This window comes from Numida meleagris, chromosome 1 (genome assembly GCF_002078875.1).
Source record: "Numida meleagris isolate 19003 breed g44 Domestic line chromosome 1, NumMel1.0, whole genome shotgun sequence".
NCBI lineage: Eukaryota > Metazoa > Chordata > Aves > Galliformes > Numididae > Numida > Numida meleagris.
In genome coordinates this window covers 98,991,056-99,135,234 of record NC_034409.1, presented here as the reverse complement: position 1 = coordinate 99,135,234, position 144,179 = coordinate 98,991,056, and the positions used below count along the sequence as shown (strand labels likewise).

At 37.2% G+C, this 144,179-nt stretch overlaps 1 protein-coding gene and 2 long non-coding RNA genes across 7 annotated transcripts in view; 1 reads left to right on the top strand and 2 right to left on the bottom strand.

Moving 5' to 3' along the window:
- The window catches only part of LOC110401966, an 18,327-nt gene extending 12,590 nt beyond the window's left edge, over nucleotides 1-5,737 (bottom strand). For 3 of the 5 annotated variants that reach the window (XR_002440724.1, XR_002440723.1, XR_002440730.1), the window contains exon 1: nucleotides 1,109-1,365. This is a non-coding gene — a long non-coding RNA (uncharacterized LOC110401966). Of the gene's footprint in view, nucleotides 1-1,108; nucleotides 1,366-5,553 lie in introns of those variants that run through there. The other 2 variants (XR_002440728.1, XR_002440727.1) reach the window with 2 other exon arrangements.
- LOC110401962 lies at nucleotides 59,449-110,801 on the bottom strand. Its single transcript, XR_002440717.1, has 3 exons — nucleotides 110,592-110,801; nucleotides 84,302-84,429; nucleotides 59,449-59,629 (listed from the first exon to the last, which is right to left on the bottom strand). It is a non-coding gene; the product is annotated as an uncharacterized LOC110401962 (long non-coding RNA).
- LOC110399640 lies at nucleotides 111,377-136,887 on the top strand. The gene is given in 4 exon segments (XM_021398725.1): nucleotides 111,377-111,589; nucleotides 113,005-113,169; nucleotides 136,413-136,489; nucleotides 136,491-136,887. Coding segments are annotated over 4 exon segments (852 nt in total).

Sequence of the window (144,179 nt, the reverse complement as noted above, 5' to 3'; positions counted from 1 at the left end):
TGCTGGCTGCATCGCTACGTTTAGATGACTATTTTTTTAATTTAAAAAAAAGTCATGTAGCTTCCTATAAAATGAAATCCTTTCCTCTTTCACCTTGGAGGAGGGAACTACACCCAGAACTCATCTCCTCACTAACCACTTAACCTTTGAGTCCAGAACCATCTCTCCTGCCTCCTCTCAGACTGCTGATACAGAGTCATGGTAACTATCTCTGCACTCAAGAGGAAGTCAGCATGCAGTTACTGGTAACACCAGAGGATATACATACAAACACCTAACAATCAGATCTACCCACTGCAGTTGCCTGATTATCAGTTAAACTCTCTGCCATAGGGCATCCTCACTACGAAAACACAAATCCGTTCACTGGTACAAACATTCTTTAAATGATCTGCTTCAGCTCAATGCTTTCCACTTCAAATAATCTCTCCCTCTAACTTGTAGCTTAGAGGTAAAGCTGTACTGTGATGTTATCTGACTTGTTGAAAACACTTTTGCATTCTTGAGCTCCTGTGCTCTAAACACACTGGCACAAGCATCAGTATTTTGTGAAGATCATATGTACCAGATGCCATAAACCTGCATGGCAGATAATTAGATCTACTATGTTCCATGCTGAAAACCCTGAAATTTCTTTCCTTTAAGCAAGAACTCAGATATCTTTTTTTAACTTCTACGTGGATTTCCTTCTACATTTTGATTTGGAAAGTCCTGGTGGGGAGGAAGGAGATTTTTGGTTACTTGCTTATTCTTTCAAACCACCAAGTTTCGTCTTTTCCCTGTCTACTTCCACACCCCAAATGGTTAGCAATGGGGCCTCCACAAGCTCCTGGCTCTTCAACTCTCCTAAACCTTGACTTACTCAGCTTTATAGCTTCACTAGTACAGGGGTCTATATAGAATCACGGAATTGTAGGAGCTGGAAGGGACCTCTGGAGATCATCTAGTCCAACCCCCTTTTCAGAGCAGACCGGACCTAGCACTGACCCTTGAGGAACACTGTTAAATACAGGCCTCCAACTGGACTTTGTGCCACCGATCACTACCCTCTGAGCTCTGCCAGTCAGCCAGTTCTCAACCCTCCTCACCATCCACTCATCTAACCCACCCTTCCTCAGCTTCGTTACCAGGATGTTGTGGGAAACAGTATCAAATGCCTTGCAAGGCAGACTACAACCACTGCTCTCCCCCCATCCACCCAGCCAGTGATGACATCATAGAAGGCTACCAGGTTGGTCAAGCACAACCTCCCCCTGGTGAACCCATGCTGATGACTCCTGATAAATTTCATCTCCTCTAGTTGCCTGGAACAAGCTGTTCCATCATCTTTCCAGGGGCAGAGGTGAGGCTGATTGGCCTGTAGTTTCCCGGATCCTCCTTCTTGCCCTTTTTAGACCGGAGTGACTATCAAAGATGATAGAGAGCAGTTCAGCAATCACCTCTGCCAGCTCCCTCAGCACACATGCATGCAACCCATCAGGGCCCACGGATTTATGTACACTCATGTTGCCTAGATGCAATCGGACCATCACCTCCATCACTAAAGGGGAACGTTCCATTTCCCACACTCACTCTCTTATCTCCAGGGTCTAAAATTCCTGAAGGGAAGTCTTTGTAGTGAAGACAGAAGAAGCTGTCCAGTATCTCTGCCTTCTCAGCATCCCCCATTACCAGAACACCTCCTTCATTTAGTAGGGCACCCACATTTTCCATAGTCTTCTTTTTACTGTTGACATACTTAAAAAAGCTTTTCTTATTATCCTTTATCTCCTTTGCCAGATTGTAGGCCATGAGCTTATAGAGATCATGAGCTTCGTAACCAGCATGTTTCATAATCACTCAGCTAAGAATAGGGTTGCATTTATGAGATAAATTAAGTCTTCTTATATCTTGAATTGTAGAAATATAGGGATAGTAAAGGGAAATAAACTTTACTAATTTCTGAACCACATTTAATACGGACAACCGTTTACTACTACAGTTTCAAAACTCTTTGCTTCTCAAAAGGAGCAATGTAGCCCATCATTTTATTAGATTTATTTGGGAACTAGAATCTTAATGGTTTCTTCCCAGGATATGTTACCATTCGCACATCCAAAAGTTGAATCATTGTTTCCTAAAATATCTCAGGTTGGTGTATGACATGCTAACTCACAAGCACACCTTAATCAAAACCAGACTGCACAATTTGTCCATAGGCGTTCTTTAGGCCTCCTTATCATCACTCCTAAAACACTGTTAAGTGGAAATCTTTTCTTTCCTGAAGTGTCTATCTAAGCAATGACCACTGCAATGTGTTGAAACAGAACTGCAGTATACATCTATAGCCACATATTAAAAATGTTATTATATGAAATACCAAGTGAATATTTTACTTGTTATTGTTACACAAAATATGGGAACACTGCTAGCTTAAAACCCCTAGGTTTAGGGTTAGGGTTAACCCTAAGCTTAAAAAGATCTGATATATGAGTAATATAACAAAATCTTAGAAGTGATAACAAAGCAAAATTTTGCTAGATTATATAAAATCATGAAAATAAACCAGCTATCACTGACTGTTCATTTAAAGAAAAAAGAGCTTATTAAGCAAAGGGAGGCTTGTCTATCATGCTAACCCAGAAAAATTTAGAAACTAAGTTGAGCCTCTAAATAATAATTCCTTTACTCGTTCCATAGTAAGTTTGGTTTTATTTTGAAGGAACGATTTATCCTGCATGGAAACAAAAACAAATAAACTAATTCTAAGCATTCACTTTCCATTTTAGCCCATGCTGAGAATGTCCTTGATTTTGTAAGATTTGTAATTTTACTGAAATGTATATTAAAGCACAAAAACCAACAGCAAATTAAATACAGTCTGCTTTCATTCATGGTCAGGTATTAAAAGTTAAATGTATTCTCTAGAACACACTTGGCAACGATTTATCCTTAATATGGAACAGTAGCTATTATCAGAAAAAAATCCATACATTTTACAAAAAATGACAAAAAGTTCTGACTGCATGTTGAAATATGACATGTCATTTGCTTCACTTCATTTCATACTGAAGAAACTTTTAGCAAACCAATGTTTTATGCTAACAACAAGACCAAGTGCTGGGTCCTGCACTTTGGTCACAAAAGGAAAGCTGTACAGAGGAAAAGGACCTGAGGGTGTTGGTTAACACTTGACTGAACATGAGGCAGCAGTGTGCCCAGTTGGACAAGAAGGCCAATGGCATCCTGGCTTGTATCAGAAATAGCATTGTCAGCAGGAGTAGAGAGGTGATCATCCCTCTGTACTCAGCTCTCGTGAGGCCACATCTAAAGTACTGTGTTCAGTTCTGGGCCCCTCACTGCAAGAAAGGCATTGAGGCCCTGGAGCTTGCCCAGAGAAGGGCAATGAAGCTGTGACGGGCCTGGAGCACAAATCTGAAGGGCAACAGAGATTGTTTAGGCTGGACGAGTCTCAGAGGAGGCCTTATCACTCCCTATAACTACCTGGATGTGACAATGAAGAGGTCGGTCTCTTCTTCTGGATAACAGCGATAGGACTAGAGGGAATGGCCTCAATTTGCGGCAGGGGAGGTTCAGGTTGGATTTTAGGAAAAACTTCTCTGAAAGATTGGCTGGGCACTGGCACAGACTGCCCAGGGAAGTGGTGGAGTTGCCATCACTGGAGGTGTTTAAGAAACGTGCAGACGTGGTATTTAGGGACATGGTTTAATAGCCAATTTTGGCAGTAGGTGGATGGTTGGACTAGATGATCTTAAAGGTCTTTTACAATCTTAATGACTCTGTGATTCTATGACCTCAACTTCATCCTAAATACCAGCTATATTATGAGTCATTGCAGCATCATATTCCTCGAAGTGTTACCAAAAAAAAAACAAAACAGAAAGTAAGTAAATGAGTATCTGCTGTTGTGTGGTATTGCTGCTACTGCTATCCTGTTCCATTAGCGAAGAAATCAGAGCACACAACAAAAGCTCATTAATTCTTATTTTCCAATCCTTTCCAATACAAATCACCTTATTTCATGCATTGTATAACTTTAGTCCTGCAGTGGCTTACACAGTTTAGGCTAAGAGCATATCAATACGGAGAAGTCATATCACTACAGCAGAAGCTATCAAATGAATTTCAAATAACAGAAGATTTGTATTTTTCCATTCCAAGTGGTTTTGTCAATTTACATTCTCATTCTCCTCTGTCCTGTTTGTTTCCTTATTGGCTTTTTAAATCAACATTTTGCTTGCTTCTGTCTAAAACTTGTTCCAGACTACAAAGGTAACACTTTTTATCTGTACCATGCAAAATATATAGGGTTCGCTTTCAAATGCCTGCTTTGGCATTGTTTCTTTTTCTCAGTGACAGCATACAATCTACCAGACTAAATACCTATGATACTACTACTTCAGATTAAAAGGAGGAGATTTTAAGAACTACATGTAATAATAAATCAAAATCAAACAGAAAGATAAGAAGACTGCAGAACAGACTCCATGTTGCAAGTTGCTCTACCATTCTATCAAAAGTAGAAAGTAGTTTGAAGTAAATGCAGTAGTCTCAGTCTGTATGGAACTGAGAAAGTATTATATAGTAAAAAATAGGCAAAGAGCATTACAGAATCCATCAAAAGCTAGATGATGAGGAGCAGCAGTGTACGAATCACTCTCTCCAACTGGATTTTAGTATTTTAGGTAGTATTATTTTCCTAATAGATTTTGTGCATAGTTGCTACTATGCACAATTAATAATTCTTGTCCTCTTCCTTATGATATACCAGAATATCTAACACTAAATTAACTTCAAATGCTGAAATTAATACTAGGATAAAATCAAATTACCAATTCACAAGGTAAGTGGTAGCTTATTCTTTGAACTTCCCTGGTATTTACCATAAAAATTAAATGAAGGGTAAGACGGAGGATCTACATCATTTTCTCTTCAATTTTATCAAACAGACCAAAACAAAGGTAACTTCAGCTATTCTGGTGCCACATAGAAACATTATTAAAGAATAACCAATATTGGGAAAAAAAAAATAAATTGAAAGAAGCAATATTTACATAGCTGCTTGTCTCTAACAAGCTCAGTTATCCTTTTCCTTTCTTTCCTACTAGAGAACTGCATGCTAGCCAACTCAATTTTATGAAGAAGGATAACAACAGTATTGTATTTGGGGCGAACAAGATTAAATGGTAACAACTGTATTCTACAATGAAAGAGGATTAGATTTTGTAGGAATGGTTTTCAGGCACATAATATGGGCTTCTGGTTGAGCAGAGATGTTTTTCCTCGTAAAAACATGTAAACAGTTTATCAGTTGTCAGTCACTGTACTGATGTCCATCAGAAAACCACTACATTATGTAAAAAGTAATGTGGAAGCTTATTGCATGCATAATACTGAGCAGTCCTGTCTTGCTTTTGAATTTGGGGATTATTTTTATCTGAATCAACAACATATCCAACCAAAAATATGGAATAAGTGCATAGTCTCATACACAGCATATTACATTTCAAAGTATTTATACTTAAGTCATAAAAACTTTTCACAAGTACATACATTAGCTCTTCCACTGTTGCGTGAGTTCATGGTGAGAAACAGTTATCTATCTAGTAAAATAATTTATTGCACTAATTATACTAGTTAGTTGCCTTTCTAGAATAGTCCTTTTTCAGCTGGTGAGCCTCCACATCACTGCCTTTATCCTCCATCTCTCTTCTGTTTTCCTTCTGAAAGACCTCAAAAAAAAAAAAACAAAAAAAAAAAACTAGAAGACTTTAAGGAATAGGCACAGGCTAGAAAAAGGTCCAAAAAGACAACATTATTGTCAAGCATTCATTTAATTTCAGAGACACCATGAGCCTCTTTCCTTCTGTGAGACTTTTAAAGATCCTCAGTTGGACTGCAGGTATTACGATGGCTGAAAGTTAAATGGACCAAGAGTTGTGGAGATCAGAATTTTAACAGTAACTTTGTCTCTACTACGCAAAAAATCCTGGATTTTTCATATCATTTTTATTTATAAGCCCTTTGCATATATTTTTATTACTTTTTAAAGACTCACAACTCCCGCATTTCCTAAGAAAAATCAAAATCAGGAAGAGTGAAATTGCTTTAAAAATATATTATCAAAATTAAGAAGCTGATAGTAGTACAAGATCTGGACAACATTACAGACAGCAAATGTTGCTTCTTTTCAGATTTATGACACGGTAAGAAATTTTCAGTAGAGTAGGGAGGAAACGTGGATAGGAACAGAGGGGAATTCATAAAATTTACTGAAAATGACAGTAACAGATCATTCACTGGTTTGGTTTGAATTTGAGAAATCTTAAATTACAAAAAGTTTGTATGGGCATTAGAGTGATTCAAATAAAATATCTGAAGAGAATACAGTTGTTTCCTCCTTGTACTGTGACTGAAACACAAGACAACATATTTTAGTCACTACTGTAACTACTCAGAGAAATGCAAAAAAGAGTTTTAATTCAAAATCTGCATAAGCTTACACTCACAAATTACCTAAACAAAGTATTTTAAAGAAAAACATTATGGTGACTGAGTCTTCTGTCATTAATCTGGGCCATTTCGACTAACTTTGTACTGGCTCAGACAAAACTGCTGGATGTTTCCAGCAGCTTCACAGTCAGTCCTCTAATAGTGAAAACAGACAGACCACTGAGAAAAAAAATCAGTAAAATAATTAAAGGGCAATTATTTAATTACTTGTTTCAGAAAGTGATTCATTTTAGACTCATATTACTTTTTAGAATAAGCATCATGATGATAACAGTCTTAACTGATGCCCATGTTTCAGTTCAAATCACATTTCTTTCTTCCTATCAAGGATTCATTAACTCTTTGACTATATTGAGCAATTATTTCAGGTAATCTTTGTGAGACAAAACAAAAAAAACCAAAGAAACAATGATTAAACAAATAGTATTTGTAAGAAAAGGCCAGGATCTAAAGAAATACAAAAAGATCATAATCTGAAATCTATTTGAGAGCTTTCTCATAGAGAACAAATTAAATAGTTACAACATATAAAATACATGTACATTCTCTAACGTTCAGTTTTGTCTCAATTTTTAAAGCCTAGTTCAATTTATTTTTGCTTGAATGCCTTTTAAAAACATATATAGGGAGCAGATTCCTAACAAGATCTCTATATTGTTCTACATCTCCTCTTAGAGAATGAGTTGCACTTTGAGCTTCCTTTGTCTCAATATTTAGACATACGTTCACTAAGTCTATGCTCCAAAAGTTTACTTAGAGATATCATAAACACTTTTCCCCTTCAGTGCACAGTATTTGAATTTCTTCCCTAAGATAAATGAAACTGAAATACATTTATTTAAGCTCCTATCATTTTTTAGAAAATACAGGCACTTATTTCTAAAGGTTCTGAAGGACATTATTACTGTACCTAAATAACGTGAAAGTATGTGGTTAGTACATATAAAACGTGCAAAAACTTGTCTTTTATTTTCATGGTCTTTATTCTGCAAAAAGAAACTCGTTAGTGACAAAACTTACCTTACAAAAAAGAACCAAAACTCCACGTAATGGTACTGTCTGAAGTGAGGCACTCTATGTACTGTCCAGCTCCATCAGGTGATATTTTGGACTTTTTACCTGCAATCCTGGAAGGATTCTAGAAAAATGCATTAGACAAAGGAAAGATCAGTCTCGCTAGCACACAGTGAACACCAAAAAACCAAGCATGCTTAATAAAAGAATTTAGTACTTAAAATACACATTTAGAATATATTTTTAAGTATAACTAAAAACTAACAGAAATTGATAAAATAAACAATGCACTCTGCCCTTGATGACCACAGCACAGAATGAGACACTCTGAAAGGAAATACGAGAGCAGTAGAAGTAATTTTTCTCTTTTCCTTCAGCATCCAGAAAGGTCCTGGGATATAACATCCTGAACTTCTATTTGTGAACAACTAGAGGAAAATGTGAGAGTCAAGAGTAAATCTATTTTTTCTAATGGCACTTTTAAACAGGTCTTAGAAGTAAAAAGTATGTTGACACTATGTAACTACATTGTAGAAATATGTTGACTAAATCACTATAGACTAGAAGTTTAAAAATGAGTTTATATCTGGTAAAAAAGAAACTCTGTATGAAAGCAGTTAGGCAGTTTCACAGTAAAAATAAAACAAAAAACTGTGCTAAATAAAATCAGCCAAGTGTCTATCCTGGATTCAGTACTTCCATTAATGAGTTAGATAATGAAGGACCTTCCTTGAATTTGAAGGCAATAAGAATATAGAAGGGGAAAGGTGTGTAAAGTGCTTTCAGTGCTGCCAGGAAGGATGTGATTTAAAAAATGTTCTTGACTAATTGAAGCAATACCCTGAATTATGTAGGATGTAATTTGGTAAGAGGAAGAGAAAACTGTTAATAGGCAAGAATAATTTGCTGTGCAAATACAAGCACTTAGACACCAAATAGCAGATCTACAAAAGCAGATATGTAAGCTATAAAAGGAGATTTATTTGAAGACTGGGGAGAGACTATAAGTGTCCTTAATATGTGATAAAAGCTTCCTTAAAGAAAGTGTACTTTCTCTATGTACACTCAAGATAGGACAAGAAGTAATAAAACTAAGCTCTATTAAGGAGCTTTCATGTTAGATGATATGAATTCTAGAAGAAAAAATCAACCACGAAGTTCCTGAATCTTTTACTGGCAGTTTTTAAGAACAAAATAGATAAAAGAAGAAGTGTATGGATTTGATCCTGACTTGGAGGACAGAATTGGACTCAGTGACATCTTGAGTTCACTTACAATCTTCTATGATTACCAACTTATTTGTCACTGGCCCTGTACATTTCAGTTGGAGAAAACTCTGTCTTTACTGTGAGTTCAAACAAAGTATTTTCCTAGCTATTATCTTGCAGTGGTCTGAAATAGTTTGAAATGCCCTATTTCTATTATTTGTTGTTTTGTACATATTTAATGGTTACTGCCACTAATAATATTTTACATCATATGATTATAGTCTCATTAGAGCAGAGTGAACTTAAACATTTTTGAGCATAGGATCAGGAAAGAGCTGTCACTCTTCCATCATTTTTACTTTTGTAAAGTAAGAGAGAAAACTGTCTTGCCTTACTCAATGTATGTCATCAACTGCAAAATCAGACTAACCACAGTTTTCATATCTTGCAAACCAGCATGTCAGAAACAAAGCTGCTGTCATCTGTTAAATTAGCTCCTAGCATGCTGGGCTGCTATGCTCTCAAATTATTAATTTTTCATAAACAGAAGTTGTTTCAAAGAAAACAATCCATGCTAACTTAGAATAACTCCTATTCTCTTTGTTTTCTGTCTTAAGATTTTGCATTAGTATCTTTCATGCTCCATTGCTTGGAACACTGTAAAACCAGGGATATGATTAGATTACCTAAGAGACCTGTATATGCCACTTAGCTAGGTCTCCTCAAAGGAAAACTGAATTGGTATGACATGACTTTTTCTTATCTTGCTGACCATATCAACTGTTGATATAGACCTGCTAGTGAAACATTTTTAATGCTTAATTATGGACATGCCAATCAAAACCATAGTTCCAGATAAGTAAATTTTGCACTTCAGGCTAAGAATGTATATTCCATGTTAAGTATGAATGTAACTAATCCTCTCAAAATGTCAACTCATAATTCGAGCAGAGATAGTATTTTCTAAGCAGATAAAAGTAACACTGTGTGCTAGTTTACAGAAGTAATGTGGAAATACAAAAGAATTCTGAGATATTTCTAGACAACACGTTAGAAAACAGCTTTTCAGAAAAAGGCATTGGGGTCTCAGGAGACAACACACTGAACGGAAGCCAGCAATCTGCCTTTGCAATAAGGAGTGCATTTTTTACATTGGTCTCTTCTGAAAATGAGTAAATACAAATAAATAGTACAGAATATAAAAGGACAAATCTTACCACAGAAAAACGTTACATATTGGTTTACAAGTTCTGACCTCTTAAAAATAGTCCTACAAAACAGTAGGAAAAAAAGTATATATAAATAAAATTCACATTGTTGTTCCAGATAATTACCTGCACAATTTAAATAGGTTGTATTTAAGGAGTACACTGAACTCACAAATATATACTCTTGAGAAGTAAACATACTATGCAAACCACAGTCATACAAAGAGGCTCATGAATTTATACCCTCTGAACTAGAATTTTTTATGTAATAATCAATTTCAGTTTTCTATGTAAACTAAAACATAGATGCTTGTTAGTATTACAAAAAATACCTATATAAATACCAAATAAATAAATACCAATAAATATCAATAAATACCTATAAAAATATCTATACCAATAAATTAATTTTCTTTCCATTAAACCTGTAATATTTCTCTGTCTTTTGAATATCACTTACTGCATTGTGATTCTTGCCTAGCATACCTGATTTTTTAACTGTTTATTAATCTAAGGTATATAGTTGAGAAAGCATGTAGCAATCACATAATTTTGCATATTTTTTAAATCACTTCAGTTAAATTCTGAGATGATGCAATTAGCAATGAAGTTAACATAGCCAGACATGCATGCAGATTTCAGACTTTTAACTGCAATTCACTGGTAACACATTTAACTTCAAAGCTCAGCTTATCCCACTGAAGTTTATTGCGCTTCCTAAACTGGAAGCTCCATGAAACCTCCCCTGAAACAAAAATGGAGAGGTGCAAAAAGAACAAAACCAAAAAAAGTGTTTAGACACCTGATGGTGTAGATAGGTACTTTTAGAAGGATTTGAGAGTGACCTCAAGCCCTTCTGGAATCTGAACATAGGGGTAGCATTCATAAGAATGCAGGCACAACAAGATGACTACTCTCTAACCTAAAAGTTCAGATTACCAAAACCTTGCTCAGCGGCCACATACCCCGGAAACATCTGAAACATTGCAAATATTCTACCAATAAAATCATCACAGTACCTAAATACATGTTCCTGGACAAATGCAGAATGATCCAGCTAGTCATGTCATCAAAATCTGGAGTTCCTGCTGCCTGACAGGATGTGATAATGTATTCTGAGCTGTGTCCTGCATATCTTTTGATGTTGTTCCAAACTTCAAAACCTGGAGAAAAGAGAGCAAGAAAAACACTACCACTTAAAAGACTGATAATAGTAAACTAGAGACAGACTATCCGAAATATTTCTTAATTGCCATAGCCTCCTTTTGGGAGAACAAACTTGGTCAACAGAGGAAAGGGAAAAGAAAGTGGTTAGCAAAACACTGTGAAAGTCCTCCAACTACTTCTGTCCTCAACAGTTTTGAATGAACATTTTAGTGCAAATACAGTCCAAAGTGACATTTAATAGCAAAGAAATTAAAAATAAAAAAATAAAAAATAAAAATTAAAAAGAAAAACAACTTGATAGTACGTCCAAGATAGACCAGTAAATATAACTGTTCTCTGAGAATAAGTTTTCAAGCACAATGTTATATTGACAGTTGGTATTTCATAGAAAACTGTACATCAATTTACATGGGAAACACATGATAAAATAAGACTGTCCCCTGCAAAACTACCCTGAAGTGGAGCAAATAAATTACATAGTATTTAGCATCAACTTGATCCAAATCTGACTGTTTTGCAGTTGCTTGGATTGTTTGACAGCTGTGTCTCAGATCTGTACTTGTTTCAAAAGAGAGGCCAGCACTTTTAGCTCTAAGGAGGAATAGAACATTTTTGCAAAACAATTTCTTTGTAATCCTCAAAATGACTACTGGAATAATTTTATGCTCAGCTAGTAAGGCACTGATGACTATATACAGCATTGTTTTCCCTGTATGATTATGTAACTCTGCCAAATTGAAGAACACGTGGACTTTAGTATCTTCTGAGATAGACCTTGTTTACAAAGGACTCAATACAATTTGATCAATTATAATTCCCTCAAAATTAATAGTAAACAGTGAAACTGTGGCACAGTGTATGTGCACTGTGTATGTGCAATTATTTCATGCTGAAAACTCCTAAGAGATACAAGGGAAAGACAGCAGGTAGGCAAGGTTGTAGTAAGGAAAAGCAGCCCACCTCTTCCTCATGTTTCCCTTCAAATCTAGAAAAGACAATATACTTTGATGTATACTTGTTCAAGTGAGATTGAGAGCTGAGACTTAGTCAATCCTCAGAAAGAACAAAAGTGTAAGCAAATATTCATCCAGAATCTTAACAGAATTGCTCTGTATTTCCATGTTACACAAGTTGAATCATCATTTTAAACTCCTCTATTAATTCACAGGCAAGAGAAGATGAGAACACTTCAGGGCAACATATTCACCCCCAAGTGAAGTCTGGAAAGTTGTTTTATGTCATTCACAGCAACCACTCCAGCTGATTAATAACAAACAGCCCAGAGACACTCCAAAGGGTGCTTGCTCTCACACTGGTTTCAGAGGCAAGAATGGTTGATGTGACATGAAGTCACGAGATCACTGGAAAAAAAAGTTGAGAGCAAAAGGTCTTCTCTCAATGTAGGAAGTAACCATCTTTGTCAAGAACCGGTTTCTAGGTGCTTTACACATGCTCATCTACTATGCACACAGGCCACATTGATCCAACCGCTCAGTTGCTCCAGGCTCTGTCCTCGGGGTCTGAACATGACCTAGGCATTTGTTTTGCCACAGTCCCTCTTTCTGAAAGCTGAAACTGTACAGCTCAGGAGTTCGCTACACTACACAGGCAGCTCCTCATGCTTTTTGACTTGCTTTAACTGCACAGATTAATTCTCAGTAGAGATGCTTAGCTGCACAATGCATATGCATGCAGCACTTTTTAATAGCTGTTCTCAGACATGGGATGGCTGACACGTCTAGACACAATAACAAACATTAAATTCTTTCATTTCCTTAGCAATGAATTTATGTAATGCCCATTGGTGCAGAAAAACCTTTCACAACCTTCAGATTCCTCAATCATGAAATTACCTTCAGCAATAGAGGTGAACATTGCTACATTTTAAATCTACAAGAGTGCTATAGAACTTTTTCATGTCTTTCTGGCCTGTTTGAATGTCCGCCTTTTCAAAGTCTAACACCAGTAACTTTTAGTTGTTGCTACTGCCGCAAACTTTGGGAATTTACCACCTTCTCAGCTTTAACCTTTCTCAGCGAGGTTGCAGCAAGCTATTTTTTTTCTTTCTTTCTTTTATTCTTCCTTTCTTTTTTTTTCTTCGAACAGCAGGACACTCCTGCACTGGAGAAATTGATGGTATCACTCACAGAGTCCAACACAATAAAACTTTTTACAAGTCAGCGGTTCCTACTAGCAGCCAAAATGGATACAAAAGTACTTCTGCACTTACTCACTGTTTAGCAAATCCCTTAAAATCATTTGTTTGGCTGAGCACAGAGGTACTGTAGAACTTGCTGGGTATAGGAGAAGCATGGAGAGAATTAACCTGCCAAACCTGCGCTGACAGTCTGCTCACTCCTGAGAGTATTAGCTGTAAACTGCTTCGTTCTCAAGAAACCTCATTTAAGTTAGCACAAGTAGAGCAGCTGGGAAAATAAATCTCTGCTTTAATGGTTGTGATTTTCTGTTAGTTTCCGTTTTCAGCAGATAGCTTGAGAGAAAAAAATCCCCCAAGTGCATCACTTGATGTGCACACGACAGCAAACAAAAGAGATGTCTCCTGCTTCTGTTTCTTCCTAGCTTCAAGTATGCTCAGTAGCAGACTTCCAAAAAAGAGGAAAAAATCTACAAGACATACGGGAAAACATATATATACATGTGGCTAGATGTGGACTCTGCTATATGACTCAGCTACTGTGATATCTGGAGTGATTACAACTAATTGGTAACTCTCCTTGTCAGGGGATGGAGGCAATGAGGGTGAGGAGAACACAGCAGCACTAGCTTCTTGGATGCAAACAAGTTTTAAGTTTGATATTTGTGTGCATCCTCACAGCAGTCTGCAAGAACAAATTAACAGCTGAAAAATCAAAGTTCCTTGGGAACTGCCAAAGCATGCAGGACATCTAGGAAACTGCCTTCCATTTAGGATGCAGCTGAATCCAAGAACTTCATCAGATTCCAAAACTGGATGGATACTAGTAAGAATATCAGACCAGTTATGGAAGACCTGTGAAGCTAAATGCTTCACACATTTAAATATCAACTGGTTATTATTGGTGAGAGAAGGCTGAATTAATACCCCATACAAAATCCTCCAGATGAAAAAGTAAGAATTTAGTAGTACTTTGTAACTCCAGGGACATCTTTTATGTATATCAATTCTATTTTTTTAAGAATCTAACTAAGTTCTTGGATTCAATTGCACCCTAATTACATATTTCTTCTTATTCCCTTCTTTTTGGTTCTAAGACGTGTCCCTTTGTTTTAACAAACATGGGGATCTGAAGTTCAACATCATTCTTTTATGCTTTACCTTTAGCATTAAGTATCTCAAACAATGTGCACACTTGGGCCATAACGGAGGTATAAAAAAAAAAGGATCACCAAGCCTGCAGAAATGGAAAAAAGGTATGCATGCTATTGCATGGCAAACAAAATTAAAACTGAATGGAAAGTATTAATCAATGGTCAAGACAAACTGAAATTAAATACTCCTGAACAAAGTGGAAATTATAAAGCTGCATTAGCACGGGACAGGACAGTTATGTTCAACTACATCTTAAGTATTTAGCCAACCTGATGTCTGGGAATGCGTTACAGGGTTAAGTGAAAAACTTCCATGTTTAAATATTATGACACTGCATATTACAATGTTTCTTGGGCATTAAAGTGTTTCTGTGATCCTGGACACTGCTGTATTCTGCAGTAACAGAGGTCACTGAAAAATTAAATATGCTAGAAGAGCTGGAGAGGCAAAGGAAGCAGCCAGCTGGGCTGGCTGACAGGCAGTGGGCTGCGAAGCATCAGCAAGGCTGGGCTAGAGGCTCAATTACATGAGAGAAATAGGTATGAAAGATGCTTTGCGGACAGTAAATGCAAAGTGTGAAGGGGGTACTAACAGCACAGGAAAAAGAAATCAAGTAGTTCCAGCAGTTGCTTCACCAAATCAGAGAAAGCAACTGAAAGACTCGATTCCTAGGATAAGTGCATATGACATCCCATCTTACCTGTCTTCCCTCTTTGTTTGTTTTCTCTCCCTGCTTTGCTAAGCCATTTGAGTCAGCATTTGCAAGCAAGCAGAAATAGCTCTGGGAGTAATGAAAGCAGTTTAGTGTCACTTTCTCAAGGCTCTAGTCAGGGCCCGAAGAGATGTTAATTAAAGACCAGTGAACTGAGACCCTTATTGCCACAAATGTTGGTTAGTGGGCTACACAGACATTAATCATGTTTTAAATACTCTTATCTGGTTCCTAAAATAGGCAAACTTTTTAAAGTTTTATTTCATTGTGGAAGTTCTCCAAGATCTTAATTATTCTTTTCTTTCTTAATTCTCTGCAGTTCTGAATAACCTTTGTCAGACAGTCATCAATCTTCACAGAAGAAATGCAAGACAAATAATACTGCATGCAATGGAAGCAAATGTCTGCAATAAGATTGCCTTTTTCACTGAGCTTTTAAAAACAAAATATATCTTTTTTTATAGTCGGTAGATTTGAATAGACAACATGCAACTTCTTTCTTACAGCTTTGCTCATATTAACAAAAAACAAAGAAAATGCAAATACCAAATTTACTGAAAAGCAAACAAAAAGAGACAACAGAAACATTGGCCTGAATGCCATACTCCACGAACAGTAGACATGGATGGGATTTAATACTACATTGAAAACTAGTGTAGTAAAAAAGGCTGAACAGTTTCAAGCTGGCTCTGTATTAGTTTCAGAATATTTTGTAAAAGTCATCAACAAAATAGTCATCGCTTCTCTACTTGCTACAAGTGGGATTTTCCGTAACACGTTATTCTACAGTTTACCACAGCAGCTGTCTGAAGTAAGAAAAATCACCCTATGCTATTAAGCAGCAAGAATGAACCCATCAGCAAATCAGCTAGACGTGTAATAAAAGGTCACCTCCTGTTGATGAAGGCTCAGACCATCTTCTCTTAGCAGCATATTTTGCACGCTGATTCCCAGAGGAAAGCCTAAAATCAGGCTGATTGCTACCATAAACAGTTCCAGAAAATTTGAATTTAAGGCAACCTCAAAGCATTGTGTACTAAATGATGTCTGTCAACACAGATCTCATTGCCTATTATTTTAGTGTTTTGATTTGAATACTCCCTTGGACCTGTCTAGATATATCAGTGTCTGCCCCTGCACAAACAAGAAAGGAAAGAACCAAGATTTCTCTTTTTTAGCTCAGGAAGAGAATAGATTAGGTGTTGTCCCATGCATTTCTGCAGCTTCTATGGACAGGACAAAGAAGAGCTCTTGTGAAGCTAAAGTGGTATGAAGTCTGCCTTCAAACACACAAGCTGCAGCCCTGAGGAAGCAGATTAGCTGACATTGGAACAGGCTCAAAAACCTGTTCAGCTGTGATTCTTGGTCTTGCACATTAGTGTTTAAGCAGCATTTCTCTTATACTCTTTCTGACTGTTATGTTTCTTCTTCTAGGGCATACAAGCATGACTAAAAAGCTAAGGAATTGATTAAATTTTCTAATTTAGTCTCACCATGCCATTATTAGTTTCCTGATTTTATGTTTTCTTTTGCTCCAGAAATTTTTCTCTATCTATTCAACGCCAGTTGTATACTACTTAATTTTTTCAGTATCTTTTGAATTAAAAAAGAAAGAAAAATAATAAAGTTTTGCTTTGACATACAAATACATGCACTCTTATACATAAAAATACGTTGCACAGTTAAAAAAAAAAAAAAAGAAACAACAAACAAATCTTGAGAGTACTGAGACAAAACTACACCAGAATTCCAAAGTACTATTTCTTTGATGCATTTCTCACACAGATAGTCATATTTATCAAAAGGTTGTAGAAAATCATGAGTTCTCCAAAATCTAATCTATTTAGAGAACATAACTATATGCATAAGATGAAAGACTTATAGGAAAAAGCAGATAAGCAAGACAAGTTAAAGAAAGAGTTATTTTGAAAATGATTGCTTTGGTGCATTTTACATTAAAATTACAGAAATTGTCTCTACGTACATGAAACCAAAACAAGAACTCAAGTAGAAGTGAGGTATCACCAAGATTAGATTTTTGTTTGATAGTATTTGATAGATTCCCTATTTTTATACCAGATTTTATAATACATTCTTAAGAAATTAAACTTTAGAAAACAGTAGGTAATGGAAAAGAATTAGGAAGTAATTAATCAGCACTTCCATTGTTTAGCAATAACTTGTTTGATCCAATTCTGGGAGTATTAAGGCCAGATTTTCTTTCTCCATCCAAGGATGGTCATCAAAGTTGTGCTGTTGCTGTATGGGTGGGTGTTTTTCTTCTTTTCTAACAAGTATTCCTCTATGCAAGTGAAAAAGCTCCAGGAATAACAATGTTATATTTCTACTTCATACCATTTCAGTAATGTTCTTTAAGCAACATTCAGTTTTTGTTATTTTGTTTCTCATGCCAACTGACTTATCTAAACCATCCTTCTTTCCTCCTCACATCTGACTCAGGGTGTCTAGGTCCCCAGAGGATGCTTACACTAATCAATTAAATAGTCAAGGGTTTCTGCCTTTTTACAAGGATTATTTCAGATTTTTATTCCTTTTCTTCCCCATTTTAAAAAGAAATGCTGTTTCCAATGCCAACATTAAGTTCCAGTTTTTAATGATTTGTTTCATGAAAATAAGCATTTGTGCTGGACATCCGTATGCACTTGCCTGGCTCTATTCTCATTAATCCAGACATGGCCTTAAGCTACCCACAGCTTTGTTTTTAGTACTGCCTGCAAAGTTTTCTCCTGTACTGAGAGATGTGACTTGTGGCAAGACAGGCTCTGACTGCTGACTTGGAACTGCTCTCCATTTCAGGGTTGAACTGGGCTGTTAGGTTGGTGCTACCGGCCAGAGAGCATCACCTGCAAATCAACATGATCAAAGAAGCAACCTCATTTCTGTTTGGTGTCCTGCTGGTGCTCAGACTGGAGAGCAGATCAAGCATCCTAAACAGGATCGGATGAATGTCAGACAAGAAAATTACAGAAAGGATAGGATGACAGCACTCACAACTTTGGCATGCTGCCCTCACCTGCTGATTTCCTATCTGTCTTCATTTCCTCTTACTGCAAAAGAACTTATGCTGGAAATTGTATTTCCCAATTTGGCCGCTTCCAAAGCAAAATTTTCCATGAAGCTCAACTTTTTTTCTGTTCATGTACTAAAAAATACTCCTACTTGTTTGCTCTTTGTTCAAAGTAATACTCAGCTGTAGAAATGCCTCCTGCAGGCAAAATGCTATTTTTTCCTTGTTAATTATATGTGGTGTGAAAAAAACACACTTTTAGCTGTCTTGATATGTTGATTCCTTAGTAGCATCATTTACAGGGATGCTTTGAGTGAAAATAATGAATTTTCCAGACTAACAATGACACTTTTTGCCCCTTCCTCCTTTCTTACATGTTACAAGAACATAAATTCCTCTTTACAAGTGTGGATGCCCTGTTGATGTCAGTGGGCTGTGGGGCTGCAGCATGAGGTGAGGCTGGGGCTGCCCCATGAGGTGAGACAGAGACGGGTCCAGCTGACTCCCATGGGCCCCAGTGCAGGCTGGGCCCAGTAGCCACCCCAGGGCACCTGGGAACAGGAGGGCTAAAAGTAAAGCCGCAAGACTTCCTCGGTCTACTGGATATGGCATCGTCATTTAATCTATACCAATATAAGACAACTTAAAGATGAAGATGCTCAGCTACCTGCAGATACCTTGCAGCACCGTGAATTTATATGCTGATAGTGACTAAGTTCCATATAACTCCAGAGGCTGAATGAGTTCCCATCCTCAGATCATCTCTGTGAATACATGTGGCTTCCATGCTTCCATGTGTTAGAAGAGCAACAAAATTAGATATTACTTGGTTGGGAGGCAATCTCTGCTTTCAAGCTCTAAGTCTGAACTTAAATTAGAGTTGGAAGCATACACTGCCACCACCTACATGCACGTGGTGCTACAGCAAACACATGCAGAAAGCAATCTGCACTGCAAGCCACAGGACATGGGGAGCCAAACAGCAGTTCGGAAGACTGCAGAGATGAGAATTGGTTTTTGGCTGGAGAACAGTCAGTTTGACGCCCTACACCACATATTTTGCCAAGCATGTTACACAGAACTGAAATGCCCTCAAGACTTTTTTTTCCAGGGAAAGGTCTAGGAGCACTCACACTTCTTGTTCTCCTCAGCAGTCCTAACTCTGAGGGCTGATCAGAAAAGTAATGCCTCTTATTTTATTATGTTGGCCCACAGTGTCAAATGATGGTGGTATGGCAGTAGAGATTGAACCTTCCCGCCAATATCCCATTACATTTTGCTGCTGTGTGACACATGGAAACAGATGGAAATTTGATAAAATGGCAACTGACATGGAAGTGCATATGAAGAAAAGGGGTTGGAACTGCATTCCTGAACAAAGAAAAAATGGTACCCACTGACATTCATTGACATTTGCTGAGTGTTTGTGGAGACCAAACCATAGATGTGAACACAGTGAAGTAGTGGGTGGTGTGTTCCAGCAGTGATGACAGTGACGTGAAAGACAAACCAATTAGTGCAGATTTTTTTTTTCTTTTTTATGAGCGCAGCATACAGGTTCTTATTCATTGCTTGTGAAAATGCACACACAGCCGATGGTGGTGACTATGTCGAAAAAGAGAGTTTTGTAACCGAGAATTTTCTCTATCAAATAGTGTTACTGTGCTCTTTGTATCTGTTGTATTTATTTCCATGGAAATAAATAGGAGGCATTACTTTCAGAGAATAACTCCTTGCTACAGATGCCTGTGACAACACCTCAAGAAAGGCAGGATGTAGGCAGTGAGAATGCACACTGTGAATTTGCACACATTTCTAGTAGTAGACTGCAAGCTGCTTGAATGCTGTAGTGCAAGAAGAATAAATGGAGCCAGTGTGCCTCTATATACAACATCTTGCCAGACCAATTGAAGGATTGATTGTAGAATTGATTGAAAATGTATTTATATTCTTTACACTGATTTCCACCTGCACATGTAGATAAGAAGCGTGTTTTACTATTGAAGATTTCAATGAAATTGCAAAGCTTTATGTTTTTGCTGAAGTTAAATGCGTTTACTGGAGGCTTGAAACGTTTCTAGTGTCAGAGGCAAGGAGCAGGGAACAGATTTCTAACGAGTGCAAATGGAAAATACTTCATTTTTCCAAACGTGATTGTTTTTCTTTCATCCTGTTAAACTCATTGAATTCTAACACTGATGGTGGCATATTCATTTATACAATAATAATTAGAAGTCCTTTTATGATGATCAATTTAACTGCTTCTGATCTAACAATAATTAGCAATATTTGATTCAGTTCCTCCCACGTTTATGAAATGATGATATTCTTTAAATTCCTGAAAACTTATTTGTATTCCTGAAAAACTGTATTTTTCTTAAATGATACCTAAGACATGCCTATGTGAGTAAATGACAAGAAGTGAGAACACGTAATACTAAAAAATGTAGAGGAGAAGAAGAAAAAACAGCTTTACGTTATATAATCATTAATTTATCATAGAGATTAATAGGTATGAAAACCACTGATATTATTCATGGACTCTTCACATCTATAATCTAAGTAGATTTGCCACCACATAGTTAAGCTCTATTCCTAACAGCATCTAATTAGCTCAATATGCTTCCAAAAAAAAAAACATTTAATTAGGATGCTTGCCTCAAGACCTCAATAGAATTGTCTGCTCTCATGACTGGACTATGTTCCTTCTTACACCTTGAAGCAAATAAAATATTTTTTTCAGGTAATGACCACTATTCAGTGTTAGACTCAATGCACTGCAGCAGTATTTTCAAATAATGTATAATCAATTTTCTAGACTTTAGTTCTTGGAGTACTTCCAAGGCTCAAAAATCTGAATAATTTCATCATGCAAAAGGAAAGATGGATTTGGAGTGAGGAGAACTTGGAAGCCAAATGCCTTATCTCTTCTGGGACTTCCTTGCGTAAGAAGAATAAGAGTTAAGTTGGAGAAAGGGCAAAGCAAAAGCCCACGCACCACTTCCATCACGAAGTGTTTCTAAATTACCCTTACTTCTTAGAAACGCAGAAACTGTCCCCTAGGAGCACACTTCCTTTAATTACTTCTCTTTTGTTTGTTATTGTTAGAAAACATTTTTTTATCTTGATGTTTCTAAAGAATATTTAAGAGATACTCTGAAGGATCTCTCCAATCCCAAGCTGGTAGGCACTAAGTGTCCCATTGTTTGTTCCTTAAACCTTCTGTAAAATGAAAATACTGAGGACATCTTAACACTTAATTTACATGGTCACCTTAACCTCTGTCCTAGAAGGAAGAAGGGATCATACAGGATATAGGAAAAGATTTGTTTTTATAAACATTTCTTCACAAGTGAGAAGGGAGAGCTATTCCCTGGATATAGTGTATTATTAAAAAAAAAAAAGAAGAAAAAAAGACAAAAAGAAAAAAGACAAAAATAAGCAGATTTGTATTCACAACTTCTACTTATCAAATTATGCCAAGAACATTAAAAAAAAACACGTTAAGCAGGAACACCCTCCCCTCCTGTTTCCCATCACCCATGTTAAATGAAATCTCAGCCTGTTCATTTTTCAGTCTGAAACATCAGAACTTGGCAGAAGCAAACCACCATAACCATGCACACCAGTCTGGAGGGCAATGACAGAAAACAGAAAGCCTTTTTGCTACACAGCATACCAGCAGTTCATCATACTCTCAACAGCACAACGAACAAATAAGTTTAATTTCACAGAATTGCTACTGAGGGCATACTGGAAGTGGCTTATAGTCCCTGAACATACACACATGACTATATTTATAGTTACAGCTAAGGTTACACAAGCAGTTCCATATGTTATCTTCTGATGCTTTATCACATAACAAGATGATAAACACAGTTTTAGATTTGAAAGTTCTGAGCAAATGAGAAATCTCCCTTACCATTCACAAGCACCATAGTCAAACAGAAGGGTCTGAAAAACCACACTCACCTCGGTTCCCTACCCCTCTCTGATCACAGTGGCAGATGGCAACGAATGAGGTCCAGGAAGGAAAATGACACAGACCATCTAACCATTCTTCCTGGGCAGAAACATTCCCACTCCATTCCACCACAATTAAGCTGCTCCTGCTTTCCGAACTAGATGGAGTATCCCTCTACCATATAAGTTAACTGAGTAATGTAGAGAGTTGTGAATGAGGATTCCAGAATAAATAAATAAATAAAAATAATAATTTGTTATAGCTCTAACTTTTTCACCTAAAAAAGACTTAAGCTACAGATTGTTTAGTAATCCACTGGCATTCACTAAAGACACTGGAGCTCTCATCTTTAATAACCCAGTCAACACTGTAAATAATCAGGTTTCAGCAAACACCAAGTATCATTCCATGAGACAGCAAGTCCCCCATCTATTCAAGCTTATTACTAAGATTCAAGGAAGGAAATACTTTAGGTATCAGCAGTTCTCAGATTCATTTCTGCCCATGATAACTTTTTGTTGAAGGCAATTTAGCTAACTCTCCTGAGCAGATGACAGGATTTGCTTCACTAATCTCTTCCTCACTTATCAAGCTGTTAGTCTCCATATAGATTGTGTGCATCTGATCTTTTTTCTAGGAAGAATACGAAGAGCATAAATAAACACACATACATACCTATGTATGTGTTTAATTATATATATTTATTAATTGGACATCCCACAAGAAGCTCTAGCTAGTGTAGAGGAAGTCCGTGACACTTTGTGCTTAACCAAGCATATTAAATTGCATATAACGTATTAGTTTCTCATCCTGCACTGTTTTTCTTTGGTACTGCACTGCAGTTGGTGGGCAATACTTATGTATGCACTGAAGAACAGATACAGTTACCTCTGAAGAATCCTAATGATTAAGCAGATTAAAAAGTGTGACTGATTCCATCTTCATGGTTGCACATCTGAACTTCACTAATTCCTGATAAAACTCACAGTGTATTCCTCTTAGTTACAGAGCAATTCTGTAATAACACAAACATATACATAGCTTCAAACTCTTTTTAAATAAAAATTCCAACTAAGAAATAAGACTCATTTTGCTGACAGAATCAGAAGATTAGCCATAAAACTGAAGCATTAACAGGAGGATCAATCCTGATATGTGTTTTTGACATAAAATATTGCTTGGTGCTGCTTCATGGGAAATAATAAATTCACTGAGGTGCTACATTAATCAGGCCATCCATGACAGCCTTAATATATATCTTCTTAAATGAAACTCATTGCTTTTACAGGCCCATAATACCATTCCTCTGCCAGCTTTTAAAGCTGGTCTGAAAGCTCTACAGGAGATGTAGGTGTCACAGGCAAAATTCTCATTGAATATTCATTGTGCCGCCTGCAGTATTTTGAAACTAACACCCACTTTAAGTGAAGGGAGAGAGATTGCAGAATACTGCCCTCCTCAAAAGGACTTAGTTTAAGAAAATAATGATCTGAATAGCAGAAGGTTTAATCTGGCATTGACTTTAAATGTAGTTTCATAGAGAGGAAAAAAATGACTGCTTATCTTGTCTTTCCATTTTTTGCAGGAAACTAAAATTAAAATGTGTGCACTAAATATACATATTTATTTCTTATTTACATACTTATTGTAAGTGAAGGGGCATGATGTGAGGGTCAGTGGAAAATAAGAAAACAAATCTGCCAGCCATGAAGACTAGCCAAGTAAGGCAATTCTAGCTTGAAGGCTTGCCTTTATTGGTCATACACTCTTCCTCTAAAGGACCAATTTTCCCGTCTGATACATCAGTCCCATCTCCTATCATAAAATATCAAAATTAAGATGAACATATAAATATTTTAATCATTCAGTGATAGTATCGACAACTGTCACTCATTAGTCACTCAAAAATTTGATGCAAAGTTATTGTATCATTCAATGCACTCATTTAATTCCATATGTGCTCCTTTAATATAGGAATACATTCAGATAACTTCTTCATTAAAAAAATTGCTCAGTACATCAAGAATGGTTATGACAAAGCTGAAGAAAGGAAAGAAAGAAGGGCAGGGAAAGAAAATAAAGATCAGAACAAAAAGCCACATACTATTTTACGGAAGGTACTCTATTAGAGAGGAATGCAATATGAGTACTACATGGGAAGGACATGGTGCTGTAATAGACAAGTAAAGGGTAACAGCTTTATAAGCTGACTTCAAGCACTTTTTCACAATTCAAAGCTCAATTCCTTACAGTAATTAAGACTGAATTCCCAACCCTTTTCTGTTTTTCTATTTGAGTGCAAGAAGGCAGCCTTATCACTGTCAATGAAATAATTACTGGCACAAACTCCTAGCCATCATCCAGAGCGCATATGTAGAAAGCCAATCTAGTGAAAAACTCCAGATCATCAGCTGCTGTGAATAAAGGCAGATCAGCTGCTTATGAATGCTGAAGAAAATAAAACTCACTGACACATCTAAATGAAACTCGTAGGCACCTATTTTTTCAGCTTACTTATTCACATCTGTGCTGAATAATGTATTAATTTTAATGTTTTTTGAACAATAATCATACTCAAGCAGATATTTCTCTAAGGAAAAAATAACTTTAAGTAAAAATAAACTAGGAAACTGTCTTTAATATCTGGATACAAAGAATTAAAATAAGTTTTCAAGGTAAACACTGAATACTTCATATTCATTCTACCTCTAAGACGCCTGTGGAAAACCCTGTGCCCATTTGCTTCCTCTACCAAAGATCTAGGCTTCTTGCCAGATATTCTTCAGAAAATATTCTGTGAAGCTGTGCAGAGGAATTAAGTATGCACAGCCTGTGAGAGGCTTAAAAGCAGTGTGCTCCTATCACCACTGCTGTATTTATCATTAGTTCAGCAATTGATTATGTTGTAAGGCAGTTTTCACAGTATGAGATCAACACCAGAGAAGTGCCCTCGTACATTACGGTGTTTCACGCAGGGAGGGGGTAGAGCATGCTGCTTTCTCATTCCCTGTACCACGGAGCAGGTGCTTAATCCCAGCTCCCACCCCAGAAGATCAGCAAAGCCTCTTCACAGCCCTGCAGACCATGCTAGGGAAAAGCGTGGGGCTTAAAGAGAAATATGTTAGGTATAAGAAATTTCTATTATAAAAGGAAAACTAAAAAAAATCCCAAATGTTTTGTCTGTTACAAGGCAATCTGACAGTCCTTGTTGGCTGTGAACTTTCCTGCAGAGCAGTATCGCAGCATGGGAGACAAAGCATAGCTGGGGAAACAAAGAACAAAGGCAAGTGATACTTGAAGTTCAATTTTCATCAAAACGTGAATTTTCTGACAAAAGCCATATTGTATTTTGGAATAAAACTTTCAATTAAGAACTTTTCCTACTTAAGACATGCTCCTGAAAAGTATGCACTAATTCAAAAAGCCAATTCCTTGAACATAGTTTTTTGGTGCTTTCTCTTCATCGCCTTAATATGCAAGATAGGCTCAAAACACATAGTCATGGACCCTGCTGCCTTTCTCGGGGTCACTTAGACCCTAGCTAAGAGACTGCTGAAAGAGTAGCTAGCATAGGGTTTTCTTACAAAAGCCCTCAGCTCCCACTGATTGCTGGGAGTCTATGGAGATTAATGCAGACCTTGCCTCATCCTTCCCAGGAAACTGGGATTGAACTTGGAGATATCAGTGCTCAGAGAAAGCATACGCTTCTTAGTGGGCAATACTCTGAATCTCTTAACTCCTTTGAGTGCAAACCTGATCTCACGTCCATTTTTCCCAGCCTATTCTAATCACAGCAGCTGTCACTTCCCTGAAATAGAGAATCCCTAGCTTTTTCATTTGATAACCTCTGTGAAAAAACAAGTGTCAGGCAGAGGGAAACACACCTGCATTTTTTCTGCATTAGAGTCCCGCACAACGTCAGAGAGCAGAGGAAACTGGGATGACAGAAGACTTCAAGGCAGCAGGCTCCAACATGTTGCACTCTGGAGCATGCTTGAGTCTGGGAACTGAATTCAAAGTACCAACACACAGGAGAACTCTCTCTCAATTTAGCAACTTTTAAACAATTCCATCAACCTGCAAACAAATCTCCAGAGTGAGCTTTCTTTTTCACTCTGGCAGTTCTCATTTTCTCCTCGGATCTTTGAGAATTAACTTTGCACCACTAGGTCCTCCTTTGTTTCAGCATCGCTGAAAGAAGTCTTAATAAAGATTGCTAAAAAGATCTTGCAGATTTCTTAAGGACCAACTTAATGTACTTCCTCTGGTAATTTGTTCTTGGCAGCTATGTCACTGTTATACACTGAAGCCAGCTCCCAGATGCGTGGGAAATGAAGATGGAAAGAGTAGATGCAAATGTGAATTTAGTCTACATTTAGGATTTCCAAATCCTGAGATTAGTTTGTCATCTCTGGTTCCCTCTGTAAAGTACAGCACTCTCAAGAGAGACTGATTTACATTATACCCGAAACAACAGCCCCAAGTTTATAATGCGTACTCCAGAGTTCTGCAGTGCATCTTGAATGACTTTGTATTCACTGAAATCTACCCATATGAAAAGCAAGCCTAACAAAAATTATTTTTTTGCTGGAATTTCTGGAGATTATCCATCAAACTAAGAAAGAAAAAGTTCATTTTTATGTTGGCCTATTTCTAAGCAAAATTGATACATGAATGAGATGAAGCAATTAAAAATATCATATTCTCTTCATAGAACAATGTACTGCTTTTAGTTTTTTTTTTTTAATTCCTATAGTTATGTTTCAAAATATAACAGCATAATGAAATATATGCATTTTTTGAATTGTTTCCAAAATTTGAAATATGTCAAAGTAAAAAATATTTTTAAAGTACACAAACATGTCATTGTTAACTTCAACATGGCCAGATTTTCCTACTAAAAGTGTGCCAGAATACTAACACATACACTATAAATGTTTGGCCAAGAAAAGAAACACACTCTTAGAGCCCACAAGCACTGATAAGCAGCAAATCATTTTTTTTCCCATACCCTATATCCTCAAGATAACTGTGTATTTAGATTCAAGGGGAAAAAAAAAAATCAGATACCTCGAAGCCACACAAAAAAACAAAACATTTAGGGTTCAAAAACCCAAATTCTGACTTGGATCATCTGTCTTGGACCTACATCTCCAGGACATCACCAATTTCAGCCTCCAGATCCCACAGTCAAAAGTATTTGTACTACATTTGAGGATATAAACTCCCGTTCAACACAGAATGATTAGACAGTAGTGATGTCACCATGTCATTCTCTAGGCATGCTGGCCTACACAGAAGGCAGTAGTAACTGCACACATCTAGGAACAGGATTGTCTACTACAAAATTGTAGTTCACTACTCAACTGAACTTCTGACTTAGTCAAAACACAAAAAATTGGTATTTTCCCCAATTTTTATAGGAACACAATGTAGTACATTAATGAGTGAAGTATTCTTTATGCACGGCGTTAATCATTCACAGTTTTTTATCCTCTTATCTCTCCTTCCTTTCCCATAGTTCAACAACCAAGCTTCTTTGTAAACACACTGATGGCCCAGTTTTGAAAATCATGAGTGTGGTCTTTCTTAATGAGCATCCACTTATTAGACTTTGTCAAGACCTGTATTGCTTTAATATATTATATCACTTTTTACCACAGCAATTTTATTTGCTTTCTTCTAGGCTCCAATCATTATTAATGCTACGCATTCAGTTCCTGTAGTATACAGACATCCAGTGTTACATCCCAAATTTGGATTTTTCTGATCAGCACTTTTTTATTTCAAGATACTTTTGCCACAGCAGTCAAACAACAGCTCAGAGACAGTTTATTTCAACACATTTAAGCTTACCTGCTTAATTTGCTCATATCCTCTGCATCCCAGGACTCAAATGCGGTCATTTAAGTTGCTATGCAAATATGACCCTTTTCCAATTAAATACATGTACCTTGCTGTTCTCTAAACCACTGTAGCACCACAGATGAGACTGTCTGATTTCTTCCTCACCACACCTGGCTATCTGAAACACCACTTTAAATACTTCGCTCAGGTTTTATTCTAATACCTCTGCTTTTCTCTTTCAGACTTGATCATACCAAAATCGTCAATATTTTACACTTCGTAAATCTTTGGAAAATTCTGGAGAAATGGAGAGATATTGTTTCAAATCTTTTAAAATTCTGATTCACTTGGAATATTAAAAGATGATTTGCACTAAACCATGACCTTTGTTTTCCACACATTTCTAAAAATTATTTCGGAATCTGTAATGAAAACAGACTGGCTTCCAATTAACTATGCTGACTTGTTATTCGATGACCTCAAAAATAAATTATATTAGCATAAGTAAATAATCCCCTTCTCATCACATATTCTGTAGTTTTCTACTTCATTTCATTAGTGTTTATGCAATGAAAACTGCAGGGAAGAACAAACTCTTCCTTCACTATTTATTTCTGATCTGGATTCCCCCCAATACACCTTAGGCTGCAGCATATTAATTTAGATTTTGCAATTTTTTCCTGATACAGAACTCATAAGAGATGCACATGTTCAGACATTGTAACGAAATTTTCACATGAAACAGACACAGTAGATTAAAGCACCATAAGTGTAAATATGTGAAAGTAAAACTCCCTACAAAGGAACGCCCTGTGTAGCTTTCCTGCTCTCTAAAGGCTAGATCTCCACTGTTTCATTATCTTTCTTAAAAATCATCTTCAGACTTCCACGTTTGAATGTTTTGGTGTATCCAAGCTCTTAACTGGACTGAATGTAAATTCTTCTTCAAAGTTTGTGGATAAAGCAAAGTAACTACTTTGATGATGAACACAAAGGGAGCAGAGAAAGAATTTTTTTTTAATATTTCAGTCCACCACACCAAGTCCAATGATTATCTGTGTCAGCACATCATCACAGGCATCTATGAAAAAAAAAATAACACAGTAAGACACACTGGAAATAGTTCTCCGTAGAATTTGAATTTGGCAGTGAAGCTATCTGCACATTTTTTTTCTATGCAAGCTAAATCCTTTCATGTCATATATGTAGGTGCCAACCATCCATTTTCCTAAAAAAACTACCCTTTACTCCTTTTATTTCTTCTCGTTTTTACATGACAAATCAGATGGATACTTAGCCAAGCAAAGGGGAAAGTTTCCTAATGCACTTTGCTGGCCCACAATCACATAGTAGCTCTTGCTTACATCGCATCATTCAGCATGAAGAAATCTGGGGCAGGATTCACTTCCCTGAGTTTCAGATTTTTAACAGTACAGACATCTCAATTTAAGCTAGTCACCAACATTCAATTTAGAGAAAGGAGAAGTATAACCTCTGGGCACAATTTATCTAAATCTAAATAAATGGCTGAAACAGGTCAGACGAATCGCATTCTATTTCTCTCTACTGACTGTAAACATAGTTTATAATAACTTGTACGACAAAGTCTTTTTATCGAAGACATAAAAAACAAGGACAAATCCATCTTATCACCACTTTTAACAAAAAACATGGAAATGTATCTGATAACAGTCCATCATTCCACAATCAAAAGGAAAGCAATAATATCGCACCAAAACCACCTGAAAATACAAAAATGGCACTAGAACCAAATGGTTTGAGTTCTGCCAGTTTTTACTTGCAGAGGATAACATTCAAGCTGTTCTTTTTAGATAGAATTACTGTAACTTAGGCAAAGCAAGAACAAGTTACTGGCTTCCTTCCAGTGAACTGACCAACTCTAAGACACCAGAATACAGCAAAGCATGCTATACAAAAGGCTATATAATAACAAATCTTCTGTAATTTTCCAAGAGTTTCAGGAGATATTTGGCTTTCCAATTCCTCAAATATTTGTAAATACTAAGGCATACTTTCATGGCAGTGTTTTGACTATACCATGCATTTAAGACAACTTCCTTTTTTTCCCCATCAACTACACTAAGTTACTTAGGGGATTATTAGCAATCTGCTATTCATTGTTCATTTGTTTTTGAACATTAAGAAATCAAGCAACTGAATACTGCATGAGTACTGCGTTATGACAGAAGTTGTTTATGATGTAATCATGACATCAGAACTAGCTACCTTGCAAGCTTTCAGATTTACAATGAGTGGCAGTAGGCTAAGAAGAACTGTTAAGTTTTAGTCATTCATGTAATTCATTCAAGTAGTCTTTGAGTTTAGATATTTTAATTACCGTGTATTAACTACAAATCTTAGTCTCTCCATTCCTTAAAAACTGCAGAATTTGTCAATTCCTACCTGAAGTGCAGCAATGAATAAAAAACTCAAAATATTACAAATTACAAGAAACTGCTAAATTCTAATTAAGCGCAACCATCACTTCTAAACAATTTATACTCTAAAAGAAGTTTTATATACTGCTACTCTAAGAAATCTACTGAAAAATTTACTAAAATATATTAAGTATGCAAAACGAATGTTTTCTGAAATCAGAATTATATGCTAAACAGAAATAAAATCTATTAAAGAAAGATGTGAAAAAATTATGTGAGAAAGTTAAGACAAAAATATCTTTTCACTCCCTCCCCATTTGGTTATACTTTTTTTTTTTTTAAAGCATACAAAAGATAGTTATGCATCTCTTCAGATTTTACGTATCTCTTTTCTGATCCTATCAATACAGCTATGTTTATCTAATCCCAGTCACAAGCCAATAAAACAACATATCCAAACATTTTGCTCCGGCTTACACTACATTGTCATTCTCCAAGTGAAATACGTTCAAGTGACAAGTTGCATACAGGAAATAGCAATTTGTAGCAACAGAATCACAGAATCGCAGGTTAATCTCCTAGTCCAACCTCCCTGCTAAAGGGGGCAAACCCAGTTTACCTCATATCTAAAGACAGACATAAGTAAAGGCTTAGGACATTTTCTGAATAAGACTGGACAGATAGATCTAGCCAGCTTTAATAAGCCAAGTTAAACATTAACAAAATAACAAAGGAGCTGTAAACACTATTATACAACTGGATTTTCTGCATTATCATCACATCCAGAGACAGCAGTTATTTGAGGACTTAATTCTGGAAAAGCATCATTTATGCCCATCTTTCCATTGAGTTTGATAAGTCTATTCATTTGAGCTAAACATAATAAAGGGGTTCAATTTTACATTCAATATACTTGATCTCATGCTCTAATAACATTGCTGATTTATTTCCTCCATTAACTAATCCTCTTGACTTTCTGTAATCGTTAAATTGTAAGTTGTTTTCTGGAAGAGATGGAAGTGAAGCTATGCTGCTTAAAGGAGTAGGGAAAAAGCCTGGTCATTATACCTGTATTTGACTTTATTTAGTAATTTACCACAGGTAATTTCTTTTCAAATGAAGAATTATGATTTTAAACAGCTGTAGATGCAGAGATAAACAAATTTATCAGACATAAAGTCTTTGTTAGCTTGTTTAAAAGAGATTAATGAGCCTGTTTCTGTTTGTTCCCAATCACATCCTTACCATTCAGGGATGCTTCTTCGCCATGTTCTAATGAGGTGGTAATAAAAGAGTCTCTCTGATATTCTTAAAACTCTGATGATTTTACATATACTTTTTCATAATTATATACCCTAATAATTTAGTAATAATAATAAAGTTCATGATGCACTACACACCAGCACTTCAGATTTCAGAATGGGAAGTACTACGCCATTAACAACACTTGGCTTCTGTACAAACACATTTTATCTTCAAACTCTAATGTTAACATTTGAAAATTTCTTTCCTGCAAGTAATTTACCAGAAATTAAGTTTCCTTGGTTGTCTCTCCAGTTTCTGAATTATGTATACTTATAGTTTCATTTGTTCTACTCTGGAAAGAGCTTCCGGTGTTTCCAGTACATGCTGTGATTCATATGAAACTTTTCAAGCCTGTAACCAAGACAATTAAACTCTTGAACTGACTTCTTCCATGCCTGTCTAAAGTCAGACCCCTGACCAGAAGAGAGATCCTCATCTCCTAAGTAGTGTTTAAAAATTATTTTTATTTTTAATAAATGATAAGATCTGAAACATCCTAACCAAAGTTTTTTCAGCAGGAAAGAGCTACCCCATGATACACTAACTAGAAGTTGCAGGGACATATAGGAAGACCTTGAAAAGGGCATAATTTTTAAACTTTGTTTGCACTTAACTCAAGGATCAATGCCCAAAGACAAAAGAAAGAGTACATGAGAAAAAAAAATCTGTTATTCTGCATACATTTATAACTTTCTTGCATTTCTCACTTACAACCCTAATTAATATCAAATTCTATCCCATATCTCCCTCTACATACCTAGCATAAAAATAATTTAAAAAACAACAACAAACAAAACACAGTGGTAAAGCAACATCAGAAATGAAACAATTTTTTTTTTCTCTGATACTCTGTTTTCTACATTACTTTTAGGACAGAGCATATAGATGTAGGCATGTTAAAATAATAAGTTCAAAATTATGCTTTGGATATTTATGCAATCCCTTTAATTGCAAGAACTTCCCACTGAGTTGTGCCTCCACCATGTGCTCTTTCCTTGATTGCTGTAATCTCTGAGCAGAGAAAGGCTTATGTCTACCTTCAGGAGAATGCCTCTGAGCTCACGTAGACCGTGAAGTGAAGAGCTGCTGCACATAGAGCAGGTGGCGACTCAGAAGCCTGGGGAGTGGACAAGCAGAAAAGCCCTAGTAATCATGAAATGGGAAAATTTTCAGAGAATTTTGAGTAATTCATTTACAAGTGTGCTAGCTATGGAAAGCTGATAGTTTGAGAGTAAGCATATAAACTGTACATAAATGGGCAGGTCAATTTTCTTATGAATCTCCATTTAAATCCTGCTACCTTATTACTATGTTTTTTGATAAAATCTAACAATTAATTTTCAAAGTTTTTTGGAGTCCTAACTTTAAGAAAGAGGCAACAGCTGCGTACCCCTACTAAAAGAGGAGAACAAGGGGCAACAGAAGTGTTCTTTTCCCATCTTCCTTTCCTTTTGAAAACAAAAGTCAGTTCTTCTGAGGGATCACAAACTGTTGGCCAAGCAATTCAAATATAATATTTAGCAGAGAAGAACTAGCATTTTGCCCCACTATTGTAGTCATTATGTCACTCTTTTCCATCATGTGGAAGCATGCAAGTGTGCCATTGTCAGAATCCATTGGTGTCCAGTGACCAAAGGAAGCATTAAACTTGCTGTACATAACAGCAAACTATATATATATATATATAAAGAATGCTTCCTATATAAACTATGTTGATTTTTTTTATTTATCCTGTTGCCTCATATCTCTACTCAAAATGATGATGGCACTTAATAAACTACTTAGTTTTTCAGAATATCTGCCTTCTAATTCCATATCACTGAACATTAATAAACTGCAATGAAGGTCAAATCCTGCAGAATTGCTTTTAAAAATTTATATTCACTTTTGCCTCTCTGTTTTTAATCTTTCCCTTTGGAATAAAAGATACAGAACTACTTGCTGAGAAGCCTTTAAGCATTGCATTGCCTTGACACAAGGCCTTTCTCTGAATGTTAACAAAGTTTCATCAAACTTCACCATATAAGAAGCAATTTAACTTCTAAAGGAAAAAAGGAAAATTAAGTTTCTCATCTTTTTCAATGTAGTGGGTGTTCAGCTGAGGTCAAGAATGACAGAAAGAGGCAAGGAGCTACAAGAAGAATAACTGAGGACTTGACTGTACTAACACGGAAATCCACGGAGTACAACATCCTCTGCCATCAATGCTAGTTCTCATCATTCCCTCCCAAAATTGGCTATGTAAGTAAAGAATGGAATAAAAGAATGGAGAAGGGTAACAGAATGAACAGATACACAACAGTTTTTGTACTTAGGAATAATTCAACAGACTGCAATTCTTTAGCTTTGAAAAAAAACAAAACCGTGAAGGCACTGAACAGATACCTGGAACATCATGGTAGCTATAGGGAAAGCTAAACAGTGATCAACTATTCCTTATTTTTCAGAGCATAGAAGAGGAAACTCGTAATACTGCCAGTCAGCAATTCAAAATCAGCAGAAGGAATTACATTCTCCACACAAAATGTGATTAGACAGTAAAATTCACAAGAGACACAATGTACAAATGAATTTATAAAGGGATGCGATAAATTCATGAAAGAGATATCAATTCAAGCCACTGAATGCAGTGGTTTGATGGAACCTCTGGCTAATAAAGTCATTCATCTGCTCATTGCTCAAAACTGAAGGGGAAGGGCTCCTCTGACTTATTCTGTTTCTACAAGCTTTACCTAGCATCTGCTATGGGATATTGCTGGGAACAAATCATTAGGCTAGACAGACAGTCAGGAAGTTCACTATGGCAATTCTGAATTTAAAAGAAAAAAACTGTATTCACAAATACTTCATTTTCAAAGCCATGCTGAAACAATTTCACAAGTAATGGTTTCTAAATCCACACAGTTACAAATGCATTATCTACAGTACCTTATTTAGTTGATAAATACCCACTAGCCCAAAACAATTTCAATACTTGGAATATATGACGAAGACAACAATATATATTGGATATATATTGGACTTTCTTACAGCAGACGTTAAAGAACTAATATAAATGCATTAGTGAAATTACTGAACTATTTTAATCTTTTGGGAAAGCACTGAGTGTACTGCTTTAAAAATAAGATAACAAAGTTCAAAATTATTTGATACCACATGGTAATATGTACCACATCTCATACTCATCATTAGCCCCAGAGCTTATAGCAACTATTAGAATCAATAAAGAAAGAGTATGAACTGTCCTAGATCCCGGAATCTCAGAGTTACCAAGTTTACCCGCTTACAAAGTAATATCTCATTTTCTCCTCAGGCCAATCAGAATTCAATAAAAAAAAAAAAAAAAAACAGTGAAGCAAACAAATATATCAGGAGTGAACTGAATTAGATGAGAGAGAGTGGTAATTACAGAGCTCACTTACAGGTGGTTTTCCCTGCACTTCTAAATTGTCCATCAGCAGTTTTTCCCTTAAATACTGAAAACCAACACCAGAATCTGAATATTTTATGTTTAAATTGTTGGTGTCTTTTTTGCGAATATTGCTTGTGTTTAAACTTAACTTTTTTCTTCAGTACAGTAAATTGATTGTTTAATGAATAACATGTAACACGAGCTGCGTTTGAAGCCAAGTACGAACTTTTGCTCAAAGCATAGCTTATTTTGCCTAAAGGCTACAGCTGAAGTTATGAAGTATCTTATTCATCTTACTAACTGAATGAATAGAGGCAGTTTCATTTGATATTCATCACCATAGTACAATATAACCTTTCCATCGACAGAGAGGATCATCCTTGAATTACATGATTAGGAAGGGAAAAAGTACTGCGCAATGCACCTTTGGCAGAGCATAAAGGACTCTAAGAAGCTAGAAAGACAGCTGACCCTGCCTGCTGAGATAAATGGATGCAAGATGGGACTGAGCCCAAGGGCTCAATCCTCAGCACAAAGATTTCCACTTCAGGATGAAGAGCAATATCTCAAAGCAGAGAATATGGCTGTTTCCTTGGGAAGAACTGAGGGCTTGGCATTGCATGATTAAAGGACACCTGAAGAAATTTTATTTTCTTGATACTCTAAGCCATGGTGGAATTACTTATCACTTTGTGTTTGCTTAAATGAAAGACTGTTTTCTCAACTCAGAAGACTCTCTGATCTTCTTTATACAGGATGGTTCTTTTTAAGTAGGTTTCCCTTATTGGACTGAAGTTACCAGTTCTTTGACTTTCACAGTCATGTGAAAGGGAATGTGAAGTGAGCTGACAAATAATGAAAATTTCAAAAAAAAAAAAAAAAAATCACTACTCAACTGTAGATGGATTCATTAAAACATTCCTCCTTCAGAAATATGTTTAAGTGACCAAGCCAATTACATGGAACACACGTTATGTTACCATAACTTCACATAGAGCCTGCCAAAAACAATACTCTGAATCAAGCATGCAGCCTAGGACAGCTAGTAATTAGCCCCAGCTCCTGTCCCCACACCACAATGGCAGTGCCTCTTCCTTGCTGAGTGGCCTGACCTGGCTCCAGGCACATAACCATCGCTCAGTAACAGCTACAACATCAGCCCAAGACAACTCCTCTTCATCCAGCGTGGCCCAGGTGTGCCAAAAGGTTGGACGCCCATGATATACGTTCTTCTCTACATTCTCAAAAACCCATTTATTCATTAAAGGTAAGAGTTTCCTCTAAGATAGTATGGTTTCAATAACATTCATCAAAACCCAAGAAAATTTCAGTCATCCATTTTTTTTTCTCCCTAGTAAAGCAGCTGTGACCTGCTGAAGACACCATGTTGCTCAGAGCTCCTCATCATTTTGTCTTCCATGCTGAGCAGGACCCACAAGCCTGGAAAAGGGCTTATTCGAATTCCCTGAAGGTCTTCAGTGGACAGATATACTACAGCTTCCAGACTATACCGCTACAGTGCAGTCTGTCTCATAGGAGCCAGAACATCACAAACGTAGAAAACAGTCTACAATGAAGACAACTCATTATGCAAGTGGAAAGAGTCTAAAGATTAGTCAGCAAATTTTAATGGCAACAAATAACATTTTATCTCTTGTTGTCCTTAACTTTCCCAGTTCCTTCAAAGAATTTCCAAATTCATCAACTGATCTAATAAATGAAATACAGCTCTGATTCAGTGTAAAGGAAGATAGTTTGAATTTGCCCTAACCTGTAAACCAGTCACTTTTCACTACATCACAGAGTCAGTTTTCCCTGATGTAGAATTAAAAACCTGAATGCCTGAACATCATGGAAATAGGAAAGGAAGCACGTCATACTGTCTCCTAACTTTTAGTGTCTTTTGGCACGTCTTTTTTTTTAATATTATGCTGAAATTCACTTCATATGTCATCTAGGCTAATCAACATTTTCCACAGAAGAAAATAAGAATGTATGGTCCTTTGGAAAGTCACTCTTTTGAAAGACAGGCACTCTATCATGCACAACAATTTATACATGAAGTCTAGTGAGTAAATTGCTACCTGCTACTCTCCTCCAATGCTGTTTTGCTGGCTACCCTTGAATCAACTACTCAGCACATAATTCACAGGTGTCTCTTTCACAAATCTCTTGATTTCATACAATTCTCTTTCTAAACTCTTCAAAGTAGCACCTTGTTCAAGATTACACATAAAACCTAGAGCAGAGCTCAGTCAGGATGTATGTCATGAATAACTCTAAAAATCTTAGCCACATGTTCTTCCTGCCTAATTCAGGTCTAAGGTAACTATGACCATCTTGTACAAGGTCTACATCTGGCCTCACAGAATCAGAGAATTGCAGGGGTTGCAAGGGACCTCAAGAGATCATTAAGTCCAACTTCCCTGCTAGATTTCCTACAATCAGTAGGCGTCGAGATGAGTCTTGAATATGTTCATACAAGGAGACTCCACAGCCTCTTTGGGCAACCTGTTTCAGTACTCTGTCATCCTTACCATAAAGAAGTTACTCTACATGTTTATATGAAACTTCCTATGTTCAACTTCAAGGCCACTGCCTCTTGCCCTATCACTATACACCACTAAAGAATCTGGCCTCATCCATTTACCTCCCATCTGCCTTTACAGAACCATATAATAATAGAATCATATAATCACCAAGGTTGGAAAAGACCTCCAAGATATCCAGTCCAAGCATCCACCTATCACCAATATCTCCCACTAAACTATGTCCCTCAGTATAACATCTGAATGTTTCTTGAACACTTCCAGGGACAGTAACACCACCACCTGCCTGGGCAGCTTGTTCCAATGCCTGATTACTCTCTCAGAGTAGTATTTCCTAATGTCCAACCTGAATCTCCCATGGTGCAATGTGAGGCCATTATTTCTAGTACTACTGCTATTCACATGGGAGAAGAGGTCAACCCCCACCCCAACACAATCTCCCTTCAAGTAGTTGTAGAGAGCTGTAAGGTCATCCCTGAGCCTCCTCTTCTCCAGACTAAACAATCCCAGCTTCCTCAGCCACTCTCCATAAGACTTGCAATCCAGACCCCTCACTAGCTACATTGCCCTACTCTGAACACACTCCAGGACCTCAATGACTTTTTTGCAGTGAGGGGCCCAAAACCGAATACAATACTGAAGGTGCAGTCTCACCAGAGCTGAGTACAGAAGGATGATCACTTCCCTGCCCCTGCTGACAACACTATTTCTGATACAAGCCAGGATGCCATTGGCCTTCTTGGCCACCTGGGCACACTGCTGGCTCATGTTCAGCTGAGCATCGACCAATATCCTCAGGTCTGTTTTCTCTACACAGTCTTCCAGCCACTCTACTCCAAGCCTGTAGCGTTGCCTGGGGTTGTTGCAGCCAAAGTGCACGACCCAGCACTTGGTCTTGTTGAACTTCATCCCATTGGCCTCAGTCCAGCGATCCAGCCTGTCCAGATGCCTCCATAGGGTCTTCCTATGCCCAGGCAGACTGACACTTCCTCCCAACTTGGTGCCATCTGCAAACTTACTGAGGGTGCCCTCAGTGCCCTCATCCAGGCCATCAGTAAAGATACCGAACAGGACAGGCACCAATACTGACACCTGGGGAACACCACTTGTGACTGGTCACCAGCTAGATGTGACTCCATTCACCGCCACTCTCTGGGCCCAGCCCTCCAGCCAGTTCTTTACCCAGCAAAGAGTGTATCGGTTCAAGTCATGGGCTGCAGCTTCTCCAGGAGAATACTGTGGGAGATACTGTCAAAGGCTTTGCTGATGTCTAGGTAGACTATGTCAACAGCCTTTCCCTTGTCCACCAGGCAAGTCTCTTGATCATAGAAGGAGATCAGGTTCATCAAGGAGGACCCGCCTTTCATGAACCCATGCCAAGTAAGGCCTGATGGCCCAGCTGTCCCACACATGCTGTGTGATCTCCCTGAAGATGATCTGCTCCATAACCTTTCCTGCCACTGGGGTCAGGCTGACAGGCCCACAGTTCTCCAGATCCTCTTCATGACCCTTCTTGTAGATGGGAGTCATGCTGGCAAGCCTCCAACCCTCTGGGACCTCCCGAGTTGACCAGGAACGCTGAGAGATGATGGAAAGCAGCTTGGTAATCATCTCCACCAGCTCCCTCAGCACCCTCATCTGGCCAAACAGACTAGCAGCAGCCCAGGCAGAATAGTAGGTCACTAATAGTTTCCATCTGAACCATGGGGGGTTTGTTCTGCTCCCCGTTCCAGACTTCCAGGTCAGGGGGTAGAGTACCCTGAGGACAACTGGTCTGACTTTTAAAGACAGATATAAAGAAGACATTGAGAACATCAGTCTTTTCCTTATCCTCAGTGGTCATGTTCCCCATCACATCCAGTAAAGGATGAAGATTCTTCTTAGCCCTTCTCTTACTGTTAATGTATTTGCAAAAAAGTTTTTTATTCTCTTTCACCCCAATGGCCAAGTTGAGTTCAAGCTGGGCTTTTGCCTTTCTAATTTTCTCCCTACACATCCTAACAACTTCTTTGTACTCTCCTCAAGTTGCCTGTCCCTAATTCCACAGGAGGAAGATTCTCTCTTTCTCCTGAAGCCTCAGGAAAAGCTCCCTGTTCATCCACATCAGTCTTCTTCCCCACCAGCTCATCCTGTGGCACAGGGGGACAGCCTGCTCCTGCACCTTTAAGACTTCCTTCTTGAGATGTGACTAGCCTTCCTGGACCCCTTTATCCTTCACGACTGAATCCCAAGGAACTCTTCCTGCCTGCCTGAACAGTTCAAAGTCTGCCTTCTGGAAGTCCAAGGCAGAAGTTTTGCTGCTCCCCTCCTGACTTCACCAAGAACTCTACCGTATTACGGTCACTCTGTCCCAGATAGCTCCCAACCTCCCCATCTCCCACCAGTCCTCCTCTGTTTGTGAACAGCAGGCCTGGCACAGCACCTCCTCTAGTAGGCTCTCTTACCAGCTGCGTCAGGAAGTTATCTTCCATACATTCCATAAACCTCCTAGACTGCTTTTTCTGTGCTGCAGTGTATTTCCAACATATATCAGTGAAGTCCCCCATGAGAACAAGGGCTGGTGATTGCACAACTTCAGCCAGCTGCTCACAGAACGCCTCATCTGTCTCTTCATCCTGGTTGGGCAGTCTCTAACAGACCCCCACCAGGATGTACACCTTGTTGGCCCTCCCCCTGATTCTTACCCACAGAAACTCAACCTTTTTTCATTCTGAGCCCGGAGTTCAACAACATCAAAGCACTCTCTAACACAGAGAGCTATGCCACCACACCTCCTCCCTTGTCTGTCCCTTCTGAAGAGCTTACAGCCATCCACTGCAGCACTCCAGTCGTGGGAGCAATCCCACCATGCTTCCATAATGACAACTAAGTCACAGCTTGCCTCCCTCATAATGGCTTCCAGCTCCTGTTTGTTGCCCATGCTGCATGCATTGGTGTAGATGCACTTCAGCTGAGCCCCTTGCCTCACTGCCAATCCCCTCATTGTTCCCCTAGGCTTATATCTAGCAGGCCTGGTTTTATCCCCTTCCCCCTTCATACCTAGTTTAAAGGACTCTTAATGAGTCCTGCCATCTCCTGGGCTAGGATCTGTTTCCCCCTTTGAGACAGGTGAGACCCATCAGCAGCCATCAGGCCAGGTGCTGAGTAAACTGCCCCATGGTCAAAAAACCCAAATCCTTGCATTTGTACCAGCCTCTCAGCCATATATTTATGAGATGGGTTTTCTTACTCCTCTCAGTATCCCTCCCTGCCACTGAAGGGATACAGGAAAATATGACCTGTGCACCTGCTCCAGCCACTAACCACCCCAGTCCCCTGGAGTCCTTTCTGATAATCTTCAGGCTTCTCTCAGTGACTTCATTGCTGCTGGCTGGAACTGTCGGTAAAGGACAATAATCAGAGGGGCATATCAGACCAGGAAGTTCCCTAGAAATATCCCTGACCCGGCCCCAGGGAAGCAGCACACTTCCCTGCGGTAGGGTCAGGCAGACAACAGGGCCCTCCCTGGCTCTCAGCAGGAGCTGCCTACGGCAATCACCGTCTGTCCTTCCTGGCGGAGGCAGTCTCAAGGTGTGAGTCGACCACCTCACCCTGGGCAACCTCATGGGTGGACCTCCCACCGCATCCTCACTCACCTGTCCCTCAAATTCCAGAGCCTCAAACCTGTTTTGTAGAGGCACCCAAGGAGCCAAGGTACACTGGGATAGGGGCTGCCTGTGACACCAAGCTGGAACTTGTTTCCAGGGCAGGGGGTCCACCACCATTTGGGGAGGGTATCACTCCAGTGTCTTTCTTGCAAGCTCAGACTGGTGGAGTAATTCTCTGCTGTCTCCTGCTCGCACTCTCTGATACTCCTTAATCTCTCCACCTCCTCCTTGAGCTTCACCACCACACTGAGCAGATCATCTACCTGCTCACACCTCGTGCAGGTGGAATCCCTGCCGCCCTTCACCAGCAGCCACAGGCTCAGGCACTTGCTGCAGCCAGAGATGTGAACCGACGCATTTTTAGGTGGGCACTCATCTGAGTTGCCACATTCTTCCTTGTCAGAGCTCTCTGCCTAGCGGAGACCATGGCTGGATTTGTTGTCTGGGAGGCTGCCAATAGGTGAGCCAGTCTCCCGAGCAGACAGAGACACACTGCCCTCCTCACACTCCCTGCTCACCTGCCCTGTACGAGCTGCCCGTACCCGCCCGCCGCACCACGCCGTTTGCCCGTCTTGTTCGCGCCGCTCCTCCTCCGCCTCTGCATCCGTGACGTCATAACGCCGCCGCCACACGGAGGACAATGGTGCCCAGCAGCTGCTCCCTGACGCGGCCGCCCCTCAGCCAGCAGAGGCGATTCCCTGCTGCGGCACGGAATGCGTCCGCTCCAGAGCAGAGTACCTCACCAAGAAACACAGATATTAACGAACATTAATCAGATCCCCTCAGTCTTCTCTTCATGCTAAACAGACCCAGGTTACTCAGTCTTTCCTCATAGGAGAGATGTTCCAGGCCCTCAATCATACTTCTGGCCCTCAGCTGGGCTCCTTCGAGAAGATCCAGGAGGTCTTTTTTGAACTGAGGAGCTCAGAACTAGAGACAGTAGTCTAAATGTGGACTCATCAGGGCAGAGTAGAGGGGGAAGATCGCCTCCCTCAACCTGCTGGCCGGACTTCTTAATGCACCCCAGGATGCCATTAGCCTTCTTGGCCGCAAGGGCACGCTGCTGGATCATGGCCAACCTGTTGTCTACAAGGACGTCCACATCATTCACTACAAGGATCCTTTCCAGCAGGTCAGCCCCTTACCTGCACTGATGCATGTGGTTCTTCCTCCCCAGGTGCCAGACTCTACACTTGCTCTTGTTAAACCTCATCAGGTTCCTCGCTGCCCAACTCTCCAGCTTGTCCAGGTCTCACTGAATGGCAGCACAGCCTTCAGGTGTGTCAGCCACTCCTCCCAGCTTTGTATCATCAGCAAACTTGCTCAGGGTGCACTCTATCCCTTCATCCAGGTCATTGCTGATGAAGGTGTTAAACAACACCAGATCCAGCACCGACTCTTGGGGAACACCACTAATTACAGACCTCCAACCAGACTCTGCGTTGCTGATGACAACCCTCTGAGCTCTGCCCATCAGCCAGTTTTCAATCCACCTCACCATTCACTTATGTATCCTGCACCTTCTAAGTTTTATAACAAGGATGTTGTGGGAGACTGCAGGAATACAAGAAAGACTATTCAGAGCAGAAGCTGCGGAGCAAGATAAATGGCATGAGAAAGCAAGGCTGAGAGCCAAGGACACCTCCAAAAGAGAAAAACAAAGTCAAGTAAGCTGTGCGATGGCTGTGTGATAATGACCCTGATCGGAAGAAGAGTGCATGGCTAGGAATGACTCATGACTCCAACTGGATAAGCACGTGGATGCACGGTTAAGGAGTGTTTGTGGAATGTTTTGCTGACATGTAAAGGCAGGTGGGAAAGTTAAAAGAGAAAACTTGTGAATGTATATAAGGGATGTTAGAACTTGTACGATTTGGATCATTCACATCTGAGTCTGTGCCTCAGACACAGTAGGAGACAGTGTCAAATGCCTTGCTGAAGTCAAGGTACACAACATCCACTGCTCTACCCAAACCTACCCAGCCAGTGATGACATCTTAGAAAGTTACTAGGTTGGTCAAACATTAATTCCTCATGGTGAATAAATGTTGACTACTCCTGATAACCATCTTCTCTTCCAATTGCTTGGAGATGGCATCCAGAACAAGTTGTTGCATCACCTTTCCAGAGATAGAGGTGAGGCTGACTGGCCTGTAGTTTCCTGGATCATCCTTCTTTCCCTTTCTGAAGACCAGAGTGACATTGGCTATACTCCAGTCTTCAGAAACCTGTCCTGTTTGCCAAGACCATTGAAAGATGATAGAGAACAGTTTAGCAGTCACCTCTGACAGTTCTGTCAGCACACGTGGGTGCATCCCACTGGGGCCATGGATTTGTGTTCATGAATTTTGGCTAGACACTCTCTGACCAGATCTTCCTCAACCCTAGGGAGGCTTTCCATTCCCCAGACTTTCTCTCTTGCCTGCAGGGGCAGTCTCCTTCCCAAGGGGCAGTCTTTGTTGTAAAGACTGAAGCAAAGAAGGCATTCAGTATCTCCGCCTTCTCAGGGTCCCCTGTTACAAGGCCACCCACCTCATTTAATAGGGGACCCACATTTTTCCTAGTCTTCCTTTTACTGTTGACATATTTAAAAAAAAAAACAAACAAAAAAAAAAAAAAACACACCTTTCTTGTTATCTTTTACCTCTCTTTTTATCCTTTACTTCCTTTGCAAGATTTAATTCCAATAGTGCCTTGGCCTTTCTAATCACCTTACAGGCCTCCTTGAAGTTTTGCATTCTTCATCAGTAATTGTTTTAAGGACATGAACTATGGCATAGTTATTATTCTTACTTTAAAAAGATTAACATTGAGGTCAGTTTAAAAGTTGGAACAAAGGATAACCTAACCCCTGGGTTGGAAGTAAATGATAACGCAATACAAAAATGAAGTTTGTTTTCCTGTGCGTATCCATGAAGTCCAGAAACTGGTTGCTTTAGATGTAAACACATACACAGAGGAAGGAAGAAAAACAAAATACTTAGGCAAGGCTACTTTTTATCAAGCCAGCCAACTTCTCAAAGGCATAGATAGACAAACTAGGCTCCAAATGATTTCTTTGAATATTCTTAAGCTGAATTTCTATCTCCCTCACACACAAATACACAAAAGCAAACAGGTTCATTCTGGGGCATGAACAAAATCACTAACTGCTTTTCCCTTTTTTTGGTGAAAGACTCAGAACTGAAAGTCCAGTCTGCATAAATAGGGTATTTTAGGCATGTACTTAATACTAACATCCATCTGGTTGTGTCCGAGACAAGCACTGAATTTTCAAGTAATGTTTTCATACAACCCAATAAATTGCATTCATAATACACAGAAAAGGGATAGCAATAAGTAGAATTAGTTCTACTTACACATCCCAAATTATTTGTTCCTGCTTAGATAAAGATATTTCTCCTGCTGAAGTTACTGAGACCTAAACCTGAATCCATACAAAATAAAGGATAAAATATATTCTTGTAACAAATAGGTAAAGTAACTACCAAATTCCTTCAAATCATCAGAAATATTTGGAGTTTTCACTGACATTTACAAAATATTCAGTGATCTAAAAATATACTTAACCAGTCAAATTTAACTCCTCGCTGAGGAGGAATTTACGTACTCTATGCTAGCCCTAATTCTAGCAGTCTGCAGTATTAATGGTATATTTTCTTGGCCAGAAAATTTAAGATATTACACTGTCATCTTTACAATGTTATCTTAACATACACAAGCTCTACGCCAGAGAAAATCAGACCTTGTAAGTAATTTGGGTAAATCACAGAATAAAAATTCATTAAAGCCATGTGTCATCTTGGTTATTCTCCTGAAACCATAGTGGCTTTGTTAACAGTGGGATTACTACTGAATGGTGCACTTTTTATGGCTGGAGATAGATCTAACCCAAAACAGTAATTAGCAGGCCACTTAAGTAGGTAAATGACAACCCTCTCTTACTGTATCATCTAGAAAGTATTAAAGGGGAAAGAAAATTCATTAAGACCATATTAGAAAAACTTCCTTCCTCTCCTTCTCATCCCACACATTCTCATAATTAGTTTGTACTTTTATGCAAGGTAGAATTGGTAAGCATTCTTTTTTGTTTACATAGGTTTTTAATAATATTGATGTTTCTCCCCTCTTATGGAATTTCATGTAATCAGTGGCTCAACCAGCTCTAATAACTAGACATAATAAGATCTTATAGTTGCTTACAAATAAGACAGTGTCTCAGTTTTGAAAAGTAGCAGAAAAATAACTCAGTATTAAAAAAACATCAGCCTTTGATGCTAAGACTATGTAAACTCTGTATTCCTCAACACTCATGGATGTTTTGTCCACCCGTGCTAAGCATGTTAGCAAACTAATGCTTCATTAACTTTATCTGTACAAATTAATACATTGCAAGACTGTAGTCTGAACTATATTCTGAAATAAGTATTTTCCCTGCAAGTTTTATGAGAGGTACAGTATACTCTTGTAGTAACTGACAGGTGAGGCGAACTATTCCAAAGGTACATACATTACATAGGAGAATGGGAGTTTCTTCCTCTTTTTCATATGCGCGCCCTGTTTTTACCTCAAGTGCCTCTGAAACAAGAAAGTGAAGTACAAAGTATCTTCTGAGAGGTTCTATATGGAACAAAATAGTGGATGATTTCTTTTCACTTTAATATCTATTTCATTAAGCTTCAAATTTGAAATGTTCTGAAAAGATATCTTTCAGAATGTAAAAGATACGTTGAGATTCTGAATATCAAAAATTAGTTACTTTAAAATCATTTATGTAATGACTGCAGAATGAAAAAAGATGGAAGCTGAGTAGATTCCAGGAAAATTCTGAGCAGCTGTAATACAGTGAAAAGCATTTAACTTCTGCTAGATGAGTTTTCTTGAGTACATATGATTTTCTCCTCATTCTCACTTGACGATAATTCACTCTCTCTATCAAAAGTCCTTTTAAGATGAGAAAGTAAACTGAGTTTGCTATGGAAAACTTTCAAATCAGTATCAGAAAAATACATTTGCATATAGCACTCCTTATTTCCAAGGGTTACTTCAGTAGATTTGAAACATTTTATGGAAATTTACTGGATTCAAAAATAGGAAAATAACCCTAAGATATTCTCTGAACATTGATTTATCAAGCTTCAGTACTCAGTTATGTTGACAAGTACAAACTCACCAATTTGCCTGTGTACTCACGTATTTGCATATGTGTGTTTAAGAGAGATAGAGAAGATACTCAGAGAGTCTAAGATTAAAAACCAGTATATAGCTGTAAACCAGAAAAAAACAAAAACAGCACAGACAAACTGAAAAGCCCCTTTCTTTCCTAACCGAATAAAATGAACCTTGTACACACCCTTCAGTCATTCTGTTCTTTCCACGAGATCTGCTGTGGTCTAGATGCTTTGTATTTACCTTTCCCAAACAGGGAAAAAATATATTTGAATTTCACATATACTGTAGTGTAATCACTATTTCAGGATTCTTATGTACATAATCGTGTGTGAACACATCACATTCTGAATTCAATGAGTTTTCTTATGAGTATCATTTTTTCTAAACTTATTTTGAGTCAAAGGATCAAGTTATTCTCAAAGAATCATATGGTCACAAATACTGAACAAAAAGCCACGTCAAAGAAGTCTATAATAGGTACATAAAGGACAGAAAAATAGAGCACACATCAGATGGAATTTTCCATCTTTTAAGCAAATGTTGAGTCCATAACCTTCAAGCGGATTACAGAAAAAGCACTGTGTAATGGTAAGGAATAAATGTGGTGATTGCTCCAGAAGGAGAATACAGAGAATGAATTTATTCATAGCTTACTGAAATAGAAGAAACGGTCTGCTTCTGTTGCCTGTGCTGATACTGAACTTTTTGTTCAACTTTTTAAATATGTACTTTAAGCGTTACCGCACAAAAAGTGTGCAGTTTTTCTAGTTAAGCAAGATAGACTAAAATTATCCAAGTTATCTTCAGCAGCTTTTGATACATATATTTCTTCAATACCAGTATTTTTGACTAATTGCATTTCAGAATGCCCATCTTCCATGCTCCAGAAAACGGAATATTATAAACCTTTTAATAGAAGACTTTGATATTAATTTTCTGTCATTCAAATTTATCCTAGAGTTCCTCTTTCAGGAATGCTATGGAAAGACAAAGGACATGAGACAATATTTTTTTTTCTTTATTCAGTACTAGGAAGGTTGTACTGGCATTAGCCCATAATACCTTTTAAAGATTGGTAAGCACCTGTATTCTATAAAAATAAATTTATTGTGTCATCTATGATGCCACAGTATAAGGGAAGAAACAGTTCTGTTCACATTGAAAATGTAGATCAGTGAATTTGTTAACTTGCTTGAAATCTGTACCGAAAACATGCATCGGAGTCCCCTTTAATTCACAGCACCATCCTTGCCTAAAGTGGTTGCAGGAGAACATCCCAAGCAGCTGTGCATACCAGCAGTCACTGCTGCACTTGCTTTCCAACAGGCATACTTGAGCATAACTTCAGGCAAAATGCATATACTGAGAAATGAAGAGGAAAGACATTTCTCCATCTGTTTTTACGTTTAGAATCCAAGATGGTGCAAGTCAAGGAAAAATCAACAGGACAACAGCACCAGATTGTTTAAGTAATATTATCTGATATATTTTGGAGACCTAAAAGCTGCAGGCAAAAGCCTAGAAGCAGCAGCTGAAACAAGAGAGAGAGTAAGCTATCTTCTTGCGAATGCTGAAAAGCACATTAACATGACTGTCTTGAACAGAAGAAAAGTTTCTCTCTCCATTCCTTCCTAAAAGATTCCTAAAGCAGTTGACTAAGACACTACCCATTTCAGCTAGGAAAACAGAGGAGATGGTAGTGAGAGATACCTGCAAAATCAGCAGAGGTTCAAGTCATTCTAAAGGCAGCTGGCTCCCTTCCAAAGGTATGCTAAGAAAAAAATTATGATCAAAGTCCTGAAAGGCAGAACACAACTCTTCACCTATTTAAAATAAAACTGTTATGGATAATCGATCCATCGTACCAGACATTAAGTTTTTGTGTCCTCTTTTCATTCAGTTCACCACAAGTCTTGTGCTGTTTTACAGGAAAAAAAGAGATCTGGATCCAAGCTAAAACCAAAGCCAGTACAGACAATAGGAACAGTCTTTCACATAACTAATTTCCAACTGCATGTTTTGGCAGTTGATAGAATTCTAACTATAACTAAATCAATTAATCAGTTATTTCTTCAGAAGTTTAGCATGGGGAAAAAAACAAAACAAAATTATGGACTCAAATTTTTTTCAAAGATTCACAAGTAAATCAGTCAGACCGTGGTCCAAAGCAAAGTGAAGATCTGACTTCATATTTGTGAAGCCACATCAAGCATCACACAACAAATAATACAGCCACCAAAGAAGTCAAAGGAAAAATAAAACCGCTTCATTTTCCAAAATTACCTTGCTGGTAACAAGAGTCATTGAAGCGATACAGTGCAAGTAAGATGTAGGTGAAATTTAGAAATTATGGAAATTTTACATCTTTTTTTAAAGTAGGCAATAGCATAGTTCTAAACTGGGAACCCATTAACTGCGACAGATACCTTTCCACTGAAATATTCTGCTAAAATCAACTCAGTCAGTCATTTGAGGACTCAGCAAAACTGAAGCTAAAAGAAAAAATCCCATTAAATTCTTCTACTTATTCTCCATCCTCTTGGCCTGTGGCAACAATGAGAAACGTCAGATCATTAGGACCTTATCTTTTATTCTTGTTCAAGAATGGTTGAAATGAAGAATTAGATAAGAAAATGACACTGAGATTTTTCTACCCAGCTTGTCTCACCACTGCTGAAAACACATTTATTTCTAGTTCTATCTGGTCTCCTTTGCAATTCAGTACTACAGTGAAGAATCGGTCTTGGTGCAGATCCTGCTCTTTTCAGCACAACACTGAATCTAGCACTTGCAACAATTCCACAATACATGTCCTAGCGCAGTCGCCAGTCAGGGCTGCAAGGAGAAGGGACAGAGTGGAATGATGCCAGCTTGCCTACCAGCTCATTCATTACAGAGCTGCTCTAAAGAGGGTAAGTACTACAAGACCTCCTGGTGTTGGCTTTTTGTAGGGAAAGAACAATTGCTCCTACCACAACATTGTAACCTTTATTACATCCCTTGTAATTATTAGTAGTATGTATGTGGAAGAAAATGACAAAACAGGTTATTCCAGGTGAAAAGAGGATATAGCCCTCACTTTATCACTGTTCAAGTAAATGACTTTTCACCAGTTCATCTACTGAATTGAAGGAGGGAATAATAAGTAGCTTTGATTTGCCAGCTCCACACATTATTCACTCCTCAAAAATTACCAAAATTAGAAAAAAAAAATTTCCTCCCTTATGTTTAGAAACTTCAGTTTAGAGGATCTGTAACAAATTAAAAGTGAGCTAGGTGGCATTTCAGTACCAACTGGGGAGAAAGGCTATACTTCTTATCCAGTAACGTAGGTTCAGCTCACTTTTGAAGACAATATAACATCATATCTTCCACTTCCTCCTAACCATAAGACTACAAGGAATTTCAACGTAAGTTCTGATTAAGGCATTACCCTGTACAGCTTAACTATTAAATACAACAATAACTGGGGAAGTGACTCCTATCCAGACCTTCTAATCTCCTAGAAATATATACGTTAGGACAAATAAACCTTGCTGGAAAAAAATACTTTCAATATAGCAATTCATAGCAATTCTTGAAATAAAATAATACAAGATTACGGATGCTGATTAACAGCAACAGACACTGGCAAAAATTCTTACGATGTAACTTCAGTCCACTTTGAAAAACAGTTGTTCAGTGTACTTCCCCATATAAATTCCTAATGCAGGGCAGAATATAGTCAGCATAGCATATATTATGTAGGTCAAAAGGATTTTAGCATGCCATTTTCTCAAGTGAATACTTAGCTATTTACATCAAGGAAAGCCATCTCTATGGAGAGACAAATATTTCTATCCACTATGACTCCTAAAATTAACATCTTTTAGGAAAGAAAAGAAAAACATCTGAGAACCTTCATAGTCAGGGTTAGTAGTAACCAATTATAATGTGGGAAAATGCTCTAGTATTGCTTTGTCAGCAGTGCAAAAATCAAATGGGATATTCAACATAAAAACTGTAAATTCTCTCAGTCAGTTGAAACTTACATTTTTCAGAGAACAAACTACTTGTCAAAATACTACTTTTTCACTCCTATCTACATTTCTTATCTGACTTTGATTGCTAGAGTCCTCAGAGATTTGTAGTTAGAAACCAAATTAAAAACAAAAGGCAGTAAGTAGTGCATTTCAGTACACTTTTCAGCTCATAGACGTTACAGTTATTGCCCAACGTAAATCATAGCACAGTTAGTGTAGTATCTAGCAGCATATGTTTAAGGAAATTATTGTTTCATGAAAAAGTCTTCATTCCTCCTCCTGAGAGCTAGAACCTGACAAAACTGAAGATACATTTATAAGGTAATATAAATTGTAAAACCTTTAAAGGATATGTTGCTTAAACTGTATTTCTTAAATTGGATCTAATCTACTGGTCAAGATGAAGACTCTTAGGAAAAATATTATCATCTTAACATTTCTCTTCAGGTAGTTAACATTCATCTTACCAGTTATAGCATTAAAGTAATACAGCAAAACGTGTTTTAAGTTCTATCTTGCCCAATATAATCATGTATTTATGTAATATAAAATCCCAGATTGGATCTCAGTTTATGAATGCTTTAAGAAAAAAAGTTATTCTTATGCATGCAGTCATCCACTCAAGCACGCACATAAATAGTATATTTTCTGATCCTACCTATCACACTGATATGGTGATAAGGAATTTATTACCAAACACAAAGAAAAAAAGTAAAGTAGAGTAATAATTATTAATGCCTATCAGCATTATTTGACAGTTTCATCCCCCTATCAGCTTCCAAGTGTTCCTTCTCCTTATTCCTACTCCCTCTGCCCCAGAAATATTTTCTCCCCCAGGTTGAATAGTTACAGGTAACTACTGTTTTCTTCTAGTACACTGTTAGGAATATCTCCTTCTACAGCAATTATCTTGTTGTAATACGCACAGAAGGGTGTTCCCTCAGCATGCAACCAGTTTTCACTATCAAAATACATAAAGGAGCATGCAGAAATGGTGGAACAGCATTCATTTCAGAAACTTCTTGAACATAAAAGCAGTGTAGTGCCTTAGCTGCTCACCTCTGTTATAATTTTCAACACACAGAAAAGCTAGTCATGCTTTCAGATGTGCAGTATGACCTTACCTACTCATTAGAATATTTTTGGCAAGCTTGTAATTCAGAAATGCTTTTACTCATGCAATATTACTTTCATAGCGAATGTTAGATTCTAGCCAGATCTATAAAATATCCCTCATCTAACAAACACATGGCTTTTTTAACCAGTACTTTTGGTCTGATAACACATTTGACACATGCTGCCTGCAGATGATGTGTTAATTTGGGGCAAAAATCTAAAGATTAGCCTTCTAACCTTCTGTGGTGGTTTATTTATCTTCCCTTTCTTATTTTTTTTCTGATAATAATCATAATTTCACAGTCACCAAAAATCTTACCAGATTTTTAAGTAGATACAGTTTGAAGAGGAAATGTGTGAATTTATCTGGTGGTTGCCCATAAAAATAAAAAAAATCAATCCAGGTAACCCACCATTAAATGTGAGCTTCAGCAAAATATAACGATTATTATACCCAAATATGTACTATTGCATTCTACTGATACTAGCAAAAATGACTTTCAAACAGAATAAAAAATGTATTTGAGTAGAACAACATGTTGTGTTTTTTTTAAAATGAAAACAGTTATCAATAAAAGGAAAGTAATCTATTGGTAATGCCTTCCTTTTTTTTCCCCATCCTTACATACTCTGTCCTTCTCTCTACCAAAGGTGCTATTGCTTCTAAAAATGTTATATTTTTTAAATTTTAATTTCAAGCTCACCCTAAAAGCTATCTATAACCTGTGTGAATATATATATTGTTAATGCAAATTGAAAATATATTTTTAATTAGAATCATAGAATCCTTAGCGTTGGAAGGGACCCTTAAAGGTCATCTGGTCCAACTCCCCTGCAACGAACAGGGACACCTACAGCTAGATCAGGTTGCTCAAAGCCCCATCCAGTTCGACCACCTCTCTGGGCAACTATTTCAGTGCCTCACCACCTTCTGAGTATCACTTTTTGCTTGACGTTCTACATACACATTCTGTCTCCTATTCAGACACATTCTGTAAAAATTAAAACAAGGATCAAACGCGATGATGCAGAAACAGAAGGAGAACATCATGATAGTCTTTCTTTAAAGAGATCTCCCCAGAATGAAAAAGAAGTATTACTTCTGGGATTTGGACCATCTTCTGCAAGACATTGACTCAAATCCAGCTCAGAACTTAATTTCTATCATTATGAGCTCCCATTTTGTGATATGTTCTTCTCAGTCCAGCACCTAGTGGACAGGCATCCACATCATCAATGCTAGTATTGCAAGTGATGCCAGTTATTGATGTACTCAGAGGTGATGACGCACAATAGGAAATATTCTCAAGCGGCACTTGTGCCATACTCAGCTGATTGATTTTAATAACTCCTCTTGGCACCACTGAACATGCAAAGAGTAGAAGAGAAAGAAAAAGGAAAAGGCAACTTCAGATTCAAGAGCGTCAGTGTAGGAATTTTCGTAAACCTCAAACTATGAATATGAAAATAATTCATATCCATCTTGACCTTTGAAATACTTAATAGATATTTTTTGAGATTGGGTATATAGGACAGGAATAGCACTAAAAAAATGAACTTGTACCTTCATATTTTTGTGTAGGTAAAGTACTCTTATTCTAAAAGATGAAAAAGCAAGAACCTTCAAGAGCTTGTGGCAGTTGGACAGGGCAGATCAGAGTTTCTATCCCTCAACCTCCTCCACCACTCTTCAGTACTGAACTTTCTACAGTCAGTACCTGAAGAAAGGTAAATGTTGACAGATAAGGATGCTAGAACTATTGACTTGATAAACTTCAAATATTAAAAAGAAGGGAAAAGAAACTGAGTCTATAACAACACAAGCCAGGTTGCAAATGCTTGCATTAAAACAGAAAATAACACACTGTTCCAGGGAGAGAAGTGGCTGTTATTCTCTCTTCTCTTCCATAGAATGATTATTACTGCAAAGATGGTGCAATGAAGCACACCAGCACCTTGGGAAGGCTACACTAATTATTCAGAGAGTACATTCTTTGTAAGATTAACTTATAAAATTTTTAATGAGTCAATAAAGATATTTGGAAGAATTTCTTAGGTCAAGTAACATTAAATAAGAAAATATGAATACCCAAAAATGGCAAGCTAAATATTGAATTCAAAAGTCATAGATGATTCATCAATTACAGTGAGCTTTGAATGAAATCCTGCTGTTCCTGTCCCTCTCCCTTTCCCTCTAAACAGCTCTTTGGAAGAAAAAAAAGCATGGGAAGACAAACAAAAACTCAATTATGGATGCCTTTCTCATTAAAGTCCTGTGAACTTACCTAATTCAGTTACTAATTGTATGTATCATTCTCAGTGTAAAATCTCATGAACCTCATGAAAATACAGCATTCGGCTTTCCAATTGTCAATAGCAAAAAGGCAATAAAACTCTGAGCCCCAAGAAGCATGGGACAGGTACAGTGTCCTTACACAATAGTGATTCTCAGCTGAGAGCAGGAACTTTTTCAGACTTCTGTGAAGGTTTCCATTCAAAGGAGGTCCTGGATGGAATGAACAGTTTCCAAAGTTTTTGTAATAGAGGGTTGCAGCAAAGATGGATAATACTGAAAACAATCAGGATTTGAAGGCAAAGGTGAAGGACTGAATGAAATAGAAGCAAGCATTGGACAAATATCAAAACTACACAAGTTAGCCGTATCTTATAAGGACTTAACCCTCCAATTCACGTGTGACTATGCCAGTTGTAAGATTTAAGCGTACGCCACGTTCTTCAGTAAAAAAACCCTGAAAGTGCTACTCATGAAAAGGAGTATTTATCTTCCTCATACCTTTTTTTCTTTTCCTCAATAGCTTTGCTTAACTTATTGATGTGTATAAAAATTGTTGGTTTTTTTCCTCATTGATTGCAACCTTCCATTCATCTACAGAGATTTAAATTTAAAAGTTGACACTGTATGCCTTGAGTTTTGTCTGAAGTTTTCAGTTCCTCATTTTTCACTAAGGATGCTGGTATGAACAACTAGTGAAACAAAAAATGCCATTATTTTCAGTATCTGCACTGGACACTTTTTTTTTTTTTTTTTTTTTTAAATCTGTCAGTCTTGAAGTAGTGGGTTTTTTTTAAACCAATTACATTTTACTTCATTAATTACAGTTGTCCAAAATTCTTTTCTAACTAGATTCTATATTCATCATCATTACACATTTAAACATCAGATAACAAATAACCTCGTAGGTTCAGAGACAAGAATTTGTTCCGAATTTTAAAGAGCTATTCATTTTCTACTTTCAAATGAAAGCACATTTATTTCTTCAGAAAGGTTATTCCTCTTTCCTGATGAAGCTATGGAGTCTCCATTAGTGAGACCACAGGACTTCATCTTGAATAGAATTTTGATTTGTTTCATCATTCAGTCTCACTATTCATATTTTATGATGCATGCTTTTGACTTCTTGACTGTATTTAATTCCTTCTCATTAATGGCATACACTTGTTTCATATTCCTCTTTGTAAAGACCAATTATTGATCGACCTTCATATAACTGATGTATCTCTCTTCCATCTATTAGTCATGTGTTTTAAAGCACATGGTTTAACTGAATTCCTTCTTTCTATTACAGTTCTTCTATTATCCATTTCTGACAAGCACTGCATTTGTTTTTATTCCCTATTCTTTGTGCTTCATTTCATCAAAAATGTACAATTACACTTTTTCGTTTTATGTTAGTCATTGCTATTAACTGCAGTAAAAGGAACTTAATCACCACAGTATTTTTGAAAATGAAAAAAAGTGAATTACTACTCAAGAAATGCACTCTGCATTTTTTAAAAATAAAAAATAATAATATACTTTTGTTTGTCAGATTTAAGCATAGTATGTACTTGTAATAACATACTAAGTATCCAAATTTCTACATTTCATGTCAGCAAGGTTGCTATTCAAGATCTAGGAGATTTTCTTTCCTCTCTTTTTTAAAAATCTTGATAAGAGTCTAAAATGATATTAAACTGATGAAATTTTTGCTTTACAGGTACACCATCCAAACAGCACCTTGGATTAACTCTTTGTTACATGGATCCTTCTACACCAGGTCTACTCTGTATTTTTTCTTTTTATAACAGTGTGACAACAAAGTAGTCAGAAAGAATATTTGGACATCATTTTTCCACATTAAAAGATTGTCCTTGGTAATGTCTAGTTAGCAGAAGATCCATTACATCATCATTCAAAAAAGTAAGCTTTAACATTTAAGAAAGAATCAATGGCTGTTCTACAAGGGCCTATATATTTTATATTAATATCTAGGTACCATCTAAGTCACAGTGGAATTAAATAAACATTTAGCTTGGCCAAGCTTGGTAAAGACACAGAGAGAAAATAAATTTTCATTCTGAAGGGAATTACATTCCTCATTGATGGACAATTTTTTTTTTTTTTTACACATGACCATTTGGCCATGACTAAAGCAAAGACCAACAGCAGGACATATTGATAGTAGTTCATCCTCCTCCACTTTTCATTTGGAAGGCTGATGAGATGCAATAAAAACAGATTTCTAGCATATTATTGCAATTACAGTTCAACAAATGTCACCATATTGTCTCTTCCTGGCTTCTTTTAGCAACACCCACAAACCTGTAACTGATACAAGTGAGTAATCTTTCCCAGAACAAGATCAAAAATACTTTGCGAACAGCAGCAGTCCTTTCACCATCTCCTCTAAGGCATGGAAGTTGTGACTCAAGCAGGAGCTGACAGCAGCCTCTTATATTCTGTCACTAAAATATGCCTCTCCACCACTTCATGGGCTACAAGAAGTTCCTTGACTAAGTACTGTTATATTGTGACCCACTAGTCAAACTGAATTTTTTAAACTACCTCGTTTGTATCTCTGTAGCCATTTTGACGTGTTAGACAGTCAATATTTATAGTTGATATTTTCATATATTTAACAAGCATGACATTATCACATAGAATATTAAACACCATCACATAACTTCAGTATCTGACAAATCAGATAGCATTCCCTAAAAATCATGAAAAAAAAACAAAAAACATACCATGCCTATTAGTAATCTGTTCCAGCTAGTGCTTGCCCTCATTCCTGGCTGTTTTTACCATTTCTCCAGTTTGGACTTCACTGACTTAAATTTCCAGATGTTGGGCCTTGTTATAACTTTGCTTGTGAGAGTAAAAAGATTACTATTATCAAGTAATCACATTTTACCCTGTGTGGTCAATTCCTCCTTTGCAAGCAGTAATTCAACATAATTTGTATATGCAGATCATAACTGTGAGAAAGGAAGGAAGGAATGCACTTGGCATACCCAAGTTGTGTCATTCCTTTTTACAGTAGTATTGAATTAATAGCTATGTCATTACTTAGATTATTAGTTCATGTATTGCAATCTATTCATATCCTACAGCTAAGCAGCATGTAAAAACACCAGGTGGTAAAAATCTGTATTTTTTCCAATTAAAATACATAAGCATGCACAAAAGCTCTAAGAACACTGAAGTATGGTGCAGCACTTTCAATGGCTCACTGATTAGCCAAATTATTCTCAGGTAATTTGTTATCTCTTTAGGAATCATCAATTTATACTTTCCAGCGAGTTAAGCTCAATTTTTGCATCAATATTTTCCTGAATTGAGTCTACATGACTTTCCTATTCAGAAAGTCTCCTTTTAGCAAACAGCATACGAACGTAATCAGAGCCCATTTACACAGTATAGCAAGTTAAAATTCATTAGTATCTGTTGCTCTGTATTCAATTTTACTGTTCACTCTAAATCATGTTTCGGTTTAGTAGAAAGAATGACTAGCATATACATATAAAGCACTAGACATCTACAGTTAAAATGGAGTTACAAGTTGTGATGATCACGTGCTTTGAATGTGTTTATGCTACTTAGCTTTCTTTCAAAAAAAAAGAAAACTACTACTAGAGGATGCCAAATCCGGTGGGCTTCAGAACCCAGGAGTCCTCTCATTGCAGCTGGACTGCTTCAAGACTGTGGTGATACCAAGTTCCCAGATGGTGCCAGAAGCAAGGCTGCCTATGTATTCTTAGACAGATACACATTATAAATATATAAAAATATATATGCAAATACACAAGGCCAGCCACACAGATCACCATATACTGAGTAGTGCTTTTACCAGTATCCACAACGGGCATGAGACCCTCAAGCAGGAGTGGCCTGATCTTCCTTGTCTCTGGCTGATTACAATCAAGCACGTGTCTGGAATGTATGGACACACAGATCTTGTCTGCTGCTCCAGCAGCTTGTTTAAGAGACAGACGTGGAAGAAGATTAGAAATAGGATTTAAGAAGAACATGGGAAAGACAGTGATAATCAAGCTTAGGCAGGCAGGCTTACCAACCAGTAGTAAATCGCATGCTCTCACTCTACATAGCCTTTTAAGAGAGTTTAAAAAACTTTGGTTTTTCAGTAAGAAACCTCATTTATTCAAGAGTTATTGAAGTTTAAATACACAAATTTGCAGAACAAACACAAGTATGGACCAAGACTCCACTTGGAAAGCAGACACCAGAAGGTCTGATCAAGCAAATAATTTGTCCAACACCTAACTGTGTTGAAACTAATTTGAACAGGACATTTACAGGAAAACAAAGCAAGAAAAGGTTTTCCAGAATATTCATATTCTTGCTTTACCTGGCAACTGGTGATGCCGGATATAAAAAAAATCATTATCTATTCTAAAAGGAAGGATACTTTCTGATGGGTTAATTAATTGGTGGCAACAAGGATCATTTCATGTAATCACGGAAGCATTATTAACAGTAATAAATTGAATCTTCCCTGAAGCAACATAAAATCAATGACTTTACAATAAATTGTTAAAATAATAGCAATGCTTTAAGAAAATCTCTCATTTGAAATGTATGAAGGTTGCAGTGTTACAGACTGTTGTGGTTTTGCCTGGCAGGTAGTTCAGCACCACACAGCCATCTTCCCCTCCAGTGGGATGCAGGAGAGAATCAGAAAAAAAAGTAGAACTAAAAAGATAGTTTCATAAAACAGAAAAGGAATGAGAAGTAATAATAATAATAGAATGCACAAAACAAATGATGCACAGTGCAATTGTTCACCACCTGCTGACTACTCAGCCAGTCCCTGAGCAGCAGCAGCTCCTCCTGGCCAATTTTCCCAGTTTTATTGTTGAGCAAGACTCTACATTGTATGGGACATCCCTTTGGCCATTTAGGGTCATCTGCCCCAGCTGTGCCTCCTCCCAGCTTATTGTGCAGCCTCCTTACTGGCAGGGCAGAATCAGAAGCTAAAACATCCTTGAGTTGGTGCTCAGAAACAGCTGAAACATGGTGTTATCAACACTGCTTAGCTCCTAAATCCAATGATAGGGATAGAAAAATGTACATAGATTACTTGAGGAAAACAACTGGATTCATTCAACAACCTGGTTGGGTGGCAAGAAAAAACTCAAAATTGGATTACTGTTCCACTCTACATGAAGTGAGAAGTATTCCTCAGGGCAACTGCAGGAGACAATGTCCACAAACCTTCCTTCCTCTCTGCAAAGCTGATGATACAGTAGGTCTTGTCAGGTTGAGATTTTCCTGTTGCCAGCACTGGACAAAATCAACATTTAGGATGTAGGTGGAATAGTATTATTTTACTTCACCTCCAAGCCCATATATCTTATGTACTATATATTACACATTCCCAAGACACCTGTATATTGCATACCTCACATTCAAATATAACACAAGTCTACTTTTCCAATAAATATTACTGGAAACAATGGAGCTTTACACAAATTAAACATTGTCCGTGAGGAAAAAATAAACAACAATAAACTCAGACCGTAATGTCCTGGAGGCACATAAAACTACTGTTCCTCCCAGGAAAGTTTCCTTCAAATTTATTTAATTTTCATGTGAATTTCACAGATATAGAAAAAGATTCCAAGAGTAACCACTGTCACAGCAAATTTCACCTTGCTTTGTCGTCTTTCATTATAATTATGAAGTCTCCCTTCTCTCTCATCAATTTGAATCTAGATACGTTCCTCACAATCACCTGGAAAAGAAGCATCAAAACTGAGCTCTGCTTCAGTGTAAACTAAGAGAAACTTATACAAAAAAACTACTTTGTTACCCAGTTTACTAACAATTTCTCTGATTGCTTTGGATGAGTCTTGAAATTTAACTTGCTTTGTTCTTCTCTTCCTGAAGTAAGAAATTCCTTTGAAAATGTAGCCACATCACCACCTAGAGATAACTCTTATCTTTTGTCCTTCCATTCAGTGGGGTGGGAAAGTGTAATTATTTATCACTGTTCTTCCAGCTATTTTTTTCAACTGGATAATAATTCATTCTTAATGTTAATTATGGATAACTAAAGATTAAACATAACTGTATCTTTAAAGACTTACCCAGAGGTCATAATAAAATTGTCAATAGCTACACAAATACAACTAGTCCTAATTCATCCTCAAGTGCTAATGCATCAGTTAGCACCTAAATTAAAACAGTTTTAAACATAAATTAACCAACAGGAAGTTTATTCTTTGGTTTTATATAACAAGAAATTGGAAATTCATGCTGAGCCATCCTCCAGAAAAATATTCTTTTGGTAGAGAATTATCTGTAGGCCAATCAAAAATTTACCTTTCACTTTTAATCATGATCCAGTTCATAAATAACACATATGAATGAAGAAGAGCAGAAGTGGAAACCCCAGGGCACCTAAAACTAAAGGTATATGCCTGCAAAACAACTCACCAAATTTAAATTAATAGTGCTTCAGATACTGCACTGAAAGGGAAAGAATAATTGAGGGTATCATAATTTTCATCCATGTTACAATGACTGGATAAGGATACATTAAAAAGCTATTCTCTGTAACTACCATGGTCAGTAAAAAGATATTTCCCACACTGACCATTAGTTTAGATTGCAGTCAGATGATATTCAGTTAAACAGTGTTACTTTTTGGAAGTTTATACAACTTCTCAGAGTTTAATCTATCCAAGAAAAGCACATATTTGCTTAAGAAGAAAGGAATAGGCAAAACTGATCCCTTATAGAACCAAAAATACATTTCCATTGTTCAAAAACTTGTGATCTCCTTTTTCATAATATCCTTAGCTTGATAAAATAAGGTGCCTAACAAATAGCGTGGGATATCACCTTGAGTAAAATTTTCCCAAAACATTCTTAAAACATCTCTTTTTCTCATTTATGTAATTTGTATCATTACACTTGGAGATACTGAAGCAAGTATGTACTCACTTCCACACTTTGAAAATCCAAGTGATCCCAGAACTACTTTAACAAAACTCCAGTCGTCTGAAAGCCCAGTCTTATTTAATAAATAAAATACATCTCAAGAGGCAATCCACACAAATTCCAATCCACAACTTTAATATATTACATGTCTATATCATCATACTACCAATTACCAAGGATCTTGTTTCCTGAGAAAAATCCTACTGCTTCCACAACTATCCCTACACCATTTTAGTATAATCAATAAATTATTGTAATAGTCCTCTCATAGACTTTATTCCTCTCAGATTTCCTTTATTTCAACTTGCTCAAATCCAAATGTTCACCATGGGTTTGCTAAACCTCATCATCTCATAAAAGGTGAAGCGATAACATCTGCCAGATCTGCATTTTTGAGAGCTGACTGAAATCCTGTTTCCACAGCTAACTTGATCACTTGTCCTAACTGGAGGAATCAGCCAAAAGCATAAGACAAAATTTCTGTCATCCTAACATTATTTTCAGTGTTCACTACCTGTTACAGCACAAAATAAGCCATGAAAGCTCTAACACATACAGGAAAAAAATAGAATAGAATGTGACATCTGGTCCACTCAATAAGTAGATTTCACTGTATTGTCTTACTACCTTTTTTTTTTTTTTTAACATTTCCTATAATTAAGAAATGTTTTATTTAGCCAGTTAGAAACCAAACTGTTGAGGAAAAAATAAATTGATCAAAATGCTTTTTTTTTTTAATTAAACAAAGATATTTAGGCCTTTGAGGCTGGTTTCAGCCAATCCCACCTACACATTGAACTCTCTCCCCTGAGTTCTGTACACTTATAACAGATAAAGCAAGTTCATAACTCTAACATCATTCCTCTTGAGCACAATCGTTTATCTACATTGCTCAAGCTGAAAGCCTGAGTCCTCAAGCTGACAATGAGGCTACACAAAGAAATCGTTCACTCATCACTAAGAACCTTCTCTGCTAATGGAGAATACAATAGCTGTTACCAGAGACACAATTATTTCAGAGACAAGGAAATAAATTCAGTGCCCCAGTTCAGACCTTACTTTCAATGGTAGCACTGGCTGTGGGAATAAAGCAGCCTATAAAGTACAACAGCATCTGTCCCAAGGATACCCTACAACAAACCAAATTTCCTTGTATGATCATGTTCTTGTGTTTCCTTCAAAGTAAGCTGTAGGCCACAAGAGAACATTGCTGGCCCAAGCCTTCACTAGGCAATGCAGCTGGTGCACATATGAGATCAGGACTGCAAGCTCCACAGTGACCCAATCCTATTTTAAGCAGAAAGGCCTATCCAAGCGCCACAGCTACCTGAATTTCCCCTCTCCCCATGTTCTGAAGATTTAACATTACCTCAATGACTTTACAATCGTGACGACTAATATCAGTGTCCCCAAAGGGTCAGTTGGCCAGTAAAGCATCAGAAGACCCATCGACCATCCAACCTTGACCTGTTCCATCCTTCTACAGCAGGGCAGCCTGATTTTTTTAGCTCTTCTCCCAGTTTACCAGCCTTCTCACGAGCCATCCCTCCTCCCATCCCTTCCCTGTGTCAAGAGCAGGTTTCTCTTAGCCCCTTCTTGCTGTACTGACAGCATATTTTGATCACGTGCTGAGGGACTCCAGAGCACTTCCTCTAATTTTCCTCTGGAAATGGTACCCTTTTCCTACCAACTACACAGGCAGAATAACTACCCAGTATCATCAATTAGATGTCGTCATTTACTGTCTGCGTCAGCTCATCTTAAATCTAATTCTATTATTAAGAGACAACTTTAAATCTGATAAAATAAGACCGAAGTTTGGAACACTGTAGTAAAAAAAAAAAATTCTTTTTTTCAATTCTCACCCTCTGTACAACATCTAGAAGAAAATTCTGCTGTCAAAGATCCAAGACAGTTGGAGGCAGACACCCAAGTCTCTCTACAGACTTTTCCCCTTATATTACAAGGTTGTACTTAAAAAAAGTGTCCAACTTCATCTCCCCCACATTTTATTTTTTTTAAGATCTCTGCTCATTTTATTCCCTTCCTTTTCACTGAGAACTTTTGAGTGCATACTGAAGAAGAGCCAAAGCAATCAAGTGTACGAGTACAGGTTTCTACCGTGGGCGATCCATGTAACACCAAACCTAACAAATCTGAAAAATTACATCATGGATACTGAGAGCTTTTGGTAGGTATCTCCATTGAGAACATGAAAATCTAAATTAATTTTACAACATATCTCTAAATGGAATTCATCGTGAGATGTATTAGATTTCTTGTTCTCTGCAGTAAAATGTGTCAATTGAAATATTTTATATGAAAAGGGTATTATGTGCAAAGAAGAATGTGATGTGACATAAGTATTCCTAAGATAAATATGCCATCTTTGATATTTTTATTTCTGTGTTTTGTGTTAACTGTGCAATTATAATTCAAGAACTGAATACTCCAGAGTGTGAAAATGACTCAATTTTAGCCTTTCAAATGACAGAGCTTTATAGGAACTACTCTCCTCTCCCTGCCAAAAATGGCCCAAGAGGGGAAAAAAGAAGTGGAATATGTAGGAAAAAAGAAAAGGAAGAGATGGGTTTGAACAAAAGACTATCAAAATCCACATAAAGAGCTTTAAACTATGGACTAGAGCTTTACACAAGCATAGAATCAAGCATAGCCCCATCCTGGTGAATGCAGTTCACTTTGATAAACTGGAAATTAAAAGAGTAAGTCCTAATTGGGGAGGGTGTGTGGACTGACGGACTTCAGTAAAAAAGCAAGTCTACCATTCTGGCCACTACATCAAAAAAAAAACAATAAAGGACTGTACACCTACCAGTGGTCACTGTAGGTGTACTGCTTCTCATTTGCCAACATCTGAGAATTATCTGCTACAAAATCCTGAGCAGCTGTCAAAAATAGAACTCTAAATTACTGTGCCAATTACACACAGCAGCAGGGTTGCTATTGCAAGTCCTCCTGCACAAACATAAGCCAGCTGCTGCTGACTTTAATAGAAGTGTCCAATGATAATAAAGTCAAGAGTCTGCTCAAGAAAACACCTTCTCTCTATGCCAGTGTCACTTTTCTAAGATTTAAATTTGTTTTCATTATCAGCTGCATGTCCTGGTTTCAGCTAGGACAGAGTTTGTTTTCTTCATAATGTCCAGTACACCGCTATGTTTTGGCTTTAGGAGAAAAACAATGTTGATAACACACTGATGTTTTAGTTGTTGTTGAGCAGTGCTGTACAGAGCTGAGGACATTTCAGTTTCCTTAGCTTCACATACCATCCTGCCAGCAAGGGGACTGCAGGGCACAGGAGGTAGGAGGGGACAGAACCAGGGCAGGTGACCTGAACTGGCCAAAGGGATAATCCATACCATATGGCATCATGTGAAAAAACTGTAAAACTAAGTAGAATTGGCCAGGGGGCAGGTGCAGCCACTGTTTGGGGACTGGCTAGGCATTGGTTGGCAGGTGGTGAGCAATTATTTTGTGCATCACTTGTTTGGTATATATATGTATACATATCTACATACACATATGTGTTGTGTATATATATATACACACACATACACACACACACACACACTACAGTAATTATGTTATTTTTCTCTTCTTAGTGAATAGTTTTTATCTCAACCTATGAGTTCTACATTTTTTCTGTTTTTCTCCCCCATCCCACTGTGGCAGATGGGAAGTGTGCAAAGGGCTGTGTGGTGTTTAGCTGCTTGCCAGGTTAAACCACAACACTACGCTGTATCTTTCCAGAAATTTTCTTTCAGATGGATAGGAAACATGAGTCTTTGAACCACCAGAATTTGTAGTTTTTCCCTAGATGTCAGTGGCACCCCTGCTTGACCACAAATCACTAGACTCTCACACTTTTCTTCTCTTTAAGTACGTAAAATTCTTAATAAGCAATAAAATTCTGAAAGATCTCATTTGTTGCTTCAAAACCTGAGATATTTGCTGTAAACGGATTCTTTCAACTACCCAGACCATTTTTAGAAAAAAAAAAAACAAACAAAAAAGCACATTTCATAAGATGTTTGGCTTTCCTGAAATTCTGCAGAAACTCCAGTGTTTTTTTTTTCCATCAAATTGACACAGGATATGAAAAAAAGATTAAGACATTTATAAACCTTCCATGTATAGTTAAATAAGTCATGCCAATTGATTTTGAAACAAAACCCACATATGGGCTAGCATCTAACAATGCAGTGCTACAGTAAACAGAGGTACTGAAAGTCTTCTCAACAACATAAATGAAACAGTAAAATTCAATAAAAATAATCAGCTTTTCCTCTTTTTTGTAACTAGTTGCCAAAAAACTCATCCTGTCTCAACAGAAACCTTGGCATAGATCCTGTATAAAATCATAGCATTCAGATTCCCATGCCTACCTCAAACAGCTTCATGTTGCAAAATTCAGCAGGTCACTGATTTGAGCTGATTTACATTTTAAGTTCCCACCAGTGACTGGTGAACTCTTTCCATTAGTATTTTTACAGAGAACAACTCTTTTGACTTGTGAATTATCCATGAACACATTTGAGCTTTACAAATCAGTTTGATGTTCAAATTCACATGAAGAAAGGTTCAAGTATACATTCCAGTAGCTAACTGCTTAAATAGAAAATGCTACAGAATAAATTGTATGTAACAAGTACACAAACCAGCCACTCAGGATAGGTGGTGATGATAGGGCAGGAGAATCCTTTCATTTTACTGCCTAACTAAAGCTGAATTGATCCCACACGTGACTTTCTAACATAGGCAGCAGACATCGCTAGTGCCAAGCAGCACATTTTTTATCAAGTCTGAGGCACTTCCTTGAGCAAGCCAAGAAACTGCTTGTGTGAAAAGACCCACAGCATCCAGAAGCCACAAATCACAGCTACAATCCAAAGGGTTCTGAAAAAACCAATAGTTTAGTGCAGTGCTTCAGCTGGTTTTCTACTACACTGTGCCAAACTGAAATGAAAGTCTTTTAAAATTAGGCTCTAGTATCACTTAACTTTGGCAAGTTAACTAGAAACAGGCATATGATCTCAACACTTAATACTCTGCTGACGTGGAGATGCTCCAGTTACTCAGGGACAGGGTATTCTGCCTTTGTACACACTTGAGTCCTTCTGCATGCCCTATCCATGCATGTCAGTTAGAGTCTACATGCATTACATGATGTCAGTATAGGATTACATCATAAGCTACTGAGGTGCATCATAAAATTATGCACAAATACATGAGGAGTAGCAGAAATATTTCCACAGCAAAGCTAGTGCAGAAGGGAAGAAACAAATTTAAACCAAACATCCTAAATAACGTACAGCTTGTGAACAGACACTCTAGAATGAGGACATAAAGCCTCAATGTACTTGCTTTATTAACTGTCCTCCACCCTTTCCTTTCACTTTTTATATTACACTCTTTGCATAACACTACTTCCCATCATTTTCCTTCTTTTCCACCACACCAAGATACCACAGTTACTGTCCCTGAGAACCCCCACACACTTGCCTTCCATTTAAACTTAAAGCATCTGCTTAGAAGAGATCTGCCACTCGATACTCCTCTTAGGAGCAAAGACCAATGGTGACGTCTGCATGCTATCTCACTGAGTCTCCGTATCCTCCTCTTCACACAGAACTGGGTTATTCCCTCACCTTTCCATTTTTCAAATCCTGATGGCTAAATCTTTTCTCCATTAAATAGGACAGCTTAGCACATCTATGTCATAAAGGATCTTGAAAGCACCTATATATATATTATATATATAAACACCATATATATATTATATATATATATAATGTACATACATATATATATATGCACACATATGTATGTACAAGTTTACATATCTTTTTTATGAACTATTAAAGATTTTCTCTAGGAACATTGTGGGGAGAAGCACTGGAAAGTCAGGCAGGGTGCTTTCAAGATCCTTTATGACATAGATGTGCTAAGCTGTCCTATTTAATGGAGAAAAGATTTAGCCATCAGGATGTGAAAAATGGAAAGGTGAGGGAATAACCCAGTTCTGTGTGAAGAGGAGGATACGGAGACTCAGTGAGATAGCATGCAGACGTCACCATTGGTCTTTGCTCCTAAGAGGGACAGTAACTATGGTATCTTGGTGTGGTGAAAAAGAAGGAAAATGATGGGAAGTAGTGTTATGCAAAGAGTGTAATATAAAAAAATATATAATAATATATATATAATATAATAATTATATTATATATATATAATAATATATATATAATATGTATATATATAATGTAGGTATTTTGAAAAAGCTTTAGGTATCTTGAAAAAGCTTCTTTTTAAGATGCTTAAAATGAACAAAAAAAACCAGCTCCACTTCACTTATTTTTCAGGCAGCTTAGACAAGTTTAACCATCCTCAAAGCTTCTATTTCTTGTTTCATTGGAAAAAAACAATATTTAAAACTAGACTTACAGAAAGTCATAGTGATTTTTATTAAGTTTGGCTTTCAGGAACAAGGCTGAAACTATCAAGGGATGTTCAGCTGCTTTATAGTTTAGTCAAAATATAAAGTGTATATGCTAAGTTCCTTCCTAATACATAATTTAGAAATTGGACAAAACGTCGTTTTAAGAACAATTACGAGGTAGGGATTTCTTGGGTGAATTTTTTTTTTTTTTTTAAGTCAGTAAAGAAGTGAAAAAGCTCTATAAAATTGCACAGCATCAGTTTGGACTCCTTTCTTCTCCTTCAGGAGCTCAGAGAAAGTAGTATAATTGTACTACAAGAAAACGACACTTTACTATCAGATCTGAGCACTGAAGCACTCTTTCTTATATCATTAAAGAGATCTCTTACTGTAATGTTGTTCTGGGAGAAGGAGAGGGGCACTGAACTCAAACATGGATTGAGTTTGCATTTGCTTATATTCAAAAGCTAACCAGTTACATTCTTTGGCTTCCCTTTTTTTTTTTTTTTAATGTTCAACTCACTTGGCTGAAAAGTAGTGTTCTATGCTCAACCTTTCTGCAAAATACAAAAGCACCTAGAAGACAGTATTTTTGTAAAAATAATCTCTTTCCTGAGAAAAGAAAAAAAATTCAGGTATCTTTCAAGAATATTTAAAACAGAAATCATAGAATGGCTTGGGTTAGAAGGGACCTCAAGGATCATCAAGTTACAACCCCCTTCCACAGACAGGACTGCCAACCACAAGATCAAGTACTAGATCGTGCAGCCCAGGGCCCCATGCAACATGACCTTGAACACCAGTAGGGACAGGGCATCCACAACCTCTCTGGGCAGCCTGTCCCAGCACATCACCACTCTCTCAGTGAAAAAAAAAAAAAAGATAAGCAGATGAGTTAGATGAAGCGCTGTACGAAATTCTAATAAATGTAACACCAGATGATAGTACTGCGTATTAAATCATTGCATATGGGACAGAAGTCCCTGCAGCAGAGAATTCACCACGAAAAACTTTGGAAAGTGGAAAGCATTGAGAAATTACATGAAACAATGATGATACCAGCTCAGCAGATCAACTTTAAGATAAACTTATTCACATGAATGATCTTTAAATTAAAGATACACGTATAAATGCCTGCAAGATCAGATTTTTCATCATTCCATTTCCTTTTGTTCATAGTTTGTACAGATAAAGTGACAGATAAATAGGCCTAGGTGACTTGACTGCCATAATGGCATATTTATAAAGTGAAGAATAAATGCAGACACAATAGCATTGCTCTACCATTCTGTTCTATGAATATTCAAGAAGGGAACAGTTTTCATTTGCAAGTCATCACTAAAAGAGACTACTCACATGAAAGACTCAGGGTATACAGTAGTCACTGCACTTTGACTCTACTTAAAATACTTACTAACATAAGAAGAGAAAACCTGTTAGAAGTTTTATTACTTTCAGACATCGTTGATTTTCCCTAATTACTGTATTTAATAATGCAACAACTACAAGATACACATTATTTTATGTAGTATAGTTTCAATCATTTCTCTAAAAGCTCTGTGTGTCCTTTTACTAGGATGAGATTCAAGAATTTCAATTGGATTGCTAGATGTCCAGCACCTACAAATGATAAAATAATCAGCATTCCTTTCAGGGAACTCCTGAGTTTAACAGTGAAGAGTAATTTGCTCTCTTCCTAAAACTGAAACTTTTACTGTGATAAGACACTACTCTTGTAGGAGGAAGAAGGGACAACACCAACTTCAAACACTCAAGGATCATCTCAGGATGACTAATGGACAGGTCTCAACTGATTTAATAAAACAATTAAGCAATTATTTAACATAAAGCTCCCACCTGCCTATCCAACCACTATGCAAGGTGGCTACTGATTCCTCTGTCACAGCAAACAAGTCTGCTCAATTGTCATCCTAATGCTATAGCATACCTGATAGAAGCAACATGGTTATTATAGTCAATCTGTTCTGTACTTTGGGCTGACTGGCTTTAGAAGACATACTTTTTCCAATCTATCACTTCTCCTGCAGATCAGAAAATTCTACACAACAGTAAGACAGGTATCTTGGAAGATGGCAGAATGTCAGTAACTGCACCAACATGTAGTAGTGCAACCTGCTTGAATGTTGCAAATGCAACCTGATCCAGATGTAGATGTCCTTGTTCACTGTAGGAGAGTTGGACAAGAACTTTAAAGGTCCCTGTCCCTTTTGACTCAAACAAGCCTATGATTCTATGATATTGCTTGCCAGTATATAGTTATGACAAATTCTTACTCTTTTTCTCACCTATACCCTCTGCTAGAAAGCTGGAGGGACATCAGTACAATAAAAAAAAAAAAAGGGGCAATGAAGCTGGTGAAGAGTCTGAAGCACAAGTCTTATGCGGAGAGGCTGAAAGAACTGGGATTGTTTAGTCTGGAGTAGAGGATGCTCAGCAGATACCTTACCACTCTCTACAACTATTCAAAAGGAGATTGTAGCAAGGTGGGGTCAGCATCCTCTCCCAGGTAATAACAAAATAAGCGGTAATGGCCTCAAGTTGTGCCAGGGGAGGTTCAGTTTGGATATTAGGAAAAATGCATCTCAGAAAGAGTGGTGAGGCATTCCAGCAGGCTGCCCAAGGAGGCGTTGGAGTCACTGTCCCTGGAAGTATTCAAGAAAAAGGTAGATAAGGGGACACAGTGGGCATGGTGGTGATGGGTTGACAGTTGGACTAGATGATCTCAATGGCCTTTTCCAACTTAATGATTCTGTGATTTTACAGAGCTGAATATATTTACGTAGAGACGAAACCAACTTGAGTGTATTCTACTCTAAATTTGCCTCATTTCAGCAATAAAAGGGACTATATTCAGAAGTTTAATTATGTGTTTTACTTTAAACAATTCTACCACCATCAAAGTACGATGCCAAAATAGTGGCATATCTTTTTGTTTATGAGCATGACAAAGACAGGGACAAAGTTTCCATATACACACTCAGGAATTTCACTGTAAACAAACTTCACTTCATTGAAGTGAAGCTCTGTACTGTCCAATTCACCTTTTTCAAGCAATGACAAGATCAAAAAAAACCAATGTTTATCTAAAATACTGTTCTGCAGCTTAGAGCAATATGTTTAGATGTACTTACAATTCTGTCAGTAGTATTTAGTGCCTTTTCCTTTTAAATGCATCTGAAACTACAGCTGGAAGGATGTATAATAGATTGATACTTTCTTTTTATTTTCCACAAGGACAAATTGTAATAGCTCAGCTACAGTAAAATACATAGTAGTTAGGGATTTTGTTTTAATTACATTCTTGTACTTGGTATTGCACACTTACAGCTAAGTTTGTTTAGATAAAAATTTTAATGCTGAACTCAGCACACACAGAAAGCTATTAACCATAGGAATAAATATTTGGAAACTCAGGTTTTTAAAATTGCATTGATGTTATTATTCTACTTAATAGCTTTTTCATTGTAATTTAAAAGGCAGTTTATCTTGCAGTTGAAGTAATAAAATGTAACTGTATATAATAAAAAGCCCTTTTACAAACCAGTGATTTAATTATACTTAGAGATTGCTGCAATGTAGCCTTATGATTCTATTTTTGCCTTGTATTTTATTTATCTTTATGCCTATATATATATGCGCAGAGATGTGTGTGTGTTTTAGTAACTTATTCAGGTTGCGTTGCCATGTTGTATAGGTTAAATGTCTCCAAAAGCCGTATTTCAACTGGTCGAAAAAGTTTGTAGTACTGAATTCCCAAATATCTACAGAAATAAATTTGGTAGAAATAACAGTTCTACGCAGTTAAGAACAGAAGTAATGAACTGAACTTTGCCAGCTGATCTTCCAAACTTCCTTTTGGAAACAAAAACTTGACTTGGCTGACTGCTGCTTGTCAATACCTGGAGAGGGGCATCTGTATACATAAGTTTTCTACTACATTTTACTTTCAGCATATGAGACAAACCAACTAGCTACCTCATGAATAGAGCTGAAGGGAAGACGATATAGACAACCTTTTGATCTCCTAGCAGGTGCCGAAACAAGGATGGAGAAAACTGAGATAAACCTTTGCATTCACACATTCAAAAATACAGTAATCTCCATGCTAGGAAAGAAATTCACAACCTACTTAGTCTGAAGTACATGTTTGTCTAACAGCATGTGGGAGCACTGACAGCATCCTTTTGCTCTTGCTGCTTTTGATCACTGCTTTCCATCCAGCAAGCCCTGTTAGCATCTTTTCTCACCTACCCACTGTTTTAAATTACTGCCAGTACCCTGGCCCAGTTTCAATGACTCATGCCTAAGAAGGAGGTATCCTTGCAAATTCCTCTATGCTAGCACAAATAAGATGAATTTTATAACATATTTTCATCCAATACACTTAATGAGCACATGTGCTAGCTGACTCCTCTGTGATTCCTGTGACTAACTCTAACTCTACAAGACTCCAGACATTCAAGGCTTGAGTCCTCCTTGGTGTTGAGGAAGCAAAGGTTTTGCATCCAACATTTCTTTTCTACACAGCTAAGTTCACATCACAAAACATAACAACCTCCAAAATTAGACAATTATCTGTGTCAAGTCCTAAATTATCAGCACTGTGTAGAAGTGAATTGAAAGGTTGCCCTCTTAAACCAACAGAGCCTATAAAGTCAAAGTATGCCTCCTTCAGCTAGAGGAGCAGCCCCACATGGCCACACCCAGTGCTCTCCTCACCCCCTCCAGAATCCTTACGTGCTAGTGGAGGCTGCAGAGCTGCTAATTTCACCATCCCATTCCCTGCAGCATTCATGTCAGAGCACTTGATGGCATGCACAGACCCACAACAATCATTTCCCTGTCCCCCCCAACCCCAGCCAAAAAAAATAAAAATAAAAAAATACATTTCACTACTTCACTTTATCTTGCAGCTTCACAGACAGTTATGTCTGCAAATTTGTCAGCACTACTGAGAGGCAGAAATGTTTTATGACACTTTGGTCAAGGAACAGATTTTGTAGTACATGCATGAAAATACACCTCTCTATTGAAGTAATTTCCTTCATATTTTGGGATGATTATCATGAAGGGACAGAGCGTGGGTATAGTCAGGATATATTTTAAGCCCTCAAAACCCAGGGAGATACTAAAAATGGCTTCTGATTCTTCTCAGCTGTTTTGTAAGGTACATATCTCAAAGAGAAATTCTTATGTGCAGAATGAATAGTTCAGGTAAAGCACTGCTAAGTTTAACTGCAAGTGAAATAATGTGTACTTCCTTAAAAACTGTTGAGTTCATTTCAGAAATGTCCAAACTCAAGAGCTACAGCTGAATGTCCCACTGGTCTCATATTCAGCAGAATTAGATTTCCATTTATATTTTTTCACACCTTACTTGGCTGTCAAGAGTATATTTAATATTAAATAACTTATATTTGATAAATCTAGGGAAAATCCATGTTTAAATGGTAAAATAATTGTTACTGTGAGAAAAAAAAAGAAATTAATTGTCAGCAGTTAACACAATTTATCTCCCTTTGAGAAACTGCAGCACAGTGACACTACCTAACCAGATGTTTACAACGGTAGCCTCAGCTGCGCATAGATTAAATACAAGGTGTTTGGCTGAATCCCTCTGTAGAGAGATGAGAAGACAGGAAAAAGGAAGGACTAGTACTGACCATGAATTACCTTTAGCTCACATTTTCTTGTCAGTACAGTAATTTATATTGCAAACTAAAGAATATTGGAATATCCAAAATTTGACAACTTCTTCATATTGAGCGAGGAAAAGTCTTTTAAACTGTTAAGAGTACTTTCAGACAATCTAAGGTGCAGTCAACAATTTTCTATCGCTGCATTTCAACTCCAAAAATATTCTGAATTAAGCTTTTTTTCACATCTACCAAACCAATATCCCAGCACACTTCTCTGCTATATTTTATGAACAAGGATCTTTCTTATACAGATGAGCAGCACAATTCAGCACATAATCTAAGTCATTATTGAAGGTTAAACCACTCAGTTTAATACTACAATCTGCATTAATGTTCTTGAAATGTAACTGTTCGTTTACGTTCTTTATCTACGCTTTACTTTTATCTAAGGAAAAAGTTACCTGTGCTGTCACAAAGTAAAGCTGAAGTGATAAAAACAACAAAAAATAATTGCTCAGAGAACAGAGTATTCAAGTTGTGATAAAACCGTAATATAAATACATGCACGTACAGCCACAGCCCTCTGTTCTCATCTGGCTGCTCCCTTCTGAATACCTTCTCTACAAGAGGGCAAATAGCCATGAGACTCTTCTGCATCCATCTCTATGTAGTGCAAAATATTTACATGAAACATAGGACTATCAGTATATGCAATACCTCCAAGTACCTATGAAAACACATAGCACCATGTTCTCTGTCCAGCTGACCAATATACTCGCTTGACTACTGGAATGTTCAGTTTGAGCAACAGTTCAAGAATGGATGGAATTCAAGAACAGATGCCAGTATCTCATGAGTCTTTCCAAACACATTTTACAGACAAGCACTTTGTTCTTCAAAAATTAGCTTGGGTTTCACCTATGTTCATAATGATGTTACATAGCGCTCTGGAACCTAAAAAGTTGAATGTTAGAATCTCAGCATTTCAGAAACTGATTCTCCGTAAATCACTGACTTAAAGCTGGGGCCTTGTTTTCTTAAAATGGCCACATGGAGTTTTATTTTCCTTGCCTTTTGACCTTTTAAGCCATGACCTTGCAGAATGGTGTCCTTGCTCAGTGGACAGCACTGCAGCTCCGGGACCCCATCCCAGTGCATTACACAGGCAGGGTTTTCTTACTCTCCTATTCAATTCTTGCCACTTTTCAGTTACTGTATTTTGCATATCTTCAAACATCTAATTTTTTCACTAGATATGCTTACACTTTTCCCAACATTTGCACCCAGAAAATCTGTTTTGTAAACAACCATTCTGTTTGGCTGCCTCTAAAAAAGAAAAATCAAGATTATAGACAGGTAAAGCCAGATATCAATGACAAATAGCTTCTCAAAGATCACACAGCACCAGCAGACTACAAGAGCTCCACAGTTCTGAGTTGCAGAAACTGTGTTTGGAAAGCTCTAAACTGGAAGGAGTATTCATTTTGATCTATGAGCTGAACATTTGACATCTACAACAGATGTACTATGAAAGATGTTATTACTCTGTATTTAGGCAGAGAATAGTACAGTGGGATTGCTAGGTGTGCTTTAGACAAAATATTTATTTTTCATTTTTAATTATAAAAGACTTAAAGTCCTTTGGTCATACAAGTTGATGTATCTACTTTACATCACTACTCCTCAGGAGGTGAGAGAATAGTTTCAAAAAAGCATTCTGCTACCTGTTAAGCCATTAAAATACGTAGTAAAAGTGACTCATGTCTATAGTGTAACAGAAACAGGAGCTGGTATGCTTGAAAACATTTGGGAAGTTTCTGAGGTCTGAGTGGATGGACTATGAAAACAGCAAACATTCTAATTGCAAATGCTTTCTATTCTGGATTTTAGTTTCAGTTGGCAGTGTTGTACTCCAAGCTTTATGGAACTCTCTGGAAGCACTATACTATTACTGCTAATTGCTCTTTTTCCCCCTATAATACCTTAGAAATTACAGAATACATAGATGCTGCATTATTAAGAATATTTATGTGGCTTCTCCAATGTTTACAGCACTCCTAAAAGGTGATTTTAAAAGGTGATTCAGATGTATTATCAATAGAAATCAATTTAAGGACATATAATGCTGATGACTTGTACTGAAAAGAGCAAATGTACTGGGATATTTTTTTATCTGACATGATATTTAATAGAGTAGAAATTAGTTAATAACGAATACTTTACGCTTCCTAACTGTATTGTGTCCAGTAATCTCCATATTCAATTTATCATAAATGCATTTTAAAGTATAACCACATCTCATCACTGTAAAATGTTGAGTACAGAACCTATTTTTTTTTAAAATTGCTTAATACGCCTCTTCCATCCCACAGTAGTTAAGTGAAAACATGCCCTCAGTGTTCCATAGGCATCAAATTGCAAAGATTAGCAGATAGAACTACACAAAACAACTGATGCAAGAATAATACTTACTTAAAGGAAAGCACTCTTGCTAACCTGCAGTACACTATGAACAAGGTACATTATTTTCTTCTCACAGAGAAAAATAAAGATTTCAACAAAACAGTAATACAAAAGGTATATTTGCTTAATGTGACAACGACCAATCTTCTTTAAGACATGGTCATAAAATAGCTCATGAGCCTTTTCAAATAGGTATTCTAAAAAGAAGCTTCCAGAAAGTAATTAACTGGAATCAATCTAGAGTCTCGAGAATTACATGTCACAATGCACCACAACAGCACACACATCAAGAAAATTGTTTTTACGCTTCCTCTCTCCTGCAAAATCTGAGCTGTTGGCTGATGTTTAAAATTAAAAAAAAAAAAAAAAAAAAAAAAAAAGAAAAAAGGTCATTCAGAAGACGACACATAAGACAGAGAAATGAGAAAGGCACTGCTTTGAACTTCAGCATTCAGAAGACCCACAGTTAGCATATCAGCACAGGAAAATCTATTCAGAAAATCTGTATATAAAAATCACGCAGGTGTTCAACATTTGACTTTTAGATTCACATTATAACTGCTGTAATTTCAAGAGATGAATGAATACACGTACTCTGAAACCTTATGAAGAGTGCAAAAAATGTTTCTTCTTACTACTTAAAAACATTTTGTAATCTAGTACAGTGGAAAAGAAGGTACTTAAAACTCTACTTTCATTTCTGAAGATTAAATGTATAGCATATAAAGCCACCTAAACTCAGATGACAAAGATTATTTTAAGCAAATAGTACTCCATTGAACAAACTGTAAGACAAACTGAACCAAACTGGTAGCACATTACTTGGATCTGAGGTGTTCCATAGTTCTGATCCACTGCAGGCCATATATTCTGTCATAATTTCTGATGTCAGTGGAGAAATAGAAAAACAAATCTCTAAGAAAAAATGTAATTTAGAAAGCTCTACTACACTACCAGTTTATACAATTCAGGTTCTATTTAAATCATATAATTTTAATACAAACAGCATGCTAAACTTGAGAGCTAGCTTAATGCATCCATTAGATGTTCAATAGTTACAGAAGATCTTATCATCAGCAACAAGTACAGAAAATTGTTTCATAAACCACCATCTTCAGAACTGAAATAAACAAAAATTCTGTGAGTCTCATGTATTTATTCCAGAATTATTCTATGACACTTGAAAGTCTTAAGTATTTTCATGAAGACAGTTCTTTATAGTAAGATTTATCTACTTACTAGTTTTCATCTTCAGCTTTTATGTTTTGAGTTACATAGGCTGCTCCAAAAGTAATGCCTCCTTTTTATTTCCATGGAAACCACAACAGATACAAAGAACACAATAACACTATTTGATAGAGCAACTTCTCAGCTACAAAACACTTCTTTGATCATAGTCACCGCCATTAGCTATGCATTTCCCCAGCGATGAACAAGAGCCTGCATGCCATGCTCACAAAAATCTGCACCAGCAGAGGTGACCCACTGTTTCAGAGCTTCTATGGCAGTGTCATTACTAAAATACACCACCCACTGTCTTACTTTGCTCACATCCACTGTTTGGTCTCCATAAACATTCAGCAAGCATTAACGGCTGTCAATGGATGCAATTTTTTTCTGCATGGAGGAATTCAGTTCCATACCTTTGCTTCACATGTGCTTCCTTGTCAGACGTCCTTGTGTCAGACTGCCTCTCTGCTGCCACGTCACACAGCAACAAAATGTAACTGCACATTAGCAGGAGGGTTCAGCCTCTACTTCCATACCACCAACATACACCTGTGGCATTGTGAGCCAACATAATAAAATAGGAGGCATTATTTTCAGAGCTGCCCTCATACAGCCATTTAGGTAACTGCCAATATCTTACCAGCTGCATTTAGCCTAGGCCTATAAGGAAAGATTCCTGCCTTTCTTACTCAAAGACAGAACCAGAACGAGACCAGCCCTAAGATTAAATAAATTGTACCCAGGTAGGAATTCTTCACAAACACAACCTACACGATACAGATGTCACAGGCATTTAAACAAAGTTCAGAATAAATGCTAAGAAACGTCATTTTTCTTAATTGAAAAAGGAGAAAATCCTCACCAGTGAATTAATGAAAAATGTATTTTTAGGATTACAACACCTTTTTAATTCTTAATAGCAAGCGAAGTATTTGTCAGTGTGTATATCCCAAAGGGTAAGCTTCAGTTGACCTCATTATTACAAATCAAGAACATGATAATTATTGTGCTTTCAGAAGCATAAAGAAATCAGACATTTTCATTCATAAATGGAAACCTCAATATATTTCATATTTCACACTTCCCACTTTTTTGGCTGAAGTATTTTCATAAGGTGAAAAACTACAAGTTGTTTCTTTTTAAAATCAACTATTTAAAAAGACAAAAAAAATTGCACTGTTCTTAACTAGAGAGTTCATACTCCTTGCCCTCATTTCAGAAGGCTTGCTGAGAAATACCTCACAGCACAGAGAAAATCCTTTTTCAGTTGAGATTTGCTGTTCAGCAATTACTTCTCTTTCCTCCTGACGTACATCCATATCCTATCTCCTTTTAACAACTACAAATTTTGGTCATTGCATGTTTTTTTTCCCATGTCTTAGCAAAACTACTGTTATTAAATACCACTGGAGTTGAATGTAACCTATCTTTTAGGAAGTCACTAAACAATATTTTGCTCTCAGTTTAGAACTCTGTATGTTCTGACGTGCAATGTGGCTGGTGAGGACTTTCCTTTCTAATCTCAAGTAGTCCATCAATTTATTCTTCTTCCTTCCTTCATGATGAAAAATATAGTCTGAACTATTTGCCTTATATTTAAAGGGAGAACCATACTCATGTTTTCAGCTATAGAACTGGAACTAACGGCAACAAAAGCATATGACACCTCATTTCAACTTTTTTTTTTTTTAACATAAGGTACACCATCTAAAATCAATAAAAACAGATTAGATGATTGAAAATAAGCTGCTTCAAAGTTATGAAATTTAGTATCATTTTTAACTTCTGTTTCATCTGAAGTTTACCATCAGTTACAGCTCCACTAGTAATTAAAAAATTGCATTTCCAGCAGTAGTGTTGATAATAATCCTGAAACATGGCATGTCCTGAAGCAACAAAAGTGCCAGTGCTTCAGGAAGAGTCACACGCAGGTAACCTAAGGACTTTAGTCTCCAGTCAATAAGCAGTACAAAGCAGCAGCATATATAACGTACAAAATGCTATGTTACTTTTTCTTCACATTCACGCTGTCTGTTAGTACAAGGTATAAAGCAAGCAGTATTTTACCCACGAGACAAACATAAAAGTGTTGAGGCTTGACAACGAGCTCTCTCACTGTGTCGTATGTTTACAGAAAAATTGTCTCTGCGATGCAAACATCACTGTTAGATATTTAGGCTTTAATTGCAGTGCCATCATCTTCCTTTTTATTCTGATAGATTTATTGTTGCCTCCATGGAAATGATCTAACCCATGCAAGAAGCAGGTGCAATAGCATTCTGATGCAGGAGAAAAGACAGACATTTGAGTTAAATAATTTCCCTACACTTTTGATAAAACATGTAAAGTGTTTTAACAACATAAAGCAGCATATGGCACTGAACAAGCAGAAATTATTTATTCATGCAAAATTTAGGCCGTATGTTATGATTATGAAGGTTATGATAGGTTTTCATGTTATCATTCACAATAACACTTCCTTCTCCCGCTTTCCTCTCACATTTCCTATGAGATAATGAAGTTAACTTTTACAGAAGGCAGAGGTAATTGTTCCTTTTATTCTGATGCAGTCAACACCCAAAATGGATTATGTTGTGAAGTAATTTTCTTAATTTCAAAATATCATTTCACACTTGAGAAGAAGGTACAGGGAATAATTGCCTAGTTAGAATGAGGAACAAGAAAGACTCAACTTTTTGGTCATAATAACTTCTGGTGAGAAGTGCCAAAGAACTCACAGCAACTTTGCTGCAACAGAGCAGGAACTGCTGTTCCCGAGGGAAGGGGCAGGCTCATCAGCTCTATCTTGGCTCTACTGTTGAGAGACAATGAGCAAGTCTCCTGGCTCCTTCCAGTATCAGGGTCATTTTTGTTCCAGCACTACAGAAACAGAGGACCACTTCCATCTTTCGTAGTCATTTCAGAAAAAACTGATACTTTAATTTATCACAAGTATCAAGTACTGCTCTTCTCTCTGTCCTCACTGGGACTCATCTTATACTTCTTCAAAGAAGGAAGTAGTGTTAAGTAAAGGAAAAATAGACATCTGATCTCATCCATTTTCTCCCTAATAAAAAGGAAGAGTCACTCAATTGGGGATGCACAAGTCTTCATTCTATGACAGTCCTGCTGTTACCATCCCATAAAATCAGGTGACATCTGAAGTGGCATTTAAACACATTCACATGGTAACAGCAAAGATGAATGTGGGCACTTTGTTCCTGAGAAGTGTTCTAAGACTTCCATTAGCAAGGTTGCATTTCTTCATAAGATTCACTTAATAGAGGATTCCTATATCCCTCACTACTATAGCTGTTACTCTCTGTTAATACAAGACCTATCATCTTGAGAAAGTTTAGTAGATATCTTTTCCAGGAGTTTCAGGAAAAGAAAAAAAAAGCAGATATTTAATTTGCTGATATGTCTGATAGGGAAGTTTTCTTGGGGTGAACAAGAAAAACAGAGAAGCCACCATAAGCAAAATCTGATCAGAAGAGTGGGCAACTCTGACATGAAGGAGAACTGTGAGGGAACTGTGTGGTACAGCCTTGAATGTTTAAAGTACTGTGAAGTAATACAATCAAAAAAATTAAAAGTCCTAAGGGAGAAATTAAAGAATTGTCACAGAAGGTGCTAAGAAAATCTTAGCCTAGTCAAACGCACACACAGTGACTGTGAAACAGCATCATTAGAAACCAATGGCACTAATCAGGAGCTGAATAAACTCAGAATAAAGTCAGTAATTCTAGAGGATGGAAAAGGTGAGACCAATTCCTGCACACTTGGCAGACATTAAAGAGGGAGGGGTCCAGAGAATCAAGCCTTGAAATGCCAGTGGACATGTTCACACCTTCATTCATGAAGGTGGAGTGCATTGTTTATCTGAAGAGGTTGCATGTCACAGTACAGACCGTGTATATGGTGTTTTGCTATGGGAATAAGGCAATAGTATCACAAGGAAAAGACTTTCTCTCAGATTTCACAAAATAGTGATACATTCAACATCACAGCACAGCACCAAAATCTAAATGTCTTTTAAGAGTGCTCCATATGCAATTAGATACTGATTTTTTTGAGTAGAAATAAAAGTAGCTTCCCTAAATTTCCACATATAATGATCTGAAAAGTAAAACTAATTTGAATATTATATGAAAGTATATTTCACTGTAAATATTTTTAGTTTACAAAAGGAAGTACTTTCCAGTTTTCTTAAGATGATAAAAAGAGTAATCATAAATAAAATTCACTTTTTGTTAAAACAACATCTTCATGCTGATCTATTTTGATAAAGAAACAATGCATTAATTCGCCTCAATTAGATTTCACATAATCATCTGAAACACTGGAATTAAACTCAGTTCATAAAATTTGAAGTTACATCAGAAAGAAATAACCAACCACAACATTTGATTTTTCAGTAATATAATAAATAGTATGTAATACTTGGGAAGGGCATATGCACACATTTTAATACTATTTGAACTTTTAAATCTGATACACTTGAAATATTCTAAACGCTACCATAGATTTCATTCTAGGCACACACAGAGAAGATTTCTCGCTGTGACTGTCAAATCTCTTTTCTTTCAGTTAAGGATTTTAGAAAAACATTTTCAAATACCTGAGAAGACAAATATTTCTGAATGTTTTCTTACATCAAAGATGAGAAACTAGCAAGTTTCTCATCTTTGCTACTAGTAATAAGTTTATTACTTATAATTACTTATAATTACTTATAATTACTAGTAGTAAGTACTACAATGCTACAAGTAGCATTGCTGCTACTACTCTGTTTTGAAAAACTGCACCAGCATGTGAGTTAGACTGCTCAAAGCTATCAATCAGTGTACATCTGGAACGACTACTTAATCCAATAAATCCTTCTTTTTCAGTGAATGCATTTGAAAAGAGAAATAATATTGCTGGTCAATATCAGTAAACATGAAGGCAGTACAGATCAAGTTTTACTGTTTAACAAAACTATGAGGGGTCAAGAACAACACTATGATGAAGACTGAGTTCACGTATCATGGTTTTTCAAGGGATGCATCAGGTTCCTCCTAACATGCTGCACAACGAAATACCTTTTTTTAGATTTAACTGTCCATATCAAAAGCAGTATAACCGAGGGACATTATTACCTATTTCATGCTTGGCAACTGGCAAACATCTGTTTTCTGAAGAGATAAACACAAAATAAGTTCCATTTCATTGCGAGTATAAGCTATACACTGCTTCTAACAGAAAAGTCAAAATTCACATTGCCAAGATTTGTTTGCAAGGTGCACTGGAAATACCCTTTCAGGGAGGAGTTATTTGGACCTTTATAGATTCCCCATACAGATCCAGATATTGCTTCAATACCTGAAGAAATCTACAATCAAGGTTGTGATAAAAATAGGATGAATTTGGTACGTTTCCAGAAGAAAAAAACTGTTTCAGCTAGATTTTTATTGCACTTACTGCAGAAATTAAAATGAGTTTCTGAATAAGAATCAGAAGAAGGCATGCATAATCTTGAACACGTTGATCTTTCAGAACAAAATAGAAATTGAGTTACGGTTGCTTTTTAAAAAAGAGCGAGTAACACGCGGTGAGAGATTTACATTTCTGTGATACTCATAGCTCACCAGTAATGAGAATAACAGCCAAAATTAAAAGAAGGTCCCCCCATTATTCTCCACTGTGGGAAAGGATGTAGTCAAAGTATCACCTACAGACAAATCCTATCCAAGAGCCACAGGTTAGTAAGGATCTTCGTGCTGCAGCTAGCATCACATAAACATACGCACAGACTGGTACCTTGAAGTCTTGCTGCATTAAATGGCTTATGGCAAAAAAGTATTTTTTCTTAATAGCCTCTTGAGCAGCACAACAGTTAAAAACATTTTTCCCACTTCATGAAAAACAGGTATATAAGAAGCATCCACTGCATGATCCATCACCACTGGTCTACTGCCTTTGACGAACTAGTCACCAGAACACAAATTAATGACCACAGCAGAATCAACTGATTGTGATCAGAAGGCTTCTCTGGAAATAGCCTACTACAACTCTCTACTTGCACAGATGTGTACAGATGTGAAAAATGAAAACCTGTGCTCAAAAGCTGTTTTTTTGGTTGTTTTTGTTGTTGTTGTTGCTTTTAAGGGACAGCCTTCTGTTGATAAAAATCTGCTGGGAATTACCAACTAAACCTAAGTCTGATGCACCGCCAAAAGAATTATCAACGTTAACAGACAACTGGATTTTAAAATTCCAAAAAACATTTTTGGAAAACCTTTCACATAAACTACGTTTCATGACTGAATGTAAAGTTGGTATTTTGCCTTTTTACTTAGTTAAAAAAATTACAGAAATATAAAAAGCCGTGGTTTCCAGAGTTTTCTTTAATGTATGCTGTACTTGTATCCAATTTCTAGTTCTCAACAACTTGACAGGAAAACATGCATCTTTTTTCTGCCACACATCTCAGTTACCTTCCGAAATGGGATGACAGGGAAAACATAGATGATTTTTGATTTAACTATCTATTGACAGCTTTACTGTTCATATTTCATTGTCCCTATCACTGTTTCATAACCTTGGGAAATCAAAGTATGACAGATTGGTTCTACTCAATTAATTCACTTGATGGCTTTAAATAGCAAGTTTTCTGTGCAAAAAAAAAATGTAGTTTTTTAAAATATATATAAATTTTAAAGATACTTGCAAATTGAAGTAGTGTAATGTTTTCTTAAATCAGATCATTTATCAATAGTCTTAAAAACAATTAAGACAGTAATGAATTTTACTCAAAGGAGTTCAGCAAGTTGCCCTACATAATTTCCCTTTAATTTCCTTTAAACTTATTGTCTAAAAGAGGTATTTAAAAGGCATAAAAAAATATTCTTCCACTAGCTCGGCTATACAAGGTCATATATACCCGTGATCAGATACATTTGCTTGGGTGTGCAGGATTCATAAACTGACTCAACAAAGATGTACTTTAAGGAAAACGCACTGAACAGCTGGGATTCTTACTACCACAATGTTCTTTCCTCACTGCTGTAATTCTGATGAAAATGCTTTGAAAGAGAAAACCCACTTCTATGCCTTTTTGCCATATTTCAGTGTAGAAACATACACCCTTGCTTCCTCCACTCTCAAACAAAAAAAAAAAAAAAGGAAACAACAGCACAGCAAGAAAGCATTTAAGGTTTCAGCAGTAAATCAACTGCAAACACAGCTTCTTAGTTGGTTATCTCCAAGTCAAAAATCAGCCCCCTGAAGTGAAACTATAATGATAAGACTCTAAAACAAAGGACTCATTTCCATTTTAACACAAATTCTCACCCTAACCTGATATTAATGACCCAAAATTCTTATCATTGTTTCCACTGGCAGAAATTACACCCTTAGAACACCTGCAGATGTTGCTAGGCAGATTTTAATAGACAAAATCACACACTTAAAATGGATATGCAAATAAAATGCTCAGAAACACCTTCATTTAAAAATTCCTAAGCACGAACCATTTACCTTTGTTCCTTACATTGTTATTTTCAAAACAAGTGTTCTTTAAATTCATTTTTTCAGAAGAATTTATCTTCTAGAAAGAACCAGAAGGTAGGTTGCTTTTTTTTTTTTTTTTTGTCTTCTGCAGTAGTACCTGATACATCTCTAAGCACTCCACATTCACAGTTCTCACCACACAAGGCCTCCTTCAGAAGAGAACTCAAGAAATTTAGGCTGAATTGGCACAGATGGAAGAAGTCTGCCATGTCTCATCACCAGCGCCTAGAAACAAGTTAGGAAAGATGAGTTTCTGCATAGCTCAGGATTTTAAGAACGCAGCATCTTATCTTCCACGAACTGATCTTACCCCAAGTTACAAAAAGATCCTACTGTGGGTAAAAAGGGAAAAGCTGCCTTTTGAAACCAGAAATATTTCTGCAGTCGATTTATTAATCAGCGTATCCAAGTCTTCGTCAGGATATGCTTGATGAGACTGGTGGTGTGGTGCTTTCATACTCTGCTGAGGTCTCCTTGGCTTTCTTTATATACACTTTCCCATCCTGGCCTTCCCCCCAGGCTGTGTCCCTTGCAGGGATGGCCTGAGGCTGTCACCCCTTCCCCCAATGGCACTCCCAGAGCCGAAGCTCAGCCAGGCTGGCCAGTGAGCACTTGCAAAAGCCAGCTCAGCCCTGCTCAGGCTAAAGGCAGCCCAGCTGCCCCTAGGGCCTGGCACAGCCTGCACCCTGAGGTGGCAAAACTCTTGTCTATTTACTGGGCAACACATTGCTTTGACAAGCTCTAAAGAATAATGTAAGAACAATTAGCCAAGTGAGAATTATGGCCTGTTACCATGAGAATTACTAAGACTTTTAAAAAGTCAGGCTGAGAAAAAAATTGTTAAAGGCATTTCAGCACCAATACTAAGCACTGGTACTCTAGACTGTAGTCTAAATTCTGCAGTAGTGTTATCTGTACAGAGAAAATTCATTTTTCATTAGTCATTTTGTATAAAAACATTTAAAGCTGTGACTTGTATAGGTTTGAATGAAACAGCAAGTATCACCTGTTATTCATATTGTAGATTTATGCTTTCAAACAGCTCTCCCACAATTCTAGTTCATGAAGAGAAAATCCAGGTAACAATTCCTCTCCTCTTCCACATGGATCTGATTTACTACCAGAATATTTGAATAGCCTAATCAAAGGTAATCACATGTACACATGCAAATATGACAGCCTCACTGAGGCTAATCATAAGTACCACGAAGTGTAGAATCTCCAAGGTTAGAAAAGACCTCCAAGATCATCCAGTCCAACCGTCCACCCATCACCAATATTTCCCGCTAAACCACATCCCTCAGTACAGCATCTAAATGTTTCTTGAACACTTCCAGGGACAGTGACCCCACCACATCCCTGGGCAGCTCATTCCAGTGCCTGATCACTCTTTTGGTGAACCATTTCCCAACATCTAACCTGAATCTTCCCTGGTGCAACTTAAGGCCAATCCCTCTAGTACTATCGCTAGTTACATGAGAGAAGAGTAGCCCCACCTCACCACAATCTCCCTTCAAGTAGTTGTAGAGAGCAATAAGGACTCCTCTGAGCCTCCTCTTCTACAGACTAAATAACCCCAGTTCCCTCAGCCACTTCTCACAAGGCTTGTGCTCCAGACCCCTCATGAAAGCATATACGTACTATGTTACATGTATACATATGCAGCCTAATCAAAGATTATTGTGTGTATATATATGTGCATATATATACAGATGTATATAGGCACATATACATTGACACTTCCTGAATTTGGGACCTTACCATCAAAATCATCACAATTGATAAAGGAAAAATACACAGTCATTGGGCATTGTCTACAAAAACTGTTTATCTCAGGAGGTTTTGAGGCAACAAATGAGATCCTTTAGACTGGAGATAACTGTTTCGAGGCAACTGTATTCAAACCAACAGCCAGCACTTGGCCCCAAGAAGTTACATGAATTAAAACTAACTTGAAATTCATTGTCAAAAGCTGATCCACTTAAGTTTAGTGAAGTTAATACATTGTTTTACCTCTTCTCTCATGTCATCAGCAAATCAGGAAATAGCCTAATTTTTCCACAGTGACACCAAACATTCAGGAATAGTTAAGCTGGACGTGCTCATCATCTCTGAGCTGTGTTTTTTACAGATTTTTGAATTGAATGTTATTGAAGCAAACAAAAGATCCTGTTCTGATGAAAACTCCTCCATAACCCAAGGCAGGTATACAGAATCCATGAGCAAATGGAGGACAAAGAGGCTGAGAAGATACTGTACAATCAAATGACCACTGACACATCATGGCCAGATGACATCTACACACACAGCATTGTTCAAAGTTACTGCTTTCTTGAGTTCTTCCTTTAGGAATTACATGCCATTGTCACACTGCTAAGCTTAGGAATTTAAACAACTTGTACTACTCTGACACACACTTTAGAAAATTAATTTACATAACTATTACTTAACAGAAATCAAGTAAATGAGTTTTTTTTCATATAGGATTTCTTTTCTTTACAGGATTTTGCAGGATTAAAAGACTTTGATCTAGGCCTATACTGTTTCAGTATCAAGAAATCTTCAGAAAAATGGAAATTACAAGCTTAGATTTTAAGTGACATCAAAGTTACAAAAAACAGTATTTCATCAGCTTTGTCATATTTGCAATTATGTAACTTTTGCGCAGTTTGAAGATTCTCATTCCAAGTACCAATTGCTCTGGGTTGAAATTTATCATGTAAGGCTGATGGTCTAAATAAATCCATAGTATTCATAAGTAACAAACCCTCTGCTGTCATGACACAAACTGGAAGTGCTCAAATGCATATGCATTTTACTGAGCTGCTGAAAAACACGACCACTTCAGCAGCTAAATGTTCTTAAATCAGCATCCTTGTCTTTCTGACAATATTAATAAACTAAAAGTGGCTTCATGCTTTTGGACAATCACTGACATTATGACCAGCTGTACTTGACTTTTTCATGCACCAAAGAACTACCAGAGAATCAAAATTCTCTCTCTCTACCCAAGTACAACCATGCTTTCCAAACAAAGGAGAATGCAGTTTTGTTTTAGAGCTTGGATTAAATGGGACTTGTTTGTCTGACAGAAAGCAGATTATTAAATATCACCTCACCTGCCTGACACCAGTGCTTTATCTTTTTTAGGATCATTAGTACTTCTTGTTGCTGTTTTATACATAGGCACACACACATATATATATAGGTCATTCCAAAAGTAATGCCTACTATACATATATATATACACACATATATCAGCCTGTGCTTGAGATATTTAAGTTCTACCTGTCATCACATCTCAGTAAGAAGAACTAACAGATCATCAATAAAATACAGTCTACCTATTCATAAAGGATTAAATAAAAGGAAAATGCACTGCTTAGGAGTAAGTAAACTGACAGAAGGAGTCTATTTTACTGGTCTATTTTTGTTTATGGCAACAAACTAATACTTCATTAGTTCAACAGCCAGCTTATTTCTGCATTTTGAAGACCGCTTTCATCAAAAAAGGAGAAAATACTTTCTCTTTTTTTCATACATCCGAAAAATAACCTAATTCAATCATGTCACTTTAGCCAAAAGTCCTACTTTGACTTCTGGAAATGAGACTACAGCAATGTCCCTTACCTTTTTTAGTAGGGTAGCAAAGACAAGAGGCCAAGAATAAAGTATGATTTGAAAGTAACAGCTACAGTTTGAATGCATCATGCTTATGTCATTGGGAGTATAACGGGTACAGTAAATAAAATTAGATACTGATCAGTAACCATGCTATGCAGTTACTGTCCAAGTGCATTGTCTTATAAAATGAAGATTCCTAAATGGTGACTTGGAGAAGAATCAGAAAAAGTTTTATAGTCCTTATTTGAAGTAAATTAGTTTGTACTCTGTGGTGACAAGTTCGGGGATTAAAGTTATAAATAAAACATTTGATCCTCATAGGTGATCTTATAGTTCAGTATTCATACAAGAAATAAAAATTGATTTCCAAAGACATAGTTCCTTCTCCATAGTTTTTCTGCACGTGAAATCTGTTTCACGTATATATGATTTTCACTGCACATTCCTCTTCTTTGTCCATCTATAGAAATTGTAATTGCTTTCAAATTAGAGGCAAAACACCCTCTTCTGTTGTCAACATACTTAGCATTATTTTAATTGCTTTTGTTATTTCTTAGTCATATTGATCAAAACATTCAGACTTCAGTTCTATAAACTGCTAAGGAGGTCTGAAGTCCATTTAACTTGAATTAGTAACCTGAGTATAAATACGTTCATCCACATTTACACAAAACAAGTCTCCAAGCCCTTATTATTTTTAGTACAATTAATTAGAAGTTTTAACAGAATTCAGGATGGTTGGATTTTCTACATTCAATTTTAGGGTAATACCTGCTTTCATAATACCAAACACTGTTTATAAGTCTAGTGAATTTGAACGTGAAAGCATTTTGGTTTTCTCAAGACATAGTCAATATAGTTAATAAACTTAGTAATGGAAAAACTTTTAAGATGTGCCAAAATACTTCTTTGACATTTTAAGCCTAACAAAGAAAGACTTCCATAGAAGCATCGTATCCAATTGCTTTTAAAAGCCCTGTCATTTACAGAGAATCAACTCTTTCTCTCTGTTGGGAAGTAAAACATGCAACATAGGAGCAGATGGAAAAAACGCTAACACATTTCAATCACTTGTGAAGATTTCTTGTTGGTTCTTTTCTGTTAAATTTTACAGCGTAGCACTCATGAAGTGATGTAAGGAGTATGAACCATCCAAGAGATGGCTACCACTACCTCTTATTTCAGATCAGTGTATTTTGATTCTTAAGGAAAAACTGAGATGCATTATAGTAAAAACATGATTTCATTTAATTATTGACTTTCTTCTAACATACTTCCTCTGTGTCAAAGAAAGTATCATTAGACAAAAGTTAAATGAATGCTTGTACATGAAAGTTCGTACTCAGCAGTTTTTAAATGAGAAGGAAGTAAAAGCAGTTAAGGTGACAGCTGATGTTTCAGAATACCTTTCTCTGTTTGTGAAGTAAACACAATTTTTAGTTGGAAAGTTCTGTATCCAGGTCTGTGAAGCAATTCTTATCTAAGCTAGTCATAGCACCACAACACTCAATACTGCTCCATCACCAATACTGCAACTGAAACTGCAAAGCAAGCGAGAGCATCTAGGAAATCCATCAACCTCATCCAGTCTGCACAGAGCAGATACACAGAATTCCATTTAACATTAAAAAAAGCTTTCCAATATTTTCTAGGCACAGAATCTTAGCAATTGTCTCAGCCTTTTCTTGGGTGTCTGAGATATCTATGTTGTTATGCTTTTTAAGCCAAGAGTTCATTCCCTTTTATTTTTTCCTTTTTGGTTTGCACTTCTGAAACACGCTTTTAAGAGAACCATCCAGTCAGCCTAAAGACCACATACTGATAATTTGTGATTAACATCAGTTTGAACACTAACAACTGAAATAGATCTGTCAACAATTCATTTTTTATGAACAAGTTTAACATGCAGACAGTTCTACGCAAGATGAAAGAATCTCATCTCTTGTGACAGCAACTGCACAATTGCATTAAGTTACCAAATCTCTGTCTTCAAAGGGACTCCAAATGTGTAGTATATTCTCAGCAGTCTTCCAAAGGAAGACAACCATACAACTTCTTTCACCATGCAGCAAGAACAAGCTATGAACAAAATTAGACAGCAAACACAGTAAAGGAGAACAGAATATCACTTTCAAGTAATGGAGTCTATTTCATACATGGCCGGATTGCTTTACATCTTTAGCTGAAGGTTGTCGAGAGGCAGGCACCAGAGGTGCACTCATCACCAAGCTTCTTCCTTGCTTTTGTGAACTGGTTATTTGTTCTACAGAATCTCAGCTTCAAGAGATATGAAATTACCATTTTTCAATTTCAATCAAACCTGTGATTTAGGGCTTAGATTGAGAAAATATGAATGTAAATTCAAACTTTGAAGCTCTTATTACAATGGATCTGTTATAAATTATGCAGACTTAAGTCCTAAGCTTTAGAATAGCAAATGATCTTTGGAGTTATTTAAAACTAGACTGCACAAAGTCCTTAACAACCTCCTCTAGTTGATCCTGCATGGAGGAGTGTCAGACTAAAAACAGTTCAAGTGCCCCTTCCTACTTCAGCAGCTCTGATTCTGTGAATTTACTCATAGTGTTTCCTTTCAGAGCAAGGAAAAAGTTTCAGCAGTCCCATGGAAACCAGGGTCCATCCACCCAGCTTTGTCCTCTCTGTTTTCAAGGTAAACTCTAAGAAGAGCTGAAAAGATGACTGCAGCCTTACTTCAGTGTCTCAGAAGATGCCTCACAAAGGGCTGCATCCAAATTTACCTTACAGTGCTGTGACAACCGTCACGTTGTGTGAGAATGTTAGAGCACAAAATTAATGTATTATTCTCTGAATTTCTAATAGACTTGACTAGATTTATAAAAATAAAATTTTAAAAAGCACTCCTGAGTCAACAACAGGGAAACACAATGAACAGCGAGTCACAAAGTGATGCTCTTTTTCCAGCTAAGGAGAGGAGAAGCCTGGGAGCATTAAGTAGAAATACTGGTAACGCAGCAACATTAGTGAGTGATGACGACGTAGGAACAACACTCTTCTTTTACTGCCATGACAAATTAATTACTGCAGAGAAGGGGAATAATTCCACTTTGCTACAAAAGCTACCCTTCCTGTATATACTGCCACTCTTAATGTCAAAGTAACATCAGCAAGTACTAACTTGCTTGTTACTGAAAACCAGCCCTCTACTTATGTAGTATCTACATACTAAATAACATCCCAACTCACCAAACAGACTGCAGTGATTCTGGAAGATTCTAGAGCCAAGGCAGTGAAACCATAGCTTGCTTTTATATTATAAAAATTCTGAGTGCCACAAAGGTCAGAACTTATGTTTAATAAAGATGTTAAATAAGATATCAGTGTTTACACAAGTGGGCAATGCACCTCCCTTTGCGATCCACATTTAACAGAATTATCTAAGTCATATACCAATGCCATGAACTTCTATCATGCTTGGGATGTGCTCTCACTAGAACCAGACCAACAAAACTGGCTCTCCTGGTTAGTAAATTTTAATCTCACAGGAGTGTGATAGTAATCACTGATGTTCAGCTCTGATGGCACTGAGTTTTTTGTGAACGAGCACAAAATCAAAAACCAGGACAGAGACTCATGTAGAGATTCTCGCACCGCAAACCACCTAAGGTTTAGAAAGTGGCTTTGCTAATTATCCACTGCAACCTTTGCACCTTTTAATTCTGACCATGCCCCAGTTCAAGAGTATTACTTTGGAAAAAACAGATCTCTAAACTTATGTAATAAGCACTGTATATTAAGAATTAAGCAGAGATTACCCTTCTGCTTACACTCTTCTTAAGGCAAAAAAAACCTCAGTAACAAGATCTACATTTAAATATCTACAACATATAATTTAAAAAGAGCTGATGATTTCTTTTGTTTTTACAGCAACTACAACATGACATATTGTAGTCTTAGTTTTCCATATGAATTGAGAGTCTCCTGGCCTGTATGTCTTTATGTAGCACATCTTTACATTTTCATCAGCTGCTTTGCAGAGGATCTTAAGAAATACAATATTCTTTGCTTAAGTAATTTTAAGATTATGTGGAAAATACATAAGAAGTTATTGTAAAAACAGTCTTGGCATGATGAATACACTGTAGAGCAAAAATTATCATCATACAGTACAATACAATGTACTAACAGGAGAGTCTAGCAACTGTAATGTACCTTGTTACATCCACGCAGTTAGCAACATATACTGTAGCAGTGTGGAACAGATGAAATCCTAGAGGTGAATACAGTTATTAATGGCAAAGATACCGAAAGGATTGAGAATTCACACTAAAAAGCATTTTTTTAAATTATTTCTTGAGAGGGAGATCCTACTTTTCCTGGAATTAAATGGAAATTCTGGTTGACTTCAAAATTAAGATAAAACACTATCAAGTGTACCACATACATTTTTAGTGACAAAAATTTTAGCTCCTTCTGTCCAGCTTTACAAAAGTTGATCTAACTTGAACACAAATGCAAATGAAAGGAATTTACCAAATACCTTTAACTGCTTAGATAAATGGATAAAAATCTCATTACTGTTCTTTGACATAGGTGCAGTAAACTCTTGTGATAACTGCTTTACTGTATGGTTTAATCAATTAAAAAAAAAAACATACAAATAGTTAACTTACTAGCCTTAAAACTGAGTTAAAAATAAACAGGCTTTTAAGGGCCTCTCCAAATCCAGATGTAACAAGGTACATTACAGTTGCTAGGCTCTCTTGTTAGCACATAGTATTGCACTGTACATACCACAATATTATATACAGAAATATAAATGTTACTTTGTTAAATTGGAAATAAACTGTTTCAACTCTTTTTAATGATTTTTATGTTTTAACAACACTCAAGATTCAAATTTCCTACCAAGAATGCAGATGTTCATTACTCCATACATTCTTGAGCAGAGCTCATATGCTAAGTTTTTCTCTTAAATAAGATGCTATATTATAAAATTAGAATATGAACACCTAGCATTCATACATTAGCATAATCATCATAGTAGTGCTTTAGTAAATGTAATAACAATTGACAGGAAGCAATATAAGAAATGATGATAAAGGATAATTTGTTCCCTAATGCAGTTTACAAAGTAGCAGAAGCCCGGTTTGATTATCACAAGAATATCTTGCTTCCATCTAGTAAGAAAATGCAGTAGTATCAATTCCACAAGGAACACAAAAACTTTCTTCTTAGTCTCCTGATTGACATGTAAATAAAACACCCAAAATCATAGCTTCATTTATAATATCATATAGAGTAAAGAATGAGATGTCTGTGACATTAAAACTTAAACATACTGACATACTGCTAGCATATGACAGAAGCCAAGAGAATTACTTCATTACAGATACACATGTGGAGGGTGCTCAGAAAGTAATTCCTCCTCTTTATTTTGATGGAAACTACAACAGATACAAAGAGCGCAACAGCACTTTTTAAATAAATTCTCAGCTACAAAACACTATTTTTCAACACAGTCACCATCATTAGCTATATATTTGTTCCAATGAAAAAGAGCCTACAAGTTGCACTCAAAAAACTGCACCAGCCGAGGTGACCCACTGTTTCACAGCGTTTCACCACCTACCACCTCACTGTGCTCACATCTACTGTTTTGTCTCCATAAACGTTCAGCAAGCATCAATGAATGTTGATGGGTGCAATTATTGTCAACACTAAGCATCTATAAATTGTATCCAGGAAGGACTTCAGGTTAGAGTTGTTATTAAAGGCTCTCTTTGAGCGACTGTGTTCACTGTAAGCTCATGTGACAACTAAGACAAAAGTACTGGAGACAACAAAAATATTAGCTTATTAATAGTTCATCACATCCAGTACTCTTTACAATATACTAGTAACTTGGCAGTCAAGAAAAGTCTGACTCTAACTGAAAGTGTTAACTATTTAACTCCCTATTGTTTTTTGTTTTTTTTAAATGAAGACAGCTACTTCCTAACTTTTCCACTACTTTCCCCTAGTTTTCAAAGAAGATATTTATATTCAGCAGAAGGGTAGCCATATCCAGTATCAACACCCATTCAGTGAATGTACTGGGGATGATGGAATTAGCAGATGAACAGCAACATTTCCTCTTCATACCCCCTACCCAAGATGTGGCATTCACCTAGCCCATCAACATGGGTGTCAGCTGCTCCCCAGCTCAATAGAGCATCCTTGTGTGAGGGACTTTGGAAACTGTTTAAGCTAGAGGAGAAAAGAGAAATAGGCTCAGATGGTTTAAAATACTGTGGGGTTCAACTCTGCACAGAAATTGAAGTTCATTTGTTTAAACATCTCCCTGTTGTATGACAAAATTATCATCACATCATGCCTCTTCAACCTACTGCTGTTAGCCAACACATCTTTGATACAGTCTTGAGAAAATGGTGGGTTTCCCCATTTGATTCCAGTGTAATGTGAACGCTGAACTGAGTTTCTGTCAAAAGAAAAAAGACTGTACTTCAGTCTTGAACTATATGGATATCACTTTCTGAGGAAATTATGAAAGATGAAAAAGAAAGGATAAATGGAGAACCAGAGAAGTTAGCTTAATAGAGAATCTCTGTTACCCCTTTGTATTTGGAAAAGCCTGTCTTGAACCTTCTGGTGACCTTGTAGGCATATAGTCAGTAAGTCTTTATTAAATCAAATACATTTTCTTTCTTTCCAATTAACTAATACAAGCATATAAGAGAAAGTCCAAAAATATTAGGTCAGTACATATGCCTGTTTGTTTTAAAAAGTGTTTCTTACATATTTTAAAATGTTTCTTCTCCTCTGTCCTAGGCTTCATTTTATTTATTACCCAGAGATTTTCCTTCTGTTCTCCATTGTGCTGGTTTAAGCATATACTCTAGCAATGTTTCAAATTTATAACAAATGTATTTGAATAAACACAAACAAAGCTATAACAGTTTGATTTCTTTAACAGCTTTATCATTCCTAGATCTGTCTCCATTTGTTTATGAAATGTTTGTAAGGAACTAGGATGGTAAGGCTTCCAAAATGTTACTACTTGTAACCAATTCCCAGAAGTAGACAATATCTCCGATAACATTTTCGATCTAACTATGCACTTTAAAACAAATAGAATACATACATACGATGGGGAATGTCACATTTTACAGTTTTAGGCTTCATATTCTCACAAAGAATTAGCCTTTTAAGCATGATTCAGTTGAATTTAACTTCATGGACAGAACAATGATTGTATTTACACTGCAATTTGGAAGTCAACACAGTACAACAGGAATGTGACTTTATAGTGAATAGGGCATGAATATGTTTGTCCAATTTGTTCATCATATAATACTTTCAAAGTTTTACATATATTTGCTTACATACACTTTTTATATAAAAATAGTTTTTTTTTTTAAATAAAGTTTGTCTTATTTTGGCAAAAACCTCAGTTCCAGTAGCAATTTTCTTGCTTTTAACTGTTATTGTAGGAAAGGGAAAGACTGCAACGTTACTATAGTGCTGTGGTACTTGGAAGTTGTCTGTTACCAACACGTTAGAGCACACAGTGATCCACACTAATCTGTGGGAGACACTTCTATTACTCATGGCTTCTGGAGGATAAACTTGCAAATCAAATCAAAAACCACTGCCCAGTGGGACCACTCTTAGGACAACTCTGACAATTTATTAAAATGAATCAGTTCCCTGGCTTATAGAGAATTAAGAGACATTCTGTCCGCAAAGACCTACCCTGTGTAGGATATAAAATGAAATCAGAACTTAAAAAGCCTCCTGCAAGAAAGCCCATTTATTCTGAAAGTGTGACATTTATGTGCTTAAAGTCTATAGCCCTCTCAGTGAATGATACTACCTAAAGAAGAAAAGAACAGTGTTATCATCAAAACTTATGATGCTCATTAAGTCTTTTGATGAGCATAGGTGAATTTAATTGCTCTTCAGAGCCTGACAGATAAATTGTAAAACTTGTATTTGAAATTAACAAGATTACCTCAAGAAGCTACTGGCTCCTTACTGACATCCCCAGAAACAAAATGGTGTTCATAGATCACCTGGGGATTCATTACTCTTGAGTAATGCATTCACCATCTGTTCTCATCCCAAAATACTTCTGAGAGTGTTTGAACTTCATAAATATTCTTAGATAAACAACTCTCACACTTCCTCAGACAAGTGAATAGGTAGTTGTTCACAGATCCGTAGAAGTAGCAAAAAATAGTCATCTGAACTGAAAGTATACTTCAGACTACTATATGAACTCAACTGATGTCTCAAAAATCTTCAGATTGCTCCAAGAAACAAACTTGGGACACCACACACTTTAAAATCTAGCACAGAGCCATATTCAGACCCTGCCTCCAGTTTTCATCCATCACTGAGTGAATGCTCTTTGTCTGGCATTCTCCCTTATGACCTAGAGCTCCCTGAATAACGTAACACTTAAACACCTCTAGGGACAGAGCAGTAGTCCCTATTGTGCAGAAGTTTAACACTGAACTTACTGTAAGATTATTATTTTTTTTTGTATAGAAACTCAGAACGCTATCATGATTCTGCTTCCCTCATCTTCCAAGAAGCCTGCTGGAGCTTTCATGGCATCTACCAGAAGATCAAAGATCCTCCTGACAGTTCTCCAACTCTGATAACAGTATCTCACCTGAGAAACTTAATCTCAAGAAATCTGTTGATGGTAATTCATGTCCTGCTCTTAACCTAGAATCTTCCATATTAAGAAGATTCTAAACATTTGGCAAATAACATAATTGTCCTTCTAGTAATCCCCACTGCCTCTCAAACTGAGATAATCCAATTATGAGTACTTCTGATGACTTCAAGGATTCATCCATAAACTACTAACCTGCCACTGTGTCAAATCAGAGGAGCAAAACACAGGCTCAGGTCAGGCACTGCTGTAAGAAGAGATTCTATTTTTCACTATTTCTGAAAAGGAGATACTAAGGTGAAGTTTCAGAGATACATAAAAATATCACAAGTTCCTTCAAGTCCCACAGTATCAACACAGCGAACACTGCTACTACACAAGCATGCCATGTAACAAAAAAGATGGTCTTGGATCTTTTGAGTTGGCCAAGCATTTACCCATTGCAACAGAGAAAGAAAAGATATAACTGCTAATATTTAAACCAATAAGAGTGCATTATCACTGCTGAATTCCTCTTATGGTGGGTACAAACACCACCATTCATGTCTCCATTCAGGTGAAAGGAATTACACACGTTTGGAATAAAGGAAATTTTGTACAAGAAAAAGATGTCATTATGTTACACTGACAACATATAATGGCATCACTATCACAACTGTCTGCAAATATACCCTAGAATCAATATTCTGTCAAAACACAATATAAATAGTAAACACACTAAACCAATTCTCTAGTGCTCTGAGATTTTTAAGATGAGAAACATCCTTACCCTAAGCTAGTTAGATCTGTGAACCAAGCACAGAATTAATTTTATACCAGTAAATTACTGTTTTTAACAAGTATACAAGGCACAGAACACAGAACCATATAACTGCCCTACACTTGAAATATGCTTTCATTCAAATAGTGGTAATAAAGTTAGCTGAAGGCACAGTACATGGTGGGAGGCAGAAATCACATCATATCTGTTCAATGACTTGATCTTTACAGGTGGTTGGTTGGAAAATTAGCAGCTATTATTTCTGCAGCAATAAATTCTAATATTTGGAGGAAGGAGAAGATGGATTTCCAGTTCAATGCCACCTGCCATAGCACAACGATGAGTAATTCACTCTTTATTTAACCTCTATACTATCTCTTTAAAACGCAGCAAATTTTTGTTGAAATTGCATACAAACTGCTCTAAGAAATTTTATACCTACCTAAACTGCAGTACTCTTCAAATAAGTACTAAAATCACAAGAATGTAATACTGTTACAGTGATTTGAAATACATGCCTAGTTACAAAGATCTTTTCACAGAAAATAGGCACAATTGAATGATTTTTATTTTGCAGAAATAAGGATTGATCTTTATTAACAACAATAATTTCTATTGGTAGAACATAACAAACTTCATGTTCTGACTTGATGACCTTCTCTCACTAAAATTCAATGGTAGGTATCTTTGTCTGTAGCTGGTGTAAATGAATGTTTTATCATTCCCTAAATTACCTTGCACAATATGTCCCTGTACTCTAAAAATGAGCCAGCAGCGTGCTAAGGAGAAACTCCTGCAGCTCAGCAGCATTCTGAAACTCAGAAACTCAGCCAAGCCACCTTCTGACTTACTAAAAACTTTGCAGCAGTACAGAAAATCCCATATGACTATTTCTTCTCAGATTTAACTGAGAGAACTTTTTCTACTGTACTCACAGCTTTGTTCAGAGCATTGTTTTTTTTATTACAAAGCTTTTCACATGAAGCAGCATACAGACTATAGGGATGAACTGTTTAGCTGTTTGTGAGGTAACAGTGAAAAACTAACAGATATTCTTAAAAGATGAGCAAAGTACCCAAGAAGATCCTTCTTAAAGGAAAACGTGAGATGGAATAGCTTTTATTTTGCCACCTAGCTTCCCTTAACTTCCTTTTTCTTCATTTCCTAGAACAGCTTTCCAACACAAGCAAGGTCCTTTCTGCCCTTGCTATAGCTCTCTGGAGCAAGAGAAGCGGGCTCCTCAAGGAGGTGACTTTAAGTCATCTCAATGTAGCCACGTTTTAAAGGCATTGAAGAGTCATGAGCAGAAAACTATGTATTGGTAAAAGCAGAAGCACAAATGAAGTCATAACTGAAATCTGGGAAGAAAAACTGATTTTTGTTTGCTTGCTTATTATCTGCTTGCTCAACTTCTGCTTCATCCAAGACCAGTAGAGGGTGCTGAAGAACACACAGCGTTTTGTAAGAGCAAAAAAATGTATCACAGCTTTACAATGTAAATAGCAGCTTTTCTTTAGTCTGTAAAACAAAGTCATACAAATTCAATTTATTTGATAAAAGCAAGCAACTCACATTACTGAGCCTACTAGCACACATCTATTTTGTTTGTTTCACTCTCAATTTTCACCTACTCTACTTATAAAGCATTTCAAATATTCACATGATCTGCAAGTGCAGAAACCGCCAACTGGAACATCATAGGCACTGGAAGTATGCTGGACAGAAGCACAAAGATAAAGCCTTTTGTACTTTTGCAAGGTCAGACCAGGTGACTAGTCTTCCCTCTGTACACCATTCTCAATGAAGGCATTGTTCAATCATTCTCTGTGTAGTTAGGAGGGAGAAAAAAGGCGAAGTTTTGTGTACTTCTTCAAATATGCTTTACACTTGCTTTAGTCCACAGAAATTAGAGGAATGAGAATATGAAATAGCGTGTTGCTTAAACAAGCTCAAAAGGAACTAAGAGAATATATCACATTTTGAAACTACTAAAATAAGCTGTTTTTCAGTACAGAGAAATACTAAATATTGGGGTTTTTTTTTGCTTGAAATCACAAATATTTTCAAAGAAAAAGTGCAGGGAATTATCATAATCAATAGCTGAAGCCATTAAAAATATTGTAGTATGTTGACTGCATGAAGAGTTTCTTTGTTCATTTTAAGTATTAGTCTCTAAATTAAATTTAGTCACTCTTATTCACAGAAAAACTATGTTCTCTATGATTCCTTTTAGTGTAGTCTTATAAATTAGATAAATAGGATGCCTCTTGAATTTTCCTTCACCTGCAAAAATACAGGAAAGACTGAGGCAAATCTATTCTTTTACCTGTATCCACAATTGACTTAACTAGGAGGAATGTTAAGGCACACTATGTGTATTTCACATGCACACTTAAAGGCATCATTCTGATTAGCTGAGTGTAGAGACCAGGCTCAGAATTGTGCTGATCAGCTCTTTGATACAAACAACTTGATTCCTTGTTGAAATGGACATTGGCCTGCCTTAGAAATGTAAGCAACAAACTAGGGAAAACATGTATCTATTATTCCTCTACAAAAACACCCAGTTTTGCTGCTCAGTGACATTTTCCACTATGAATTTTTGTTATCACTGAGTAGTATGCAGTATTCAGAAGTTCATTTCATTCTCATTTCAAAGGGCTCTTTTCAGATACAGTCATGGAATTCTCTTTGATTTGGCAGCTCAACAACTTGTGAATTTTGACATTTGTACAGGTGGCATTTGAAGGGAAGGAAAAAAAAACCCTTCTCCTTACAGAAAGGGTGAAAAAAACCTAGGGATCCTAAATGTTTCTTTCATAACAAGACCAACTAAGGAAAATATCAAATGAGAAAATTATTAAAAACTTGTGAGAATTCAAACAGAAAAAGGTGTGACTACACTATAACTAATTTTCTTCTTGTCAACGGTTTACGGGCGTTTGGCCTGGTTCCATGACGAATGGGACGGGGGACCCATGGGCCCACGCCCCAGGAAAAGGGAAAAAGGGGTAAGGAGATGGCCCTGAGTGCAAAGAACAGCGGCAACAATCTGAGGAGAAACAAACTAATTTACTAAATAAGATATCAGAATGCAAAACAACACACTATGATACAATATAATTACAATTTAAGCTGATAAATCCAACACAGTGAGAGAGAATGTCCAAAGTCAAGGTAGGCCTTATTCTACTACCAACGATAAGACAGCTGGAGAGTGAGGTGCTGCCAAGACAAGAGACGGGCCGAAAAAGGGACGAGGTCTCATGATCTGCAAGTTTTTATCTTTTCCCTCTGTCTGGAAATGGTAACAGAGGAGCAAAGTACCCTGGGGAATGTAGTAGTCCTTCTCTTCTGAGAACCAGGTACATTCACTACATGACGTTATGATGTGGAATACCAGTAACTGAAAATCATGAAACCATGACACTTCTCAAGTATTCAAAAAAAACATCTTTTAAAACAAATATTTTCACTGACTTCACCTTAATTCTAACAGCAATATGCTCAAAACCATCAGGCCATCCAAATGTTTACATCTACAAGTACCAACAAATGAAACTAATAATCCTCTTTGCTTTCTTAGAAAAATTGTTGTAGATGGAGAAGGACTCAGAACTTAACATTAGGTTATACTCCCCTTCAAGACATTTCCTCCTGTAATCAACATGTGATATTGTGCCATTAAAAAAAAAAAAATCACATCTACTGCAGACTACCACCTGTATAAGTGGTAGAGTAGGTGGATACAGTTCAAAAGCAGACAGCTGTAGCCCTAATGCTGAACAGGCACAAAGATAAGGAAGCGGTACCTGAAGAAGATGAAGATGTTTAACACATTGATTATGCTATCTAATCGAATAATAATTATACTCAATACAGTGAAAGTATTTGCACTACACACATTGTTTTTAATGACAGGATTTCAATAGTTCTTTGAAGTGCATTTAGCATGTATCAAAGCCCAACTTATTTTATTGCTCATTTTTAAACGAAATTGTGATTGTGTTGAACTGTCAACATCACCAGTGGCCTTCTTACTTCTCCAATCTTATTTTTCATGGATTTACCTTTTTTAAAATATTATTATGACTAAAAATAATGAAAAGGTCAATAACTCAGCACATGGACACACTAGCATGGTATGTCTACTAACCCATTTTGTGTTTGTTTTTTCTCAGCAGTACCAGCAAATCAGGAGCCTTGTAATATTTCACACCCTGCCCGTTTGTACATAGCAGTGTTCTCAGTATCTGTACCTCTTGTAGCAGAAGAGTAAGAAAACACAGAAAGTGGTGGGGGACAGTACTGTTTTCCCAACTTTTCACATTCTTTTTCAGAAACTTCAAAGTGGGATAGTCTCATCTGTCATCAAGCTGATACTTCATACTTCTTTTTTTCCTGGAAGATGTCATGGTTAGAATGAAAAGTGGATGTGGTACAATAAACATTCTATATTGGTTGTCAGACAAGATGATGATCACAAAAAAAAACTTCTTGTCAGTTTAAAACTGATGGCACTTGATTAAGTCATGCCTTCAATTAACACATAACCATTACATTCAGGCTTCCTCCTTTGTCTTTAATCTTTTAAGCAGCTAAATTCAAGATCCTGACCAACTTTTCAAGTATTCTGCACAAAACATACTGCTCTGATTGTCAGGAACATGCTGTTCTGTGCTTATTTTTTTTTTTTTTTAAAACTTGCTTACCCAGAGCTTCTAAATAGGTCCAATAATTCAACAGAAAAATTCATACATAGCAAATAGTCTATGGGTATAATAAACAGTATCAGAGATAAATTATGCAAGTAAGAATAAGCAATTATGGTTCCAAATTTGCTATGTCAAGTGTTTAGATTGCATATATTTAACCATGCCTCTGTCTCTACAGCATCTGCTTTAGGTACAGTAATATCACTAACTTTGAATCTCTACAATCCAGAAAAAGGAACCTTTTAAAAATAAAACATCCCATCACTCAGAATTTACCAAGGTTTTAAAATGTATGTGGAGAACAATTTGCTTGCCCTGTGTTTTTTGTGCTTTTATTTACAGTATGGTAAGATCCCTCACAGCCACAGTGGTAGAAGGCTGAATTTACCACTCAATGCAAAAACTGTGAGAAAAATGAAGACTTTCATTTTACCAGTCTTTTGACAAGTTAGGGATACATGAAAAGCACAATGGGGGATGCCATCTTCAAACTCTGGGTATTGACATGTAAACCCTTATGTCTAAGTTAATTATTCTATACTTTGCTAGAAGCTCTGCATGCTGTCAGTGAAAGACGAGCATTCTGAGTGTGCAGGACTGTTGTGGAAACAGGAACAAGCTACTTGGGAAGAACACAGAAGTGTCATATGAGCATGCCAGGACAGCAACAGGACACCAAACTGAAGCTCAGTTTGAAAATATTGAGGATGATGTGAAATTAGTGCAAAGAAGAACATCTGCAAGCCCATCAGCATAAAAACAAACACCACGTTGGTTTCCTGCTGAATGACGAAGGTAACCTGATAAATAATATAGGAAAGGCCGAGATACCCAATGTCTCCCTCATTATTAGCAGTGTAGATCCCTAGCAACTGACAGTGAAAATTAGGGGAGAAAAGTACTATCCATTACAGAAAAGAATCAGGTTACAAAGTTCTTAAGTAAACTCATCCAAGAGAAGTGTTTGGATGCAGAGAATATATCTGAAGGTGCTGAGGTGTCTGACACATTGAAGACACTATAGTCTCTGACAGATGGGCTTGAACATCTCCACTACAAAGCAAGGCAACAAGAGTTGTTGTTTAGGCTAAAGAAAAGCCACCAGGGAGACATTACTGCAGCCTCTCAATACATAAAGGGGGCTTTATATGAAAGATGTGAAGAGACTATTCATCAGGGAGAACAGTGATAAGACAAGACACAATGGGTTTAAACAACAAGACAGTAGATTTAGATTAAACATTAGGAAATTCTTTACTGAGAAGGCAGTGAGGCGCTGGCACAGGCTGCCCAGAGAAGCTGTGGTGCCCCATCCCTGGAGGTGCTCAAGGCCAGGTTGGATGGGGCCCTGGGCAGCCTGAGCTGGTGGGGGGCAGCCCCGTCCATGGCAGGCAGGTTGGGGGTGGGTGATTTTTAAAGTCCCATCCAAATCATTCCATGAAACTAAAGCAAGTGAAATTCCCAATGGAAGGGGAAAAAAGTTAGGCACTGAGAGCAAGATACCCAAAGAAGCTGCAGAACCCCATCAAAAATCTTAAGAGATTTTGATAATTTGACAAAGTCCAAAACAATTTACTCAAACTTTGAAGTTAAGCTAGTGTGGAACAGAATGCTAGAATTGATGAAGCTCCATGGGCTTCTTCCACACTAAATGATTCTGTGATTAGACTGCAATCAGTAGGATGTACGCAAATAAAATACAGCAATTTTCTTAGGAAGCTCCGCAATCCAGTAGTCTAAGCAAAAGGATCTGGTGCCATTTGTGATATTATCAAACAAAAGAATATGGAAATACATGGTAGCAGCAGGTAAATCAAAGTATGTTAGCAAGAATCCAGTGTATTGGTGCTAGATTTATGTTTAGGCAAAGGAAAAACTCTGCTATGACTATTATGAAGAAATTAATTCAAACTTCTAATTAGCGCAGGAGGGGTAGGGTATGCGTGTGGACTTACAAATTGAGCTTTATTCTGAGTACAGCCCTAGACTCGTCAGGTAAGTTAGCTAAACTACTTCTCATTTGCTCTATTTCTTTTTCTGTATAAGGGTTATCACATTACTTTAATGTTTTGAACTAACTTGATTTGCACTGATAATACGATCCAGCTATTTAAGAAAGGATCTCAAAACCATCCCCAGTGTCTCATTATCTGAATATGTATGTCCTTCAGACACCTTCATCTATCGTATTAAACAATGATCTTTATAGAGGAAAGTTCTACAGCATGCAAGATTCAGTTTGTTTGGCACATCTCTTGCTGAAATGTCATTTAAATTAATATGCACAACACAGAAAGAGACACATTTAAATAAAATCATATTTTAAATAATTCTAAACTTAATGGAAACTGATTCCTTTGCCTATTATTCCCTACTCAAACAGAATACACACTGGCATTATAAGAAACAAGGTTTCAAAAATTTTATGGGTCATCCCCGAACACAGAGCCTTCCCAAACACCTAGCATTTTTACTCTGGGCAATCAGTCGAGGTCTGTCACTGGATTTTGAAGCACTGCAATCATTCACAAGGTTTTCTTCAGGCATTTGAGAAGATTTGTGCTCTGGCTAGTCTCCAGAAAAATTAGGTTTATGCCTACTTCCACTGTAAACTAGTTTAACATGTTTCAACTTTTCTGACAAGTCTCACACTTAGGCTTCTGTGATACACAGTTCTATATTAGCTCTTCGAGCATCCCTGCGAAGAAAACACTCCTTTCTTTTTCTTTCAAAAGAAGCTGTTGGTAGTGAGGTGGTAGGAATTTTTGACTGGTCTTGTCTAGAGAGAAACAGCATTACAGCCTCAATTAAACATTGATTTCTCTGTTCCCAGGAGCACTGTACTCCCAGGAACCACTACTGCTTTTGCCTTACTGATGGAAAAAATGGTTAATGATGCCAATTAGATGATGTTAATGTCATTTCTATACTCTTCTTCCATTGCAGGTCAATGATACTGCAACTGGAAAACAGTCATAACTTCAAAACAGTTTAAGGAAACAATTCTTTGCAAAATGGAAATACCGCATGAAATTTAAGTATAAAGGATTAAAATTGCTCTGACTGATAAATGAGTTGACGTGGCACTGAAGACTGAAGGCTGTCATTTTCCAGTGGAAGTTTCCCTGGGCAGTTCTGTGAAACAGACTTAACCGTTCTACTCATTGCCTCTAGTCCTTGCAATTACTAGAGGCAACAAAGCAAATTAGGAAGAGTGGCAGTTGTCAATTAATATTGATTTATTTTCAATTATTTTAATTTTCATGCTTACTTAGTTTCATAATTCCCTTAATGTGTTTAAAAATGACATTTCTTTTCAATCTTCCTTAAATAAAAGCAGGATCTTTTTTCATCTGCTGCAAGCCTTTCTTTCCATTAGAAAGGATTTAGTTCTTACAGCATATTCCCACACTTTCCTCAGCAACAAATTTGCTTGTTTAAATATGACAAGTGAAAATTTAGACTTCCTCCTTATAACACAGGTATGTCACTATGCTAGCTTCGTTGCTTTTCTACCTTTTCCTTACCGTGTTTGCAAATGCTAGTATCTCATACAGACATGTTAAGTTCCCTAGCACTGTCTCCATGTGTTTGAATACTCCTAAATCATTCCCTTTAGCTTAGCATCATCTGGAATTGCTTAAGAAAAGATTAATCAATCATTAAGAGCCAGCTGCAGAATACGCTTAGCATTACTTTGTACTGAGACTTAAAAAAAAAAAAAAAAAAATTTCTTAATAGACTACTAATATTATGAATATACACATATGATGAAATAAAAGTACAGTTAATTGCCAACGTAAGTTTACAATTTGATTTAAACTGTGTTACAAGAAGGAGCAGCAAGGTCTTGGACTAAGGTGAGGGATAGTCTGCTTGGACGTAGTAGCAGAAAAAAGGAAAATGCTTTGCTTACCTCAGGAAGATCCATACAATCCTTGGGCAGGCAGCGATCTCAAGATGAAATCCCCCTGCCTCCACTGCGAACCCTTAAAAGATGTCTGGGAAGGGGTGGATCCCAGCTCCACCCCTTTCTGGTCACTAAGGTGCATTGCTGGGACCTGAGCTCCTCTGGGTTGGCCCTGCCTTCCTACCAGGTGCTCAATCACAGGTTCAAGCCATGACTTAGCATGTCCACTGCAAACTGTAACACTCTTTTTTTAATACTGTAATCATATAGTCAGGTGAGGGAGACTTAGATAACTTCTAACTGCAGACTTACCTCCATAACTATTTTCTGAAGCACATGTGAGTGAAATATTAATGATAAACAGTCTCCAGCAATAATCATATATATTTTTTGTCATAATGGCATATTGCAAAATATTGTCCAATTGGATAAAAAGAAAATAAGTAAATCAGACTTAAATGCTTATTGCAGAAAACCCACACAGAAAACAGATGTTTGCTTTGTTTTCCCCATACTAGTTTCTCTAAGAGTTTAAAAATCTAAGGGAATAACAGAGGAGCCAGAGAATCCAGCGATGCTTTGCCATAGAATGTAATTATACAAAAAGACACTCAAAATCAAGGATAATATAGACAACCACAACAAATACTAGTGCAGTGGAATGCTCTTGGAACAAGACTGAAAATTACAAATTAAGGAAGTTAGCATGCTATAGAAACTACAAACAGAATATTAAGGATTAGAAATATGGCCTAAAGATTTCTCAGCCTAATCAGGGAAAGAAAGTTTCTGCTCCCCCCCCCACCAAAAAAAAAAAAAAAAAGATTTCTTAAAAACGAAAAAGATTCTTCAGGAATACAGCTTCACAGTTTTTACTCAGCACAATGAACTGTCAGATCTCATCTTGTTCAAGGCAAGTCTAGTTAACCTACTGGTAGAGGAACTCAGGAGAACATATACCTTCTGGCCATGCTCTTAGTCACACCACAACCACTGTCAAAAAAGCAGGAGCACATCTTCCCTGTCAGTAATGCAAAGCACAAATCACATTCACCACTAGTTCACACTTGGCATAAAACCTATCAGGTCCTGTTCTTTCTGCTAAATGATCAGACAACCACATTCAATTGGGTTTCAACACAAACCAGACAGCAGCATTATTTTTCTTCAGGTTTTCCCAGTCCCTCCACATGGCTTTTACTGGGCTTTCTCCAAGTATCTCCAAGCCTCTTTAGTAGTGGGAGCCCAGAAGTGGTTCAAGAACTCCAGGTATGAACTACTGCAAGTTTCAAGAAATCATGTTGTTGTTGTTTTTAATGTTAGACAGGTGGACATTTCTATTAAGAGAAAGATTTAGTGCATCTCACTTTGCAATACTAACTTCCTCCCAAGGTCATAGCAACACCAGATATTTGACTTGTAGCTTTGAAGAACTTACACAAAAATGAATTTCACCACAATATATTTAGAGAGAGAGAGAGAGACTTAAAGCAAAGGAAGCACTGCTATTGACTTAGTTGGGAATGGGATACTAATAAAAGGGAAACAAGAGTAATGATAGAACACAAATAGAGAAAGTAATCTGAGCTTAGGCAGAAAAATGAAGTGTATAGCCACTGGAAGCAAGGCCAGGCAACATGGGAGGACTACAGGGATGCTGTTTGTCTTTGTAGGGGAAAAAAGTTGTGCAGCCAAAACTCAGTTTGAGCAGAAGCTGGCCAATAACATGGGGGGAAATAAAAAGGATTTTTTTAAAATACATTAACAAGAAAAGGAGTAGAGAGAATATTGATCCATTACTTGATGAGAATGGTCACACTACAGGTGCCCCAAGCTGGGGGACTGTGACTGCAGTAATGATGAACTTCCAGCCAACTCCAAACTTGTGCAGGATTTGCTGCTCCACCTGGATGCATAGAAGTCTATGGAACCCGATGGGATTCATCCCAGGGTACTCAAAGAGCTGACTGATATCATCACGAGACCTCCCTCTATTTTTCAGTGGTCATGGGAATCTGGAGAGGTCCCAGTTGACTGGAAGCTGGCAAACATTGTTCCAAATTTTCAAGAAGAGCAAGAAAGAGGACCCTGCTAATTACAGGCCTGCCAGTCTTATTTCAGTGCCTGGTAAAATTATGGAGAAAATTATGTTGGCTATTGTTGAAAAACACCTGAAGGACAATGCGGTCATTGGTCACTGTCAACACAGGTTCATGAGGAGAAGGTCCTGTTTAACTAACTTATTTTCATTTTATAACAACGTCACCCATCTAGTTGACCAATGGAAACAAGTTGATACTATATTTTTGGATTTCAGTAGAGCTTTTGACAGTTTCTCACCATGTTCCTCTGAAAAAATGCACAGCATATGGCCAGAAAAAACTTAATACAATGGGTGAGAAATTGGTGGATGGGTCAGGTCCAAAGCATTATAACAAATGGGGTTAGATCAGTCTCTAGTGGAGCCTCATGGTTCCATTTTAGGATCAGTTCTCTTCAATGTTTTTATAAATGACCTGGATGCAGGACTTAAATGCATACTAAGTTTATGGATGACACTATACTGGGAGGAGGTGTTGATTCCCTCTAGGCTAGAGAGGCCTTGCTGAGAGATTGTGACAAACGGGAGGGCTTGGTTTGGATGAACTGAATGGGCTTCAACAAAAGCAAGTGCTGGATTCTGCACTTTGGATAGGGCAACCTGAATACTGTGTGCAGGCTTGGGAACCAGAATGTGAGGAAGACATACAACTATATCAGAGTGTCCAAAGGAGGGACATGGAGGTGAAGGGTCTGGAGGGCAAGATGCATGAGGAACAGCTGAAATCCCCTGTTTTGCTCAGCCCAGAGCAGAAGAGGCTGATGGGAGGCCTCATGGCAGCCTACAGCTCCTCGTGAGGGAAGCAGAGGAGCAGCACTGATCTCTGCTCTCTGGTGGCAGCAACATGACCTGAGGGAACTGAATGGAGCTGTGTCAGGGGAGGGTCAGGTTGTGGTTTAGGAAAGGGTTATTCACCAGAAGGTGGTTGGGCACTGGAACAGGCTCCCCAGGGCAGTGGCCATGGCCCCAAGCCTTCTGGCATTCAGGAAGCCTTTGGACAAATTTAACTTCAAACCTGTCTCCCAGCTTTTCCCAGGTTTAGACTGCTTGCTCTCCTCTGTTGTTTTGCAGTTTTCCCATGTGTACCTGTACACCTCCCCATACCTAATATACATGAGTTAGGCTGCAGTGTCTGAATCCGTGTGAGATGAAAAAAAAAACCCACACACACTCAAAAGCTGTCAAGTTAGCACCAGTACAATACAACAGCTTACTTTCCTGTGACAGAAGTTAAGTCCCTCAGCCTGCTTTTGATACCTGCCTAAGTCCATCTCATAATAGCACAAAGGTTAAATTAAGAAAACATTTTATCATGCCCACTGTGTAAACACATATTCAATAATAATTTTTCTGCAAAGAACATCATAAATCCTTTTAGTACAGCTTCCTACAGGTATCAAAACAAATAAGAACAACATCATTCAAAGTTTAACATGTAGCCTCATCAGAAAATCAAACATCAGCTTCCATCCTGACATTAGAAAATGACTGCACCAATCAGTAGAAGGCTATACAGTCTCAGATGCTCTTTTCCTTGCAAAGCAAGGCAATTATTGGAATCTACCAGCTGTTTCAGGTCATGTGTGGAACTTTCTTGAAAGGAAAAATGCAAAACCCCTTCAAAACTGCCTCACAGACACTGGAATTCTTACTTCAGACAACTACCTTAAAGTTTCCAGCAACTGGTTTGAATGGAGTCGTCTCACAAACATAAGGAGGAAATATTTGGGGGGAACTTAAGAAGACCCTTCCGATAAACATATTACGTTATTTATTCATGTAGAGATTATATTCCTTTTTTTTGTTGTTGTTTTGTATTTATTCTTCTAAAAAACAAACATTGCAGAAAATTAGAAATTCCTGTGCTACACTACATAGAGTATGTTTGACTTGAACATAATTAATATGATTTCAAGGAAAAAATAAGTGTAGAAAACAAAAAGGTATGTAAAGTGAAATGATGGGAAGAATAAGTTGTGGGGATTCTTAAGCAAGTTTTACCTTCACAGCAGTTTGAGATAAAAATTTCTTTTGCTTTTTCTGATACACAGTGGCCACAGAAACAAGTCTTGGAGTATCACCGTTGCTTCCAACTGAAGATAATAGTTCTATTCTGTTTTCACAACTAACCAAATGTCTGTTATACATATTACTATGCCTCATTCACTCAGTACATTCCCAAATGACACACTTGGACAGGTAAGAACCAGGTACTTGGACACACATAAGATTTAAAGAGAGATATTTAGTATGTAACATTCAGAGAAGCAGAGAGCTTTCTCACCTACTGTAAAGCAATTTCCCAACTCCACATATCGTACAACAACAGTACTGTGCATTGGCTGTGTCACCAGATACTGGAAATAACCAGTAACAGTAAAAGAAGTATGTTAAGACAGATTCTAAATTAAAAAGCTAGAAAGTATGCCATAAAAAAATGACAACTCATAATTAATGGTGAACGTGCCAAACTAAAAATACACATACAACTAGAATAAACAGCTCCAGATCTTTTCAGTGGCCACGCCATTAAGGGCCTGTATGATTAAGATATTTCAAGAACTAAGATCTATGCTCTCACGAGACATTTAACTAACTTCTTTAAAACTTACCTTTAATGAGTTAAGTTAGACTACTGAACTGTCTCTTCTTCCCTCCTCAGACTCCATTCCTGACAAGATGGATACTCTCTAATTTGGACAGTCAAAAGGGAAGAGGACCAGAGAGCAAGCGGAAAGACAAGAAGGAATGGACTGCTACAGAAAAGAGAGAGAGGAGAGGTCTGAGATGAGAAGCACAGTGATGTGGCAGTGGTGCCTGTGACATCAGCAGGACGAGCCACAAAAAGAGGTGTGTCAGGAGACTATAGAACAGGCAGCACAGGAGACTATAGAACAGGCAGCACAGCAGCGTTGTGCCATAGCTCTTTGGTGATTGCAGCACGCAGCTCCTAAGGGCCATGGCTCAGGTGGTCTTCATCGCCCTGGCTTTGCTGGGAATCATCCAGAACCCTCACCTGGGATTTAACCACATGGCTGTGGACACACAGGAGCGTGTGGAGCTGAGTGCACAGCAGCTGAGTCCGGACATGGCACAGCCGCTGCACAGTGAGGAGCAGGGGAGCCGGGAGCAGAGCAGGGTGGCCAAGGGAGCCCTGCTCTTCACTGCCTTGCAGCAGTGGCAGCTCTGGGTCATCGCCAGGCTCCTTCTGCTGCTGTTTTGACTCTGGCGGTTCCTCAGAAAGAAGAGGGGTAAGCCAGACAGCAGCAGCAAGCAGGAGAACTCTCCAGGCAAGGAGGAAGACAAGGACAGTGAGGTAGAGGAAGGCAGCAACTTCAATGAGACGTGCAACCTGGGCAGAGTTTGGGCTGATAGCACCCAGTGGCCAGTGCTGTACATGGCAGACAAGTGCCAGGTGGTGGAAGAGCTGATGGACGATCTTCTTCAGGCCTGCCGAGGATGCTCCTGCCACACCTTCACGCCATGGCTGCAGGTGGCCATTGGGGTTGCCTGCGTCTACGAAGGATGGAGTGCCCATGAAGACAATGTCCTATACCGCCTGCTTGTACCCCTGAGGCCTCCCCCCAGCACACCTTCCACCTGGAGCTGGGTGATGTCAAGGAGACAGCAGTGAGGAAGTCCTGCCTGCGTGTGGAGCTGGAGTGCACCTGCACAAGGGAGAAGCTGCTGGGGGACACGCTCTGCCTTCTCCACCACTTTTGGAACAAGTTCAGAGAGAAACAGGAGCCCAGCCTCCTATGAAACCTTGTGCAAGGACTCCTACTTGCACATCGAGAAAACCACCCGCTGGTTCCAGGACCAGGTCAAAGCAGCTTGGAGGCGTCTGCCTCAGTCATGCGACTGCCGCCTGACGGTGCTGCCCTCCTGCAGCTCCTGCAAGATCAAGGTGACCACCGCCTCCAAGCACACCTTCTCCATTGAGATGCTACTTGGAGTGCAGCTCAATGACTCGCACACCTTCCTGAGCATCGGGTAGGCTGAAGCCAGCTTCAGCGGAGGCACAGCGTGGCTTTGGAACAGCTCATCTCACAGAGAGCTCTCTTTATGGGACTCACAGCTGGTGGCAGATGATAACCTGATACCAGAGGGAAGAAGAGGGAAGGCCCTTTACCACAGCCTGCTGTAAAGAGAAGCAACATTCTCCTTTGGATGGTTTCCCCAGCGCAGCAGCTGGTAATGACAGCGGTGTTGTAGCCAGTGTAGCCATCCATTTTCACCCTGCCTTACCCTCTCATGGACTGGCACAGTCCAGGTGGCCATTTCACACAGGACCTGACATTCCCCCTCACAGCTGTTGCTGTGCAGGGACCAAGCAAGAGGCACTGCTAATGGGCCTTGGTCTGCTCAATGAGGGCATGGTGGAGAACCTGCCCTTCCCAGACACTTGCTGGGCGCCGGTACCTCAGGACTGAGCATACTGGACATGCAGCAGACACTGCTCAACAGGCAGCAGATATTGCTCCTGCGTGTTTTCTCTGCAGACAAGCCACATTCTAGTGAGTCAGATCCCATGCAACTGAAGATGACATTGCGCAGAGGCTTGCAACAGAGAGAGTTGTAACATTCAGGCAGTGACCACCCAAAATCTTGGAATCCATTATCTCTGGGAGCTCCAATCAGGGCACTGTTGCCAATAAATTGCTTCTATGAATGAATGCTCTGTCCGTGAATGTCTGTGCAGAACTTTGGGGGGGAACGTGGCCAAAGGGTGCTGAGTGCATCAATGCCACACAATCAGGGAGCATTTCCAGAAAGACAGAGCTGACATTTCCAGAAAGAATGACATTGGAAGGGACCTCTCAAGGTCTCCTGGTCCTAAAAGAGTAGCAAGAGTAGCGTCCAATTGGCGCTAACCTAAATTTTGCAGTACTTAGAAGCGCCTGCATGAGTTGCCTGCTTGTTGTTTTCTGAGGTGTTTAGGTTAGAAATTCAATTGCTCACAGCCAGCACAGGTCCATGAGCGGAAGGTCCTTTTTAATTTATTTAATTTCCTTTTTTGACAAGGTCACACATCTAGCTGACCAAAGGAAACCAATTAATGTTATCTTTCAGGATTTCAGTAAAGCTTTTGATACTGTTTCTCACAACATCCTTCTGAACAACATGTCAAGCATATGGCTAGACAATAATGTGATGGGTGAGCAATCGGCTGATGAGTCGGGCCAAAAGGTTATAGGAAATGGGGTTATATCGAGCTGGTAACCAGTCACTAACGGGATTCCCAGAGTTCCATTTTAGGAACAGTTCTCTTCAGTGTTTTTATAAATGACCTCAATGTAGGACTAGAAGGTGTTTTGGGCAATTCTCCTGATGATGCTAAATTGGTTGGAGTTGTTGATCCCATTGAGGGCAGAGAGGCCTTGGAGAGAGATCTAGAGAAATCTGAGAGCTGAGCAATCACCAACTACATGAATTTTTACAAGAGCAAATGCTGGATTCTGCACTTGGGAAGGGGCAATCCTGTCTATACATACCGACTGGGGCATGAAACCACTGCAGAGCAGTCTCACTGACAGGGTTTTGGGGGGTCTTGGTCAACAGAAAGTTGAACATGAGTCAACAGTGTGGCAAGGCAGCCAGAAAGGCCAATCATATCCTGGGGTGCAACAAGCATGGAATATCTATATAATCAGCAGATAATTGTAAGAAGTCTCACAGTTAAAACTCAGGATGCCCAAGAAGATCTTTCATATTCCTGAACTCACCAGCAGGTAACCCCCAGCTAAGCTGTCACATGCAATCCTCTCCACTGCTATCCCACAGCTAGGAGCTTCCTGCTTTAGGTGGCACAGACCAATCCCTGTCCTGTGCAATAGGTAGTTTGCGCAGTTTGGGTAGACAGATTGGGTGGTGTTTCAAGGGGCTTTACCTCTGAGGATGGAATTGAGATTCACCAGAGCAGATCTGATTAATCAAAGTCAAACAACAAGGCTAAAGAGGCAAACCACAGCATGACTAAAGCTGCTCCTGTCAAGATTTGTTTACACTGCCAGATTGTCCATTCAATGTGTCATTCAGAGTTCAGTTCACAATACAAATACATGAGAGAATACTAATAAACTAACATAGGTTTAATTCACTCCAGCATATATGCCAAACCACAACATTTATGCTGTTATTGTTTCCTTAGCAAGTGTGAGGTTTTTGGATGATTCTAGAAATATCTAAATGATGCAATTGCAAAATTATTTGCCAGGCAGTTTAAATCACAGCAAAATAAAATATGTAATATTTTAAATCAGTTAGAGTTAAACAAGAGCTCAGCAACACCTACAAATAGATGACAGTATAACAACCACATACTAGTCTCCTCTTCTAAATGTCTGCATCAGTGTATGAAACTACAGCAACACAAAGAATAAGACAAATGAATCACACACATCCTCTCCTTTTACTCCACTCATGTGTAACCAAGGCAAGTACCTTCAAGAAGGGATTTTTCTGCTTGTGTAACTTGGTATACCAAAATGAAAACTTTACTTTCCTTGTCATTTCCTCCCAGTCATAATGGTGATGGAAATTTCAAATTCATATCAACATTGTGTGCTTGAATATTCTCAGGTGAGCTGATGTTCATGCATTTATAAAAGTTATTTTTTAAGAGTTATTTTGCAGAGAAAATAGTGCAGTGAATTTGAAGCAACTGTGTTTCTCCCACACAGCCCACAACCATTCAGCTAACCAGCAACCTTAAAGCAGCAAGAGAAACCAGGGGAAATGAAGCAGGTGACTATCAGGCAATTGAAGATAATTTGGATTTTTTCTCTTACTCAGAGAAACACAACATATATTTATCTCAGTTTGTCAGTTTCCTAATTAGGGATTTCAAAGCCTTTACATCAGCCATTGGTATTTCTGCAGTTCAACAGACACAAAAAAACCATAGTTTCATTTATATTTAATTAGTACCTTATGTACTATTTCAAAATTCTAGGAAGTGACAGGTGTCCATGTTAAAAATGTGGAGAATTCACCACCTCAGAGTCTTAAAGCCTCAAGAATCCCACATTCATGGTAAACTCTTTCAGCTCCTGATGTTTGTAGTCCTGGAAAAAAGAGAAGTAAAAGAACTCTAACAGAACATTCAGCTAACTTAGCAGGACTGTCCATAGTACCCCAGGGATTAAAAACAAGAATGTAGCACCTGTAATTAAGTACAGAGATTTTTGTGACACTGTGAATACATACTGAATTTACTGTTTTGTTCTTTTTAATCATGGTACAAAACATGGGACCAGCTCACAAATGTTGTGCTTTGAATTCAGTGACAATGCCTAAGGTTCATCAAAGCTTTGGAAGAAACTTAAAGGAAAAAAAATCCTTCTGATTTCTGAGAAAGACAAAACGGGCTGTTAAATGACAATAACCAGAAGAATTTTATTTCTTTTCACTATGAAACTATTAGAAATAAAATCAGCCTAAACACTTCTGAATTACTCTAAGCCAGAAACTGAGTGAGGGAAAATATTGAGGATCATCTTCCAGAAAATCCTGTTGCTTAAGGCTCAAATGAACATGTAATTCAGTGAGTTCTCAGTGACAAGCTGCAGTTACTTATAGAAGTAAAAAAACATTGAGTGAACTTAGATACAGATGTATGAATAGTAAGAAAAATAAGGCAATTTAACCTCACAGATAGTGCATAATGAACTCTCATTCTCCAGATTCAAAACTAAGACCTAACAACATAGAAGCACCTTTGTAGAAAGAAAATGGATTTCAGACAATGGATTTCAGTTTAACAAAGAACAAGTCCAACAAGAACCAACGGCTGAAAAAGATTAAGCAATTTAAAACGAGTAGTTAACAACTTTGGGCACTTGATGGGGCATGTCAACACAAAGTAGTGATATTGCTCTTATTTCCAAATTAAGACTGATGCACTTTTCTGAGGTTCCATCAGCAGATTCCTCACAAGTCTCATACGGAAAAGTAATTGTTTAATGCTGTTATCCCATTATTCCTCCACAATTTAGATAGATAAAAGAATGGAATTACCTTCATTCGCACTAAAGAAATAGTCTTCAGCTGTTTGATTAAATCCTAATCTATCAAACAAAGATAATATTTGATATTCATGAAGCAGCACTCTTGCTATTTTAAGCTGGGGAAAACAGTCTACAATACTGAGTTAGGCATGAATAGTGTATCATGTTGATTAGAGGAAAATATTAAAACAATATATTGTGTTTTTTCACCTAGAAGAACTATATGTGATGAAAAATCTCAGTGCTACATTTGCACTTCTCCTATTCTATTAGATTTTAGCCTTGATTCTATTGCTTATTACAAAGACTCAGTAATCATACATTTTGACTGCTATAATTTCCATATACTTAAGCATTAGCTAACCCTCTAGGAGCAAAATTGCATCAACTAATCTTGAAGAAACTTTTTTTAAACCACAAATGTACTGGCATACAGAGTAGTTCCATAAACATAAAACAAAATACTCCTCCTACACAATATACTGCACAAGAAATCCCCCTTTTTTTTTCCTCACATAAAACATACACTGTAAAAGCAAATCAGTAATTAGTAGGCTTATCCTATACTTTCTTCCATCCTTAAAGACATCCTTGTTTTATTTCTTTTGGCTTCTATTACTTCTGACTAGTTTTATTATTGCCATTTGCAAACTAGCCAAACGCTATCAAATCTCTAGCTGCTCAGTCAGATTTGCTGCATGGCCAGGACAGGTAATAAAACATCTTCCCAAAAATCTGCATTAAGCTATCAAGCCCCTGGATTCTGCCAGTCAGACATTTTTGGAAGAGGCATAAATGAATGAGAATGAAATGAGTGAATTTTAATACATATCAATTGTATTAACTGCAGGAGCCTCAGGGATTTTGGAAGAGACAGAGCAAAGGATTCTATGGGAAGTGTAGCCATTGGCTTTTTAAAGAGGCAGATAAATGCAGACGCATTTGGGACGCATAAGATGACCAATAATTTAAACTACATCTCACATCAGATGCTGAAACACACCTAATCGTAGGCAGAAGAAAAATAAGACCAAGAATAAACCTACACTAGGCAAAAAATGTAAGAATACTATTATAGAAGAGCAGGGTAATTACTTCGATAAGTAGAAGTATGCCACAACCATTCAAGGCAAAATGATCAAAATATGAAGGTAAATGACAGAAATTTAAATACCTCAGTAACTCAATCAAAATAAATGAGATCCTAGCATGGGAATATCATGGTGGACCACTACTGTAAAGAAGGGTAGAAAGTTAACATTTATGTGATATTAAAAGGAAACAAGCTCATAAGATATGCAATAAAACCTGAAATACTTGTAAATAAAATGGTAAAGCCATTTAGTTGAAGTTTCAAAACAAAATTAAAACTTCTTTCTACTCCTGAGTTGAAGCAGACAAACAAAAATTATCATCCACTTGATCAATGTAGACGTAGGTCACTTTGGTAGTGGCCTTTTTGGATAGTACTGAGGTACAGATCAGTATCAAAGAAAAAGCAACTGGATGGAGAACAACTGCAAGAGAGAAGAGACAAAAAGAAAAAAAAAAGAAAAGAAATTTGAAGAATCTAGATGAAGAAACCTCAAGCATCTAGGTGTCTAGGTGATATATTCCTCACTCCAAAAATGTATGGTCATAATTTATAGCAGAGAGCACTTTTCAATTACTAGATAAATGACAAAAAAAATGACTCAAAATGACTCAAGAAAGGTAACATGCAACAAAAAAATAAACAACAAAAAAAAAAAACAACAACAATAAAAGAAAAACCTCACCAAAGAAAACATGCACCACAACTGCCACAACTGGAGCATCCCAGTAACAGGGTATAAAGACCAGAACTCTTCCGAGCAGAATGCGATCAATACTGAATTAGGGCTTCAATTGTCAAACAATATCTGTTCACACTAATCTGTCTTTACCCTTGATGTAACACTTTGGTGAACTATTCCTGCCATAAGGCTATTACTAAAGCAGCATTTCTAGGTTTCAAGTTATCAATAAAAATCGACTATGATTTATTTGGAAAGGATGTTAGTTTGCTTATAATAATTACTACATCCTACCCACAAGGGCATAGTTGTCATTCAGCATACAAAAAATATGTGAAAGAAAGGCCAAGAAGCAGTGTCTGTTTTTCCCTGTTCGGGCCCTTCTGCATCTTAATGCTGAATATAGGGAGGTGCTCAATCTTTTAAATCTTGGTTAGTCTCTTCACTAAGCTGATCATACACATTTCTCAACCGCACTTGGTCTCGTTTGAATTTTAGTGAGGCCTCCGTACATCATACTGTCAGACTTCTAGTATAAAGGGCACAATAAAAATATAAAATGATTGATGAGTTCCTTACAAAAAACATACTGTCAGCACTGTTTTACTTTATGCTCTAATTTGGGGCAATTGATGTTGTCAGAGAGCTGAAACAAAGTAAAGTAGTAACTGCTGTTGCAATTTTCAGATGATTTATCATTCAGATCTTGGAAGAACACCCTTCATTGTCTTAACAAAGAATTTGTTACCCAGACCGTAAGTGAAGTGAGAATCAATAGAGAGGAATAAGATTTAATACATAAATACTGCAAAGTTAACAAGAACACATTAGAACTTTCCTGTTATATTTACTACTCCTATAAGTTCAAGTTGGGATATACCTCTTTAAAGTAAATAAAAAAATGCTACCTCCATTGTCTTAGTCTACTAGCTATTCCTATCATGAGTAAGTAGCATAGAAAACATTTGCAACTCATGCACTAGTGAAAGTGTTAATTATTTTTAAATACTTTCTCAAGCATAAATCTACTTAAATTATTTTATTTCCTAAAATAAAATACACATATACGCCAACATTTCTAAGAACAACATTAAGCAAGCAAATATTTCCTAATTTTTGCTTTTTTCAATTTTATCCACACCTACAATACTGTAGCACTCAAAATACAACAAAGAAAATACAGGAAAAGGTCAGAGTTCAAAATATGTTCTGAAAGATGTAATACAATTCTTTAATATTTACACATAGGAATTATGCATATAAGCAACATTAAACAGCTATACCTGGAGGATACATACAGTGAACTCAAATTACTTTCAACATATTCTACATTCGGGAGGCTATTACAATCCACATAAAACTGCTGTTTTCTTAGGTTTGAAATCATTGCATTAATGTACCTTCATTTTATCTGTACTGTGTAAACAGAGAAAACATTATTGATCAATCTTTAAACAACCAGGGAAGATTACATATAGACTCTATGTTTTCAAACATTTAATTATTTTTCTTTCTAATATGTCTTGGCTGGACTTCATTGTTGTAATTAATAAAAGGCTTAGTCAAAAACTTCAAGAATTCAACAACACTATTAGTGTGGACAAGCCATGAGAAAAGAAGACAGTTATAAAATTAGATTATTCAGAGAATAAAAGGGCAAGAAATTGCAATTTATTTCTCCTTTTGATATCATTCTTTGAGAGGTAAAAAATGCTTTACCATCACCACTCAACATTTATGATGCTTTTTTGTTTAAATTCAGAGAACTTTTCAACTCCTCAGCAATCCAACTCTCAAGACATAAAATAATTTTCTTAATTTTACCTGTGATTATTTGATATCCATAGGCAGTGACAATCATTAAAAAAATAAAACATTCACAGAGTCTGTAAATTCTTTACTTTACTCTAAAGAGTAAATTCTTGCAAAAGTATATTTGAATGAACATCAATCAGTCTGTTACTTGTCACAAACATCACTACGAAAAAAAATTACATATAAAATACCCACTGAAAAAATTATCTAAGAGCTAACAGTAAAATTTAAATCTATGAATTTCATTCAAACTAATTGTTCATGATTTTTTTCCTCATAAATGATAATTTAAGCAACAAATTTAAAGAGGAATATTCCTTATGGATAATTTGACACTCACAGCAATCACTACCTCACTGAATAGCAGCCAAGTATGAACACATACATACAGGACACATGCACTTATTCTTTCATCTATTAAATACCACGACAATACATATATTAAGTTGAAAATCTGAGCAACATGCTTAGTTTTCTATTCTCTTCCCTCAAAAGAAAGGCTATACAAATTTATTTACATCAAACTATATATTGTTTGCTATTAAACTATGGAAGGTGCACACACAGAGCAAACTATCCAAGTACAATGCCTCAGAGGATCTAGAAATCTTAGCATAAAATGCTTTGGGTAACTACAGAAGACAAAGGAATACTAAAGAAGTTCAAGAGATGTACAAGATCCCGAAGGTTTAAGTCGCTCTCTAAAATTAGAAAACAGTCCTAATAGAAAAATACACTAACTATATGAAGGATGCGACATTCAGAGTCGCATTTGAACCCTTCCTTTGAAATCAGTGTGAAAAAAACCTGATATGAAAAAAAAGAAACTGCTCTCTTTCCCTCCTCCAGGAAGCTCTCAATTACCAATGGAAGCTGGGAAGAAATATGATAGCTGACCACCTTCTGTATGCTATACTGTAAGACACAGCCACCAGTACCTCTCCAGAAGACGTCTGAGAATGTTACCTTGGGTTCTGATTTTTCTTCTTTAGTCTTGAGGCACAAGAAGATCAATTAAGATGACTATGACATTCATTACTTAAATTAAGTCATTTCAAAACTATCAGATAAATAAACAACCTAAAACTTAAGTAGTAAACACGTAGCTACATTTGCAATTGCATCACTGTGCATCCTATCACACATAATTACAAATTTACTATTACTCTTAAAACCTATGACCAACCAACTACTGATCTACAAATTATTTCCATTTACAGTGGAGGACAATTCCCTTTTGTTCCAGGCTTCCACACCAAGCCTTCTGAAAACAGAATGATCTGATTGACAGTCCTGTGCTTTGACTGAGAGGACTTTCTCCAGGTGGGCTCAGAGCTCTAGGTCACCCTCTGCACCTCTAGGTCACCGTAAGCCACTACACTCCAACAGTTAGCAGGGTACCCCCTCTGTTCTTTACTGACTGATTTCCATACCACATTCTTGTTTTTCCCTCCTTTCTAGACCTTCCTTTTTTCCATAGTTGTACTGCTATTTCTTCAGGCAGTCTCCTCCCAGTTCTTCTATATCTGTACCTCAATTCAGCATTTCATATACCATTATCTAGTCAATCTCAGCTTTACATGATGTCACTGATAGATATTAATCACAGGTATGATTACTTTTTCAGCGGCACAGGAAGGGACAAGCTGTAACATAAGTAGAGGGGAAAGCAGCAGCCAAGGAGGATCCTGGTGCTGTCAGAGAACAGGCATCACCACCCAGGGCCCATCCTCACATCAAAGGAGCAGGATGGGGGCGGGGAATGTAGAACTGCTTGAAGTCCTTATCACCAGCTGAGTTCATTCTCATGTGATGAGACAGCTCCGAGGTCAAGCGGGGAAGTCAGAATCAGACCAGGGTTCGAGACAGCCCAGCGATTCCCAGGCAGGTCAATAGCAACAAAGAAGATATAACATCAAGCTGGGCAGAGTTCACAGGTCAGGATCAACAATGTCCATAGGCAGGCAACAGGCCCAGCTGTGACAGGGCTTCATGCAGACCCACCAACAGTGTCAGTGGATCAGGAGCTGATGGGCCAGAACTGAGCTGCAGTGGGCTCCTGGGCCCATGGCAGTGCAAGTGTAGGTCTCAGGAGGGTTGCTCAGGGTGAAGAAGACTCTCTTAGTACCCTGAGAGCTATCTCGGCACTGCTCACCTTTCACTGCTCACAGAGCACCCTGCTTTCTGTAGTAGCTGCTTGATTAGAAAGCACTGACCATGAAATGCTCAATTGGTAACATCCTTGTTCTCTTTCAGGAGTCTTAGCTGAGGCCAGCTTCTCTACTGGGGCCTCTTGTTCTCAAAGTCAAAACAGCCTTCAAAAAGTGGCCTGCTGGTTACCTGTCACTTAGAACTGCTTTTCGGTTGAAGCTTTTCCTTTAGTATCTGTACAACAGATATACATCTGTACTGTAAGTATAGATATACATCTATACTTAATACAGAAGTTGTATTATAACAATATATACACTTCTGAACATAAGTGCACACATTCCAACATCTCATCTTAATTGGAAATTTACTCCTGTAAAAGGATATAAATCACTAAATAAAGTACAAAGCCTAAAGACAAAAAACTACCTCTGCAACATAAAAAAAGGGAAGTGTTTTTAATATTTTTCTAAATAACAGTTCTAACTTATTTCAGCCTAGCAGACACATCAGACTTTAGAGCACTACAGGATTTTAGAAGTAATTATTATTTCCAGATTTCTCCTCCCAGGCAGTGATCAGTCCCTTATTAACTAAAAAGATTAAACTACACATCCAGTCAATGACTAATTATTTGGCCATGGCCAACTAACAGGGCATCAGCTCAATGGCAATAACTGGCATCGGCAACCCTCTGCTTCTATAAAATTAATCTGGAATTTAATTTTTAAGAAAAGGTCATGTTTTACAAAGTCATCCTGTTCTCATTAGATTCATATATCTATTCATACTATAATTACATTGGTGAAATACTAGACCTGTAAAATAAATTAGAAGATTGTTCAAAGACACAGTGGATACTACTTCTGCTGTTAAATAAGATTAACAATTCCTTTAAGGTAACGCCTATCCACTTCAGGGGACACGCCTCCGTGTTTCACAGTGGTTCATGTAACTAGATGAGAAAGCTATGATCTTTGCTCTCTTGCTCAAACTTTCATTTTAACTAAAACAGGGTCATGATGTCTATTAAGTGTATGGAAGACTCTCTTGACCATCTGAAATTATTCAGTGACCTCCATGACATTCAGCTAATCAACACTTGAATTTCTGTGTGATCTTCATTAATTAGAGGTCAATTTTTCCACCGAAGGACAACACTGCACATTCTTCAAGAACAGATTCAATGATACAGAAATAACAAAATAGAACTTCTCTATGCAAATACAACAAAACCAAAAGAACTGAAAAAAGCAATAAGCCTCCTTGTTTTAACTGAAGGAAAAATGAAGATATGCTCTATTCTTAGAAGTATATTATGTACCTTGTGATTGGTATCAAATTCAGATTGTTTTTTTGTTTTTGTTTGTTTTTTAAACATATGATGTAGGTCCAGCATAATTAAAATAAAACCTATGCAGCACCTTCTTCCTGCATTACCAGCCATTTTAATAAATGGTACAGTTACTTTGACTATCCAGAAGACAAGAAACAGAGAAGACAGCTCAAAAAGTAAAACAAAAGGAACAAACAAACAAAAAACAAACCAGGAAGATGATATGTCTGAGGGATGCTGTTGGAACTGCTTTGTGAAAGACCCTGAAGGTCTAAAATTGCCATCGTACTAAACATTTTGAGGTGATTATCCATCGTGCAGTCTCCAGGATGACAAGTGGAGAACTAAGAAAGAAAGGATTCAGGAGGAAGCAGCTAGAGGAAGCACACCTTAAAACTCATTCTGCAGGTATTACCATTAAAAACCATTCCAAAAATCCCAATCTATTTTTGGAATATTTTTCACAGAAGGCCAAACTAAATTACTTATCTCACAAAATCACGGCCAAGAAATACTGGCCAGTTTGATCTGCTATCTGCATTACTCCACAGAAACCACAGCTGCTATAACGGATTCAGCTTCATAACATTTCCATGTGAATACTATCACGTGAGAAATGCAGAGACATTCCAACACAGCAACACATGTTTTATAGCTCAATGTATGGAATAAACAAAACTTTTTAAAAGTAGTGCTATCTCTGAGACTACTCCTGACATTTACATTCAATCACATTTTGATACAACAATTCTCAAAATAAAAATCTTTTTACCAAAGAGCTATAAATCATACAGATGAGACAGTGACAAGGAGAAAAAATGCTTATAATAATATCTATTTTACGAAAATTCAGACAGCCTTTAAGTGATTCTTCCATTTATCTGATCAGAGAAGTAAGCAAACTCTCATCTCCTACAGCAAGTAAAGATAAGGAATGAAGAAAATAAATAATAATTTCACAGCATGGAATTAGAAGCCTTTCAGTGAAATTAGATTTTCTGATTACAAAAGACAATAGGTCTGGTAATTAGATGTTTGTGAAAAGATGGAAAAAGCAGCAATAAGAACATTTTGAAAATAGAACACCATATTCTATAAGGATAATTATAATTTATCACCTAAAATGTTGATTTCCCATAATTCTAATTAGTGAGAGATATGATAGAATCCTGTGACGATTAATCTAAAGGAAAAACACAATTTCTAGTAAGGTCTAGTTTCTGCAAAATGATGTTTTTAAATGGTGTGCTTATTTAGCTGTTAACTAAGAACTGAGAACTTCAGCCTAATGGAATGGTTGCTGACATTCCAAGAGTCACTAATCCCAAGATTCTTAAATTTTGTTTACATTAGCTATATACTACAATAACAAATTATCTTTGCATCCTCTAAAGTGACAATGAAGCTGATCATCTGGATGTATTAAGTGAACAGCTAGAAGGCATTATCTCTCACATTTCTATATTCTCCCTTTACACATACATAGATCTATCTCTACATATATACATATACATACAAGCACATGTACGTGCATTGATATGTACATATATATTTCATAAAGTGGTTTACGTTCGTAGCCACATATCATTTTGTCTGCCTCCTTGAATGAGACCTTTTTTTTCTGACTTCTCTTTCAGTCATGTGGGTGTAAAGATAAAAAATTTAGCCTGAAGGACACAATTTGATAACTTTGACGGACAAAACTCAGCTACGTTGTGTACATGTAGCAACTAGTCCGGAGGCAAACTGATCAATTTACCTTAGAGGATTTATCAATTACCCCTGAGAAAAAAGCTGTTTACAAATCTCTTGACTCTTAAAATTATTTCCAGAAAAACTAATACTTGTTCTTCTATTGAGGTGTTTTGTTTTTTTTTGTGGTTTTTTTTTTTGTGTGTGTGTGGCTTTTTTTTTTTTCCCCTGCAGGATTAGAACAATCAAAAAATGCCTAACTTAAAAATTTATGTACAAAACATCACACATTTAAGCACTGGTTTCAAGACTGTCATCATCATGTCATTCTTTACCTTTTTTAGGAAACTTCTTAGCACAGTGATGTCTTGAACACAATGACAAAACAACTCCAGCAACAGACAATATTCTGAAATTTTTCCTTTTCAGAAATACTACATTATTTTTAAGAGCTCCTACTAAGCATTCTTCTTTTCACTGACAACCCAGTTAGCATCTTTTCCTTCTGCTACGTTTTATTCCTTCTTTTGATCTTTTAAATTCCTGTTTCACCCCATCCCTCTCACCTTTCTATCTTTCTTCTTCATCTTTGCTTGGCTTTGGTATATTATTCCCTCTAACAGCTGCATCAGAAGGCAGAGTATTTCCTATGCTCCCTCTATGCATGAAGCTACAAAGAAAAAAAGTCAAGTCAGCACCTGAGGTACTAGAAACTCTTCCACTGTAAATTGCAGTTGATTGTCCAGAAAACTATATAGGTATGACCTGAAAAGTGCCATGTTTAACATTAGCAATGTATAATGAACACAGAGAGCATGGAAAATAAATAAGTCTAGTCATTATTGCAGAGTACAAAGTTTTCCAGTCTTTATAGCTTTCTGGCCATTTTTATAGCCAAAAATCAGGAGAGTCAGACTAAATAAATCATTTAGTCTTTTGTTTCTGGTTAACTGTATCTTCCAAGTCTGATCGTTGAGTATAAAATAATACCATTAGTATCTTCGGCTGTTTTTATTATCTGCTGGATAACAGTAATTAACACTGTTTCAGTGCAAGTAACTGTTGAATTTTGTATTGCAAATCAATACTCCCATTAATGATGCCTAATAAGTATTTTCCCATAGTAAGAAATATTTAAGCGAACTTCAAAACTGAAACTTGACATTGAATACAAAAGCACCTCCAAATTCCAAAGACCTATAATAATGTATTCTGTTTATTCAAGCATTATGTGTTTTTAATGAACTGAGCAGACTTCAAACTTATAAAGCCAAGATGCTAATTTCTCTCAACAACATGCAATATTTCATCTGCAGAATTATAACTATTTATGTTCTGATTTTCTATTTTTGTCCAGTTATTTCAATTTGTTTTACATATTCAAAAGTAGATCTAGTGTGTTCAAAACAGACTATTCAAAGTAGAATATATGAATAGAAATTAAATACAGAAAGTCACCACATATCATGTATTTCAGGCAAACCGTACCTGAAATCAAACAAGAGTAGCTAATAACAACCCAGGTATCCCCTGCCTTCAACTTAAGGCAGTTAAAGACTGTAGATGGTTACATACAGACATATGCTATAGTAGAGACTAAAATTCTGCAGAGACTAAAATTCTGCAGATTCTGCATCTGTGATGATTCCATTTGGATTAAACTTTACAGTTCCTTCCTTCTGCACATCACATCACAACAATTATAACTGCTCTCCTCAGCATTCAGGGAATTTCACACAAAGTAGTCTGGTGACTAATCATAAAGAAAAACTCTCCCTATGCAAAATAACATAAACGTGATGCTAATATGTTTTAAACACTCACTATCAACACTAAGATATACATATGAGAGGTACCGTTATAGTAGCAAGGCACACAAGACCCTATCATATTAAATGAACTCATTAACTCATCTCAGAATTAGAAACAAAAGGCTATAATTTGTACCAACTAAAACTGATCAGAACAGTTTCACTGCTGGAATTGCTTTATGCAAGATAATCAGGCCCAATCTTTCTCTACTTTCCTCTGAAAAGCAGAATGGTGCAGGAACAAATACAATTGTCTTTGATATACATATTCTTGGTAATTTTTTCCTGACAGAAGCCAGAAACATCTATTTGATGCATTTGTAGAGACACAAAGTGTACAGATATACTGCCTTTTAGAATAATTATTAATGTCTTTGCACTGACTGTGTAACAAGGTACCTCATTACATTAGTTCTGGCCCATATTTCAAGGCAATTTGACAGGAGTGTTTTCTACAGCTCATCATGCTCACTGAAAAACACAAGATCTGTTGTGACAGAATGTGTTAATGTAAGAGTCGATGAAGAGAAGAAATGCACCATAATGATTAAGAGCAAGACTTCATGTTGTTTGCCACTTGGAATTAAAAAAAAATAACAGCTTGAGAAAAGGTACATGTTCCAAAATCCCTATTCATGTTATGTTCTGACTTATTTTAGAAATGTTCAAATGAGACTGAGGTATTATTTGTACTCAAAGCAATATTCAAAGCACAGACTAGCCTACACTACACTGGGCTTTGACTGACAGGAATGCTAGTTTAAAGAATGCAGTCAGCTCCAAGCTGTGACCAGTGCAAGGCAAAGCAAAGCCTCTGTATCAGATTTCATACTATGATCCTGGCTTGTGACAGGACCTTTTCTTCTTACTGTTTCCCAGTGTAAGACTGCAGCTTTGCACTCACCCTGAAAACAGGATGAAGGGAAACACACAAATTAATGCTCAGCACCATCATCACTGCCATGCTACGGCTACTTTCATGATTCATGAAGAAGTCAAAGGCCCTAGCTATTAAACTAAGAATAGCTAGGACTCCTTTAAATCTTCTACTTACAGGGGAAAGACACTTGTAAATTCATTTGCATTCTCATTTCTCCATGTCAGCAGGGCATTCAAGTACAGTCTACACAGTAACTGCTCTTCAGTGACCAGACACCCCTGCTCTGGGATAAGTCTACCAATTATTTTGCAAGTTATACAACAACTTAGCTATGGACATTTCTTATTTCAAAGCATCTCACGGGGTTCTCTTCTTAGAGCAGATCATATCAGATGTCTTCAACAATTTATTCTATACTTTCTCCATCTCATATAAAAATATATCTTGATTTGAGGCTATTGTGATTTTGTAGTTTTTACTGATCATACATTTCTTGGGCTTAGATGCAGCAGCAATGAGACCATTTCAGTCTAGTTCAGCTTGAGAACAAGAGCATCCTTGCTATGAAGAAGCTGAAAATGTACCACATCACACTGCTCCCACTCAGTATGATCTGAAACTGTAGCAAGTCGCTTCATACAGATCACTAATTAACATAATGTAAAAACAGAACTAAAGATCTTTACAGAGCTGCACTCAATACATTCTTTCCGACAGTGAGTACACCAGATGAGTATTCTACATATTTCTTCTCATCTTGCATGAGATTTAAATAAACCGTGCTTGTTTACAGAGAAAGATCACAAAAACATCAAAAATCATGCTGAGCTTACAGTACTTGGCAGGTACTCTTGTTTTGTTGCTGTTTTCAGAGTTTTCATATAAGAGTTATTCCTCTCAGTACCTTCTACAGATTACAGCTCAATTTTGTAGTTATTTCCTTAGGTACTTTTCTGGAAGTTCAAGAGAAATGTTCATAACACAACAGTTGTCTGCTTTAAAAAAAAAACAGGCAAAATATTTCCCCTCTTCAGTCATTTCATATCTTACTTGTCCTTTGCAAATTCTTGAAAACAACTGCTAACACCTTTGAGATGTTCTGAGCTCATTAAGTATCTGGAGATGATTATCAACAGATTCACGAACACCTCTAATCCATCAAAACTTTCCTTAGTCAAGACTGACATTAGCCTGTTGCCAGCATTCATTCTATGAGACGTCAGTAGTAACCAAACAGCAGCAGCACCCAATTCATGCTTTTTTCTTCTTACCACAAATATGTTGTTGGCTTCCAACTGTATTCTGTTCTTCGATCTTTCTGATGTTGGCCTAGGAAAATCAGCAGAGAAAGGCATGAATTACTGTCACCTCATTTACAATTTTCTATAATGACTATTTCAAATAATGTAAAAAGTGAATAAAATTTTAGCAATGAGAACCTCAGCCTTTTTAACTTAGATTCACTCTCCCAGCAACACCAGCTTTTATACGTTTGCAGCGCTGAAATATACAGACATTTGATAATAATGACAGAGCAATGACACTGTGCAACAGAAAACTGCCATATTCCTCAGGAGTTAACACACCTCATGTAAGCTGCAACACTGCACTGAGCTAGACAGAACAGCAACAAAGCAAATTTTCAAAGATATAAATTTAAAAGGTATTTTTGTTGTTGGAAAAAAGACGACTAGCTACGAGTGTGCATTATCAGAGGCCTTCAGTACCACAAATTATTGTAAGCCCTGAACCTATAATTTATCACAGATTTCCTCTGCCTTAGGCATGGCGATTTGAGTCGCTAGCTGCAAATTGTCATAGTCCAGTATAGATTCCAGGTATCACCAATTGCTCACTTTGCAACCAGCTATGGCCTTCGCCATTAACCTGCCTTGGTGTGGTGAGGCACTCTAGAATTCCAGAAAAGACTATCAAGTAGTTTTACATGTAGCACCACAGCTGGTTACCACCATGACTATCTTCATGACTAGATACTCATTCTGTCCTCATCAGCACTCTTTGGTCTGTACACAGAGAATCCAGAGAAGAGCTGTTCCCTCCATGACCCATCATGGGGTCCAAAAGCTACTTCTGATTTCTAGAAAGCACAGATACAGTTTAAAATTTCCACACTACGTTCTGACATTGTTCAGTCTCATTATACAAACTCTACATGGTAGAATCCTGATATGCAACTCACAGTGCAGCATATTTTGGAATATGAAATCCTCTTTTGAAATACAGAGGGAGGCACTTAACTTTTGCACAAAGGGGATCAGAAAAGACAGACAAGCAGAATATAATGAACTAGTTCCCCAAATGGCTCAAATTAATGCAGTGCTAATGAGGCATCTTCCCTGGGGTGCATTTCCAATAATTTTAATGACAAATACAGGTAGCTGAAATATGTTTATAACAAAATTATTAATTTACTGCAGTACAGATTTGCATACCGTACGCTTAGGTTATGTTTGCCTAGAAAAAAAGACAAGGGCAGACTACTCTCTGAGCATTGTTTCTGTCAGTGCTTCAACTCACTTTCCACGACTTATCTACACAAACAGGCTCAATTGCTTTAAAATTCAGAGTAATGGGAAGAAGTTATTAAAATTACTTATGCTTTGAAACAATGGTATTGTGAATTTGACTGCTCTGTAGAAGATCATGGTTACAGCTCCAGTATATATTAACACAATCACCTACTTAAATCTTCCAGTTTCATTAATGACATTTTTACAGCAGTGAGCAACCATTTTAAATGTATGATGCTGGTGCATTACTGTTTCTCACTTACAAAGCTTCAGTTTTATGATTTAGGAAAGAACATATGAATTAAGCAACCAATCACACAGCACTGACAGCAAAAAAATCATACTTAACAACCCACTTCATCCACACAGTCTCCAATGAACTCTTGTAAAATTCATACAGATATAAAATATGTCTGAGCATGCATGTAAGGGTAGATGTCTACACTTATTTATGAAACAGGAAAGGAAAAACAGAAATTCTACTAGATATTGTTCATATTTTTCTAGCTGTGTAACTGATTGACTCTAGCATTAATTCTATCTTTAACTGATCCACATACCTGGTTTACTCTATACACCTCCTTGCTGAATACCTGAATGACTTTAAGATGCTACTATTGATTCACTGAGGAAAGCTTTTATCCCAGTCTAATAGATCTTTTCCAGAGTAGATTTAAAGTTCCCTAAAAATCCCAGGCTTCTGTTTTTAAACCAAAATGTTTAATAAATGTACAGTATTTGGAAATGTTTTCTAAAAATACAGTCATGACAGGTCAAGGGGTCTGGCAAACCAGACAGGGCATCCCCTGCAAAAATGCTCTGTTAAACCCCCCTTTTTATTCTATCTTCTTACTCTGAAGTTATAAAAAGTCCTGGAAGTCTGAAAAGTATCCAAAGTACTGAACAAAGTATGATATATCTCATTTATCTGTTTTGCACAGTGCCAAGTGTGGAAGGCCTACTCATGGTAATGCCACTACACTGCTAAGCAGCCCACATCCAGCTACAGGAAATGCATATACTAGATTTGCACATCTAAACCACATGTTTCTCTCCATCAGACAGCAGACAGCTCTTCCAGATAAAATCTTTATCAGCCTGAGTTGTCTCAATGCTATTCACTTGCCAATACCAATGCCTTGACCACCATATCAGAAAGGTGCTGGCATACCACGATACCCATCTGTTCATGGAGGCTGAAGCAGCAGCCACTCACCACTGGTTTTATGTCAGGAAAAAATAAGACAATTTGATAACAGCATCTTGCTCAGATATCAGTTGCTTCCTAAAGAATTCCAGTGCTTTGGCTTTCCTTCCCTTATACTCAAATTCCAGTTTAAGTTGCTAAAGGAAAGAGAAATGAACACCTTATTATCATGACAAAGTATAACCTCTTTAATAAAACTGTTTTTCTTCACCATTGTCATGCCTTCAGTTCTTCCTTAAAGTTCAGTAGACAAGGTAAGAGCTTTGGATTTACTATTGCAAACCATAGTTAGGAAGCACTATACACAGTTTGAATTACTACACTTGCAAGTATAGTCTGTAGTCTTAGTTTTTAATTCAGTTCAAGTGCACAGTGAATAAAACAGAAGCGTAAAGCAGGGAAGTATCTGCTAAGAGCCTTCTGCATACAGTAACTGCTCATGAATATTAAAGCTGGACTCTTCCCCAGTTTTGTGGAGGACTGATGTGGGATATTTTTTGTATTTTTAGAAAAACCAGCAATCAAAAAATTTACATAAGTACTCCATAATCAACATGTCAGCAGTGCATGTTTATTTTTAAAACAAATCATTTGCTATTAAGTGACAAACGGAGCTGACTTTCATTATATATTATATTTTGGGGGTCTATTTTTACATGTTTTCTTAAATGATTTAAGAGAAGGTTTCAAACATTTTTATTGAAACTACAAGGCAGGTTCTTGTAAACTAATGAAGGCAAAGAATAATTTTATAAAATAAAATGAGATTTATTCGGTGTGTGACAACTGCCCTTAAACAATAGCTATGCTCCACAATTCCAGTATTCCGATACATACCTCATTACAAACCACCTTACTGAAAGAAGGAATTTAACAAGAAACGTTCACAGAAATTACACAATATAGTTTTGATACTGATATGATCAAATTTTACAATTTGACAATTGGTGGAATGTGAAGCATACAGGATATTCTAAATTCAAGACATCAAAGGTGTATGGCAAACGCATGACACTGGCAAAATGCAGAATTTTAGTGTGAAAGTACCGAACTGGTCTTTTAACAATCTCTATTTTCAAATCTGTGGAATTATATTTATGTTACAGTTATAAATTGCACTATAATATATTAACCGCTTCCTTCATTTAAGTTGGTGGATATAAGTCATAAATAGTTAGTGAAGCTCACACTGAACAGAAAGCTCTCATCACTAAGAGAAATGAAATCATGAAAGATGCACATCTTTTCTGATGTTCTTTTCCTAAACAGTCATCTGAAACACTTCCAGTCCAAGTTCATGGTCCAGATGACTTCTATAGTCAAGGAAGAGATGCAACATTTTCCAAATGGACATTTCAGTCCAACCATCTTAAAAAATGAGAAATTTCCAGCCTCTCTCAGCTGACTGCCTAAATGACTCCAGATATCATCTCAGCCAAAGGAAAATCTCTCATCCCTTCTATGAAAAAAGGCATTGAATTGATGCAGAAGCAGCCTGCAAAACCTACATGAAATCTTTGTGTGAAAATGAGTTCTGTGTTCCCTGGGGCTTTTACTGTAAAACATTACAAGTTGAGCTAGAAGAATTTCTAAGAAGAAACAGTCAAAAGCATATTAAAATGCTGTGGAATAATTTACGACTGGCAATTGTAATGATGTGATATATCATTTGTGATTATAACCAGTTTTTTCATTAAGTTTTCAGAGTTAATTTCAAGTAATGAATTCATACTTAAAGCTTACTGTACTGTGTAAGATTGAGCCCTACAACTATAAAGAATATTGGAAAACAGTAAAATAGTTCCTGGTTTCAGTCGACATTTTATGGCTTAAGGTGACAGCAGTTAAACAAATGGAAGTTATGATTGTTTGAAATTCTAGATACCCTAGAATTTATATGCTAAAGCTGTTCAAATTTCTCATCAGTAGAACTGTGCGGCTTTAAAGCTGTTATGAGAACTACGTAGACACAAGTGGCTTTTCTTTGTTTTTAAATGGCACATAGTAATTCTCTTCTTATTTTCTCTGAATTTGAATTAGAGAACAGTAACAGAAATATACTGATCAAAATGTAAACTTCACTAAGCATTTTTCTGACATAAAAATGGCTGACTGGTTGCAAATGTGATACAAAGTAAGGAACCTGGAGCATTTAAAATTTACAAGAGCACCATCTCCACAGACCACTTCCCTGAATCTTTTGACTTACAAGGCAAATACTTCCTACAGAATACCAGAAGTTGCAGCACCCTTTCATAAAGCAAAGTTCAACTCAAAAACTAAGTAGATTTTTACCTTTAATTTTCCAGTAGATCTAAACTAAGAACTTCCTGATTTGAAGACTACATGTTGATACAGAGACAGTATTACAGAATGGCATACTTAAAGTATTGAATCACAGAATGGCTTGGGCTGCAAGGTACTGTAAAGGTCATCCCATTCCAACCTGCTGCCCTGGGCAGGGCTGCCCCCCTCCAGCTCAGGATGCCCAGGGCCCCATCCAACCTGGCCTTGAGTGCCTCCAGGGATGGGGCACCACAGCTTCCCTGGGCAGCCTGAGCCAGCCCCGCACTGCGCTCTGAGTGAAGAATCTCCTCCTAACATCTAATTTATTTCTTCCCTCTTTTAATTTAAAACCTTTCCCTCTTGTCCTATCACTGACTTTATGAACATCTAGATTCAACTAAAGTTCTGATGCATTTCACTTGTGCTACAACAATAAGCAAATGTGCATTAAATATAGGTGTATTTAATTGCTCCAAGAGCTCATTTTTCAACCAAAATAAAATGGGAAAATGGTTCTTCCTCTATTTCTCTCTCATGAACTAAGATTATAAAACAATCAGAATAAAACAGACCTTCTAGAATTTCTTAGTATTTGCTTTGTGAGTCACAGTTCTTGTGATTTTTTTTTAATTTTTTTTTAACTGCAACTATGTTAAGGACTAGAGTACTGAGTATTTTACTAAGAAAGCTTCCTAACGCCTTAAAGTGTTTTCCTAAATTCTTCTGCACTGAAAATTCTTGTCATATTTGAAGGAACTTTTACAGAAGAGGGATTTGAAATATACATAACTGCAACTGACACAAATTCACTCAAACTTGTTATAACCATAAACCTTACTGAAAATTATAGTTTTTATTATTACTCATTAAGTTACACCCAAGAAAATCACATAAAAATCTTGACCATGACAGTGGGAAAGCTCACATAATCAGTGAAGAATAGCTGATTCATAGGGTTGTCTCCAATTAGGTTTTTGCATTCAAGGCAGCACAAAAGATCCAAACTACACAGAAAAAAAATTCATTTCATTTATACCTAACACTCTTATAACTACAGTGTTAAAGAGTCACTTGATCAAGATACCCATTAAGGTGATTTTTATCCTCTGATTTTATCTTTCCTGTTCTCAAGAGCTTCAGTCATAACTAAACACATTTCTGAGCACACTGTATAATTTTAGAAGTGAGCTGTAAGAACCGCAAGCAGTAGCTTTCAAAACTGTACTGATTTCACTTTTCGCTGTTTTTGGCAATTTTTAACTATCTACTCTAGAGAAAGTATGGAGCACATTGTGAATTTAGTGTATAATGGACTCTAGGCTATTCATTTAAAAATCTATCGCAACAGCTTGGGTTTTGTTTGTTTGTTTGTTTGTTTGTTTTAAGAAACATACATTTGATGACAAGAGATGAAAATGCAGTTGCCTACTCGAAGTTTATTGAGCTTAATGAGAGCAAAGTCTGTGCTACGACCAAAGTGCACTGGCACCACCAAAGTGCTGGGTAGGAAAACGCTGCATTGTAGGCTTCATGACTGAGGATTCCTCTTGTGCTTGCTTACTTGTATGTGCAATGCATGCTGATGCAATTCTGAATGAGGAAAAGCAATGTGATAAGCTGATGATTTATTTCTTCCAAGATCAAAAGAATACAGAGAACTGTGACAAATGAGGGATCTAGTGGGACTATGAAACATTTTATTAAAAAGTCAAAGGCCTGATTATTTTGTCTGCTGTAATTTATCACTCTTTTCTCTGAAGACTTATCATCCTTGCAAGACAATCTCAGAGGCCTAGAAAATTTCTGTAAATTGGCCCTCTAAAGCTGAAATAGTACTTGCTCCACATGTAAGGTTATTTTAGAATCACGGAGAGTGACTGCAAATGAAAAACTATCGTTTTGAAAAGATTTTTTTCTCAGTAGCAGATGATTTATTTTTCATGATATTTCCTTCATGATATCTTTCAGTTATATAACATATTAAAACATGACTACATGAAGCAATTTGGATTTATTTTTGGTACCATATCACTATTAGATATACTTCATATTGTAGAAACTGAAAAAGCAATATGAACTAATGGACATAAGAGGAGGATGAATGCAACAACATGACACCAACATCTAGTGACAATTCAGTTATGATTACTGGACATAAAAGACTTGGTGGACATCCTGGATATTACTTCTCCCCCTCCAAAAGAAAGCATAGATATAAAGAATACAAAAGATGCACTACCATTGCAATAAAATTTGAGCATCCTTTTTTCCCCTGCTTGACCTCTAACTGTACTACAGTGTTGAAAATATAGAAGCATAGCATCCCTGCCATGAAGATGTTTTTGTAAGTAGAGGGAAATAATCTGGAGGAGGGAGGGTGGACATACCCTGAACCTCATGCTGCCCGTGCATTTTTTGAAATGTATTTCTGCAACCTGAAAACACAAACATTTCCCCTTTTTGAACAAGGACAATAAAAGGGGATAAAAATTAGCAGTTGCTGTCTTAAATTATAAAAATGCATTGCTGTTTCCTATCTACAAGCTTAAAATTATTACTGATTCTAGGTAAATGATTTCCCTTCATTGATAAAACTAAATGATCTGACCCACAAAACAATTTTTTCTTCCTCAAAACACAGTAATAAATATCTGAGTAAGTAGATGGACTCATTTCGATGGAGTACAAAATTATTCAGATCTGTAGCAAACGTTTAAAAGCTATTAGCTTGAAGAATAAATCCAAGAAACGATAATGCATAATTCCTAAAAAGGCAGTAAAAAAATTAATTAGCATGAAAAATTATGAGCAGGTTCTTCCCTCATTACTTTACTCCACAGGTAACACTGATTTCTACAAAAACAAGTTATGAGGCAATATGTTTTGTGGAAAAGTAACTCAAACTTCTCCTGGCAACATCAGTGCTGCCAGTAGGAGTAGGGAAGTCATTGTCCCTCTGTACTCAGCCCTGGTGAAGCCCCACCTCAAGTACTGTGTCCAGTTTGGGGCCCCTTACTCCAAGAAAGACATTGAGGCCCTGGAGCATGTTCAGAGGAGGGTGACGAAGCTGGTGAGGGGTCTGGAGCACAGGCCTTATGAGGAGCGGCTGAGGGAGCTGGGATTGCTCAGTCTGGAGAAGAGGAGGCTCAGGGGAGACCTCATCGTTCTCTATAACTACCTGAAGGGAGGTTGTAGTGAGCTGGGGGTCAGCCTCTTCTCTCTTGTAACTAGTGACAGGACGAGGGGGAATGGCCTTAAGTTGCGCCAGGGGAGATTTAGGCTGGACATTAGGAAATACTACTTTTCTGAAAGAGTGGTCAGGCGCTGGAATGGGCTGCCCAGGGAGGTGGTTGAGTCACCATCCTTGGAGGTGTTCAAGAAACATTTAGATATAGCGTTGAGATACATGGTTTAGTGGGGTTATTGGTGGTAGGTGGATGGTTGGACTGGATGATCTTGTAGGTCTTTTCCAACCTAGCTAATTCTATGATTCTATAATATATGGCAATAAGTTAAGCATACTTTTTCAATTTGTGAGATACTAGATTATGATCATATATTTTTGGTGATCAAGCTAGCAAAGTTATTCTATTTAAATTGACCTTTTATTTTGACCACACTGTTTTCTGTACTGCTGTTATCTTCCAGCTTCCATCATATTATCCAGCTGTAACATTAGCAAAATCTCTTCACATCCATCAGCTGTGCACAGCATCAGAATTTTAAGTGAGCATGTTAGACTACAGGCACAGTGTTTTACAGAGGATGCATGAGCGGCACCAAAGATGTGCAGAAACTCTGAAGCATAACAAAACATGCCTTAGACGATGACTTTATAACTAGATCAAGTCAAGTCAACAGTCAGTAGAAATGGCCTTCCCCGGAAAGCTCTGATAAGCTTAATTGGAGTCCATTCGATAGCTGTAGCAAAAATTTATACCTATTCTTTTCAGAAGTGTACTGAATATCACATGAGTTATGTGATTATTCATTTCATGTCTGGCTTACAGTCAGAGACAAATATAGACATATTCAGTTGGTTAAAAAGTCATCTCCTTCATCTCATCATATTCTGCAGTGTCAAAATCATATTTGCATTGTTTAGATTACACAGACATAAAAACAAATTCAAACACCATAAAGATCTGTTTGATGTAAGCACAATTATCCTGAAAACAGTGAAATTAGTAGAGTTTTAGTACAAGTGAGAAAGTGCAAACTCGCATCTGCACTGGTTGTCAGTAAAATGTTAAATAAAGTGCATCAGGTATATCTACAGCACTATATAGCTAGTCTATTTTAAACCATATTTGTAATTGTTTTTTACTCCATATTTTCTGGGAGAAGAGTTAACTTTAGTTTCCTAAAGTTTCTAATCCAGATAGTAGCACAAAACACAACACTTGTCATACAGATAATAAGTAGATTCTTAAGACGTCTTGTTAAAGATTGAAAAATCTTCATTTTCTCTGTACTGTTGTGACCTGTGCCCCCTGCTCCTGACCACTGGACATATGGTTAGCATCACCAACAATAAGGTGGACATCCAGAACACGTAAGCGAGCTGGTCATGCATCTCATTCCCTTTCTGAGGTCAGGCTGCGGAGACACCCATGAATAGAATGATAAACACATTTTTTCTTAATTCCTTTGGCAGCAGAGTGCAGGCCACAGTATGCTTTCATTTGGAAAGGTGTCAGATACCTGCAACTGACCACTGCAGCAGTAGAAGACCACCCCTATTGTTTATTATAGACTAACACAAACTGCAGTAGAACAGGGCAAAGCCTCTCAACACTTCTAGTATGTTTATGACATCATCCTGTGGGTCAACACAACGAAGGAACTATATTTTGTAATTTTCTACCCTTTAGCATTAACGTGCTTTAAGTTCTATAAGTTCTCACATATGTGCATGCATAAATATATAATATCAATGCAGTCAAGCAACTTATTATAACTCTCATCTCCCTGCGGACTTTAACAAATGAGAAAAACTTAGATATAAAACTGTATGCTACCAACACATCCGAAATCAAAATAATCTTGAACTCCCTTGTAAACATCTGTTCTTACCAAATGTCCACTGTTTACAGCAATTATAAGATTACCAGGGAGCAAATAAACATGTAAATAATCTTTATTTCATTTCACTTCCCACTGACAGTCTCTGGTACATATATTTCCTTCTCACTTTCTCATCATCTTTTCTATCCCCCTCTGTCTCATCTAAATTACTTGCATCCTGTCTGAATGCCTAAAAAAAGAGTTGTTTGCCAGAAAACATGCCCAAACTTTAAAACTTGACTGAAGTTATAAATGAGTTACTCCTGTAAGCACCTGTCAAGCAACCCTGTAATTAACCGTCTGCTTCCTTGAGGGCTAGCATCAGTCACAGCATAAATTTGAAAATGCATCTTATGAAAACAATTATTTTTCTCCTTATGGAAAAGAACACCAATCACTTAGTATATTCTCCATGTGAGGTAATGAAGCACACAAACTAAGGACAAAGAAGTAATGTATTTTCTTCCTCATAGCTAAACATCCTTTTTTTTTTTTTTTTTTTTTTTTTAATACTAATAAAGATCTGTTTGGTATTTTTGTTTGTTTGTTTGGGGTTGTTTTTTTTTTTTTAAGTATTCATTTCTATGATAAAATAGTTGGTTAGGTGACTGAAACTTTCATAAAATAGGAACATCTGGAAATTGTTACACTGTCTCAGAACAAAAACTGAAACCTTTTGTTCCCAAACAGAGAAGATGACAAAAATCTCTCCTCCCAAGGCTTTTCCCCAACTCCTGAAGACTGTCCCATCTTCTGCGAGGATGAATGCTCTCCCTGGCTGGTTAGCGTGACCTGAACCACTAGCACTGGAGGTGTCACCAGCGCCTCTCCAAACTGACTGAGAGAAAGTAGGTGGCAGATTTTCTATGAACAATCCTCCTTCCTTCTAGCAGTTGATAGTTTATTCCCTCAGGAGTTCTGCTGACTTTTACAATGTAATTGATTCTGACTTGAATAGAGCACAGACACACGCAGACTAAACTTTAGCAAAATTAAAGTAGACTGATCCATTATCGTGGAGATGCAGCAGAAGTAGCAGGATAACATACGGTAAAGCTTTAAGGAATGCACTGAGTTTCAATGATGGAGCAAGCAGTGTTAAAGTGTAACCAAAGCATGCTTAGAATTAAAGAAAGTGTGGTAAAACTGCAACAAGCTAATGTGAAGGGAATCCTAAAGGAGACTGGGACAAATAAGAATGGATGACCAAGAATGGGTGATCCTTTCCTGCTCTCCCATTGCAACATCCTGCATACTTAATTTGCAACAACTATCATAGTCTTCACAACACATTGACAGCCAATTTCAACAGCAAAGAGAAAAATTGATATTGAGGAGTCTCACCACAAGCTGCAGTTATCCACATCACACATCCAGCTCATGGTTGTCCTGGTCGGGACACACCTCAGAGCACAGGATTGTCACAGCACAGCAACCAGCAAGGCCTAAGGCAGAGACACAAAGAGTAGTTCTACACGGTAAGGTTATGCGTTACGACTGTAAGTAATTCACTGGTCCAAAAAGTTTCACAGTGCTTACTCAGCAGGACACTTTTCAGCACAGAATGACGCTACCTACCTATACCTGTATATATACAGAGGAAGACTGCCTCACAGAGGAAGCTTTCAGCACCTTTAAGTATTTACACTTTCGAGAAGAAACCTTTCAAGAAAATTCATATCAACATAATAGACAGATATCGCAATACACAAAACTGCCATTTTGTTTTCACTGCAGGATTTTTAGCTTCATAGGCCTTTGAGAGGACTGTATGCAGTGGCAGCTACAACAGGAAGGCAAATCACTTTATGACCTGGAAAATCTCTTTCCATATATTCCCAGACACATCAGACTTCAAATTAGAAGTTTACTTTAAGAGAAGATGTGATGATATGCATACATTACTGTGGATACTAAATATCCAGTATTATCTCAACGTAGTTTGGCTTTACCATTGAATAATGACAAAAGAAAGCAAAGCCTTGAACAAATAAATACATCAGAATTTTATATTAGCTGTTAAGAGTACATTCAGAAATGAGCATGATTTACATTTTCAAAACCCTCTTCCTGTATCCAAAATCGATAATCACACACTGCAACGGAGTCATTTGACTTGCTTTCCCTTTTATATCATTGAGTTTTGAACAAAGCTACAATGAAGTGCCATTTAAAGAACCTGAAACTATTTCCATTCATAGATACATTTCATAGAAATGCTAATAAAGCCACACTTGGGATGTGCCTTCAATGATTAAAATTCTGTAGCTACACTACTAAATAACTGTCACAGACTGGTTAGTAAAGCTGAATTATTGTTTCCTGGGCAAGGAGTGGAAACAGCAGAGTAGGCAGAGATGTGGACTATATAGCAAAATCTCATGTATTCCTTTCTTGTGTAGATAAGGTTATTCAGAAAGCTGCTTACAAACAAATAATCTCCTTATTCTCAATTTTAAGTTTATTTTGTCAGATCAGAAAACTTTGAATGCAGGTAAATCAGCTTTGCTTTCCAGAGTTTAAAATTCTCACTGTAGAGGTCCTTAACCCTTTTCAACGATAAAAACTACACTGGTTTTCAACTTACAAATAACTGAATGAATCACGGGACACTTCAATCTAGTAATTCACACTGAAATTACAATGCTTCACTGAACAAAAATGTTTTTACAGTATTGTTCTCTTTATAGGCTGTAATAAAAAAAAAAAAGAAAACAATTGCTTAAAATCATCATTCCTAGGGGAAGACATTAACAAAAGATCTCGTAATTCTTTTTGAAGAAATAATAATTCTTCTAATATCAATAGACATATTAATGCATCCATTTTAAACACAGGTACTTCCAACATAGCACAATTACTCATTTGCTTAAATCAGATCTATTCTTTTATTTTTATATGTATAATAATATAAAAGAACTTTGTTAGAATTCAAGTATCTATCTCCAATTTTATGCATTTTATTTTGCTTTTATTTAGTCACTCATAAAATCTTTCGTTTCCCAAGGGTCTATTTTTCCCACTCTAACACAACTGCTGAATACCTGAGCAGCTCAACATAATTCTCTATAAGTCTCATCTTCCCTCCATCTCAGAACAGCGTCAGACACTATTTGTAACAAAGACCAGATCTTTCCACCTGCCGAACATTCTTAGAGACATCTATATTAATGATTAACGGGTCTATTCAAGACAATGTTTATTCTATAGCTTTATGGTACAAATATTAATATCATAGAATCATAGACTGGTTTGGGTTGGAAAGGACCTCAGAGATCATCTAGTTCCAACCCCCCTGCTACAGGCAGGGACACCTGCCTCTAGACCACGCTGCTCAAAGCCCCATCCAGCCTGGCCTTGAATGCCTTCAGGGAGGGGACATACACATCCTCTCTGGCCAACCCTCACAGTAAAGAATTTCTTCCTAATATCTAGTCTATCTATCTATCTAGTCTAAATATATATATACTAATATTTATTTATACAGCACACAAGACTGCTACTAGACATTTAATATACATCCTCAGTATGCCAAAACAACTGCAGAACTACTCTTTCAAATCTGATACAATTTTTTCTACAGTATTAAAATATTCACTGCAAGAATAATACATCATACTGCTTGTATCATCTCTGGATTAAGGATTAGCAGTCCAGAGGGTAATTACTTGGTATCTTGGGGGCAGAAAGGAACAGCAGAGAAGAAATTCACTCATGAAGAGCTTTACAAAGTAATAATCAACTGTTTAATAAACTTTAATGTTTACTAAACATAAAACATTTTGATTCTCTAGGAAACTTTCACTGTGGACGGATTTCATGAGGAGGAATTCTCAAGTGGGGAAGGAGACTATAACCCACAGTAAACAGAGATAAAGGGTGGGTCTGAACAGTCAGAAGAAGAGGATTAAGGGCAAGAGGTTAGGGCAAGAGCAATCTCAATATTGGTAAAGCAAGGCTTCACCTCAAAAATTTACATACGTAAGTGTTCTCTTGTCTGAGAAGCAAGCAGAAGGAATTAAGAGTTCCAAATACGGTCACAAAATTTTGTCATTATGGCAAAACTTACTTAGGCAGCTTTGGCCTCCTTGACATCTGCTGAGAAGGCAACACGGTAGGACAAGCAACCAAGAAGGTTCTGGGGGATGTCAGAGAAATCACCAATGCCATCTCAAGGGGACAACCATCTTTCAAAAGCTGTGGACATCAGGGAGGTCTTGATCTAGTGATAAAAAACCCAGTGAATCAGCGATACAAATAATTAAACTTTAAAACTGTAACATTTGATCCAGTAAGAGCATCATAAATCTATGCATCAAACTAGTGAAACTACCACTAACTCTAGGAATTGACTCTTCTGCTTACCAATACCAATAATTGAGAAAATAAATAAGGACAATAAAACAAGTGTTAAAACAGCATTTTCAAATCCCTAAAGCATTTAATGAACTTTCTTTTATAATCCAAATCATGCACACTAAGTCTTGAACTAGTCTTCCACATCTAATTTACTATTAACTTCCAATTTCAATTTAACACAAGCAGCTTGCGTATCAATAACAGAAAGAAAAATGGAAGTGACAAACTGCTATTAATATGATGCACAGGCCTAAAACAATCATGACAAATTAATCCACTGTTTTACAGAGCATATACTACCAAACTCACAGCTAAAGAACCACAAACCATAGAGTTTCAATGAACAAAATACTATTCCTTAGAATAGTAGACACTAAAGTTAAATGCAAGTGCTCATTTACCCTTAGAATATTCACAGTTCAGAGTATGCTTCGATAAATTTAATTTTAAGGGAGAAATACTGGTAGAAATACTTTAAATACTATCTTGCAAATTAAAGATTTAGGGTTTATTTTCTAAAATTGCAAAGAAGTAGAAGTCAACTGCAAAACACCTCACTTTGGAGTATTCAAACATCTCAACCAAGAAAGCTTCTCTATCACCCAGAGCTAAATGTAGAAGGCTGACTTTTAGAAAGGTTAATAGCACCCAACGGCATGCCCTCGTTTTAATATATAAAATATGAGGGTGACAAGTTGTGATAGCAAGAACAAATATCAGCAGCATTCCTTTAAGGACATAGACCCTTCAAGCTTCTGTTGTTCTATTACAGTGATGAAATCAACGTTTAAACATGTCTCAAAGGAAAGATGACAAGAAGTATTTGAGGCATTGTAAGCTACAATTCCTGGCAAAGGAGTGTTAAGAGAGGCTCCTGATTAATTATTTTCTTCTGAAAACAAGAGGTTTTTGAGATGGGGCTTGTACATCACAACACTAATGACAGTAAGGCTCAAAAACTCCTCTCCTTAAGTTCACATTCTCTTCTAAGAGTTTTCTTCTACTAACTTACCTCCTTCTATTTCTCTCCCGAAATCTTAATGTAAATGAATCTTCATGGATTTCAAATAAACATCACATTTCATCTCAAATTACAGCCTATAGTAGTTGATTATATAGCTGCAGAAGAGTCATCAGAGATTTCACTACATTTGTGTTCAGTATCCTCATTTAGTTGTCCTCTGGAAAAAGAGAGCTAAATTGTGGAAATCAAAAATGCAGAAGCTATTTCATCTGTTTTAAGCAAATTAATAAAGTCTAAATTATAGCAAAAGTACAAAA